Below are 127,671 nucleotides of genomic sequence, written 5' to 3'. Positions count from 1 at the left end.
CACACAGTCACATGGAAAGCGCTTGGTAATGGACAGACTACTGTTAAGGGACTTCATCTTTGACTCCCTGCTGGGGAGTCTACAATCTTACGTTTCCAAAGCTGGAACAAAGGAAAGTCCAGCTTTTTGAGCAGGAAATGACCACGCAGGGCTGTGGCTTTTTAACACAATTAAATTCTAGGTGAGCAGAGGCCACAGCCATGGAAAGTACTGTTTTGCCTGAAAAGTACAAAGTGCTTTTTTCCCGCTTTATTCATCAATAACCTTACAATTGGAGCTGACACATTCAAGCTTCAAAGCAAAAGCAAAGAGCTAAGTTTGCGAATATTAAGTGACTTGCTGCGAAATGGTCTGGCCTTTGTTTCAGTGGCATCCAGTGGAGACAGGAAAGGGGATGCTCCTTAGACCCCTTCAGGGGCTGGTCATCTCACAGGCCACCTTCTGTGGCCTCTCTCTTCTGAGCTTTCAAGGTCCTGTTTTCCAGCGTGACTTCACATTTCTAGTGGGAAGATATTTCTTCTAATGAGAAGGTATTTATGTCCCAGGAAGGTCCATCCATTTAGTCACTTGCCATGGGGTGTAGGGCCTGAATTTGGCTGAAGTGAAAAGTCTGCAAACTAGATTACTGAGAAACTCTTGAGCCTGGCACTCAGGGCATCTCCCCGTATATGGTTTCCTCTAAAAATGAAAGTATTAATTTAAAAAAGCTTACCATTTATTAATTCTTACTGACTTTTTCAGAGGTAAAGAAACTTACATTCAGAGAGGTTATGTGACTTGCCAATACCACACAGTAGAGGCAAGATTTCAGTCCAGGCCTATCTGACTACAAAACCTGTTCCCTCTGCATGACTCCAACTTGCCCTCCTCCCCCGTTGCTGCAATTCTTCTCTGAGGGAAGCCGAGGTCCAGCCCACTCCTGGAAGCTTCACAGGTCATGTCTCATCAACTTCCAAGTAGTGGGGATAATTTGCTTCAATATCACTTATAGGGGAAGATAAGCAAGCATAAAGGCACAGGGGAAAAAAGATAATTTTCTCAGGGGTCAAGAGCTTGGGTTCTGGGATCCAACCATTTCAACTTGACCCTAATACATGTGTGATCTTGGAATAATTACTAACTATGCCTCTTTTTTTCTCATCTGGAGAACAAGGATTATCCTAATACAAGCCCAGAATCCCTTAACTAAAATCTTTGGGTACAGGTGTATTTTAAAGTTTAGAATTTCTTGATTTTAGAAAGGCAATAGGCTTTATACTTCATAACACCCCCAGTGGGGTCGGGTGCAGGACCCATCACCCACTAAACAGTCACCTTAATATTTCTGCAGTGAAACAAATTAATATTCATATAGTGAGATAAATTAAGACTGTAAATTAAACCTATTAAACTGATGAAACTTTATAGTCTCATCAATTTAGATCAGATTTTCTACCAAAAGAGTTCCAAAAACATATATATCCTTTCCTTTTTCAAGACTTGGGGATTTCAAAGTTGTGGATGGGAGAATCACGAGGCTGCACCTACCTTGTAAGGCTGTTGTGAGGATTAAAGAAGTGAGGAAATATACATATTAAAGGGTTTAGATGAGTGCCCTGCATGTAACAGGTCCAACACACTTGGTTGCTCTTATGTATTCCAGAGGAGAGAAAACACAGGCCACTTCAAAGATTATTATTTGTATGTCAAAATTACTGCTGAATAATAGGGAATAAAAAGGGAACAGAAAGCTCTCCATTGTACCTCTTCAGAAGAATCCTAGGTGAATCCAGCAGCCACTGCCAGGAGAGAGAAATCAAGAAAATCTCCAGCGGTCTGATGCAGAGAACAGGTAAGTTAATTTATTCCAGCTACCACCTGCCAATCCAGCAAAATGTGCTCTCAGATAATTTGGCTTATATGTGACAAGTACCAATGCCCCCATGTCTGGAAGTTTTAGAACCAACCGGAATTGGTGGCAATATTGAAGCCCAGGCCTAGGGCACCAGCTGCCACAACAAATCAGGAATCCCCTTTATACCACGGAAGAGAGATCCGTCCATTCGTTGCCACACTCCTGGTTTCCTCCCGAATGCTTTTCCTTCAGCTTATTAAAATCACTTCGATCTTATCCGAATGAAATCTTGAGAGCGTTCTCAACTTGAGCAGAGGTTTAGCTACAAGTTGCTGGTTTGTCCCATGCTGTAGAGAATTTTTAGGCAACGTGTATCAGTCCTTTCAGACTAGACCTTCCCTGCCTGAATCTCAGAGCAGTTTCTTCTGCCCTAATCAGATACTGCAATTTGCTCTTTTCATCATTGGGAAATTGATCAGATTGACCTACAGAGCCCACCTCCTCCTTGGTCCAGCCTATGTGTTCCTCAAACAAGCAAAATTCATTTGTTTGTAGTTTGTCATAGGACTTATAGATCCTTTTAGAAACCAAGTACTTTGCATGTTCTGTCTCCAGGATAATTAAACATTAATAAATGTTACTTAAACATTAGTAATGATAATAAATGGGGCAATAATAAGGAAATTGGAGAGCAATATTTCAGATAGGCCTGCTACAGTCTGTCTGTTGGAGCAATTATCAGAAAGCCCTGGTGAGCTTCCAATCTGGGTTTTTTTTTTTTTTTAATTTAGTGTATATATGCAATAAGTTGAAAATATTTTGGAAAGCTCAGTCCAATTTTGTATGGAAAACCCAAGCAATCTTTCAAGAAGCAAAATCTCTTTAATGATCAATGATACTAGGGGCTCCCCTGGTGGCGCAGTGGTTGAGAGTCCGCCTGCCGATGCAGGGGACACGGGTTCGTGCCCTGGTCCGGGAGGATCCCACATGCGGCTGGGCCCGTGAGCCATGGCCGCTGAGCCTGCGCGTCCGGAGCCTGTGCTCCGCAACGGGAGAGGCCACAGCAGTGAGAGGCCCACAAAAAAAATTAAAAAATAAAAAAATATATAAATAAACAATGATACTCAATAAATCTGTTAATTGTTGTCTCCCCCCACTAGAAAGAAAGTATCCTCTATGGTAACAAAGACTTTTGTTTTCTGTTTTCCCGGCACTTGCAGTCATAGCTGCCATGCTGGAGTACTACATAAATATTTGCTGAATAAATGGGCGAATGAACCCGAAGCAAGTAGATGAATGGATGCATTTTCCCCTGTTTCCTGTAGAGAACAGACTGTCTCTATGCTTTTCTATCAGATACAGACATATACTACATGATATCAAGACTCCAAGGGGTTTTAGGGGGATCTCACACTGTCCTTGGGATGAACGTCCCGGAAGCCTGGGAGACCATGGAAAGACTCTACTGAAAAGCCTGGCTGGCTGGTACCGACCCTACAAGATGCTCGTGTAGTCCACATAACAAACAGTAGGTGTGGAAATAAAGAGCAAAACCTCAGCAGTCAGCCCTGGAGGGGGTTGGGGGGTGGCGCTAAATGGTGTTACACAGGAAGTAGCACAGCTTCCTGACTTCTACACGTGAGCGGAACGGTTTTTCGGTGGCACTCAATCTGGAAGACAAAAGTGAGAAGAGGTCACACCTGTCTCTTCCCTCTGCAACGTGGCAGAAACCCAGGGATAGGCCACAGAGAAAGGGAGCAAAGCGGCAGTGCTATATGAAGGGAAAATGTCACCTGATATCATAAATATTGGAAGGGCATTAAAAGAAAGCAGCCACAGTTGAATGCAAAAGACCCTGTAGACACATTTGCCTCTATTAGCGACAGAGTTCTCTATCAGCAGGGTTGTATAGTCAGGGCTGTCGGCCAGCTGCCGGCATGCGAACGGTGGATAAAATTGGCCTGAAGCCCCTGCCGTGCCCTGCGAAAGTGCAGGGCCCACCCCGGGACTGAACCACTTTCCAAAGGGAGCTGTATTTCCTGGGGAAACACAAGCTGAGGCCAACGTGAAACCCTGTCCTTTTCTCAGTACACACACACGCACACACATGCACACACACGCACATGCACACAGGTGTGCACATGTGCATTCTTGGAGTGTGTAAATCTCCACTGAACCTGTGAGAGTCACAGGGTGGAGAGGGCATCACACAGCATCCCCACAGCAAGCAATTTAGAATCTGTCTGTCCTTGGATGACCTTGGGCTCTCCCGGCTGCTTCCTCCTACCGGACAGCAGACTTTCAGCGGCCCACGTCTCCCTCTTTCCCTCCACTCCTTTGTCTCTCCTTTCCCTCCTCTCTGCAGCATAATCCAGTAACCTGGTGTAATCTTTTTTTTTTTTTTTGCATAGTTTAGTTCTTTTTTTTTAACATCTTTATTGAAGTATAATTGCTTTACAATGGTGTGTTAGTTTCTGCTTTATAACAAAGTGAATCAGTTATACATACACATATGTCCCCATATCTCTTCCCTCTTGTGTCTCCCTCCCTCCCACCCTCCCTAGTCCACCTCTCTAGGTGGTCACAAAGCACCGAGCTGATCTCCCTGTGCTATGTGGCTGCTTCCCACTAGCTATCTATTTTACATTTGGTAGTGTATATATGTCCATGCCTCTCTCTCACTTTGTCACAGCTTACCCTTCCCCCTCCCCATATCCTCAAGTCCATTCTCTAGGTCTGTGTCTTTATTCCTGTCTTACCCCTAGGTTCTTCATGACCTTTTTTTTTTTTCTTAGATTCCATATATATGTGTAATCTTATCTTCTCCTGTGGAGGAGCTTCACCCTCACTTCCTCATGTCGCTGGACTCTTACCCTCAGCCTCCCTTTTATTCTTAAAGCCTCTCCTTAAACATCAGAGTTTTCTTAAGAACACTGTCAGTGACAGCCAGCCTGACGAGAACGTTTTCACCTGGCAAGAAAAGAAAGGCGCCATCCCCAAGTGAAACTCTGTGGAAAGAAAGCAGCTTGAGACACAGAGGAAGAGGATTATTTAAAAGAGTAGGAGAGAAATCTGAACGAGACAGAACAGCACAGCTTCTTCAGCAGGACACGCTCAGGGGCTGGAAGTCAGCATCAGAGCCTGATGGTATATTCAGTTCCATTTACACAGATGTAACCATATTTTAAATAACCATCATAAACTGGTCCTAATTTTATTTTATAGTTAGGGAACAAGACCCTCTCAACTAACTCTTTTGCTGTCTTCATGAAGCTCCTAGTTAAAGAACTCCTCAAGACACTATGCATTGATTGAACTAGGCGGGCCGTAGCTGAAGATTTCAGGTCAATCCTGGTTCTCAGTAGCAGAACTCCTTAGAGAAAGTGGCTTATTCCTATTCCTATACAGATGTGCTACACGTTCTACAACATGTTGCCTGTCGTTTAGTAGAAGAATATTTTATTAAGAACTTAGATGATTTTTTAAAAATTGTACACTCTGCAACAGACCAAATCCCATCATCTAGAGCAGAGGTTCTCAAACTCGGGCCCCCAGCCCAGCAGCAGTGGCCTCACCTGGGAACTTGTTAGAAATCAGGTTCTCAGGCCAGACCCCAGACTTCTTAGACGGTGTAATCTGTGTGAATGAGCCTTCCAGGTGATGGTGATGCCCTTTCAAGTCTGAGAACCACCCCTCCAGAGCCACCGCGTCACCAGAGTCCATATTTCTAGACGTCAGTGCAACCCCTGAATTATGGTTCTTTTCATGGCTAGGTCCTTTGATTTACAAAAATCTGTCGCCCGGTCCTCAAATGAGGATCTTGTTTCCCTCTTGGGGCCGCTCGTGGTCTCTGCCCGGGTTTCTGCTCCCTGCCCCGCGCTCCGGGGTCCTTCAACTGGTGGGTGGTGCTGCTCTGCGGGGTCGAGGGGCGTGGCCTCAACTGCTCCCCTGGCTGACTGTTCACAGCTGTCTCAACAAGGCGCTCTCAGAAGTCCCTAGGGAAAGCCAGGCTCCGCCCTGCTGTCCTGCAGTCACCGGCGCTCTCAGGCTTCCTCCAGAGCCCATGGCTCTCCCCATGAGCTCTCACCCCCTGAGCTCCTGTTCTCAGCCCATCCGCCCTCCCACCCGCCCAGACTAGATGGGGCTACCTTGTCTCTTCTTACAGCAACTTACCCACCTCTCGGGTGGGGCTCTAATTTCCCCTTGAGTCTCACAAAAGCCAGCGGTCCTACAGCTGGAGCGTGTGTCAGACCCACCTGATGGGCTTATTAAAGCACGTCTGTGGCTCCACCCCAGAGTCCGTGCTTCAGTGGGTCTTGAGTGGAGCCCAAGAACTTGCATTTCTAACAAACTCTTAGTGGAAGTTGATGCCTGTGGTCCAGGAGCCGCACTTTGGGAATCACTATTGAAATCCAATGTCACTGAACTTAAGAAAATCAATCCCCAAGTGACTATGCCCTGCTCTCTCCCTAGCAATCCAAAGTATCCATCAATTAAGTCAACGTATTTGTTTGTCTTCACTGATCATTAAATTCCACTTATTACAAAAAAAAGTTTGGAAGTGCCTTTAATTCTTATTTAAGCCATGGGCAGAAATTGTGAACGTACCCAGGGCGCTCAGAGAAAAACGCTTTTCCTCCCCAGGGAAATAGTGTTTTCTGTTGCTTCTAAAATCTGCCGGCCTTGGTCCTGACTCTGGTTCTCTTAAACTACGGTGGAGCTGGGGCTGGGGGTGGGGAGTCAGGGTTGAGAAACTTTGCTGTCACGATGCAGGACCACAGAGGAAGGGGGGTAGAGAGACAGATTCTTGGCTTTGAAAAGAAAGCGGGACATGACATTAATAATCCTGCTTCTGACCAAAACAAGGCTTCAAAGGGAGGTCCTCTCTCCCCCATCCTTCCCCACCCTTCCCACCAAGCTGAGCCCAGAAATAGAACCCAGCTCGCTTCTCAGGGCTCTTCCCTCCACCTCGTCTCCAGAGACCACAGCTACTGCCCCCAGAGCACTGCCCTGTCCTCCCAGCGGCACAGTCGTTTCTGAAATCTTAATCCTGGAGCTGAAGCCAGAGAAGAGTGCCAACAAGGCAAAAGCCTGATTCCAGGTCCCAAATGTCCTTCTGCAGCTCCCCAAACGCCAAGCGCTGCTGGCCGGCCCCAGCCAGGCCCCTGGGCTACAGCCCACATCAGAGGTCCCTGGGGACAGGGGACCCGGTGATGGAAAACATGTGGAGGCCTGTGGTTTCACTTTCCTGAGTTCTCTGTTCCACCCGGGGGCAGGGCTGTAAGGAGGGTGGGGCAGGAAGGAGGGCTCTTTGGGGGCCCAGTTGTAAGGCCCTGCATCACTTGCTGGCCCCTCTCTTTGAAAGCAGAAAGTCAAACATTAGCCACCCCGGACCCAGACGAGCCTCACCCGTTGATTCAAGCACCAAAGGTTCTGGGAAACAGCATTCAAAGGCCTCTGCTAACTGCCTGTTGCTTCTCAGAGTGGTTCCTCAAGGAGCATAAAATATGAGAAGTGAAACTGAACATGTCACCCCTTTATGAGAGGAGGGGAAGCACCCTGAAGGCCCTTTCTCTTGGGCCAGTTACTCTTCTATTGGTCACACACAGAACCTCGCCATGCAGGTGCTCATGGCCGCCTTTCTTGTCTGGACTCTGATGTCTCCCCAGGGCCGTGGCAGTGAAGCCTGGCCCACACACACGGCCTGCAGGGATGAGAACTTGCAAGTCCTCTACCAGAGCTGCGGTAAGCGCTTTCTGAATGTCCATTTCTGTTCATGGGGAAATTAAGGCCCACAGATGTGAGCTGCTGGAGTGTTTTGTTGGAGTGGGGGAAGGGTGAGGGGGACAGTGGCCAAACAGGTCTGCGAGGACCCCTGGGAGCCCTGGGCAGAAGCAGCAATCGGCCGGGAGAGAGCTTAAGATTATGACGAGGAACAGAAAAAGACAGTGAGAGTCTAGATACAGCAATTCATTAACGTCACAGAGCCCGAAAAAGAACAGATTGACCGATGAGTCTACCAAATCGTGAAACCTCGCCAGTTCAAGATCAGGAAGAGATGTTTCTGTCACCTCCCTCGATTGTACACCTGGGACACCTTGCCAAGTTATTTCATTTGCAAGTTGAGTGAAAAGGTCATTTATGCCAAAGGAGAAGGCTCCTGTCCTTCTGATGACACTCCCAGAGCTTCTATCACAGCAGCAACATCATTCATTCATTCAACAAACACTTATCTGGCAGCTGCCGATGCCAGGAATTTCTCTAGGGCTGGACATAACAAAAGGGAATGAGCTACGTTACCCTATGGGGCAAACGTAGATACCAACCAAAATTGCAGTCTGATGAATAGAATGCTGGGAACTGCCGTGATCAGTGTCGGAACCGAGTCTTTGGAGTGTATATTCATCTACTGGAGCAGTTAGAACACCACAGACTGGGAGGCTTAAACAGCAGAAATTTATTGGCTCACAGTTCTGGAGGCTGCAAGTCCAAGATCAAGTGTCAGAAGGGTTGGTTTCTCCTTAGGCCTCTCTCCTGGGCTTGCAGACGGCCATCTTCTTCTCCTGTCTTCACTTGGTCTTTGCTCTGTGCCCACAGGTTCCTAGTATGTCTGTGTCTCTTCTTATAAGGACATCAGTCATATTGGATCAGGGCCCACAAGTATGACCTTGTTTAATCTTAATCACCCCTTTAAGACCCTTACTCCATATACTGCCATATTTTAAGGTACTGAGGGATAGGATTTCAACATATGGATGGGGTTGGGGAATTCAGTCCATAAAGGGGGCCTGAGTGGCCAGAAAGCAGCCCAGTCTCAGGACCACAGCTTGAATGAAGATTAGAGGGACTGGCTCATGAAGTCATGACATTGTGAAATATGCCACTTTGGAGGTAGACAGGGGTCAGAATGCTGTTGGACTGTAGGAGGTGGAAAGGAGATGCCCTTTAAGCATCTAAGTCAGCTGCATGATAAGCTGAGGAGTAGTGTAGATGTTACACTCAGCAGAAGCTGATCCCTACGGCTGCCACCCAAGGAGCTGCCTCAGAGAGGTCCACACTTCACTCTTTTAAAAAGAAGGAACATCGAGCATTGAAATGCACACACACATTTTTCTAGTGTAAAAGAGAAGGAATGGCTGGATGCTGGAAGTGTTGATCACCGGACTCCTGCTCTGCCTGTGGGGATGGGATGCTTTCTGCTGGCGTCTATTCATTTCAGATGCAGGACCAGAAGCAAGACTCGAGATGAATGCCCTGCTCAGGATTTGTTTTTCCAATTCGTCCTCCTATTAAGGGTTACCATGGCTGGTCCATCCCTCAGACCAGCCTGACGCCTGCAGCATTCGTCCAAGCCTGGCAAGCACCTCTCGAGCCCCTGCCGTGAGAGACGAGAGGAGCAGATGTATCAGGGAGAGAACAAGAGCTTCTCACCCATCCGCCCAGGGAAAACTCCTCCCTCTGAAGGGGTGGTGGCTCCGTGGGGTCAATGAATGCCGACCACAAACCCTGCTCCGGGCACTCAGCCAAAGGAATGGCCGAGACGCAGTCCTAGTCCAAGCGTGGTGGGAGGATGAGACAAGCATCAGGGTAAAGGCTGCGTGTGAAGGGCTGGAACAGAGGCGCAGGTCCGGCACCAGGGGACATGGTGGTCGGAGGGGGTGAGATTGGGACCTAAACCCATCAGGGAAAGGTCATCAAGCTCGGGTTCAACCTTAAAGGATGATACAAACAGTAATTACAGCATCTCATGTTCGTAGAACGTTTATATGTGCCAGGCACTGTGCTAAGGGCTTTCTACGTGTTATTCTCATTTACAGATGTGTAAACTGAGGATCAGAGATGTCAGGTGACTTTTCTGAGGCCACAAAAGTAATAGGGACAGAATTACATCCCCAGTGGCACAGAAGAGGCGTTAGGTAAATATTGGTGGAATTAAAATAAATTGATCCCAGGCCTGTCTGACTCCAGAGCCTACTCTGAATCACCTGCCGTCTAGAATTTTGTCAGAAGGCAAATGGAGTGGAGGTGGGGAGCGGGAAGGAGCATTTCGGCAGAGAACAGCATGTGTGAAGTTCGGGAAACGTGCCCAGGATTAGAGTTCACGGAGCTGCAGAAGGGCTGGGACGTGGGGGAGGGTGAGAGATGAGGTGGGAGATGTGGGCAGAGCCCAGGTGTGATGGGTAATTTTATGTGTCAGCGTGACTGGGCCATGGGATGCCCAGATAGCTGCTTAAACTTCATGTCTGGGTGCGTCTGTGAGGTGTTTCCAGACGAGATTAGCACTGGAATCAGGGGACTGAGTAAAACAGATGGTCCGCCCAATGTGAGTGGGCCTCACGCAACCTGTGAGGACCTGAGTAGAACACAAAGGCAGAGGAAGGTTGAATTCACTCTCTGCCCAACTGCAGAACTGGGACCCTGACCTCCCGCTTGCAGCCCTCCTGGTTCTCAGGCCTTCAAAATACACCACCAGCCTTCCTGGGGCCCCGGCTTGCAGATGGCAGATTGTGAGACTTCTCAGGCTCCATCCTCATGTGAGACTACATCTTGTAATAACTCTCTTTCTAGAATAGATGCATACATGTAATTCCATTGGTTCTGTTTCTCTGGAGAGCCCTGACTAATACACCAAGAGACCCAGACAAGGCTGGGCTGTATCCTTTTGGCAGTGAGGAAAGGACTGCATTTTGGCAAGCTTCCTCGGGTAAGGGTAGGAGCATGGATATGAGACTGAAAACCGTTTGAGGCTTCAGGCAGGATTTGTAGCCTAGAGAATCAATCATCCAGGAAAGAAATCATGGGAGCTAAACAGCAGAATTTCAACAGGCTTAATGTCAGCAGGAATCTTTGGTGTACGTTGCAATCAGCAGAGAGGAAAGCAGGGTCCTGGGAGCTCCTCTACGGGTGGGTCTCCCTCCTCTCTTGAGAGCCTTTGAGCTGTTGGGGACTGAATGGCTGCATACCCCTCCGCAGATGGAGACGCCCCCTCAGCAGCTGGATTCACAGCGGGGCAGCCCCTCGAGGCCTTCGCACTGATGACATAGACATAGTATGTGATGCTTCAGTTGTGACGCTTCATCCAGGCCTGGGGTTTAGACATCCCTGGGCACCTCAGGGGTCCCAACATGTGCACAGATGTGGGAGGATCAGCTGACAAAAATAAAGGATCTACTGTCTTCTGGGTTTAGCGCTTCATTTTTCCTTTCTCTTTTTGTTTTAGCATTTTAGTGGGAGGGGGGATTTTCGGCTAGAAACTGTTCTGAATAAGACAAAAATCCTTGAGGTGAATGAAAGAATTTCATAAACGGTTATGGGGCTCTGAACACAGACCAGGAAGTGAGCAAAAGTGTCTGAAAAAGGAGAAGTCCTGCTTTGTCCAACCGTTAGTGCTGCAGCAAAGAAGAGAGTGACAGTCTTTATAAAAGCCCAAGGGGGAACAAAAGCAGTCAGGGGCCTTTCTTTTGTTAAATCATAAGGCAATTTCCAGGGCTAGAAAAAGCCCAGGGGCCCCACACCACATACATGCCCCAAATGTCCACCAATGTGTTTACTGAGGTGCTGCTTCTATCACACGAAGATGTGACATGGATCACAAAAGTGCACGTGGTCGGAAGATGAACTAGACGGTAGGGGAAGCGGTGGGGTGGGGAAGGGGAGGGGAATAATAAAGCCGGGGGGTTGGGGAGGTCAGGACACTTACAGCAGAGGGGGCAGCGGCGTGAGGGATAGGAGCTTGGGGTCTGGAATCATTCCAACCCCTAGGCAATACTCTCTGTTTCCGGTCTTTGATTGTAAAATGAGTTTCCTTGGTGTTTGGTGGCTTTAAAGGACGTGCATTGATTCTTTTAGAGTTTTGGAGGCCAGGAGTCCAAAGTCAGTTTCACTTGGTCAAAGGACACCCTCACTTGGAATCTCCAGGGGAGGATCCTGTCCTTGCTTTGTCCGGCTTCTGCAGCTGCTTCCCTGCATCCTTTGGCTCACAGCCCCCTCCTGCATCTTCAAAGCCAGCAGCATTGCACCTTGCCTCAGCTGTCACATTCCTTCCTTCTTCTGTGTCAAGTTTCCCTCAGTCTCCCTCTTGTGAGGACGCTTGTGATTAGGATAATCTCACGACCTCAGAATCCTTAGCTTAATCACTTCTGCAAAGTACTTTTTGCCACTTAAGGTAACATTCACAGGTTCTGGGGATCGGGGCATGGATATCTTTGGGAACAATTATCCAGCCCACTACAATAGGGATAGTAATTTTATCAGCATCTCGGGGCTGTGTGAGGATTAAGTGAAAAGGACTGTGAACGGTGCTGAGCACATACTACGTGCTCCGTAAATCTCTGCTGCTGTTGACTTGTAAGATATTTCACCGTCACAAGAGGTATATTTGCCTCTGAGCTTCCTTGAAGCCAAATCAAACAAGGAAATTACGCTGTTTACAAAATGAAACCAGTTTTCAAGGAGATGTCCAGCTTTTCCTGACCCTGGAATAAGCTGTGAGAAGCATTTCTCCCCGGAGCAAGTGGCATCCTGGACAGCATCTCTACAAGAGATGCCACAGTGACTCACATCCACTGCTCTCTGTGGTGCCCCTCAGCGTAGACCAAGGGCTCATTACCACAATGAAACTCAGGGTCGATTGTGCAGAAGGCCACAGTAGAACCGTCCTTGAATGCAGCATTTGCAGGTCTGGGTTGCTCAAGGGGAATTTGGACACCCATGGGAATGGGCGAGCTGCAGGTGCTCCAGGACCCACCGTAAACACCATTATTGTGGCCACTGCTGCTGTTACGGGGGTTTTGATAAGGGTTGGAGAGCAGAGATCTAAGTTGTATTTTCTGGCACGAGCCTTGAGCGTACACCTCAGTGTTGTCCGTGAACCTGCCTTGACATCAACCAGGCAGAGAGGAGAGTCATAAAAAGTAAAGGACCTGTGACACATGCCCAAATCGCTTCATGTCCCCCTTTTTGGTTTCTCTGATACTCACAGTCCACCTGGCCATTCACTTGGCTCCTGGGGGGTCGTCTAGGGCAAAGGTCAGCAAAGGAAGCCCACAGGCCAAATCCCACCTGCTCCGTGTTTTTGAACAGCCCATGAGCTAAGAATGGTTTTTACATTTTTAACTGGCTAAAAAAAATTCAAAAGAAGAATAATATTTATGACATGTGAAAATTATATGAAATTCCCATTTCTGCATCCATAAATAAAGTTTTTTGGAACTGTGCTACAAGGGCACAGTGAGGAGTGTGACAAGGACTGGAGGCCCACAGAGCCGAAAATATTAACTATTTGGCCCTTCGTCGAAAAAGTTTGCTGCTCCCTAGTCAAGGTCAGAAAGAATCTCTCAAGCTCTTCACCAGATCAGAGCCTCAAGTCCTGGGTCTTCTGGATGATTCTAGCCATAAAGAAACTCCATGGCCAAGTGAACTTGGCACTAAAACCACCACGACTGCAAAGGATTTGTAGGAACCCATTGAGAGAATCGTCATTGCCATAACAATCTCCTGCTTCTGTATAACGTTTTACCATTTATAAAGTTCTTCCACTTGTAAGGTCTCATTCAGTCCTCATGAATAGCCCTAGGAGGTATGAAGGGTGTGTCTTTCCATTTTCCACATATAAAAACAGAAGCACATATATATTAAATATCTTAACAAAGTAACATACCTGAGCCCTTGATACAAACCAACCTAAGTGACTCCATGCCCAGTGACCTAAAGCTGTTATCGCGGAACTCTAATATGGATTAAGCCATGCCAGCTGATCCCAGAAACATAGGGTGGGGACAGGGAGAAGGCACAGCTGAAAAACTAAGTCTTTGGGTGAAGAGGTGAAAACCCTTAAGTACGAGCAAAAGGAGGAGGAGAAAGAGGAGGGGGGAGAGGGAGAGGGAAGGAAGACACAGGGAGAAAGGGGGCTGGGCAGGAGAGAGATGTGTCTTCTGATTCAAGGGTTGTTTCCCCCTCCCACCCCTCCCCACCAGTCTCCCCTCTCTGCACAAGTTCAGAGCTGGGCCAGTATGGCTCTTCCCAAGTGTCCCCCAGGACCTGTAGCAGCCACAGAAGACAAGGAACACCCACATCTATGTTTGTCAGCCTTGGGTACCAAGTTCTCTTTGGTGGCAAGGTGTCTGGAAATGACACCTCCCAAATTAAAAGAAGCAAATGAAAGGCCATTCTCTTATGAGTAAGAACAACATGTTTTATGGTGGAGCCCTCCTGCGCAGATGTCATGCTCACCTCATAGGGAAACCCTATTTCCCTCACACCTGAGAGCAGCTTCCTCCGTGAAGAAGTTGGGGGGAGCCCCATCTCCAGCAGTAAGTTGAGGGCTGTGGGTGGTACCTGTGGGACAGACCAGCCACCTGGGATGTCCTAGGGTCAGGGGACCATGGCATCTGATCACTGTGATTCAAACTTGCAGCCAACACCGGCTCCCGCTCCTTGAAGGGATCAGCCTTGTCCACTTCTGCCCAAATCGGTTTCACTTTATCTGACCTCCAAAAAGTCCTTAATGACAAAGTCAAAATCAGGTCACAGGCACCTGAATAAGCCATAAAGAGAGCCACACAGGACAATGCATCAGACTCTAAGAATGCGAAGCGACGCTGGCCACATTTCCTTCCAAACAGAGGGTGAACCGCAATGGCCTGGCTGCAGAGCGGAAGGACTTTGATAAAATATCCTAGGAAAAAAACTGTTTTAAACAGTCTGGAAGGAAAGGGAGGGGGAAAACCTCCTCTCCTCAAAACCTAATAATTCTTTAGTAAATGGAGCATAAAACAAACAAAAGAAGCAACGACATCAAAAAATAATAATATGAATGGAAAACATCACACGCCACGTAGTCATGTAAAAATACTTTAAAAAATTACATGCAGAAAGCAATTTCTCTGTTTATTTTCCTAGATTAATAGGGATATAAATACTGGGCAATTAAAGAAAAGTAAACAGCCAGAGAAACAAAGATGCAACTTCAAAGGGAAAACTTAGGGCCTGCAGGATTCAACAGCTAGTGGCCTTGAGCAGAGTGGGGCCTTTTTGCCAAACTTAAAGACAGGAAGTTGATTAAAAAAAAAAAAGAATGTCAACATTGAGATGCAGATTTTAAAAAATGGGAACAGGAAAAAGTCAAAAGTGGACAGGAGCTGGAGGGGAAACAACCCAACCCACAGATGCGCTTCTGCCAAGAGCCCCTGTGTTCCTCCCTGTTTCCCTCTGGTTGTTACCATTTATGGCCAAGTCTCCAAGGTGGTGTTACTCCTCCTAAGAGCTTTGTAAGAGATGCTGAGTAACTTACTGAATAGGGACCTATGGAGACAAAAAAGCCAAGAGTCTGTGCGTGTAAGAGGCTCTTTCCATCCTCAGGCAAAATTGGAGGGGCAGCTTAGCTGAGTTTGGGGAGGAGCCTCTTTGGAGAGTTAGTGATGGGGGAGGACCATCCTCCAGCTCTGCAGCTATTTCTGTAAAGACTACAGCCGCCAGTGTGAGGTCCTGGGCTAGGCTGGAGACTCAGGCCGGCAGAAGGGGCAGCGCGGGTCCAAAGCAGCTTTTTTCTTAGAGGCCGAGGAAAGCGAAGGAGAGAGCCCCCTTCCCAGCTCCAGCTCTTCTCGCTGGAGCACCTGGCAGAGCCCGGCAGGTACCAGGCTCCCGTCACCCAGGAGCCCTAGGCTGGCAGCGCCCTCAGCATCACTGGTGAGAGCAGACGGAAGGCACAAAGCAGGGGCGTGCTGATCAAGCATACAGGTGGGGAGTGGCGGCGGGGGCACCCTCCAAACCTCAACCCTAAACAACAGTTCAGGGAAAAGGATAATTGAAAGAAAAGGGCCACCCACCCAGGAACTGTGTGCCATCTGGCTTAGCGTGCGTTCCTTCTCTGGGATGCCTTGTGAAGTGAGAGCCCATGCTCCTGATCTAGTATTTCATTCTGGGGTCCTAGAGTAGCCAGTTGAGCATCCCTGGAAGTACTCGGGGTCTCCCGGGAAACAAGCGCTATAGAGTTCGCGCATGCATCTGGGTGCGACCGGGGTGATTCCTGCGCAGTGGGCAATGGGCAAGCCTGTGTCTGCTGGCCTCCTTGTGAGGGATCCGAGAAGGCCGAGTTGTGCCTCCGTGCCTTTTTGAAATTCTGCGCCCGTCTCCCCTGCGGCGCCTCTGCGCTTCCAGAACAGAAGGAAGTAGTAACCAGGCCAGGAGGTAATGGCCAGGAGGAAAAAGAGAAAGATCCTCAGCCCAGAAAGCTCTGCTTCCAAGCACAACTTAACAGTGGGAGATTCACACAGGCTCTCTGGGGACCTAGAGTGAGGTCAATGGGCTCCCTTATTTGAAGCCTGGCATCTCCCCTCTGGCCAGGTGGGAACTGTGCCAGCCCCGGGGACAAATCCAGACTAGAATGATCAGGGTTCCCTCTGCCTGTTCACCATTAGAATCCTTTCCCATAGCTGGGAACTTTCTTATTCGGAGAGCTTCTCTGTATGTTTCAGTGCTCAATTTCATGCTTCCCGTAGTACTGTATCAAAAATAGTCCTTTAAACAATTAAACGCTACTTACATAATTAACAAATCAAAACTTTGTAAATTTAACAAATTACTTTTATTGCAGGCATATATCCATGGCTCACGAATTTTTTAATAGAATTCTCTTAAGCATGTAAACAAATACAGCGGATTTCCTTAAATGCTTTAAAATCTTTAAAGGCAGGCAAAGCAAGCACAAATTATCACGGTGACTGTTCCATTTACTATGACCCTTTCCTTAAACTAGTGTCAAAATATTGGTACTATGCGTTTAACTTTCTTTATCATCTTTACATTGATGTTTATTCTTCCCTGTATTCTTATTTTTCTTGGAGTTATAAAAATACTTAGTTCAGTATTTTCCTAGCTGTCTAGTATGTTCCTGACCAAAGATGAAGACTATCACTCAGACCAGCCAGGACACAGGTTCTGAGTTACCAATCAATTGATCCTGGGCCTGGTGGCAGCGGGTCAGCAAGTTGAGGTCTCTGTACTTAAACTTGACCTATTACATCCTGAAGACCTTTGAAGCCCCTTGCTTTCACAGGGTTCCCTGTATCCTGCTGCTCTTTCATCAATTGATGTGTGTTTTGCTGGGTCATTGTGATGCCATCCTGGCATTAGTATGCATTAACCCAGCCTGTCAGCATTGCTGGAAACGTACACCTACCACCCTAATGTCAGAAATACAGTGAGAGGGGTCATTTAGGGGAGATGATGGATTTTGTCTGCACAGTTGAGGCTCATCTTTACGACATTTAGCTAACTCAACCTCTTAGAACATAGCACTGGATTGTCTCTCTACTTGTATATTCTGTGTGGTTTCTGGTGCTGACTTGACTCTCGTCCGGCTTTCTATCCAATTTTTACATGAGGCCACTTGAGCTGATCCATCCTTCTGTCCCAATGTTTCCCAAGCACTTCTGTTCTATGTATATACATGTACTTGTTTTCTGGCTTATTCACAATGCTTTGTCCTTACTACCACCTACTTACAAAGATAGAAAAAAATCCCGTGGTTCTCCCTACTCTGTCCAAACGGGTGGGAACTCTCTGAATCTCTAAGAACAAGGCTTCGCGCTCATCGAGTGTTTGGGATGTGACGCAACTCCCTTTTCGTCTTTGCTCAGGCTGCCTCACCCAGACAAGCCTGTGAAATGATTCTGAAAGAAACGCGAGAGTTGAGGTCTTCAAGAGCCCCAAACAGCAGGCACTGCCTTTCTCCCTATTCCCAGAAACTGCCTGGTATCGCCCCAATCAGCAGAAGAGAGCAAGTCCCCGGTGGCCTCCTCCCACCTGCCCCCTCCCGGTCAGAGATGGCACAACAGGGCATGGCCCCCTGCCCCCCACAGCACTGGCTTGCCCTCTGTTTCCAGCTCCGTGGCCAGTGTAGAGGACTTTGGTCTCTCCAGTTGCAGTTTTCAGTGGCTGTAGAGCTGCTAACGGACAGGAAGGGAGTACACTGCAGCACGGGGTGAGGTTTCTGACCATGGCCTTGTGGCCATCTGCTGTGGTCATGGATGTAAGTGGCCTCGAAAGGAGCCGGGCGGCCAGGGACTGTCACATGACCACCTATTTATTTCTCCACCAGCCTGGCGCTCTGCAGGCAGGTGGGGCGGGTCAGCATTCTTTCAGTCCCCGCCCACAGGCTCAGGGCAGACGGGGGGTGGGGGGGGGGCGGGGGGGGGCCTCTTACAGAACTAGGAAATGTGCTGGCCAGACAGAACCTCAGGGCTTCAGTCCAAGCACCTCCGTGTTCAGAAGAGGAAACTCGGAGCCAGAGAAGAAATGTGTCCCAATCACGGCCACAGAGCAGGGTGGTGGTGGCACCGTCCCAGGACCCTCCTGGGCAGCTCTGCGTCCTGTCCTCTGCATAAAAGCCATGATGTGAACTCACCCAATGTCAGGCCAGAGATACTGCGTACATCGCGACCAGATCTTCTTCATACTCACACCCCCAAAGTGCACAGGATCCTCTTTCTAGGCAGCCCTTCTCTTAAGGCGATGTGCCCTCATCCCTCCCTGCCAGGCCCCTATAAAACAAGGGACTTTGTGTATACACAAGAGCTAAGGGGGCTCGTTTATAATACCGAGAGGACCATTTAGTTCCATAAATGTCCTATCGCTGTGAACTTTACATACAAATGACATAGTTTCATAGAACAGTGAAGGCAAGGGCTTGTTTAGAAGGAAAGCTGACTTCTGCGGTATATGAGCCTCATTACGGATTCCAACAACACTTAGAAAACAAATGACCATGACAGAGGACACCTGATGAAAATACGATAGGTGACTCAGGCCCCTAAAGCCCCAAAGCTTGACATCAGCAGCCTGCTTCCTCTGGTCTTTTCTCCATGTCTAGAAAAGCTTGCTAAATACAGCCAGCTTCAGCCATGAAGACAAATGCCCAATCCACCCCCCTCCCCCTCCCCTGGTGTCAGCAGGCTTCAGTCTAGATCCTGCATGGTGACTATTCCAGAAGGGCAGTAGTGGAGACTCAGTTCTCTGGAGTCTAAATTCTAGCCTGACTTACATGGAGCTGATGGAATTCAGGCAGGACGGAGAGTGGATAGGAAGATTGTGTTCCAGGGTGAACAGCTTTTCTGCCTCACACTTGGCTTTGGTTTTAACTAAATGAAAGAACAATTCTTGTGTCAGTGAGTGTGCACGTTTCCAAAAAAAAAAAATACCTGAGGAGAAAATTGCCGATGGCTCTTGGTTTACTTGAAGCAGTGGTTGAACAGCAAGTATCAAGTGTCCCATTGTGTCTGAGGTTTTAGAGCTCGTAACACCTGTGTAAACACTGCCTGCTCTCGGGGTCTCAGTGGTGCTGTCTTCCTGGGGGAGCGGACCTTCAGAATTCTGGAAGGCAGTGACAGAGAGAAGACCATGGTTCCCTTCCTGCAAAACTCATCATTTCCTTACATCTCACCCATTCCAGAAGCTATAGAGCTTGGCTCAAACGCTCAAATACACTCATGGAAAAGGCAAATTATGAAGGAAGTGGGTCAGTTGTAATTTACAATAGAAAGTTACAGGGACTATAGCGCTCCTCTCATCTCAAGGAGGAAACTACTATTCAGCTCCATCCGATAGCTGTGTGGGATTGTGGGACCCGGGATGTCTAACCTTCTGTTATACTTTTTCAGAAGAAAAGTTCCTAATCTAGAAGCACAACCTCCTAATTTACGAATATGGCAATTAGCCTAAGTGTTTTGTTTTTTTTTAACATCTTTATTGGAGTACAATTGTTTTACAATGGTGTGTTAGTTTCTGCTGTATAACAAAATGAATCAGCTATACATATACATACATCCCCATATCTCCTCCCTCTTGCATCTCCCTCCCACCCTCCCTATCCCACCCCTCTAGGTGGACACAAAGCACCGAGCTGATCTCCCTGTGCTATGTGGCTGCTTCCCACTAGCTATCTATTTTACATTTGGTAGTGTATATATGTCCATGCCACTCTCTCACTTCGTCCCAGCTTACCCTTCCCCCTCCCCATGTCCTCAAGTCCACTCTCTATGTCTGCCTCTATATTCCTGTCCTGCCCCTAGGTTCTTCAGTACTGTTTTGTTTTTTTTTTAGGTTCCATATATATGTGTTAGCATACAGTATTTGTTTTTCTCTTTCTGACTTACTTCACTCTGTATGACAGACTCTAGGTCCATCCACCTCACTACAAATAATTCAATTTCATTTCTTTTTATGGCTGAGTAATACTCCATTGTATATATGTGCCACATCTTCTTTATCCATTCATCTGTCGATGGACACTTATAGCCTAAGTGTTTTTAAACGTTGTGCAGGCCAAAAAACACATCTGAAAGCTAGGAGCAAATCAGGCTCTAGCCATTTATAGCCTCTGCTGTAGAGAGGGGAGACTTTAGTCTGGTTATGCCTTTTATTTTTTTGATATCTAGACCCAAATGGCTTCCCTTCCTGGACTCAGAGTATCTCTAAAAAACCATCTTACAGTTCAGTTTTAACATCACTATCCTCTGTATCAAAGTGACGTTACCATATGAATCCCCAAGAATGCCAAATATGTAAAAGTTAGGTAACCAGTTACTCAATTTAGAATATTCTTGCTGACCTAAGAATCAAGTATTCAAGTATGTCCAGTCCATGCTATTTCCATCATCATCCAAACACCTGGAACTGCTAGTTAGATTTTTGACCCAAATCTGTTGAAATGCTTCTTGCCACCTACAAACTTCACTAAAATGTGTATTTCTAAAAAAACACTAGAAAGCAGGAGGCCTAGAATATAAACTACTCTAAAGATGAAACTATTTCTTTGCATTTATCTTTGAAACCACAACAATTAGCATCATATACATAGTCAATATTCATTATAAATTAGAGGAATAAGTTTAAGTGTTAAGTTTAGAGTTTCCTGAGAAATTATCAGGGACACAGGAATTGAGTGCAAATTTATTTAAGAAATGATTCTGGGAAGAACCAGAAGAGAGTGAAAAAGTGAGGCAGGGAAGAAAAGGATGCCAATCCAGGTAACCACTGTGGGCAACTGAAGCCTGGTTCTTCTGGGGACCCCTGGGAGACCCGTGAAATATGTCTTATGGTGGTCAGATCTGAAGGGAGAAGAAACTGGGGCATTGATCTAGCAACTTCTATCTGTCATGGTTGTTCCTGGGTACATTGACTCCCCAGCACTACTGGCTTGACAGTGTATAGAACAAGCTCACTCCCACACCCAGAGAAAGCCCTCAGGCAGTCGTAGGTATCTGCAGGAAGGCTTTGGAGAGAATAAATCCCCTGCTACCGTACCCTTGTGCATTGGAACTTCTCATATACACAAAAGCATTCATGAAGAGGACACTGACAAAAGAGAGACCAAGACAACCCACAAAAAGTGTCCGTTGCAGATGGAATGGGCAAGCTTCTGGTCTCCACGTCATGAAAAACTGTCTTGCTATAAAACCTCTGGGTAAAATGTGACACAAATCTTTTTAAATGCATAGGTAAGCTTGCATGAAAGAACGGGAGGTTTCCAAGAGCCAGAGCTAAAAGAAAGCACAAAAGCAGAGTGGAAAGCCAGCACCGAAGCTACATCTGCCCTCAGAACAGGTGTTTGACTCCATGGGCCAGAATGTGGCTTCAATGGCTCTGTGAGAGTCTGGCAACCATGCCCTGTGCTGTGCAAGATGGAAATCAATCCCACCATGAAACAAGGACCATCAAAGAGTTATACCCACAGTTAAAAGTGGACGAGAAAAAAAAAACACATTCTTCAGCAAAATGGAAGACAAAGAAACTTATCTGACTCTGCTTGGCCTCTGGAGAAAGTAACTCTTCCCTGAGAACCAGTAACTCCAGACCTGATATCACCACTGGTTTGGGGCTCAAACCTCTATATACAAAAATGTATATTCCCTTCATGATCCAGGAAATCCCAAGCCTAGAAATTAAGGTGGTTCTTGATTGGGAATACCTGGGACATATTGACAGAAGAAAATGCAAACTTCCTCTGGAGGAATACATACTCTCAATTCAGGTTTCACATGATTTCTGAAGATTGAGCTCACGATCCAAAATTTAAAAACACAAGGAAATAAGCCACCATGAGGGAAAGTCAGCAGAAAAACAAAAAGCAAAAGTATAGCCCTATATGTATTAGATTTGGAAAATATAAGATACAGAATATAAAACAGAGAACATGTCATTTGGTTAAGAAATAAAAGAGGGAATCTAAAACATGAACAAGGAAAAATACAATATAAAAAAACACATTTGAAAGATTTGAAAAAGAATCAAAGAGAAGCCCTTAAAATAAAATATTTAATTGTTGAAATAAAAAAATCATGGCTAGGTTAAAACACAGATTTTAAAATAGCTTAGAGAGAACTAATGAACTGGATGAAAGGTCTGGAGATATTACTCAAAATGCGTCATGGAGAAATCGAGAGATATGAGCTATAGCTATAAAACAAAACAGAGGTAATAAGGAAAAGGCAATTTCTGAAGAAAAGTACTGGGATTTCCTGGAATTAGTGAAAGACATGAATCTTCAAATTCAGTAAACACAACAATTCCCATGTGGGATTCATAAAAAGAATTCCACAACTTAGACCCATCAGAGTAAAACCACAAATTAACAAAGGAAAAAAATAACTGGTATAAATATATAGCAAGAGAAATCATGTAGCAAAAAATTATATTTAGACTGATAGCAGATTTTAATATAGCAACAGAGAAAAGAGAAAACAGCAATCAACCTCGACTTCTATATTTAACTAATTACCACTCAAAAATAAGAGGGAATTAAAGACTTTTTTGGACAAACAAAATCTAGAGTTTGCCACCAAAAGACTCACAGTAATGGAACTTTCTAAGGCAGGGGTCCCCAACCCCCCAGGCCGTGGATGACTACTGGTCCACAGCCTCTTAGGAACCGGCCCACAAAGCAGGAGGTGAGTGGTGGGTGAGCGAGCGAAGCTTCATCTGCTGCTCCCCATCGCTAGCATTACTGCCTGAACCATCACCGCCCACCCCCACTCCCCCCACCCCCACACCCCATCCGTGGAAAAATTGTCTTCCACGAAACCGGTCCCTGATGCCAAAAAGGTTGGGGGCCACTGTTCTAAGGGATACTTCAGAAAGAAATAAAATGTTCCCAGAAATAAGTTCTGAAATGCAAGATGGAATGGGAGAAAAGAATTAATACATTAAAAGAAACAATGAATGATAATAATATCTAATTTGAAACAGGAATGTATTTGTCTCCTATTGTTGCATAATGAATTACCCTAAAATTTAGCAGTTTAAAACAACAACCATTATTATCTCACAGTTTTTAATGGCTGAATAACTTACATATATATAAATATAATAAAATGTTTATCCATTCATCCATCAATGGACATTTAGGTTGTTTCCATGTCTTGACTATTGTAAATAATACTGCTGTGAACATGAGGGTGTAGATATCTTTCCGAGTTAATGTTTGTGTTTCCTTTGGATCTATTCCCAGAAGTGGAATTGCTAAATCATATGGTAGTTCTATTTTTAATTTTTTGAGGATCTACCAGATTGAATTTTAAAAATCAGCTCTCTGCTCTTTAAAGAAATGTACCTAAAATACAAATCTACAGTGAACATCACATTTAATGGTGAAACATTGGAAACACTCCCTTTAAAACCAAGAACCAGACAAGAGCACCCACCATCACCTACTCTATTGAACATGACACTGAAGGCCCTCACCAGCACAGTAAATAAAATGTTTAAGGATTTGAAAAGAGGATACAAAATATTATTATATGCGTACAATATGACTGTCAACATAGAAAAACCTAATCTAAAATTTATTGGAATTAATGAGATTTGAACTAACAATTTATTTTGAAATCAGTGTATTACATTATTCCAAAAGATAGCTAGCATACGTAGCTTTGGTTAATTCACTTTCACAGCTGTAGAATATATCATTATTTGCATAGACTAAAATTATATACATTCTCTTTTTTTTAATGTTTTTTTAAAATTTATTTATTTTATTTATTTATTTTTGGATCTGTTGGGTCTTCATTGCTGAGCATGGGCTTTCTCTAGCTGAGGCGAACAGGGGCTATTCTTTGTTGTGGTGCACGGGCTTCTCATTGCAGTGGCTTCTCTTGTTGTGGAGCATGGGCTCTAGGTGCGTGGGCTTCAGTAGTTGCAGCACACAGGCTCAGCAGTTGTGGCTCACGGGCTCTAGAGCCAGGCTCAGTAGTTGTGGCACATGGGCTTATTTGCTCTGTGGCATTTGGGATCTTCCCGGAGCAGGGATTGAACCTGTGCCCCCTGCATTGGCAGGCGGATTCTTAACCACTGCGCCACCAGGGAAGCCCCTATACATTCTCCTTTTAATAAAGATTTAGGTTGCCTCCAATTTTTCACAATTACAAACGGTTGTGAGCATCTATTATTTATGTCTCCTTATGTCAGAAAATGCTTCCCAACCCAGGACTTTTCTTTCCATTTCTCTGAGGCTTAATTAAGCCTAGGCAAAGGTATGTAGAAGAATTTCTCTAGTTTAACCAGTTTTGTCTAGTAATGTTTCCATACAATAACAGTTTTTAAATGCTATGTTCTGAAAACACACGAACAGATGGCAAAAAAAAAAAAAAAAAAAAAAGGCTGAACGATATCCAAATGGTTCCAATGATGGCATGAAGGAGATGGGTGAGGTGTTGAGTCAGGTCTGCTTGAAACTTTGCTGTGATCAGCTCACATGCTGCATTGAACTTGTGTGCAGGTCATTGGGGCAGGTAGTCTGTGGTTATTCAGTAAGTGCATGACTCATTTATTAATCTGAAGTCAGGTTTCCATCTTATTTTTCATGTCAGTTTGCAATCTTCCAACAGAATTCTTTTTATATTTTTAGCAAAAGTATTTTTAATCCTCTAAACAGGAGGAAACTAATAGGATTGTGTTGATTCAGGAAGCAGAGAAATGAGTCCTTTTCTTAATTAGGAATTTATTTTGCTGGCAGAGGGTCCAAACCAAAGGCAGCTGGTTCTTTTCTCCTCCAGTATCGACCAGTGAGTGCTTGTAGACCTATGTCATTCCTGCCACGGGATTCTGTTCCTGGGTGGTCCATGTCACACAATGAGAAACATCCTTCTCCTTCCCATCAGGGAGAGCTCTACTGCAAAGCTGGGACATCCAGCAGATTCATTCTGGTTCCATCTCCTAATGTGAGACATGCAAGAATAAGTGGTGAACCGGTTCTTGGAATTTGGAATCCTGCTTCCCGGATTTCAGTACAAGACATCCTGGTGGAAACTGTCATTGGGTACCGACTCCACCTTCTCAGTAAATCTCCAGGGTGCTTTTAGGAAGAGTTGATTGCATGCTCTGGAGATACTGTGCCTCTTATTCTCTCATGAAGGATGCATCTGTGATCCCCCTTGAACATTTCCTCTCCCTTTCAGTGCCTTCTGTTGAGCACTCATGCTCATTCCATGTCAGGGTGGTCAATTCAGAAACAGTGTCACTCTCTGGACACTTGGCTGACTGCTAACAGTGAAGAGGAGGGTCTTTACACGTGTTATGGACTGTATTGTCTCCCCAAAAGTCATATGCTGAAGCTCTAAACCTCAATGTGATGGTATTTGGAGGAGGGGTGTTTGGGAGGTAATTAGGGTTAGATGAGGTCATGAGGGTGGGGCCCTGTGATGGAATTAGTGACCTTCTAAGAGGAAGAGACCAGAGAGGTCTCTCTCTCTGTCTCTGCCATATGACGACACATGGAGAAGTCAGCAAACCAGGAAGAGGGCTCCCACTAGGAGCCAAATCAGCCAGCATCCTGATCTTGGATTCCCCAGCTTCCAGAACTGTGAGAAATTAAGCCACCCAGTCTGTGGTATTTTGTTGTGACAGCCTGACAAACTAAGACAAACCATCAGCTCCGTCAGTAGGCTTGCCTCCTAGGAAAAGTGTACATTGATGTTTCCTCCTGTGACTCTGATGGGGGGATGGAAGCAGCAGTGGACACTTTGTTACCCAGTGTGGGGAGAGCAGGACTCAAGGGGGAAGAAGTATATAGTAAGTTGTTCTCACACCAGAAAGCGCTGGGGAAACAAGTCATAAGAATTAGCACTTGTTCTGCAGGCCTCCATGTGACGACGTGACAAGAACTGCCTCAGGGGTCCTGAACACAGTGCTGGGAAGTAAGGGGGGCTATGGAAGGAAACCCCCATCACGGCTGGTCATCCAAGCCGCCCTCCCCCAGGTGGACATTAACAACAATTAGCCACTGCTGCATGTGCATCTCACAGCTTCTAGGATGTGATCGTTCCTGAGAACATCCATCTCATATCATGGAGGGAGTTTTGCCCGAAACTTGAAGGCTGAGTGGGCAAAGACGTTGTCAACCCCCTGTAGTTGTTGACTACAAGCCCCTTTCCCGATTCCTCCCAGGGAACAAGCTTCTTGGGCAAGTGTTTCTCTTAAGAGGGCATGCCTACTAGGCTGGAGGGAATGTAATACGCACGGCCACTCTGGAAAACTGGCTGTTTCTTATAAAACCAAACATACGCTTACCACATAACCCAGCAACCTCAGTCCTGGGTATTTATCCCAGAGAAATGAAGACTATGTTCACACAAAAACTTGTATGTGAAAGCTCATGAATGCTTTATTTCTAATAGTCCCAAACTGGCCAGATGTCCTTCAACAGGTGAGTGGTTAAACAAGCTGTGAAACATCCACACTACGGAAAACAACTCAGCCACAAAAACGAATAAGACGCACAACCACCTGGATGGGTCTCCAGGACACCATGGAGAATGAAAAATATTCCAATCTCAAAAGGTTGCATATGAGGTGATCATTTTGTAATGTATAAAAATATTGAATCACTGTGCTGTATACCTGAAACTAATATAATATTGTAAGTCCACTATACTTCAATTAAAATATATATATATATATATATATATATATATGACAAGTTAAGAAGCAAGCGTACATACTGTATGGTTCCATTTGTATAACATTCTCAAGATGACAAAATTATACTGCTGGAGCAGTGATTCGTGGTTTCTGGGGTAGGGAAGGGGGGGTGGGGTAGGGAGTGCCTGTCAAAGGGCAGCATGAGGAAGGTTCTTTGTGTCTGGATCTTGACTGTGTTGGTAGTAGTTGAAGGAGTGAATAACAACACCGTTACTAAGATTGCGTTTAAGCTGCAAAGGGGCCAGGCCAGGTAGTGTGGAGTGAGAGCTTGGGAGATACGCCTTGCACACAGAAGACGGTTTGACTCTATGCTGACTATAAAATGAGAGACTTAGCGTATACGTGTATCTTTTATTGAGTTTGTGTTTTGGCCATGTAGTATCGTAATTAGGTGATGGAAGTGTTATACTCCAGATGAGAGCAGAAGCCTGTTCTGGTTTGTCTTTGTATCCCCAAGGCCTAGTGCTCTTCCTGCCATGTGTCAGGTACTCAGTAAAATGAATGAGAGGCTAAGTTGCAGTTCCCATTCTCCAGCCACTAAGATGCACTGTCACCTGTAAAACAGGTTCAAGTTTGCTCGTACCCTCATGCTAAGATTTTTTGTGACACCATGATGCCCCCTTGGTAACACACCATAAAACTGTGCATTTAGTGTTTATTGTCAATCTGTACTTGAGATGCAAAAGATCAATCTCAATAGCTTCAAATGGGTCGTTATTTTCCTTGAGACATTTGGCGAGGTGTTTTGGATGAAAGCTCATCCTCATTCCCATTTATCTCTTTTTGGTCTCTAATGTGTATACTATAATACAAAAACCATCTCCTCCTAAGCTCGTGGGAGCCAAATGCAGGTTATGCCTGGGGAGTGGAATTCAGAGGCCAAAAGAAGACTCAGGTTCACACCCCTTCTCCATCAATACTGAGTTCCAATGAATCTGATTTCTTTTGCAGTTAGAAGCAGACAGGGTGAGGGATCCAGAATTTTGAATTTTGTGCTGCCAAATTAGCAGATTTGTAGCACAAATTAGTAGCACAAACCTACCTTCACACTCAAAAATGCATTCACCAGGCTTACCAAGCAGCCTGCGGGGTGTAGGAATTCTTGCCCTCTGTACAGCTATATACAGGAGCTGTTCCACTGCGATGGTGTTCATGCATTTTGGTCATGTTTGGTATCAGGAACCATGTTCAAGCATTTTCAAACACCCACTCTACATGTTCAAGCTGAAGAAACAAAAAGCCAGACTGCATACCCAACTTTGGCCAGGTGAGTCAATTCCCAATGAAATGTTGACCAAGGAGACTAGAATGGGGGCAGAACTACTACTATTTGAAATATAATAGCCCATCGGGGAGCTTTGCTATTCTATAGTAATAAGATTTGACAGGTGGAAAAAAAGGAGAGATCAGGAAATAACAGAACAACTAGCTAGAATACATCTACCACCTTGTAAGTCATTTCTTTCTCTTCAGTGGCAGGGAAGGAGGATGAGGGAACGGGGAAAGAAACACACCACAGCGCATCAAGGACAGAAAAGAGGATATTAATTTTCTGTTGCCATGGTAATGGATTTCCAGCAATGGCTTCTCACCGAAGACTTCCCCCCCATCCATTTTTTTTTTAGGGATCCATAATGACCCTTGAATGTTATCCTAGGAATCACACAAGAAAATTAAAACTCTCCTGTGAAGATACTGCCATGTAAGAAAGCAAACTTTCAGATCCATGCACAACTAGGCCTGTACTGTAAACAGTACAAGCTTGCAGAGCTGGTAATCACCCAACCTAAAAGAAGAAGTCAAAAGCAAGATCTGTTTATTTTGTTTCATTTGCAAAAGAATTCTGAAAGATAGTAGAGGTACATCTGCTAATATTTGGCCTGGGACTAGATTTTCAACCACACTCAGAAACTCCATCCTAAGTGCCAAGGCAAATACCCTGGTTATAATGATGATAAAACATGCCGTGGAATATCGAACTCCCCTGGAGCAGCCTGTTTTCTGCCAACAGCACACGGAGGAAGCAATATCAGCTCCTAAAGTCGTGTGGGTTAAGGGATGTTAGAAGAAAGTCAGTGCTCTGGATCTCAGGATGTAGCCCCCTGAGTGCTGGAGGGGAGCACAGAGAAAGAGGGAAGGAGTGGGAGGGAGAAAGAGAGGAAGAAGGAGAAAGAGAGAGAGACTACCTTCACGCAGCAGGAAGGTCGTGGACAACCTTGGATGGCCTTGGACGTGAACGTGGGGAAGGCTAGTGGAGGGGAGGCTGGAGGGGTGTCAGCTATTTTTCAGGGTGACACTGCTGTCGGAATTCCACCCTCCTCCCCACGGGCACAGGAAAGCCAATGCTTCACCCACTTTGCAACAATATTTAAAACCCAAGCAATAGAACTCCAAGCACATGTGCACACACGTGAACAAGTGTGAGTAAAACTAGTAAAATCTAAAAGAGCCCTGTGGGTTGTACCAACTGGATCTCTTTGTTTTGATACTGTACTATGCGTAAGATGTCACCGTGGCGGGGAAGCTGGGTGAAGGATACCTGAAACTTCTATCTTTTTGCAACTTCCTGTGAGAATATAATAATTTCAAAATACACAATTTGTTAAAAAGCCTCAAGCAGAGATATGAAATTGGAAAATGGGACTGGCGGCATGAGAGACGACCCCCCTCCTCTGTCCTTCAAGCCATGAAACCAGCAACACAGACGATGGACACAGGGCACAGAGCAACCACCATGGGCTCGAGGACTTAGGGACGCGTGGCTCGCCCGAGACACACCAGCTCCTGGCCCCATCAGGCCCTCGGCCCCGCCATCGTCGGGGAGGAATTGCACTTCCAGAGGCTGAGTTTTGTCGTCCTCCCCCTGATTCCAGTTGAGAGCCCAACACTGGCCAGAAACACCCCAGGCCAGCTCATCCTCTCCTGGACAACCGTCCAGGGCCAGCCCCCGCCAGGGAGAGCACAGGCAACCAACAGAACTCAAGGCCCAAGAGTGGCTCTGAAGCTGAGATGTGTAAAGAACCTGCGCGTGCTAAATCTTACCCGTTTATCTAAGTCTATTCTACTCCATGAAGGAGCATGGAACAGTTCCAGGGCGCATTTGACTGCCCTTAGCAGGAATGCAGATGCTGCTGGCTGCTTCCCCAGCCTCTTTCCCCACCCACCAAGGGATTTCCTGTCAGCCGTTTGGAGGAGCCTGCCTTCCAGGCATACCTGTCCCTGGTGTGTGTGGACAGCAGGACAGGTTGCGGCACGTCAGCCTCACCCGCTGTAACTGCTGGCCTCTCTTAGGCAGAGGTCATACATGAGGACAGAACAGACAGAAAGGGGGTATAGCCTAGAGGCAAAGGAAAAAATATTTTCCATGAACAGGTCATATATTTTCCTATGAAGCTTTGCCTCTTTCCTCAGTCCATTCACTGCTCTACAGTGAAGGGTCTGGAAGAAACATTTATCTCTGCCCTCGAAGCCCAGGAACACCAGCTCTCATCAACTTTCCCATTTTATTCTTTCAGAAGAGCCACATTCAGATAATCCAATTTATATGTGGTCAGAATTACCTGAGGCAAGCGTCCAAGGAAAAATGCCCCCACCCTTGCTCCCAATCAATTCTTACACTGTAAAAGGAGAACTCCTTTAAAAATGCAACCCACTGTCTTTAATTTTGGTAGGTGATTCTGAGGCATTTGTCTGGCAATTGAGAAAGCAATTCTTTTTTGTTTTCTGTGTTTTTTTTGCGGTACGCGGGCCTCTCACTGTTGTGGCCTCTCCCGTTGCGGAGCACAGGCTCCGGACGCGCAGGCTCAGCGGCCATGGCTCACGGGTCCAGCTGCTCCATGGCATATGGGATCTTCCCGGACCGGGGAACGAACCCGCGTCCCCTGCATCAGCAGGCGGACTCTCAACCACTGCGCCACCAGGGAAGCCCGAGAAAGCAATTCTTTAAAGCAATGGTTCTCCACTAGGCGAGTTTGTCCCCCAGGGGATATTTGGCAATGTCTGTAACCTCTTTGGGCTGGAATTGGGGCTGGGATGTTACTGGTTTCTAGTGGGTAGAGGTGTTGCCGCACAGGGCAGCCACCCCCCAAAAATGATTTCCGACCCAAAATGTCAGTAGTGACAAGGTTGAGAAATCTGGCTTTAAAGTTCTGCACAAGTTGATTACAGATAACCTCTATTATTCATTCAATAAACCGCTACTTGGAACCTAGTATAATCTTAAGATATTATGCTGGGCCCTGAAGCAGGGGAGCCTGCCTTGAAGCATCTAGTAGAGGTTTACAGGAAAATATAATGTAGTGTAAAGCAGCGGTCCCCAGTGTTTTTGGCACCAGGGACTGGTTTCGTGGAAGACGGTTTTTCCACAGACAGGGGCTGGGGGGTTTGGGGGTGTAGGGATGGTTCACGCGGTAATGGGAGCGATGAGGAGAGATGGGGAGAGATGGGGAACGGTGGGGAGCGGTGGGGAGCGGTGGGGAGCGACGGGGAGCGGTGGGGAGTGACGGGGAGCGGTGGAGAGCGACGGGGAGAGACGGGGAGCGGTGGGGAGAGACGGGGAGCGGTGGGGAGTGACGGGGAGCGGTGGAGAGCGACGGGGAGAGACGGGGAGCGGTGGGGAGCGGTGGGGAGCGACAGGGAGAGACGGGGAGCGGTGGGGAGCGGTGGAGAGCGACGGGGAGCGGCGGGGAGCGACGGGGAGCGACGGGGAACAGTGGGGAGTGGTGAGGAACAGTGGGGAGCGGTGGGGAGTGGTGGGGAGCGGCGGGGAGCGACGGGGAGCGGCGGGGAACAGTGGGGAGTGGTGGGGGCGATGGGGGGCACCAGATGAAGTTTCGCTTGCTTGCCCGCTGCTCACCTCGTGCCGTGCGTCCCTGGTTCCTAACAGACCGTGGACGCTATCGGTCCAGAGCCCATGGGTTGGGGACGCCTGGTATAGAGCATGCCAAGTGCCAGAGTGAAAATACAAGTCAAAAGAGGAAAGGCTATACGTGTGTGAGGGTGGGATTGGGGGGATGGGAGGAACGGATGTCATTTTCCCCAAGACAACTGCAAAGTGCATACTCACTCTCAAATATAAAATTCACTCTTAAATATAAAACTTGCTCTCAAATATAAAATTGGAATAACTGCTAGAAAAGAGCACCAAAGCCCTAAGCACTTTTTAAGCAATCTATCTTTCTGTTTTTATACTCACATCCACAAAGAGAAGCAACCTGCTGCTTCCTTTTTAACTCTGTTTCTTATTAAGATTATTTTCCTAACAATAATATTTTTCCAGTGCCAGGGAGATGTTTTATTTCCTTCTCCTGCCCTTAGTTTATTCTCTCCATCTATACATTTAAGATATTGATAAGCACAGTGTACTTTTGCACCTGCTAATTAGCTAAGTGACCCATGGTTAGCCTCTTTTACCTTTCCGCAGATCGCAACTTAAATTTGTTCACAATTTTGAGGATGCACGTTCCTAAACGTCTGTTAGTTGGCCTCTTTTCCCATACCGAGGGCCAAATGTGTAGCAGAAACAATTGTCTCCTTACCCCCTGCTCCCATTTTCCAAGATGAAAGAAACCCTGGGATGACACAAAGATGCCAATGAAGAAGTAAAATAAGCATAAGAGAAAATGGCTTATCCCCCCAGAAAATTAGCGACCAGATCATAGGGGGTTTCATCAAACAAAAGTGCACCTAGATTAGATTCGTAAGGCTGAATAGCCTAGTGACCATTTCCATGGCAGAAATCACAGACAATTATGTGTCTTCCAGGTCAGTGATGTGGATGATTAAATGGTCTGGAACACTCCCATCGACAAATGTGAGCCCATAGCTAAGCTGAAATTGAAACCAGTTATGAAACAGAACTGCCAGATGCCATATGCCTGCCTGCAAAATATTCCAGGCAATCTTACTAATCAGAAACTTAACATACGTCTTCAAGGCTCTACTTTGTGAGTGCCTCTGTGCAATACTGGGTGGCAACTTTTTATTTATTTGTTTTTAAGTCTGGGTTTGAATCTTGACTCTGCCACTTGCTAGTTCTTGAACCTAGGTAAGTCAGCACCACCTCTCTGAGTTTTTATTTTCCCATCTGTGAAATGAGGACAATCATGCCTGTCTCTCAGGATTGTCATTCATTCTATCAGTCTAGGTCTGGTCAGGAATTCAGAGACCCTGTCAGTCATTTCAACAGAGAAAATTTAATACAGAGTGTTGGTTAAGCAGTTGTAAGAGAACCAGAAAAGCAGAAGGAAGCAGTGAGGAAGCAGCTACCCCCAGAGGGCTATGAGCAGAGGACACAGGTTAGGGTTGTTGGAACCTGGAAGCTTGAAAGAGGGCCTGAGGTGCTGAGATGCTGCCAGCTGGGGAAGGGGTGATGGCCTCTGAGGTACCATCATCACAGAAGCTTGGAGCCAGTAGAGCTGAGCCTCAGCTGATTCCAAGAAGGTGCAAAACTCCAATTAAAAAAAAAAGGGCAAAATAAATAAAGTGTAGTATAAAGTGAAAAACAAAAAAGAGAGAGAGAGGGAGAGCTGGACACTGGAACAAATCGCCACTGCCAGGGTGATAGGCCATCGCCGGGTGACACGCTCAAGCATCAGCAAGCATGTAAGAAGAAGCAAGTCCTTCTCCCGTTCAGCCCCAGTCTGACCTCTGGCGCATCTCTGGCAGGTGGCAAAGGAGAAACGTGATTGAAGAGCGCCCCCAGCTTCACACAGCAGAGCCCTGAAGGCTGGATTTGAAGCTGAGGTAGCTTCATACATGGCCCATCCGTCCACTCATGTGTGCATTTATGGAGTGCTTACTATGTGTCCAACAGCAAGGCTCTGTGCTAGGCACTGGGGAGTCTAAAGAATCAAGTCGATGGCTCATAAAGTGCACAGTTCAGTGACTCACATAACATAGACTCTCAATTAAAATCAGCAGTCCTCTCTGGGGCCCGGTGGGAAACATAAAGGAAAAGGACATGGAAAGCAAAACAATACAAACAAAACCAACACTGGCTCTTGCCTTTAGGAACCCTGTGTTTAGGTTAATTATTGTGGGACAGGTCAAAGGGCAAAGTACAAGGTCATACGTGCTTGTACACTTTAAAAAGTATTTCGGATACAGGAAGGAAGGAAGGGAGGAAGGAAGGAATAAAACAGGTATTGAGGACATGGGGGGAGGGGGAAGGATAGGCTGGGACGAAATGAGAGAGTGGCATGGACATATATATGCTACCAAACGTAAAACAGATAGCTAGTGGGAAGCAGCCGCGTAGCACAGGGAGATCAGCTCGGTGCTTTGTGACCACCTAGAGGGGTGGGATAAGGAGGGAGGGTGGGAGGGAGACGCAAGAGGGAGGGGATATGGGGATGTATGTATACGAATAGCTGATTCACTTTGTTATACAGCGGAAGCTAACACAACATGGTAAAGCAATTATACTCCAATAAATATGTTAAAAATAAATTAATAATAAGAATTTTTTAAAAAAAGAATTGCTGTGCATTTTGAATATGAGCTTTTGCAGCATATGCAGCGTCCTCACACCTAATCTGTTGTTTTCTTCTTGGCAGACGCATTACAAGATTTTGGCTTTTCTGTTGACCAGTGTCACAAACAATTATCACCAAATCTCAACATCAGATTTGGAATCATTCTGAGTAAGTAAAAAATTATTGACACAATATATATAAAACATTACACAACCTCTTCGTGGCCCAGACACCCAACTGCTCATGTTCACTGCGGTGGCTGCTACACCACCGTTCCCCGCCACTCACTGGAATTAACTCTAGTTCCATTTGCATTTTCATTCCTCTCTCTGGGTCATTTCCAGATAGAGCAGAACTCTCATTTAATGCCGTGCTCTTGTACCAAAAAGACCCTAGGCGCTCATTTGGACAGTATAAGCACCTGGAATCAGTATATGCAGCAAAATAAAGAAAATATTTTGAGCCTAAATATTGATGTCTGCTTAAGAGAGACCTTTTTGGCTTAGTTGTCTCAGCCACAAACAAGTCTGGTACCAGCAGCACGGTTTATCTTTGCATTATTTCATCCCCCAAATAGCTCTTATAAGTTCTTAAACCTGGACACGGGCAAAGGCATGGAATATCTTCTCCCTCCGCCATGATCAATGAGCCAGAACACTTTCTGATGGTTTATTTTTACGTGGTCGTGTCATTACCGTTGGTCATTACATTGCTATAGCTGCCAGTGTATCTCCTTTCTAACACAGATTCATCAAAACCAGGGCAGAAGGAGTTAATAAACTGAGCATGTGGGATCACTCCAGAGAAACGGAGGGAACATTCCGGAGGCCAAGGACTCTCATGCATCTTCATATTTCCAGACCCTGCACAGCCTCTGGGCTCTATACCAGCAGCTCCATGGATGCTTTAGGGAGAGACAGGCAGGAAAGAGGAATAGAAGGAGGAGTGAGTGAAACCTAAAAGGGAGGGATGCAGAAAAAGGCAGAAAGTCAGGAGCCAGCTCTGCAGAGCAGCCGGAAGCTTCCTGTGTGACCACGGGACAATGTCTGCCTGGCGTCAGCGGTGAGGGTAGGCAGGCTGGACCACAGGCCACTGCTCTCAGGGGAGGCACCTGGGACTACGTAGCTGAGAAGCTGTGGAAGCCAGGCCCCCGGCCGCCACATTCAGGGGCCATGGCATCAGGCCAGGGGAGCAGGTCAACTACCTGCTCCAAGCAGATGAAGTTAGTGAAAGGGCCGCGTTTCATCCCCAGGGCTGTCCCAGTAGCATTGCCCAAATGCTGTTTTACCAAAAAAGAAAACTGTTCCCCATACAGTGCAGACTTCTGGAAAAGAAAGGTCCTTTGGCTCATGCTTTTATGAATTTTGAACACTTTGATGCACAGCAAAACCCACACTAACAGGAAAGCTGGTCTTCCCTTTCCCTTCAGGGGAGGATATCAAGGGGCTGTTTCTGGACATCGCTCTCTTCAGTAAAGGCCTGTCCATTCTGAACTTCTCCTACCCCATCTGTGAAGTGGATCTACCCAAGTTTTCTTTCTGCGGAAGAAGGAAAGGAGGTAGGTGTCTGGCTGGCTGATGGCTGGCTGAGGCCCAGAGGGACGTGGACAGGAGCTTGCGGCGGAGGTCAGGACACCCAGGCCGGCGTCTGGGTTTCCCCTCTCACCTGTGGACGAGCTTAACCTCACGTATCACCACGTGTTGTATAAAAACGACCGCACGGCCCATCCCACAGGGCCTGCCTTACGGGGGAGTGTGAACATCAAATGAAATGTGCCTATTGGGTGTGTACAAAGGGAAACTTGTTACTGTTAGTGGTGGCACCTTGTGAAAAATGACTAGCGACAGAAAGAACCAGTAGCTTCCCCAAATCCACTGAGATTCAGTGTTTCCAGGCTTCTCGTCAGCGATCCCTTTAGTGGCAGGGTCTCCTCGATACACTCTGGCGGGATAAAACGAAGCTTTCCAAACGTCACTGTTGAACTGTGGTCGTTCCCTTTGAGTCAATGGCCAATAGGGACATTAGGTATCTTTACTCAAAATATATTGAATAGAAGCATGAAACCCACTGTATTATCTCCTCTTTCTCCAATTCACCAACCCCCAACCCTCTGCTATTCGTACCCCACTCTGGCCTGTCCCCCGCCACGTCCTCCTCGTCCTCACCACCACCTTCACTGAGGCCCTGAGATGCCTCTGAGTATTTAACTAAAACTTGGGTCTGACCCGTGACTGGCCTTCCCCGGAAGCTGCTCTTGTCCCCCTTCCCAGGGCCTCCTTCCCGTCCCCGTCGGCCAAGGGGGAGCAGACCCTTAATCCCACAGCCCACAAACACCTGCTTCTCTATTTCCACATTCACGCAAACTAGAGAGAAATCAGCCAGTTGTGCTTTCTGAACAAACAATCGAGAAGAATTGGGGTCCCCTTCCCATCCTAAGGGATGCAGACAAGGGAGGTCTGTGCAGGAAAATGGGGGAATATAAGGGCGTGCCGGCTGGAAGAAGCAGGGTGGGCTTGGCTGTGATGTGCAGATGACAAGCCTCAGCTCAGCCCTCCCTCCCGACCCTCCTCTCTGCTCCCCGAAGTGTGGGACTCATAGCTCAGTTCTAGCACCTTCCATGTTGGCCTCTAATCGTTCACTCCCATTTGTCATCCCCAAGAGACTTTCTGTGGATGGGGTGCTATCATCTCCATCTTCTTATTCCCAGGATATTGAATGTGCTGTTACATAGGGAGTGCTAAGGACAGCACATATACAGAGTGAAATAGCTAACGCAATATTAAGCTCTGGTACCACACACTGTTCTAAGAGCTTTTCATCCAGTGAGTCATTTACTTCCTACCCCACCCTCAAGAGTTAGTATTATTAATACTCTACAGATGCAGAAAACAAGGCACAGAGTTTTAGGACCTTGTGCCATCACAGAGCTGGTGAAGGACCCATGGCTTCAACCTGGACAGGCTGTGGCTCCAGAGCCCTAATCTTGGCTTCTAAGGAATGAATGAGCAAAAGAACCAACAATGAAATGTACGAATGTGCCTTCTGACCAGGAGTTTATTCCAAATTATTATTTAAGAACTCTTTCTGGCCAGTGATCTGACTTTGTTTCGAATCAGGACATTTTAGAATTCTTAACTAACCTACCAAAGAATGATTAGTCAGTTTTCCTTTTTCAACTTTACTGGATATATTTCTGATTAATCGGGTGCATTGATGTATTTCCCCAGCACAGTGAACTCTTCATGAGTTGGCCCCTATTTAACTTTTTCTACCTGCCCTCGGCCATGCCTGTACCAAACTCCGCTCCCTACAGTCAGTCTCCTTCCCACTTCCTTCTTCCTTCCACCCTTCCTTCAACACTAAGTCCCTACTCCGTGCCAAGCACTCTGGGGAGCCTGAAGATGAACCAAAAATAGTTTCTTCCTTCAAAGACATTCATGATGGTCTGAAGGGATTGGAGATTCACAAGACAACTCCTCCAAGTTGCATTAAAGAGGTATAAAATGCCAAGGAAACTGGATGGGTAGAGGTCATTCCCAATGGACTCAACCTGTTGGAACAGGGCAATCTGGGAAATTTAATACAGAATTACTTTCCTGATTGCCTTAGGTTCTTTGAAAGCCAGTTAGAAGCTATATATAATATAGCATAAAATGCTGATGGTCTGCAAGCATTCCTGATTTTACAGAATATTTTGGAGGACCTCAAAGCATCTTGAACTGATAACTAAATAATAAGCCCCCTGAGAAAGATTGACGTCTTCATAAGCTGATACCTCTAACCGGCATCTACTGTCCTATCTCCTGTCTTTGGCTTATCTTTCCAGTGTTTCTCCCAAATAAGTATTCTTGGACCCAAATGTATGGTATGCATTCTTCCAAGCATACTGGCATAGTGGTATGCTTGGAAGTACCGCCAGCTTAGTAAGAAAGGACACATACTGAGCTGTCCCTCACTTCTCCTTCCTTCTACTCCCTGGATAAAGTCTCCCCATCTCCCTCCTGGATGACGGAAATGGCTTCTAATTGGTTTCCCTCCCTCCCTACTGCCGCCAGCATGGTTTTCTCAAATACCGATCTGATCATGTCTCCCCCCTTCCCAAAAGACTCCAAGAGTCCCCATCTCTACAGAACAAAGTTTAAATTTTTTAGTGACCAGAGTTCATCACACATTTGACTCTAGCCTGTTTCTAGACACATCCTGCCCCACGAGGATGCACCCTTAGCACCAGCTTTATCATAAGTCATTTGCCACTGTCCGACCACACCCTGTGTTTTCACCCACATGACATTGTTCTGATGGTCCCCTTAGCCTCGAATATCTGTTCCCCCTTTGTCTTCTGCCCAGACCTAACTCAAGGATCACCTCCTCTGGGAAACCTTCCTCCAGCCCCCAGCCTGGTGAAATGTTCCCTCTGGATCCTCCTGGAGTATCACATTCTTACTTATCTCAGCTGAAATTATACTATATAGTGTGTGTGCAAGTGTTCCTTGAAGGCAGACACTTCAAACTGTCATCTCCCTGAAGGAAGGGGGAATCTTTCTTGCTCGTTTCTATCTCTGCAGACCTGACAAAGAAAGCCTGGAACCGAATAAAGATGCAATAAATAATTGAATTTGCATATGATGGATTAAATGCAAGTTTACCAGCCCACTTCAGAAGTGACCATCTGATGATGTTTATGCACGCCACAGGCCAAAAGCACGTCAAACCCTAGTAAATATCTTGGTCCTCCACGTTTAAGAAAACGGAACTACTTTTTCCTCCGTGAATGGTTTTAATAACTTTAATAAAACAGAAGAGATATTATTCCCCAAACTGAGGTAGTCCAATTCAGTTCAGCAGCTTGAAAGGCTGGTGTTTATCTTATCTGAACACTGGGCAGCCCTGCAGCCGTTTATTGGCTTTCTTGCTGTGGGGCTAATAACTGAACAGGTGGGCTGAGAAGCCGAACTTGGGGGATTGCCAGGACATTTCAAATAGTATAAAACGATCAGAAAAGCGATACACAAATGCGGCATAAACAGATGCTTATGTCAATTACATAAGCCAGGAAAGAGTAAAATCTTACATTCAGAGGCTTCTTGGGCTATTAAACTTTTTTAACCCACCCACAAACCTACTGCAGGAATGCTTCTATTGAAAAGAAGTGATTAGAATAGGGGAAAAAACGGCACCGATGAGAAGTGAAGTCAATTCAAGCTCAAACACCAGTGGTGGCCGGTGACGTATTAAGGAGAAAGCTGAGTGCCTCCGGGGTTGCAGGTCCTTCTCACCAGAGCGGTGACAAGGCTTGTTGTCCACCACAGGCTACACAGTATGTACGGTATCAGCTGCAGTTGAGTTGTGTGATGTTTCCACGGCATTACGATGCATTCCTCTGCACCCAGCAGGCTGTTCCCCAAGCCAGATAACACTACAGAATGGGTCAGGCTTAGTAAGACTGTGTGAATAAAATGTTTCCTTTTCTTCTGCATCTTCCACAGCTAGCTCTAAGGCAAAAGCACATGGGATTTGAAGAGCCAATGATGCTGTTTTGACATTCGCATTTAGGGTGTGATGGATAATTTGGGGGAAACAGCCTATATGTCCAATTATAGGGAATTGGCTGAATTCAGCCGATTTTTCAACCAAAGGTACAATCTGCTGTGCTTTTAAATGATGTTGTAGGAGATTATTAAGTTACATAAAAAGATACTCATAAGAATATTGTTAAGTGACAAAGAAGCTGCTCTAAAAGAGTACCCACTATTGGATTTTGTTTTTATTAAAATGTATGTAAGTGTATACACCAAAAAAACTCCGAAATAGTATACACTTAGGTGCTAATCATGATTACCTCTAAATGGTGGTACTGCAGATCTTTATTTCCATCTTTTTGGAAATCTCTTTTGTTATTATAATAAATTTACAAGGTTGCGCTTTTAAATATTAGTTGATCTTTGTAGGAAAGGCTAGAGAGGATGAATTCTCTCCCCTCTGGATAGTAAATAAGAGTTTTCAAAAAAGAATCATGGGCTTCCCTGGTGGCGCAGTGGTTGAGAGTCCACCTGCCGATGCAGGGAACATGGGCTCATGCCCCGCTCCGGGAAGATCCCACATGCCGTGGAGTGGCTGGGCCCATGAGCCATGGCCGCTGAGCCTGCGTGTCCAGAGCCTGTGCTCTGCAACGGGAGAGGCCACAACAGTGAGAGGCCTGCGTACCACAAAAAAAAAAAAAAAAAACCATAACCTACTTAACACTCAATGGTATTTGGAGTTACACAGAATCTGAATCAAAGTGTTGGATCGTCTAGTATCCATCCTGTACACTTTCCCTATGCTCCCCCTTTACCGGCTGTGGGTTCACTGAGCAGGAACCAAAATTTGCCCCTGTTTTACTTCCTACTCTGTCAATGCTCCCCTGTTCCTTTCTCTCCTCCTGGCATCAGGTCATATAGGTCCATTTGCTTTGCTTGATCTTGATGCTTTCAAACTGGCTCCATCCATGTCTACGACTGAATTGGGATTAAATTGAATGTTCCTAGAGACCACACCTAATTACTAACCCTGAGGAGGGAAGCTGCAGTAAACTTTTTTTTTAACACCTTTATTGAAGTATAATTGCTTTACAATGGTGTGTTAGTTTCTGCTTTATAACAAAGTGAATCAGTTATACATATACATATGTTCCCTATCTCTTCCCTCTTGCGTCTCCCTCCCTCCCACACTCCCTATCCCACCCCCCCATCCCACCCCTCTAGGTGGTCACAAAGCACCGAGCTGATCTCCCTGTGTTATGCGGCTGCTTCCCACTAGCTATCTATTTTACGTTTGGTAGTGGATATATGTCCATGCCATTCTTTCGCTTTGTCCCAGGTTACCCTTCCCCCTCCCCGTGTCCTCAAGTGCATTCTCTAGTAGGTCTGTGTCTCAAGTTATAAGAGTAATGCCGGTAGAATCTCCATGTGGTTAGATAGTGTGTGCCTGCGTGTGTGCACGTGTGCATGTGTGCACACGTATGCACAGGATATATAAGATCATAAACTAGGAGACCTTCAGGGTAAGGGATCTTCTTTGACACTTGACAGCTGTGATTGACATGAAGGAAACACGATGAGAGGACTTGACGTCATACATGTATCAGAATCCCAGAGAAGACAGCAGTCCCGTGAGAACTGCTGATGCATGGTGCACCCGTCCCTGTACATGTGCAACAACCGCTTTCCAGAAGGAGCAAAAATCTATTATGAAATACACACAACAGATACTGCCATACTTCACTTCGTGCAATATATAGGCTACAGGCAAACATTAGTTGTGGACTTAATTTTAAATGCATTGGGAAAGCTTGGAATTAAAATAAATATGACAGTGACACGTTTTGCAAGCTGATGAGTCAAGAAATAATTGCTCCCTAGTTTATCTTTTATGTAAATCCAAACTTACCTACATTCAGTGTTTGTCCAAAGTGGGGAATACATCATAATTAGATGAATTTCAATATACAGCAGAGAAGATCCCCTGAGAACAGTTTTTCAGGTCTGACATGACATTGCCCGCAAGGCAGATACTATCCCTGACAGCAGCTAAGGGACGCTGCTGCAAATCTCCCTGATTTCACATCTATGAATAGATGAAGGTGAAATCTTAGTGGCGTTCATGCCAGCCACCTGTCCTCTCTCCCTCTTGTAAACCTGGGCATTTCTTGTCTGTCCTGGTTCACGCTGAGCACGTGAGCCCAGCCATCACCTGAGACCATCAGTTGCAGAGGCTTCTCAATCTGACCGTAACTATACAGAGTTCAGTCCTAACAGCTCTGTCTAGATCAGCAATTCACATTTCATCAGCCAGAGCTCCATTGTCCTTGCTGTCTCTGTTTCTAAGTGCTCCTTTTCTCGGGTCTAAGAAATGGAAGAAATTTGGAAATTGCCTAGATTTGGAAAAATTCCCACAAACACTTTCTGCAAAATGCCTCATACCTTGTACCTATAGGAGAAAACAGGACAAAACACCTTCTAGGCAAGTGCTACCTTGAAGAAGTTCCACCGTTTATCTATGCCAATGGCCCAAAAGCCTCTATCAAGCACACCGCAGCCTTACCTCGGGCCTCAATTTTCAAGGGTTTTGCGTTCACGGCACACGTTATTAATAAATGCAGGCCTCAGGAACTCGGTCACTGACTTCTGCTCTAAAAGAAGGGGAATAAGTGGCTTTACCTGAGGCCGCAGTTTAAGAATACATCTTCTCTGGGGTAGCATTGCCGGCCTGCTTGCTCATCTTTGATTTCTGGGCCGTTGTAGACCTCTTGCTTCTCCAAGTTGCTTTGCTTCAGGCTTTCTGCTCTGCTGGTCCTTGGGATGTTTCCTCAGTCTCTCCCCATCCCAGCTTCTGGGCCTGTCGTTCACCCACCACTGGTCATAGCCCAGAGGACAGTGTGGCCTACGTGGGAACTCTCGTGTCTTGGTTCCGTTTCCTCTGGATGAGTCAACAGACCCCTGAAGGGAGTGATGGTTCCCTGCCACCTGGGGATCACACAGGTTCTCTGCCGTCATCATCCTCACCGTCATGTTAGAGCTGCAGGCAGCATGCTGCCAAAACCAATATTATTTTCTAAGAAGTTTCTGCTGCCTGCCTCACCACTGGAGAGCGAGCAGCTTAGCCCGGTCCAGTGGTTCTCAAACTCGAACCTGCCTCAGCATCACTTGGAGGATTTCTTCAACCACAGCCTGCTGGACCCACCCCTAGTGTCCCCTTCAGCACCTCCGGGGAGGAGCCTGAGAATTTGCCAAGTCCCCAGATGAGGTTGATGATGCTGGTCTAGGGACCACACCTTGGGAACCACTAGCCTGGTTACGAATCAGCACAAGGTTGGAAGCCAGACTTACACAGTGACGAACCGTTACTGTCCCTTATGGTTACGTGACTTCAGGCAAAATTACCCTGAGCCTTGGTTTCTGCATCTGAAAACAAGGAAGTACAAGTGACTTCACGGGATTGTTGTAAGGATAAAACTGGACAATATATACAAAGCCCTTAGAATAGAGTCTGGCATACAGGACGCGCTCAGTAGGTGATACATGGCAGCGGCTTCCTGAGGCCGATGAGGGATTTCTCAAGCAGGGGCTCTGAGCCCCTGAAGTCATCACTCTCAGAGTGGAAGTCTGCATGTTCACAAGGCCTGGAGAGGCAGCAGAGCCTTGGAGGCTTGGAAGTTCAGGACCTTTTTCCTCAGAGGTAGCAGGAGGCTGACTTGGGTCCAAGCTGTGTATTCTCCGGTGGCTGACAAAGCAGAGCCTACGCAGCCCCCTCTTGCCTCTGGGGAGAGAGTCCTGTCTGCATTTCTCATGGAATTGGAAATTTGAAGCACCAGCGATTTAGCCTTCAGCCTTTCTTCTCTTCATGTTTTATTCTTTGTCTGCATACTTCAAGTAGCTGTGGATTTCCTGCTTGTGATAACCAGGCAGCAGCTGCTGCTGCAAATTCATGGAGAATCAACAAAAACAGTGGTTTATTATTGCATTGGCAGAAAATGCCCACCCTTGAACTGCCAAAAACAAAACAAAACAATAGAAACAATGGTCACCCTAGAGAGGGGACCAGCAATGACCAAGCAAAAAAAAAAAAAAAAAAAAAAAAAAAAGGACTTTTTTTTACTAGAAAGAAAGAAAAGAAAAGAAAAGAAAGGAAAGGAAGGAAGGAAGAAAGAAGAAAAGAAAGAAAAGGAAAAAGGAAGGAAGGAAGGAAGAAAGTGAGAAAAAAGAAAGAAAACATATTGCCTGTGAAGGAATCCTGTAGCCCTGGGAGCTTTCCCTCCATCTTCAAATTCATGCCTTTTTGTAAATGAGCCAAGAATGTGTCAAACTTGTCCTTTGAAATCCATCAGTTCTTTATTTTTGTTGAGCCCAGAATATTGAGGCTAATGATGACCTAGGACCAAAGAATTTTTCGTTCTCCAAGACAATATGGGATCCTTTACAAATTCTCGGCCTGTTGAGGAATTTCATGAATCTGATTCAGTGACTTACACTTCCGTGTAATAATCATTTAAGAAACTAGTTGAGAAGGCCAACTCCCAGCTCCCCTGTATCACTCCAAAACTCGGACCCCATGGGTGGCTGGTAACAAAGAGCCTGAGAGCCCTGAGACCCCCAATCTGAGGGGGGCCTCACGCTGTGATGTCTATTTCATCATTTCCAGTCACAGGGCTCTTTCCTGTGGCTGCCACAGGCGTCTGAAGACCAACTCAATTTCTTCTCTTCTCTCTCCTCCCACCACCATCTTCTTCATTTCCATTTCTGGGAATCTAATCAGCTCACCGATGCACAATTTGTATTTTGAGAGTTATAGTAAATGCTTAGCCACAGAAATCCAAAACTAGCTTGTAGGGAAAAAAACTTAAATCCTCCTTCCCTTCTTACTGCCAGATGCTACAGGTCTCACAGAGGAAACCTGGGCAGCAAAGACAAGAAACCCTTGTAGGAGGAATGAAGTTGGAGAAAATCATTTCACCTCCTGGGCCCTCCGTGGCTTAATCATTAACTCTGTGTCCAGTACAGTAGCCACTAGTCTCATGTGGCTATTGAGCATTAGAAATGTGGCCCGTCCAAAGTGAGATGTGCTCTGAGAGTAGAGTATACACCAGATTTTGAAGACTTTGTACAAAAAAGTAGTATGAAAAAAGGATTTAAAATATCTCATCAATACTTTTATATTGGTTGTACATTGAATTATAATATTTTTAATATTCAGGTGAATATACATGTATTATTAAATTAATTTCACTTGTTTTTGTTTCCTTTTTTTTCAAATACAAATTACAAATGTGGCTCACATTATATTTCTATTAGACAGTGCTGACCTAAAACTGCACCGTCCAATAGGGTAGTCACTAGTCACAGATGGCTATTTAAATCATTGACATTTGAATGAAGTTAAAAATTTAGCCATGCTAGCCACATTTCAAGCTCTTAATGGCCACATGTGGAGAGCGACTGCCATATTTAATGCTGCAGATATAGAGCAGTGGCATCTTTGCAGAATGTTATATTGAACTTCTCTGACCTGGTAGTTTCTATATGGCTCTAAATTTTTTTAACCATCTGTCCTGAGTTCAGCTGTATGAATTTATGCTAGAAATTTCACTCTCTAGTCCAGCCATAGGCCCGGGTACCTTCTCTTTTGCTGGAATCCTAGATTATGCTGGTGTCCTGGTTCCAAAGGGCCCTTTGCTGGGACCCCAAATCCAAACAAGCCACCACTCTTGGCCCCTCTCTGAGTCCAAGATCAGTGTATTAGTTTCCTACTGCTGCTGTGACCAATCACCACGACCTCAGTAACTTGCAACACAAATGTATTCTTTTACAGTTCTGGACACCAGAAGTCTGAAATCAGGGTCAGCAGAACTGTGTTCCTTCTGACGGCTTCGGGGGAAAATTCATTTCCTTGACGTTTTTAGTTTCTAGAGGCAGCTGGCATTCCTTGGCTTGTAGCCTCATCACTCCTCTCTGCTTCATCCTCACATCACCTTCTCCCTCCGATCTCCTCCCTCTTATGAGGACCCTTATGGTTGCACTGGACTCACCCAGATAATCCAGGATAATCTCCCATCTCAAAATCCTTAACATGATTGCATCTGCAAATTCCCTTTTGCCTTGTAAGGTAGTATTTACAGGTGCTGGGAATTAGCACATGGACATCTTTGCTGGGGCAGGGGAAGGGCATCAGTAGCCAGTACAACCTCCAAATGGAAAACCAGTACAACTTGTCCAACCTCTGCATACCATGACCATGTGAAGAGGCCAAATAATTGTGCATAATCCAAGGAAAACTCATACTCTGTATGTTTTCAATGAAAAATGCCCTCCTAGAAGTCACAGTTCTGAGAACTTCACAGATCATACAGCTGCTCATGTAGCTGGGGCAAGATACAGGTTTCTCGGTTAGGGGATCCTATCACTGCTCAGAAAAGGTTTGCCTTGTTGGGCTGTTCTTGTCCCCCTTTCCCAGACCCCATAAAGCTCCCACCCGCCATGTCACCTGCCCAGAGGAGAAACTATTTGGCTAGAAGTCAGTGACGAGACCCATGTGTGGGAACATTTCTCTAAAGGGAGTAAGATGGACAACGAGCCCTTATAGGAGTTTGTCATTGAGAAGAGGCCAGCGTGCTATTAGGGTAAAAAGAGCAGGTAACAAGCACATCTCTGAGTGGCTGGAGAGGTGGAATAGCAGGGCCATGAGTGAGTAAGCCCTGGAAGGATGCTCATTTTATAGTTTTATACATGATCCATTGCAAGGACCCAGTGAATGTCTCCAAGTATAAATAACAGTAGGTTTCTCTAGTAGTAAAAGGTCATACAGAAGTTCTCACAAGCCTGTTTGAATGGACATGGCAAGAAATCAAAGTAGTCAGCATGGGCAAAACTAAGAACACTCACGTAGGAGCCCAAACTCTGATTAGATAGTCATGAGCTCCAAAGTACCACTGTGATTCTGACAAGGACAAGCTACGATTTCTGGAACAGGCTGACCCTCCATGCAGCCAAAGGGGCCAACAACCGGCTGGACATCTCGTGATATGCTGGGGATGAAACTGATCATGCTCTAACCACTTAGCCCCCTGTAGCAGCAGAAATGATCCTCCCAACGAAAGGGTCACCTGACATGCCAAGGAATCCCAAAGCTTTCAACTCCAGGTTTTTAAAGCTTACTTTATATATTACAGGCTACGCCACTGGGTGCACTACTCAGGGACAATACAACTCCTTCCAGCTGAATGACGGGGAAAAAGCCCGAGAGGCTGGCCAGGCGCCTCTCCCCTCCTTTCTCTGCTCCCTCTTCCCTCAGACTTGCTGGCGCCCTCCCAGCCGCACCCACATCCCGCTCACCCCCTTCCAGGCACAGCTGCGGTCGTCACCTCCTTGTCCCTCTCTCTTCGCCCTGTCCTCTCTGGAAGGGTGAGGCTGGAGCCATCACAGGGACATCCAGGGCATCCATCCTCCTTCCTGTTCTTTGGGGCTAAAGTCAGAGAACAGGTTCCAGGGGCTTCAGATGTACATTCTAGGCTGCATGGCTCCATCACCAGAAACAGGTCCAAATATACTGGCAGCCACATTCCCAGGACCACCTCTAGCTCCTACATGGCCTTCATACAAACTGGGAAAAGTGTACCTTCTGCCAGGAAGCATCTCAGTTTGGGGTCCCTCCCTGCCCACAGCAAAGCCAGAGACAAGGACTCAGGGGGTAGTTTATTGGATAGTGACATCAGGATGCAGGGTGAGAGACGTGTGAGACGGACTCGGGGCAAGAGGAAAAGCCAGGGAGCCATGTGTCAGGGACCTGATTACCAGCGTGGAGTAGGGTCGGCCCACTGGACCCTTGGGGAACCGAGATGTGTGTCTCAGAATCATCCCTCTGAAGGTCAGAAGGCTGCGGGCATTTATCCCTAGATTCCAATCCTCCCTGGTTGAGGGCGTCCTCCGGGGGACACGGTCCTGCACCGCCCAGTCGCCCTCCATGGGCTGCTGAGCAGCCGGAAAGCAGGAAGCCCTTGACCTGGGAGGATGTCGGAGAGCGTGGTGGCTGCCACCAGGGCTGCCGTGACTCCACAGCGGGTAAGGGATGTGGCCCGGGACACCGGGAGTCTCCGCTCCCACTCACATCCCCTGTGGCCCCGTCTGCTCTACTGCACCGGTGTAGCTGCAGGATCACTCTTGAGATGGTGCAGGCATGCTCACAGCGCGGAAGTCCTCCTCTGACCTCCCCTCGGGGGGGACCTGCCGAGGCTCTAGAGGGTAACAGGCTACATGGTCCAGGAGACAGAGAAGCTGACCAATCAGGACACACCAAATATATATAATAAAAACATCAGATCTGGACCTGGACTTAGCCTGGGGCTACCTGCCCACACCTGCCCGGAATCCACTGAAACCTTGATGGGACCTCAAGGCTTTGGGGCAGCGCAGGGGTTCAATTTACAGCCGCATCCGCCCCAGAGGCAGTGAACACTCCTCTGTGTCCCCACCCCAGGCAGGTTCTTTATTAATTTAAATGAGGGTCTGCCTGGTGGGACCAGAGATGCTGACACACCCTCTGGGGTCTGAGACCGAAGGAAGCAGGGCTGGTCAGAGCTCGGGAGCTGAGGATGTGGTTCACAGGCGGCCGCATCTGGGGCCTTTAAGGAAATGCCCGAAGGCAGAGAGGAACAAGTGTAGAGTTTACTCAGAGTAAAGCGCTCACTCCCTCTCACTCCAGAGACGAGGCTCTTGGTCCGCCCGGAACCTCCCTCTTCACCCTGGGACCACTGCCCACAGCAGCCCATGTTCACGCTTCCTGGACCCCACGACGCCGCCCACTCACTGGACGGCAGGATGTGGGCTGTGTCCTCCTAGTTCAACGCTGCTCCCCAGTCCCTGGGGGTCAAATGGGAGTAAATGAATAAAGGATCCATGTAAAAAAGTCTTTGCTCGGAATATACTAATTGGCCTATTTTTGATAAATTGTAACTCTAAGTATTTTTACACTGTCAAGGACCTAATGATGCTTAAATATGGATGACACTTTTGTAATAAGTTTGAAAGACCGGAGGGAATTCCCATAAGATACTAGCAAGGGCTGGGAAGTGGTGAGATTCCATCTAACGGAATCCACACAATCTACAAGCACTTGCTTCCAGGCCATGATCTGCCTCGGTCACTGAGCAGCTCCCAGCCTCATATCAGTCTGATCCACACTCTTTGGGACCTTTAATGTCCACATTTTAAAATCCATTTCCTCTCTAAAAAGACACTGTGTGCCAACCACACAAAGATCTGGGTCCCCAGAAAAGCTGATGGGCAGAAATGGCTTCAAGTATTCAGAAGCAGAAGGGTGAAGTTCTTTAATTCACTGCACATTAAAAACTGATCAAGATTCCAAAAGAAGGAAAGGAAGAAGTGGGTACAGCCATACTGGGGCTCTTTCTATCGTATTGGAGTGTGAGGATGTTAATTAAAGGAATCTCCGAATCAGAGATGATCTGAAAAAGGAAGGTGTTGTTTCATCAGGTTAAAAAAAAAAAAGATAGTTTCATGAGTTACTTGCAGCAACTCTCAGCAACTTCGTGGGTCCCCAGAAAAGCTCCAGTTGAAATTGTAAAGTGAAGAAGCTCTAGTTCATGACACTCGTTCACCCCAGTAAAGGACCTTAATAGTGAGGCACAAATTAGCAAATCTTAGAGCATTAAATGAGCAAAACAAAATGCTAGATATCATTCAACTGGTGTTCTTCCAAGGACAGCACTCATACATTTTTTAAAACAGAAGTTAAAGAAAAAAAAAGATACCAGCAGAACTTAGCAGTTGTGCACATGGGCTCAGGAAGAAGATTCCCAAACCCAGCCTTGGTGTGTTTCTCAGCATCCCCTACGCAAGCCGTCACACCTCACTCTCCTTCACATCCAGTGAATAATTGTACAACGAACAGCTGCTGTCTCTACCCTTACCGGGGACCCCAATCTTCTCCGTGAGCCGACACACAAGCTCCGAGTCCGCTCAATGCCTTGCAGGTATTCCTATTTCTATTTTGCAAGTGCAGAAGCTGAGTCGCAGGATGGTTAAGCAAATCATCCATCGACACGTAGTGAGTAGGAGAGCTGGGCCCTGAACCCATCTATCAGCCTCCAGGGTCAAGCAGTTTGCACTGTGTCACCTTAGAACACTAAATAGAAGTATGAAGTGGGTACAAGACGTGTCCGAGGGAATCCAACCAGACCTGACATGGACGGGCATACTCACTCCCGTCCTGGGACCCTGCTCCTGAGTCAGCTGTGTCCCATTCTCCAAGGGCCAGCATGAGGGATTTTAACTGGTTCATGCCCCTAGCGACCATGGTCCTTGAGCTACAGGCAGCAAAAACCTAGTCCAGCCAACAAAAGCAAAGGGGTTTTCTTGGAAGGCTACCTAGGAGTCACAGAATCAGTGAGAAGGCTGCAAGTGGACAGCTCTAGACTGAAATGAAGCAAAGCATCTCGTGCCAGAGTAGATGGGTCCCGAGCCTCTTCGACCCTCCGCTCAGATTGTCCTGACTTGGGTCAGAGTGTACACTAGGGAAGAGAGAATAGATAACGTCCTAAAAAGAAAGCACGGACTAACAGCTGGGCCCCTGTACCACACAACCCCAGGGGCAGCATGGATCCTAACGTGAACGGTGTGCCCTGGGGCTGTAGACCCTCTAGCCCTATGGATGAAGCCCGGCAGCCCCGCAGAGCTCTCTGAGCTCAGGCTCACCGCCCACACCCTCAGCTCACTCCTCACACAGCTAACAGCTAACTCTATAGCTAGTCATTGTCTCTTCCCCAGTCGCACTGGAAGATTCCTGAGGATATGATTCAAGACCTCAACATTTCTATTTCTAATACCACATCATACACAGCAGCAGTTTCCAATAAACCTCTTGCTTATATCCACAACCAAATATGTTTCCTTTTAATGACGAATGGATCAGTACATTTAGAGCCATGAAATAGGAACGTCTTCCCCCCCACCAGGTTTGCGTGGCATCCCCGCAAGGTACCAGGAAGTGACCGTGGGAAGGAAGAGTAGGACATGGGCATCGAACAGAAGCCAAAGGCTATGCTGAGCACAGGTCGTGTGGTGGAAGTTCATGCCCCTGATACGGCTCCATGTGGGCAGCTGCTCTGGCCCCAGCCACGCTGCCCCTGCCCCTGCCCCTTAACTGGGGAGAGCTTGGTCTGTCTCCAAATACTAACTGAGCAGCTGTTAAGTACCAAGTGCTGGGTGAGGCAGGAAGTCACTGTGCCATTAAAGAGCCCGGCCCCCGACGCCATCAATAAACCGATAAGCGTTCGTTCTCCTGCATCCTCCCCCACCATCCCTCCACCCTCATCACCACAGTGGCTGCCCTGAGAGGCTCCTTCCCTAATCCTGTCTTCTCTGTCAGCACGTGCCAGGCCTGGACCCTTCCAGCTGGAGGAGGATTACAATAGCAGGCGCAAGAATGAAGTTGGTTGGCAAACCGCATCCTGGCTCTGGGTCTGCTCATTTGATGGCCTCATTCATTAACCATATATCGCACCCCAGCCGTGTGTTAGGCTCTGCGCAGTGTACAGGGAGCTGTGTAAACCAGGAGACACAGAGGTCCTGACCAGAGAAGGAAACAGCCCTGTAAACAACTGAGTACCGTTCTGGGTGCTCAGTGATTCAGATGGTTCACGTAACATTCTTGTCTACTGTGGCATCACACCTAGCGTAGCGCCTGGCCTCTTTTAAATGGACGTAGTGTGGGTTGGCGGATGAACTAGGCGAGTCCTAGCTGAGTGTTTACCATGTGCCCGTCCCTCTTCGAACTCTGTTACAAGAGTCTTACGCGTGCTAAGTGTGCACAACATATGGGGTGGATATTATTATCACCCCATTTCCTGATAAGGAAACTGAGGCACAGAGATGTTAGGTAATCCATTTACTTGGCAAGAAAAAGAGTCAAGATTCAAGCCCAGCCCGGATCGTCTGGCCCCAGAGTCTGTGCCACTCTGCTTGTCGTATGCTAAGTGCATGGTGCTGGGGGATCACAGAGGAGACGGCCACCGTCTGAGGTTTCCGTATTCAACACACACCACGATGTCTCAGCCCCTGGATGCCCTCACCTGCAACACCCACACCCCCCTTTCCGCCTCAGCACTCTCTCCCATGTGAGCCCTGCACGTGGTCACTGCAGCAAGGGCGCCATTTCTGAAATCTCACCGTCAAGCTGTCCTCCCTGTGGCTTCACCACATCCTTCAGCTCATGTACTCTAGGTCGTGGATTGCAGTGATGGAAACTCCATCCAGCCGACTCCACCGCAGATTCTACTATCGATCAACCCCTCCCGCCTTCATCGTCTCCCTTACCCTCCTCAGATTCCATGGTCTGTTTTCATCAGCTTTCCTGCATCTCTTCCCAACAGCCTTGCCTTTCTCTCCTTACATTTGTCCAGCAAGACCCCCACTCAACCATCTACCCCCTCTACCCTTGATCAGAGCTACTGAATGTTGCTGAGAAAATACGCATCTGGGCTGACGGCAGTCTCTTGAAATTTATGCCACAAATCTCAAAACAAAACCCAAAAAACAACCAACAAACAAATGCAACACTGCCTAGCAATCCTGTCATTTTTCAAGTAACTTTCTTCTGCACCGTCCACGTTCCTCCACCTCTTTGCCCATGACCTTCACTAAGAAACAGAAGTAATCAGACAGGAGCCTGCCATTGGCCCACCGGCCAATCTACAGGTCTGCCTACGTCTGAACCTGTTCTGCTCTGTTTTCTCTCCTGTAAATACGGCAGCCATCCTCGTGCTCCTGTCAGAGGCAAAGCCCTCCTCTCCCACCTTCTGAAACACTCATCCTTTCCATTATTTCCTCTCTCCTGCATCTTCAATCTCTCTCAAGATCATTAACTTCAAACCACAAATATGGTACAGTGTCTCCATCTTAGAGAAACAAGATTCTTAACCCACACCCTCCTCCAGTTTTCATTCATTTTTTTCTGCTTCTCTCGCCTCCGTATCAGTCTTCAACTCACCCCATTTGGGCGTTTGTTCTCACTTCTCCAGTGTTCCTGTCAAGGTCACCCAATGACCTCCATGGTGCCAAGTCCACCGCACATTTCTGTCCTTATCTTACGTAAACTCTCAGCTGCATTCAGCATGGTCGACTGTACCCTCCTTTTTGAAAACCATCCATCTCCTGGCTTCTCTGCCCCCTCCACTCCCTGGTTAGCCTCCACTCCATGGCCATTCCTTCTGAGTCTCCTTGGCTGTCCTCCCCTCTTCTCCCTAATTCCTGAATGTTGGAGGGACCCAGGAGTGGTCCTGGTCCTTCCGTCTTCCCTGCCTGTTAATTCTATCTTCCTAGGGGAGGTCTCATTCTCATCCTGACTCCAATAGGTCCTAGCTCTATCCCTGACCTCTTCCCCCCTATTCCAGATTCATGTGACCAACTGCTTTCAAGGACCCTTAATAACCACCTCCCAGAAATAGGGCTCTTTAGTTAACACACACACACACACTCCTTCTTCTCGAGCCCCCCCATCTCAGTGAGTGGTACCCCATCTACCCAGATGCTCCGTCCTAAACCCTCCCGATACCATCCTGATTCCATTAGCGTTTCTCCATCTCCCCCCTACCACCATGCTTCACCAACCCATAGCTCTCCTCGGCCATTAAACAGCCTCCACTCTAGGCCTCTCCACACAGCGGAATGATCTCTTCAAAGCATAGATTAGGTATCTCCACTTGACTTTTTGCCACCTGGCTCCTTACTGTGCCCTCAAGGCCCTGGAACATGTCTCCCCTCAGTCCCTCCAACTTTCTCTCTTCTCAACATGGACCCTTGTGGTCACTCTGCTTTGGTAAATCCATCTGCCTTCCATCCTTCCACATTCTCAAACTCTTTTCCATATCAGGGCCTTTGTCCCTATTCTGCAGCGCTGCAGTGCCCTTCCCCCAGCTCTTTAAATAACCGTTATATTAAAAATAGAGAACCAACAAGGACCTACTGTATAGCTCACGGAACTCAGCTCCATATTCTGTAATAACCTAAATGGGAAAAGGATTTGAAAAAGAATAGATACGGGTATATGTATAACTGAATCACTTTGCTGTACACCTGAAACTAACACACAACGTTGTTAATCAACTGTACTCCAATATAAAGTTTTTAAATAATAATAATAATAATTGCCTCATTGTCCTCCCTCAGGGAGATCGTATCATGCAACGTCGTCTCCTCAGAGATGGCTTCCCGGACCAGCCACCTTCTCAAAACATGGCATCTCCCAGTTTGTAACTTTAGCAAATATTTATTGAGTGCTTTCCAGACATTGCTATCAGTGCTTTATGTTGATTAACTCTCTTCATTCCTCTCAGCTCTGTTATTGTCCTTGTTATACCCATCTTAAAAACGAGGAAACTGAGCCCAAAGAGGTCAGAACTATCCAAGGTCAATCAGTTATCAGAAGCTGTCTTAGGATCTAACCTTGAGCATCCCAGGGCCAGCCTGGCCTCCTAACTGTCACTCCATCTGCCTCCCTCCCATGACCTGCGTGTCTCCTTCTCGCACCTTTTACAGTCTGGATGCTATATCTCATTTAGTGATTTATGTACCGTCAGTCTCCTCATTAGCATATAAACAACGTTTGCACAGAGACATTTGTCTTCATCAATGGATCCCCAGAGCACAGCAAGCAGAGATAATAGAGCAAATCGTTTTTGTTTTCAATGATTGAATGACCTCATGTGTGTTTTGTCTGTTTCTCCAGAGCAGATTTATTATGCCGGCCCTGTCAATAATCCTGGATTTGAAATTCCTGAGGTAAGGTTTTGGTTTTCTGTTTTGTTTTTTCCTTAATTACTGTATCTAGCAGTTTCTTAAAGAAGGAGACGCAGAGGAGGAGGAAAGAATTAAACTAAAAACTTAAAGCTTTTGTGTGGCCCGTCACGAAGAAAACCCTTTCTCCCTGAAGTGGCTACCTCGTCGTGGGCACTTACTAATGCTTGACGCACAGGTTTTGGCATTTTGGTATTTAACACTTTTGTCCTGTGGGGCAGCCCCTGTGTAGACAGCTCCCATGGGGAGGGATCCTGGGGCCCTGTCCTGCAGGTTGGCCGTGTCTGGGGGGCCTCCACATGGCTAGAGCTGTTGAGGTAAGGGCGGCAGCCACAGACAGGCTGGTCGTTCAGAGAAAGTAAGAAACACACAGCCCGGAAAGCATAAAGCTCCCCAGTTACCGTTCTCGCACAGTATTCACGAGCTACCACCCAGTAAATAAACAAAATGACCACGTCCTGCACATTCACTAGTGAGGTTCACAGCTACGAGTAGATTTTTCCTCTAGTTCCTTTTCATTCAATATACTGTGACTTTATGAAACAGCTGCACTCCAGCAGCTCTGACATAGCGATCCATTCGCAACACACTACTCCTGAGAGCATCCTTCAGGAACACATCAAAAGAATCACAAAAATGTAATCATTTTCATTTTTTGGTCTTCAACTTCATCCTTTGCATCTTCCGAAACCTGCTACGACTCTAGAAAAGAATCTCCTTCTCCATAAAGAATCTCTTGAACTCGTTTCATTTCCCTGTATGTTTCCTTTCTGTCCCAGCCTCTGGGTTCCTCAGTTTCAAGCCATCCAGTCTCCAGACTATGTTGGACTTTCACTAGTGTTGCCCTGGCAGTTAAGAAGTGTCCAGCCTTCCAGAGTTTTCTCCTCAGGCCTTTCAGCATAATATGAGAGTTGCACAAACTCTCTTCCAGTCTAGGATGTGAGACAATTTCTCTCACTTAGTTTTTGCCTTAAATCTTTGCCATTTGAATTCTTTTTCTTCCTCCATTTTCCTTTGGACCCTCCCCACACCTCCACTGGAGATTGACTTAAAATTTGCAAACAATTAACTTTTGTCTTGCATTATTAACTTAAAAAAAAGTTACTCTTAGCAATTGCTGTGAAATAGAGGCGAAAGAACTTAAAGTCACAGGATCACTTTGAAAGAAAAGGTAGCAGAGATGTGAAAAGCTTTATTGCAACCACCTGGGATGCGTGAGTGAGCGCATTACCCACGTCCTTCAACAACAGACGGTACTCCCCGGGGCACTGCCCGACGTGAGATTAAGACAAGACCAGGTCACCTGGCCCCTGGCCTCCTTGTTCAAGCATCCACAGATGCCCTCTGCCCAGCCCTCGTACCTCTTCCCTTTCTGGGGCCTGGGCCTGGGGAGCAGAAACCTGGCCAGCCCTGACCCCGCCCCAGCCAGGCCTGACAGGGGATAGAAGAAGAGTGGACACATGTGATCTGTCACGTATGCAGCAGAGGCAGCTGGAGGCCTTAATCCCCAACTTGAGCTCTCACGCTGGCCCAAGACCAGCCCGGCACCCCTGGCTGACAGCCAGCCTGCAAGGCTCAGAGACTTTGCTTCCTAATATGGGACAGAAATGGTGTGAAGACGTTTGGTTTTAAAAGACCTGCCCCAGATCCTGCCTCTTCCCGCCAAATCCCCCAGAGATGGGCTTTGTGCTAATTCTACCCCCGCTTGGCTGAAAACTTTTCCACTCAGCAGTCAGTTTCCAGTGTCTTGGTATTATTTTCTTTCTAACACAACCAGCCCCTTGGCCCCAGTGGAAGTGCTGCCTGCAGCGGGTGACTGTCTATGGCTGCCGCTCTCTCACTTAGAATTTAGAGGCCCTGTGGGCTTCCAACTTGGATGCCAACTGGCAGGTACAGCCTGAACTGTGTATGTGCAAAGGGTGCAAGTACAAACTCCTACCTGACAAATCCAGCGCTCTTCAAACAGCAGAAAGACCCCTGTTCTCTGTGCATCATCCTCCCCTCCTGCCCACAGGTGGGCCCTGTTGCCTAAATACTCTCGCCCCCTTAAAGCAGTATGTATGTCTTGTAATTTGTAATCTGGGACGCCTTCATTCAAATACTACTTCTTTCACTAGGCTTAGAGAGCAATGGGAAAAATTCAGTTGGTTTTCAGAAGCTCTGTGTGGCGTGTACTTAAATGCACAGGGACAGTTAAAAGTAGCTGATGGTGATAACAATGATGGTGATGATGAAACACCATCAGACGCAAATGTGAGCTGGTCTTTACTCAGAACTAATTCTCTAACCTTTACACTCTGATTTAAACTCCTAACACTGCTTCTGAAATCACAGCTGCTGCTATTTGAGCAGACTCAGGGAGCCCAGACCGTCAGAGAATCTTCAAGGTGAAGGGTGCCTGAGGTCACCCTCAGCAGCCCTCACGCCTGAGACACCATCCGTGCTAGGAACCCACTCACTCCTGGGCCTCTGATAGTTGCTAGGAAGCGCCTCTCTCCTAGCCCGAGACCTTTCATGCAACATCTATCCAGTGGTCTGATCTGTTCCTTCCCTCCGGTTTCTATAGATTAAATGTCTTCCCTTCCTCGGGTGACAGGCTCCTCAAAGATGTGCCAGAGTTTCCTGAGTTTTTCTTCTCAGGACAGAGAGTCTGCAGATGTGGCCCTACCATGTGGCTTGCGGGGCCGGGTGGAGCTTCAGCCACGAGCACGGCAGACGTGGCTCAGGCCTGGGTTCCTTCTGCAGCTCCACACGGCCTGGCTGGCATTCGCTGACCACAGAGGGAGTCCTCTGCAGTGCGCTGTCGCCAGAAAGGGACCCTAAAAGGCAGAAATAGTTTCTCTAGCGGAGCGTTTGGGTTTCATGTCATTGGATTTTGCTGCCCCAGCTTCCTCCCTCTTCTCGGGAAACGACACTTTATCCCTCCTGTTGCTCAGGCCAGAGTCCTCGGGGTCACCCTGACCCCTCTCTTTCCCACCACGTGGGTTTCCTCAGCCAATCCTATCGGCTCTTTTTTCCAGATCCATCCAGAATCCCGCCCCTCTCTCCATCTCCACCACCTGCTCCAAACCTTTGCCACCTCCTACCCGGTCTTACTGCTTCCTACCCACATCCCCAGCTCTTTTCCCCACGGCAGCCGGAGGGATCCCGCTGACAGGCACGTTGGGACAGGCCACGCCTCAGGTGGAAGCCATCCCCAGCCTCTCCCCCTCTCCTCCTGGGGGCCTCTCCCCCGGAGCCCATCGGGCCCTCACTTTCCGCGGTCGGCATGGCGTGCTTCCGTACCACCTTCAGGTCCTCACCCCAACGTCACCTGCTCAGGGGACCTGCCTCGACCACCACCCTCCCTAAAGCTGCAAACCAGCACACGCCAGCCCAGCACCCCCTGGTCAGCCCAGCACCCCCGTGGGAGCTCCGTCAGGAACACGAGACCCCTCGGGCTTAGCCATTCATCATGGGCACCACCTGTGTCTCCCAGCCAGCCCGGGAGCCACGGCGGGTGGGGACGGTCTGTGTGGTTCGACTTTATCGCCCCTGCGCAGAGCAGAGGCTGCACGTAGAAGGGCTCCGCAACCGCCTGCTGAAAGTTGATGGCTCTGGGCTCACACACCTCCTGCTTTCCCCGTATCCCTTCAGGGAGAGTACCAAGTTCTGCTAGAACTCTACACCCAGGACCACTCCACCGTGGCCTGCGCCAACGCCACCATCATTTGCTCTTGAGCATCTCGAAGTGCAGCGAGCTGTCCCGTGGGAACCGCAGCTTCTCACACTCACCCTGCCGTGAGGAAGGACCAGCGGACGACAGAGCCAGCCTCCGGGGACATGCAGGTGCTGAGTTCAGCCCCAGGACCACAGGTCCCCAGGCTCTGCGCATGTAGTGAAGCCCCCGAAACATCTGCTTCTCAGGAGCTCCTGGGGGTCATCCAGCAGTCTTGAGGGGCCGTCCCTCTTCCCTAAGTGCTCACCTGACATCACTCACCTTTTTTCAGCTCCTGGGGGCCCTTCCTTGGTCGCCCAAAATAAAGAAACTGGCACCACGATTGTGCCTCGTGGTTTGTTAAAGAATCTTGGTACAATCCTGTAGCTCTAACATAAGTTCCTCTGCACACACAGCCAGGGGCTGCCACGGCATCAGTGATGCTGAGAGATTCAGGACAGTGGTGGCCCAGTGGCAATGACAGCACTGGGGAGGGAGCCGTGCCGTCTCCTGGGGAAGCCCCATGTGCTGGACGTGAGGGCCCAGAAGCTGACGAAACTGCACAAGCAATACATCATAGTCTCCCCTGAACAAACCTCGTTATCCTGAATCATGGCTGTCCTGGCCCCAGCTCACCATGGCCCTCATGAATGTGTTCGTTAATTCACTCAGCAAGTCACAGCCTGTCACTCACATGCTGGGCCCTGTGCTCAGCACTTAGGCTACTCCAGGGAGCAAGACAGACACTGTCCCTGCCCTCATGGAGCCTGCAGTCCCCTGAAATATTAAAAAGCCACATGTCCACCAGGGGCCACATCATGCATGTACAGAGACACCTCCTTTGATGCCCCCTGTAAATGATGAGGTGGCCTGTCTGTTGCCAGAGCCGTTTGGTGTCCCTGGTGTCTCCTGTCCCCGGATGTGCAGAATCCCTGGGGGGCTCCACCTCCCCTTCCACATCCTGTGCTCCCCCAACCTCTCTCCTTCCAGCATCCCTAGGCTCCACACTCCTGCTCCTGTAGAGGAGCCGAAGTCGGGAGACTGGGTTGACCTTCTCAGTTGATAAAAGTGCCACTGTGTTAGAGATTAAAAGAGAAAAGAAACGCATAGTTTAAAAATGTTTGTTGCTATTAATTACTGTCTGTACATAGTTGAACTACCCGGAATAGCAGGCCATAAATGCCTGGTGAATCAAAACCTTAAAAGCAGCATCTGAGGTTTTCTGGGTTGTGGAGACAGAAAATTATAGCAGTGTCCTCGCCTACGCCCGAAATGCTCCAGAGAAAAGCCCTGCTGTGGCCATGCCAGGCTCGGGGGCAAACCTCTGAGCACACACAGCGGACACTGTTGTGTACCCAGACGGCCAACTGGATTGCTGGTCCTTCTCCATCCCCTCCGGTGAGACATTTCCCACTCCCTTTCCAGAAACATCCCTATGTCCAGTTAAGGGCCCTGGGTGGATCCCGAGTACTCACATGTTCCGACGGCTCAGGACAGCCGTCACAGCCATCCATAGACAGGGACAGGGAACAAGCGGATCAAGCTGTTCACTTTCCTGTTCTTCACTCTCTTCTTAAAATTAATTGAGTGTGTGTGAGACAGAGAGGGAGAGAGAGACAGAGGGAGTGAGAGAGAGAGAGGAGAGAGGGAGAGACGAAGGGAGAAAGAGGTTTAGTTAAACAGATTTCCACACATGCACAGGCTGACCCTAGCCTCGACTGAGTACACAGGAGCACACAGCTGTTGCACTAAGGGAGTAATTTGAGGGGGGAAAAGAGTGTTTCTCTGCCTCCAAAATATGTCTGTCCTTAGCGTGGGCCTTACATTTCACTGAGTTTCACTCCTGCAAGTTGAGAAAGCTTTTCGCTGTTTATAACCCTCCTATTAAAAAATACAAACAGTCCTGGTAGGAGAAACACCAGAATCATTATCAAAACTCCGGCAGAACAGAATAACAAAGATGAAGTTTGGAAGTGGCATCCCAAGAAGAGGGAGGTGTTAAGGGGCAGTGGGCAGCCCAGGGCAAAAGCCCTCTTAGCTGGTCACCCACGTGTGCCTGGGTCGGGGTGGGGGGGAGGGCGACATGCCAAAGCACAGCATTACTTCTCATCTTCTCATAAATGATTTGCCACTGTTTCAAAATCACCATCAAGTATTCTAAAAATTTCTCCTGAATAAACTTCCCTGAAAAAAAAAATCGGTTTTATTCAAGATTATGCTATGCCTCCAAACCAAAGAACTCTTGTGGAAATCAGCCAGCTCCAGTCATTTTGGTGTCCGTAGGCCCTTCCTTATATTTTAAGGGAATCTGTGTGTGTGTGTGTGTGTGTGTGTGTGTATTTTAAGGGAATGCCAATGCCCAAGGAAAGCTTTGCCAAGCAAGGTCCAGGCAGACAGCTGAAGATCCATTTGGCCACTGTGATCGCCCCACTCGGAACGTTTGCCTGTAAAGAACGGAGACCAGCTCCGTCTGGTTACACACGCAGCTCAGCTCTGACTGCTAAGTCCCAGGTGGTTCAAGTATCAGCCGTGGTTTGCTACACAGGTTCACACTGTCATCAGCACTTCACCTCTATTTCTCTGAAGTTCCTTCACCTCCGGCCTCCATGAATATTGGCTTCACCCTCAGACAGTCTTTCCTGCCATGGCAAATAGTTTCACGCTTGTCCAAAGTACCAAGGAGAGAGAGAGACCTTTCTCCCGAAGCCCTGCATTCACCCTGATTTCACTGGCTTGGGTCACATGACCACTCCTGGCCAATCACTTTGGCCCCGTGCTGATTGGCTTGCCTAAATCACATGACCCACCACCAGCGCTGGATTGGCATTAGTCCCACTGGAACCACACCATTCCTTAAGTGGACACTAGGGAGGTTGGGAAGGGTGAAGGGAGGAAAGGGGGAGACGCTAATAGTGGAGGGTTCGTCTAGAATTAGGCCGGCTTTTCAGCTGTTAACTGGGCGAGTGCCTCAGATTCTCTAGGCCTCTGTTTCCTCATCCGTACATGTCAGCTATAGTAACACCTGCCTTACAGAAATACCCTGAGAATTAAATGAGAGAACAGTGCTAGGCACGTGACTCAATGATTGTGAGTTGTGACTCTGTTCAGGAGGTGCCTTAGTCTGTTCGGAATGCTATAATAAAAATACCGTAAGTTGGGTGGCTTACAAACAACAAGACATTTATTTCTCACATTTTTCTCATTTATTTCTGGATGCTGGAAAGACCAAGACCGAGTTGCCAGCAAATTCAGTGTCTGCTGAGGGGCCGCTTCCTGGATCACAGACAGCTGTCTTCCTGCTGTGTCTTCCTGCGGTGGGAGGGGTGAGGAAAAGCTCTCCGCGGTCCTTTTATAAAGACACTAATCACCTAATCACCTCCCAAAGACCCACCACCAATACCATCACACTGGGGGTAAGAATTTCAACATATGAATTGGGGGGGGGGACACAAACATTCAGTCTATAGCAGGTGGGCATTCACCTTGGAGCTGAAGCCCTGTTTCCTAATTTCCCTCTCCAATCCCTCCGACATCATCACGGCAAACTGTCTTTGAGCCTTGACCTCACCCATAAGCCCGCATTCCTTTTTAAGTCCTGAAATGGTTCCTTGGCACCTTGATTTCTTCAAAGCGTAGCTGATTTAAGTAGACCTGGGATGCTCACTGAACTACATGAACTCTGAAAAGAATTCAAGGGAAACATTAAGGTACAAGTTTCCCCTGAAACAGAAACTTTATAACCAGGCCAAAAAAAAAAGGCCTAGGAAAGAAAATGTGTGTAATTTTTAATTAAACTTATTTCCTGTTTTTAAAAAAAAGATACACATTTAGGGTGTGAAGAACTAAATGTAACATCTGCAAATTTAACAGTTACATCTGCCTGCAGAAAAAAATCACCCAAAATAGCTAGTAAGAGAACGGAAAAGGCCACATCCTGATTTTGACCCGGACTTGTTAGGGAGGGAAAGTTTATCATTCCAGCAGTTCAATTTCAGATTTGAATCAGCTACAATTTTCTCAGTCAACTTTCTCAGACGAGGTCTTCTGTCTAGTTTCCCGATCATTTTATCTGGCAAGCAGGGGTTCCAGAGGAACTGGGAAAGAGCTACTTTACATCTAGTGTGTAAATAACTTCAGTTGTTCCATCGGAACTGAAGCCTTCAGCTGCCTTCAAATGTACCAGCCTGAATTCTCTTTCTCCTCTAACCCAGCTTTCCTTTAAAATGCGTGACAAAACCAAATTCTTTCCTCCAGTATCTTGGTCTCCTCACTCCTGAGGAAAAGCATATAAGCATCGATGTTATTTCTTCCTCCAGCTGATATTTTTATGGATTCCCTGAAACTCAAGCAAGGATGGAAAGAAAGAAAACATCCATGCCACGCAAGCCTGTATCATTTTATTGGGTTTTCCCTCCTTTTCTTCTACTCAGAAATAGTGAAAGAAAACTGGAGAAGGGGCCAGAGAATGTTATTGAAATGGTCAAAGGGATACAGCAAGGTTTCCACACGGAGGTAGACTAAAAAGGTTAAAATGTGTGAGTATAGAAAAATAACATCTGAGAAGGCAGAATAATAATAATAACAGCTGTTTAAAAGCTAACCATTACTTGAGCGTTTGCTATGTTCCAGCATTGAGCTAGGTATTTTACCTGTATCTCAGTACTTAATCTCAATAACAGCCCATGGGGGATAATCCAATGACCCATCTTATAGAAGAGGAAGCCGTGGTTAGTAAAGTGAGGAACAGACAGACCCCTGCTTCTTCGGGCTGGTGAGCTCAGGGAGCTGGGATTCAAATCTGTCCAACTCCATCCCAGCTCTCACCAGCTGACGCTACCTTGGCTGTTTGGCTGGAGGCTATATAAGAAGGAGCACTGTGTGTTACAGGCTTGCAGATTCTTTCAAGTCAAGCAGCAAACGGGCTGAAAACAAAAGGTAGACTAAAAAAGTGTTAGATTAGTTCACTGATGAGGGCACAGAAAAAAAAAAAGAGCAGTCCCAGCCGTGGTTGCCTAGCTGCCAACCCTGGTGGTTCATTCCCGGGGACTGGGACACATTATATTTCTGCTATAATTGGGCAAGGAACTCAGTGTCAGACAAAATAAAGTATATAATGAAAGATGCTTTCGCCCAAGCCCAGGCTTTTCTGTCAATACTTAGTTGTGGTCCCTGAAACTCAACCACTCAGCAGGTATTTACTGAGGCCAACTGTGCACCCAGATCTCACCCAAGCCCGTGCCCCTGCTGGAGTCCCCCTGTCACCCTCCTGAGCAGCTCGTCAGCATCCCTCGCTGGAGAGAGGTTATTCTCTTCACCAAGCGTGGCCTCTTCACCCCTTTTCACATGTGACTCACGTTGCCTGAGTCACCTTCGGTGGCAGCAGGTGTGGGGCTGACCTGGTGGATGAGGGCTCTGTGCAGGGTTCCATGGGGATGGGATGGATGAAGGAAGGAGGGGGAGGGGAGGGGATGCCAGCCTGAGAAGGGCATCCGGACAAGGAGGCAGCACTGAAACCAAACAAAGGCTGCCGGCGGGAGCAGAGATTGGAGGGGCAGGGAGCAGCCGTTCTGAGGGTGGAAGGAGATCGGGGCACACACGGGGCCACAGCAGCCTCTATATGGACCAGGAGCCGGAGTTCGCGACGGGGGAGCCGAGAGCCTCCGGGCACTCAGTGTCCGTCAGCTTCTTCCCAGGTTTACTTCTCCCAGCCAGACACAGTAACACTCGAGTCATGACTTTCCCCAGAGCAGGATCACGTGTCTGTGATCTCTCCTCCTGTCTTAGTCCGTTCTGCTGCTGTAACAAAGACATCATGGAACAGGGAGCTGAGGAACAACAGAAATTCACTTCTCACGGTTCTGGAGGCTGCACGTCCCAGGTGTGGGCAGATTCAGAGTCTGGCGAGGGTCTCTTCCTGGTCCCTGGTTCATAGACAGATGGCCAGACAGATGGTCTTCCCACTGTGCCCTCAGTGGCTGAAGGGGCGGGAGCTCTCTGGGGCCTCTTTGGTAAGCACCCTAACCCCACCCATGGCGAATCCACCCTCATGACCTAACCACCTCCCAAAGCCCCCAGGAGGCAACACCATCACCACAGAGGGTCAGTTTCAACATCAGAATTTTGGAGGGTTGCAAACATTCAGACCTCACACCTCCCTTATGTTTTTCCTTTTCCCACTTCATTTTTGGTGATGAAATGGAAGAAACTGAAAGCTTAACATAGAAACTCCTCTACTGAAAATTATCCCAACCACCAAAGAGAAAGAATAGTTATGTGATGTGATAGAAGCACTAAATATCACTTCGAAAGCAATCAGATTACAATATATAAATGTATCAATGTAATGCCTTGTACATCTTAAACATACACAATGTTATATGTCAATATATTTGATTTTTTTAAAAAAAGAACAGAAGGAATAAACTGCTGTATTGGTTACCTGTCCACGTCTGCCGCCCTTAGTAATGACCCCCTCTGCCAACCTGGGGGACAAACGTCATGTCTGGAGTCATTTAGAAGAGAAAGGTGCTTTTCACCCCTGTCTCACTCCCTGGCCACAATTTTTCCTAATCGTATTGGATTTTCCCTTTGTTGCCTCCCAAGGTACCAGACTATTCATTTGTCTGAGTTGAGTTTTTTTCCCTTCACTTTCACACCCTGAGGACTATCTGTCTACAGTTGTTTGGATTTTGTTCAATTTTTTAATTGGATCTCATTGTTCACTATTTTATGTGTTCTGGCTTCAATATTTCACGGCCACATTCAGGCTTCCAGAACCTTGGGCTCAGGAACAAGCCACTGAGGTCCATCCCTGAGAGCCGAGTGGCGCCTTGTTCCACTCAGAGAATTCATTCCCAGACCCTGGAGAAACAGCCCTAAAAATTAGAAATTAAAAATGAGCACAACTGTGGTAGGAAACCAATCCTCCCTGTAGCAAAAGACACCGTTTCATCTTTTCTGGATATTTCGGGGTGGAAGTGGTGATGTTGGCTCTGCCTTGTGGGCAAGCTTCTGGGGGCAGAGGCAGACGGGAAGGGGGGCCTGATGTCCCAGCCCCGCAGACGTGCGTTGGAGCCTCAAGGAGAGAGAATCGACAGCAGGAATCTGGGCCAGTAGCTGACTCACCAGGGGTTCAGAGCCACCAGGGTACCCGTGGCACTTTGTGGTGCCCCCATGGCACTGGGGTACAGGGGCAGGAAGGGAGAGCACAGCACGGCTTGTTCCACGAACCTTGGAGACCCAGCCCAAAGCAGGGAGGGGTGAGCCAGGCCTGAGCGCAGGTGCCACGCTGCCCCCAGAACACACAATGGCTCTGCCTTCCTGCAGCTTCGAGAGCTTGGATAAGAACCCGGGGGAGACAAGAATGAGAGAGGAAAGAACTGCTCTTCTGCTGACAGAGGCCCCAGAAATAACCAGTGTGGAATGTGACGAGATTCTGCAGAGATTCCCTGATATGCAAGTGGGGGGACCAGTCAGTGACATTTCATTTCGTTCTCGTCGTTAGAATGTCTTCACAAGAACCCACAGACTGACGCCTAAGACGTTCCAGCTTGGCTGGTGGGCAGGATTTCCCTCCCCCAGAGCCACGCCAGGATGGGACGCCAGTTCCTTACCACGTGCTCCCACCCCAGCCCCTTCTGTTCCTCACCGACATCTGGGGGTCCACCTGGACCTCCTCGTAACCTCCGCACCATCCCCGCGTTATTGTTTTTCTGTCTACTTGGTGACAGGCGGGATGCGCTGCTCCTGCTGTGAAAAGAGTCCCTTCCTCACCACCCTCCTGATGACAAGCGTTAGAATCTCTGTCTGTTTATGTGCCGGATGAGCACACCCCAAATCCCCACAGCCTATCCTTTACCTTATGCCCAAAGCAAATGTGTGGTAGGGTTTATAACAGAGGAAACTCCAAACTCCAGGTAACTTACAAAGTATTAGACCTTCATATATATGTCCGGACTGCAGTGCGTAGGGAACATTGTCCTAGCTACACAGGCAATATTTTAAAGTAACAGTTAATAGCTAACTGCTTGGAGCTTTATTGTGTCCCTTCTTTAGGCTCCACAAAAACCAGATATAATCTCATCCTCAGGGTCATGAGCCAAAAGCCATATAGCAAAGGTTCAGACTAGCAAATTAACCAGGAGGAAGTAAATTAACCGATGAGAGGAGTATACAATTAGAGTTTCAGTTCAGTCCCCTCTCTAACTGTACGACCAGGACTCCTGGGGCAGCTTTCCAACATGTAGAATAGACTTTATTTCAGAGAAACAAATGCCTTGTCATGCAGCCAGACCAAATGCCATGATGGCAACTACCACCAGGATAGATGACACCTTTGTGTACCCCCTCCCAGGGGAACCAGAATGAGTTGCGTATGACTTGACAAGAAGATGACACCCCTGTGCAAAGCGAAGGGGTACCCATCCTCTGGGCAGACAGGGGCCCATGCTCAGACACATGGCTTGGTAAGTGGACACACGCCAGATTTCAGTCCCCAGTCTCCCCTTGTGCAGTCCACAACCTATACAACCTTACCCAGAGACCCAGGCCAAGCTTTGGAATCTTCTCCCACCACATGGCACAGGTTGGGGAGAGAGAGCTAAACAAAGGGAATCTTCTGCCTCCAGAAGGCACCAGTCTCTGCCTGTTGATTCATGGTCCCTGATCTCACCTCCAACCCCCCCCTACCCAGTCCCCACTCACCTCTACCAACCAACCAAAGTTAATAAGGGGACACCCTAGCTAAGATTTATTCTGGAGGCAAAACTGCTAAGTGGAACAAACACATTGACTTCTCTCTAATCTTTTTTTTTTTTTGCGGTACGCGGGCCTCTCACTGCTGTGGCCTCTCCCGTTGCAGAGCACAGGCTCCAGACGCACAGGCTCAGTGGCCATGGCTCATGGGCCCAGTCGCTCCGCAGCATGTGGGATCTTCCCGGACCGGGGCTCGAACCCGTGTCCCCTGCATCGGCAGGCAGACTGTCAACCCCTGCGCCACCAGGGAAGCCCTAACTTCTCTCTGATCTTGCTTGTCCACTTGCCATTCTTCATATTGACTCGGAACTCACCTTGTTCCGTTATAATAACAGTCATTCACAACCTTGCTCCATGACCTGAAATTTTTGCAACATCACTCCCTCCAAGAAGCTGTCTGTCTCTGGGGCCCAGGCTGGGTGAAAGGTCCCTCCTGGGGCTCCCCAGCACCTCCCCTTGACCATGGTGTGACACTAACCACATTATACGGTAATTGCTTATTTGCTTTTTGTCTCTTCTACTAGGACATAAGCAACCTGAGAGATAAAGCAGGTCTTGTTCACCTCTGCACAAATTCCAGCACTTGGCTTAAAATATTTGTCGAATAAATGGTCTAAGACAGAAAAATTATGCTGCTGGTGTACTGCGCTAGTTTGCTAGGGCTGCTGTAGCAAAGACCACAGACTGAGTGGCTTAAAACAACAGAAGTTTCTGTTTAATCCATTTTACCCGGTACCGGAACCCCACAGGGTCATCAGAGAGATCTTTCTAAAGCACAAATCTGGTTATGTCACTCGCCTGCATAAAGTTCTTAAAAGCCCCCTGCCTCCTGCCTGCAGCACCCTCCATCTGTGGTGCAGTGCCCTCTGTGATCTGGGCCCTCCTCCTCTCGCCAGCATTCCCACCGTTCACTTTACAGTGAAGCAACGCGGGGCCGCTTGCATCTCCTGGAGCACAGAGTTCCCCTAAGCTTCCAGCTTTGCACATGGCCATAAAATGGATGAAAAATCCGACAAAGGGTAACGTATTATGTTCTCAGGCTTTGAAAACTTCGAAAAGAATTAGTTTAGAGAAAGGTCATTTTCAACAGGTTAGACAGACAATTAAAATCAAGCTGGTTTCCTTCTTTGGTCCCTTCATTCAGCAAACTCTGTCAGCCTCTGGGGCCAGTGTTCTTAGCCTGGCATGCAGTGGTGAGGGCGTTAGCTGCTTTCTCAAGTGCTGTTTTCCAAGGCTTCTCTGTGATGGGGATCAGTGGTTTCCTTCTCTTGTCCTTGTGAACTGAGAGGGATGCCCTCCTAGCAACCGGAAGGGGAGACCTGTCACCACCCTCAACATATGGAATAAAGATCACCTCCCAGCAACAGTCTTAGGTAATTAAATTTTTCTTTGTGCCATGATTTATCCTCTGGGAAATATTTACCCCTTTAACCTTTAGACTTTACATATAAAATGTAGGTTCTTTGCAATTAGGATTAAGTTCTGTTTCAAGGGACAGAAAATCAAGCAGTGACTTACACAAGTTAGAAGATGAGCTCTCTCTCCCATGAACCTAGGCTGTCCATGACCACTGGGGCTTGAGTTTGTCTTATTTTGTGGCTTTAATCACCCTCCACAAATGGCTTCTGTCTCATGGTCCAAAATGGCTGTCCTGATCCAATCATCTCATCATATTCCAGCCGGCAAGAGAGGCAAAAGGGCAGGGAAGGAATAACCCCTCTTTTAAGGACTCTTCCTGAAAGCTGTATATACCATACTGACCAGAACGTAACACAAGGCCATCTAAGCTTCAAGGGAGGATGAGAAATGTAATCTTCCCCCTGGGTGTCTTCAGCAGCGTGTGAACGTGCCTCTCAGACATCCGACCGCAGGGAGTGCAATCGTGCGAGGCCCCAGCTGCTGTGCTCTGAAACCCATCACTGCATTTGCAGCGAGATCAAGCTTGCAAAAGGCTGCTCCCAGCCTGAGGGCATCAGTAATTCTAAGGCAGCTCTTTGCTAGGAGTCGTATGACTTCTGTGATGGGCAACATTGGCTACAGGACTGTATGAATTATCTGTGGCTGCATAACAAATGACACCACATTTTAGTAGCTAAAAACAACACACATTTATTATCTCTCAGTTTCTGTGGGTCAGGAATTCAGTGCAGTTTGGCTGGATCCTCTGCCTCAGGATCTCCCTCAGAGCTGAAGTCAAAGTGTGAGCCAGAGCTGAGGTCTCATCTGAGGTCTGACTGGGGAAGGACCTGCTTCCAAGCACCCCTGGTGGTGGTTGTCAGGATGCGTCTCCTCACAGGTTGCTGCACTGGGAGCCTCAGCTCTTTCCTAGTTCATGGCTGGAGGCCACTTTCAGTCCCAACCTGGCAGCTTGCTTCATCAAAATCAGCACGAGAGAGAGAGAGTCCAGGAAGATGGGGGTCACAGTCTTTTGTAACAGCATCAGGGAATGGACATCCCATCACTTTGCCATCTTCTGTTCATTAGGAGCTAGTCACTAGGTCCAGTTCATTCTCAAAGTGAAGGGATTATACAAAGTCATGGGTACCTGGAGATAGGGGTCATTGGGGCTCATCTCTGAAATCCGCCTGTCACAAAGGTCCAAAACTTGCCAGACTTTCTTTAGAACTGCACTGTAGTGTAAGATGTTCCCATCCAGCTCCTTCCTTCCTTCCTCCCTCCTTCCCTCCTTTCCTTCCTCCCTCCCTTACTTCCTTCCCTCCTTTTCTCCTGCACTTGAGGTCAGACCTGCTCTGTGTCCTGGTGGCCCCTCCAGCCTTCCTCTAGCTGCCTCTCCATCTTTCCTAGCAGACATTGCCCCTAACAAACTCCTTGCACGTTTAATCCCTTCTTAACACCTGCTCCTCAGAACACCAAGACTAACACAGTGGCCATGGGCCAGCTAAAATTATGCAGTTTCTGTTGTTGAGGAATAAGAGAAGAAAGGATCCTGAGAAATCTTGCCAATATCCCTAATATAATTCTGAAATCACCCACCTGTGGGTCTCAGCACATTCGATATTAAAGGTAAAATACAACTTTCCCCCCAAGAAATTTAAATAGCTGGAAAGACATATTTCTACCTTGGTCCATATATGTGTATTGTATGTGTTACAGTAATCCTTAACCTGACTTAGAATTTAAATTTCTAGAGAGTAAGAGTCTAAGAATAAAATCAGTATGAAAAAATGATGAGGACTGATTCCAAATCTTATTTTTTATTGCATAATTTTAAAGACAGACCTTAGGCCCCCAGATATTTTTAAGTTGCAATTTTCACCTAAGTCCTTAGTTCTGTACTGATTTTCCAAAAGGGGTTAGTAGATTCATCTAAATTTGCTAAGAACTCAGCTTTAGAGAGTGGGCAGGTCTTAGAAACTCAGATAAGGGCTGAAAACTTAATTTGGAAAAGCTAACACCGAGTCAAGAAGGTATAATAAATTGCTCTGACACATTCTTTGTTTGCCTCAAGTGAGAATAGTCCACTATGTTTTTATTCATCGTTGCTGTGTCTGCTTTATCATTGTTGCTAATATGAAATATGCAAAGAAATACTCTATCTAAAGAAAATTCCTCTCATTTCCCTTTTGCACCACTCAGAACTGATAAAAAGCTGGAGAAAGGGGTTAGTAATCTTTCTTAATACTGTTTCCCTAGGAAGTCCAGATTGTGTAGTTCACAAGCTCAGCCAGGAGGTGGCAGTCATAACCAATGAGAAAATCCAGACCCTCTGCCTTGAGCAGTTTTGCATCGCCCAGCGGATGCTTCCTGGACCTAATCTGATTCTTATGAACGCGATTTCCTTCTTACAAAAACAGCAGGCCCAAACAGAAACTAACCTCATCCTGCAGATGAAGAATGTTTGTGCCTTACATGTTGTCAGACTCTCTTAGCTATAGCCAGGCCTTCAGTATTTTCCCAGCAGCAAGACAAGAGGCAGCCGCACCTCCTGGGAAGCAGAGTGGGCACACGCCCCGCGCTGAAGCCCCACATCTTATCACGTGGGCCTTCGTGGTGGGCGGAAGGTGTGTGAAGGGGGAGGACTCAGCTGGGCTGCTAGACCGAGTGCAGCTCCGGGAAGGCTGAGCAGCTGGAGGATTCTGCAGGAAATAACAAGAAGCGGGGTAGCCGTTCTGTTGAGGTCACAGTGCTGTTCCCAAGCCCTGAGTCACTCAGGCCAAGTGCTTTCCCGCCAGCAATGCCCACGTGTCTTCCTCATGCCAACACGGGTCTGGTGAGCTTTTCTGAGAGGCGGTTCACTGAGATGGAATTATTGCCACCTCTTAAGCTAGAGAACTAGGATGGCTGCTCAGAGAGAAGAGGGGTCTGGAGGGCTGGGGAAGCCACTTAAAGAGTCCAGACCTGACCCCAAGGGCACTGGGTGCCAGTCAAAGATTTTGAGCAGGGCAGTGAGAGGGTGCACGAAACAGAACGTAGAGGTGGCAAAGGAAAGACGACAGAGGACGTTGTCTTCCTGTCCCTGAATCTCAGCATCCAGCCGCTTTCATCGTACTTCTCATAACATGCTGTGAAGAGTGACAACGTTCCTTGGTCTCCTACCTCTACTGCATCCTTGCCAGGGTAACAGCCCCCATTTCCATCGAGTCCCAGGTGGGACAAATGATGGCAGAGCAGCTCGTGGGCTGTGGCGTCAGAGGGAGCCAGCTTCAGGGTTTGGAGCAGTAGCATAAGCTCTCAAACCTCTATTTCCTCGTGTATTAAGTAGGGGTGAAAGTACAGCAGCTCAGGGGCTGCTGTGAGGGTGGAGTGAGATCAGACAGGTAAGTCCTTAGGACAGCGCTTGAGCTGGAGAAAACGCTCGATGAACTGGTTACCATAGACGGAAACTCTTCCTGGGAAGTGCGCGTGAAGCAAAGCAAATTCACCAGCAGATGCTGAGCGAGCCCTGGGGCTCATCACACCCACGATTCTATAAAGACCCTGCGCGCGCGCACACACACACACAGGCATAAAGGGCTTCTCCGCCATCCTACACACACCCACCGGGTCTGCTTAGAGCCACCCACTTCTTTGCTTCTGCCAAGGTGCCCTGGAGGTGTTCCCTTTTCCATCTGCATGGAAATGCATCCAGAGGGCCCACCTGGGGTTCAGCCCTCTGGGATTCTGTACCCCTGGGACGGCCCTGACTCTGGCCCACCATCCAGGGCTTACCGGAGCCAGAGAAAGGTCACCTGCTGCTTTTGATAAGTAACTAGAAATGTCGGCTTCTACAGCATCAGACACCTTGAGACCACACCAAGGCTCTGCACATGTTTGAACCGCAGGGAACGGCAGGGGTCCTGTGAGGTTAGAAAGATGGTGGGAAATCACAGGAGTCACGTGAGGAAAAGCCATGCCTAGAAGCACCACGTTCACACCTGTCAGCCCCTGAGCAGCGGCCCGTGCCTGGGGAGCTGCTAAGCCCTGCTGCAGGGCCTGCCGGCTCTTCTCGCCCAGCATCCAGTGAGAACTTGCACTGTTTACCAGCTCAGCCTTCACCCAGATGGACTCCAAATGCCTTCCCATGCCAAACGGGCGGGCAGCGAATGGGTCAGCCTTCCATGTCCAAGCTTCCAAAGCTCTGAAAAGGGGTCCTCCAGGAGGCAGGGGCAGCTGCCAGGACCAGACTCTTCTAATGTAACTGAAGTTGTGTAGCAAAACCTGTGAGGTCCCAGCTTATAGCTTCCTATGCCCCAAATGTGGTTTTGAAAGTTGGTTTGGTATGTTTTCCCATCCAAACAAGGAGGCTTGGACAGTGCATTTGTAGAACTCCCTAAATGCAGTCAAACCCACTCCAGGCCTCATGCAGAGATTGGGAAGTCAGGGAAAGCCTGACAAGTTTTGGGGGACTGGACCAAGGTCAGAGTTGGAGGAGAATTGACAAGAAGCGACCCGGGGGGAAGGTACACAGACACCCAGGGAGATGATGAAGGATTTTGGAAGCCACTTCGGAGTTTGGATTTACCTTGAGGGCAATGGGGCACCATCTAAAGGTTTTACACAGGGGAGACGCCGGACCACAAAGTGTGGAACCCTTCTCCCCTCAGGGGTTGGGACGGTGGGTGTGAACTCAGCAGGGAGGAGCATGCGCTTGGGAGGAAGGACCTGGGTTCTCCCCCGACGGTGGGCAGGGAAGGGGACCCTGAGGATCTCGGCTTTAGTATTGGGAGACAGAGTGGGGAGGAGGGGGTGTTTGTTCAAAAGGCCAACAGGCCACCAAATCCGAGATCAGAGGGCTAGTTTTAGGTGGAGTGCAGGTGTGCATAACCTTGGGGGATGTCTGCACTCTGCTTTCTTGGAAATGCCATCTCCTCCCAGCCTGGAAGCTTCCATCAATCCAGACACAGCAACTGCGTGGCAGTGCCAGGACTGAAAGAGTGGAGCAAAACGGAAAGAAGTTTCTGTTGTTTGTGAGGCATTTGTTATCTCTAAATGTGGGACAAAACCAAAGTCCACCACCCTTCAAGATGGAATAGACTGATTTCTCTTTGTGCACAGGGACGGCACGGAACTTGAGGCTTGTGGGAAGTCCTTTAAACTATTTTTATGATATCATAGTGATTTTCTAAAAGGAAAGAGAGTATAAATAAATACACGACCTGCAGCATCAATGATAAGGTTACATTTTGTCTTTAAATTAATTAATTAATTAATTGGGTCTTCGTTGCTGCGCGCGGGCTTTCTCTAGTTGAGGAGAGCGGGGGCTACTGTTCATTGTGGTGCACGGGCTTCTCATTGCGGTGGCTTCTTTTATTGCAGAGCACAGGCTTCAGTAGTTGTGGCGCATGGGCTTAGTCTTCCTGGACCAAGGCTTGAATCCGGGTCCCCTGTATTGGCAGGCAGATTCTTAACCACTGCGCCACCAAGGAAGTTCCAAGGTTGCATTTTTTTCTATTTAAATATATTAATAAATAAATCCAAGGGCACTCAAGGACACACATCCCTAACCACGGGTCAGTTAGTGCAGGAGCAGACTGGCCAGGCTTTTGAACTAAAGCATTTTTATCAAAGCCACACAGACGTTGCACAAATGACCATTCGTTCCCCAAATTGCACGTTTTGTAATACAAGCATTTTAATTTTGCTTGATATGTATTTCCTTTATTTGTAAATTTCACCTATTTATATATTTTTCATTTATTTTTTTGTTTGTTTGTTTTAGACAAAAGCCAGGGTTAACAAAATTTAACCAAAAATACACCCAGAAACATAGGCTTATAGTACTGGAAACTCCCCTCTCAAAAGCAAGAAAGTTTCTTAGCTAATTTATGAAACCTTGGTAGGCTTCCATGAGATTTCGAAAATAGTTTCATGGCAAGATGGCTCACATATTTATCCATGAATAGATTAGAAACAGATTGATGATAATTGAAACAGAAAACATAAATACTACTGTATTTCATGTAATCTGAGGTTCCTTCGGTATTATTTAATGAAGCACCAAGCAAGGGAAATTGTTGACATCCCACTGTATGTGTCACAATGCTTTCTTAGCACTTAGAATTTTTATTTTAAATGTGTTAAAAGAACTCTTTTAGACCTATTCGAACACAGAATATATTATATCATGTATCACTCTTCTGCACACACAAAAAGGAAATAGAGGCTAAATAAATTGGTTAAGGTATGCCTAGAACTTTTCCCCATGCAGAATCTACTTCTTTGGAATCACATCTGATGCAGGACCTCTGGAATCCATGTTTTCCATCCACCACTGTCCTATGAGCCATCGAGAGCTTTCAGGAGAATTTTGGTAAGGCCGTATTTCTTCTAAAAGTGCTCCACAGTTGTCTTCAGGATTTTCCTCTGAACCTCTGACACCCGTTCTCTAAGCTTTGATGCCCATACAGTGCCAGCAACACTGTGACACACAGCTGCCTAGCTCACAGCTAGAATAAGAGATCTCAGAATGGCTAGAGCACGAGAAAGTGTTCCTCCTAAAGTCAGTGAAATGGGTGCAATGGACTGCATGTCCCCCTAAAATTCATATGTAGAAATGCTAATCTCCAATGTGATGGTATTCAGAGGTGGAGCCTTTGGGGGGTAATTGGGTCATGAGGGTGGAGCCCTCAGGATGGGATTAGTGCCCTCATAAAAGGAACCCCAGAAGCTGCCTCCTCTTTCTGCCCTGTAAGGACAAAATGAGAAGTTGTGACCTGGAAGAGGGCCCTCACCCAACCCTGCTGGCACCTTGACTGCCATGTTTCAGTCTCCAGAATTGTGAGCAATAAATGTCTGATGTTTATAAGTCACGCAGTCTGTGGCACACTGTTACAGCAACGGGAACTAAGACACATGATCACTTGAATTTAACATGCGCTTTTGCTGTCTCCCATCTCCACTTCTCCCCACTCAGATACAGGGGTGTGTGTGTGTGTGTGTGCGTGCGTGTACGCACATGCGCATACATAGAGATAACTTTGGGAGAAGGAGGAAAATCTGGCATCCGTGGTAAAAAGTAAGAAAGACCACATTTGAAAAAAGCATGACAAACCCATGGTTTGGGATGATCACAGCTGTCAACCATCCAGAATATCCGAGGCTAGTCCACAGCGTGACTCAGACATACGGGAAGCTAGACCTCATGCATTAGGAAGCCAGGGGGATATTCACCAGACAAAACAGCACAGGCTTTGGGGGCAGCCCCTGCGGGGGGTGGATGATGGTTTTCTCCTTTAACTTGCCCAGTGATGCTCCCGTTACCATGCTCCTTGAGCTCCAGGTTAATCAGCTGCAAAAAGGACAATTATGGTGTGTGTCTCACAGCGGGTGATAAAGAATAAATAAAGCCACCTACGGAAATGCCATTAATAAAGGCCAAATACTTTTTGATTGCCCCCCCATTTATCCCGCCCTCAGTATACAGCCCCAAGCTTTACCCCAAAGACTGAAAATAAATCAGAACTGAAAACACAAAAACCAGAAAAAAACCAGAGAAACAAAATTAAAGCATGTTTTGGTCTGTATTTTACAGATTCCTGAGAGGAGACAATTTCTCCTGAAAACATATTTTTGTGCAACAACATATAAACATCACAGCTGAAGATTGGGGGCATTTTTCTGGCATTCTACTACAGAGGTTTTTTTTATACAATTTTTAAAGCTTACACTCAATTTACTGTTACTATAAAATATTGGCTCTATTCCCCATGTTGTACAATACATCTTTGAGGCCTGTCTTACACCCAATTGTTTGTACTTCCCATCCCCCCAACCCCTATATTCCCCCTCCCCCCCCACTGCTAACCTCTAGTTTGTCCTCTGTATCTGTGAGGCTGCTTCTTTTTTGTTCTATTCACTATCTTTTTAAGAATAGTATGTTTGTATGACTCAGATCTGTAGAGAGATGAGTTCTGCTGTGTCCTTGGTGTCCATAAATGGAGTCAGACTCTTCCCAGGCAGTGGTAAGTTCAGCCATGGGCAGATGGTCAGCGAAGACACAGCAGATCCCAAGCCTGGCTGCTCAGAATGGCTCTCCCCTCCCTTTCCTACGTATACCTCCTGCAGCATCCTCCCGAGCCATACCAGGTGAAAGGCCCCAGCGCAGGACAAGCAAATATAAACTTCTGCCTTCCAGGAAGCCCACAAACCTCCTTCCCTGGGGTTGGTTCCAGTCAAAGGTTCCAGTCAAAGCTTGGCTGCAGTGGGCAGGAAGTCCAAAACGTAACCCAAAACTCAGCAACGACTTTCTTTTATGGCCCTGGGAGATCAATGAATCACTTTGCCTTGGTTTCCCATCTCTATCATGAGAATAATAGCCTCATCTCCTCTGTAAGTGTGTTCGGAGGACTAAGAATTTGTGAAACGTGAATGCTTTGTACCCTCTAATGAGTGGAACACAGAGGGATTGCTAAATACGACTAAGGCACGATTATGGCTGAACTTCCAGCCTGACCATTCAGTAAACCATATTCCATATTGCCATGTGTATATATACTGAGAGAGAAAGAGAGAGAGAATAACCTTCTCTCTCATTCTCTCCTTCCTGTTCTTGGTGTGTGCAGTTTATTTCCCCTCTGCTTCTAGAAACAGCACTCCTTTTCATTGGGCATCTGCACTCTCCCCACCATAACCACAGCACCCCATCCCGTCTCCTTCATATTTGAGAGTCCCAGGCAAAGACCCAGGCCTCAGGTCTGGCTAGTTAGAAGACTCCATCTTCATTAGCCCTGGTTTCCCTGAAAGCAGAGTGCCTCATGCAGCAGTTTATTTGGGAAGAAGGTCCAGGGAGCAAGAGTGAGGGAAGGAGGAAAAGTCGCCGCAAAGATGTGTTACTGGCCACCAAGGCAGCTGCTTGGAAAGAGATGTTGCTAGGCTCTTGGAGAAACCCATACAGGGTATCTCAGAACCAGCCACCTGAGGGATAAGGGCAGGAGCATTTCTCCAGTGGTCCCTGCCCTGGCCCTTATTTACAGGTTGATCCTGTGAGAGTGCTGGGAGAGGCCCTGCAGGCATCCCTCACCAGGGTTTAGGGGAACCACGGTGGGAGCTGGAAGCATCCCAAGCTGAGATGGGACACGTGAGACCCGAAGAATCCTGATCGACGGAGTGTGGACGCAGCGCCTGAACAGCCCTGCAGAGCAGGGAGCATCATGGCAGGGGGGATCACCCTGCTGGACAGGACCACCTTGCAACTCACAACAGTCAAGCAGGAGCCCCTTGAACTTGTAGTGTATTTGGAGACCAAGAGCTTAAGCCTCTGATGATTGTGGTGAATTTTCTACGAACATATTTAGACAACCAGGAAATCGCAACAAAATCTTATTTTAGTAGATACATAACTTATAACAGATATCATCTATCTATCTACCTATATTTACCTATCTCTATCATCTATATTTACCTCTATCTATATCTGTTTTATCTCTATATCTATCTATCATCTATATTTATCTCTATCAATATCTATTTTATCTCTATATCTATCTATCTGTCATCTATATTTACCTCTATCTCTATCTATCTATCTATTTTATCTCTCTATCTCTCTATCTATCATCTATCCTACAGAGGGAACTGTCAGGATGGAGCTTAGTGATTTAACTTTTCTAACGAATCACAATCCTCAGGGTCTCATCTGCTTTTACAGTCTCAACTGTCACCTCTAAGCATGCGATGTTCGCCTCCACATCTTTGGTGCAAACCCCTGTCCTGAAGGTCCCTCCTGCATTTGCGGTGGCATTCTGGATGCTCCCGCAGGCCCTTTCAGCTCTCCACGTCTAAAACAAATCTCCACAACCACACAAAACCTCTTCTTCCTCCCAACCTCCCTGCCACCTTCCAGACCTACCCCCCCCCGGCCTCCAGAGGAGCTGTCCCCCGCTTCCCTGGCTCCTGAGCCAATCAGCAGCAGAAGTGACCTCTGTCTGTCTGCTCTGTTGCCTTCCTGCTGCCTGCACCACAGTCCAGGCCTCGCTTCCTTTGCGGGAGAGGCTCCAACAGCCGCCCCTGCACCCTCCACCCCCGGGCTCCCCTGTCTTAGTCCTGCAGGCACACGGCACCCCCAGCCACTCGGCTTCCATTGCTCTCACTGTCCACTAATGCAGATTTCCCGTCCTGCGACGTAGAGTTCTCTCTAATTCATGTAGCCAAACAGCAACCCCTGCCGGTTCCACCAAAGCACCGCTTTAAGAAATCCTTCCTAAATAGACATTTCTCCAAAGAAGATATACAGACTGCCAACAAACACATGAAAGAATGCTCAACATCATTAATCATTAGAGAAATGCAAATCAAAACTACAATGAGATATCATCTCACACCAGTCAGAATGGCCATCATCAAAAAATCTAAAAACAATAAATGCTGGAGAGGGTGTGGAGAAAAGGGAACACTCTTGCACTGCTGGTGGGAATGTGAATTGGTACAGCCACTATGGAGAACAGTATGGAGGTTCCTTAAAAAGGTAAAAATAGAACTACCATATGGCCCAGCAATCCCACTACTGGGCATATACCCTGAGAAAACCATAATTCAAAAAGAGACATGTACCAAAATGTTCATTGCAGCTCTATTTACAATAGCCCGGAGATGGAAACAACCTAGGTGTCCATCATCGGATGAATGGATAAAGAAGATGTGGCACATATATACAATGGAATATTACTCAGCCATAAAAAGAAACGAAATTGAGCTATTTGTAATGAGGTGGATGGACCTAGAGTCTGTCATACAGAGTGAAGTAAGTAAGAAAGAGAAAGACAAATACCATATGCTAACACATATATATAGAATTTAAGAAAAAAATGTCATGAAGAACCTAGGGGTAACACAGGAATAAAGACACAGACTTACTTGAGAATGGACTTGAGGATATGGGGAGGGGGAAGGGTAAGCTGTGACAAAGCGAGAGAGAGGCATGGACATATATACACTACCAAACGTAAGGTAGATAGCTAGTGGGAAGCAGCCGCATAGCACAGGGAGATCAACTCGGTGCTTTGTGACCACCTGGAGGGGTGGGATAGGGAGGGTGGGAGGGAGGGAGACGCAAGAGGGAAGGGATATGGGAACAGATGTATATGTATGACTGATTCACTTTGTTATAAAGCAGAAACTAATAAAAAAAAGAAAAAGAAATCCTTCCCAGGTTGCTTCATCAGTAACACTGATAGAAATGTCTGGCCCAGCAGGAATGGAGCTGTATTTCTTCCCTGGTATTTGCTTTCCTCTCTTCTCCTTCCTTCCTTTCCCCTCTCAACACACACAGAAAACAATTACACCTTTAAATACAAAAGGACACTTCTCTGAAATAGTCAGCAAAAATCAGGGATGTGCAGATGTCACACAAAGAGCAAGGGGGGGAAGAAGCATAGGGAAAGCATAGAAATCCCAAATTTTAACCAGTCATCATCATGACCTCTTACAGCCTTCACTAAGAGAGGCATTTGTGACCCAAATCCTTCCAGAAGAATGAATCAAGGCTAGAATCAGAGATTTCCCGGAGGCTGCCCAAAGGCAAGTAGGAGCTTCTTTCAAGGCCTGGAGACAGAGTCTATATGCCTGAAAATCATGAGAATCGTTTTTCCTTGACACCAAGGAGTTAAATAGGAAAATGTACATGCAAACAGCTATGAGGGGAAGGAGGAAGGGAAGAGAACGTGGCCCATTTCCTCACTGGGGCAGAAAGAAAATATGTTTACATAGAACAATGAGAAGATGGTGTCATGATGAGATACTACGTAGGGTGTCAGCTGGTGAGCTATTCATACACAGCCTGGCCTGGAGCTTGGCCGACCACGGAGACACTTCCTGACTCCTTGCAATGACCCCTGTAGGAAACTGCTGAAAACATTGTGTGTATGTGTGCATGTTTGTGTGAGTGTGTATGTGTGCATGTGTGTACGCAAGTGTGTGCGTGCCTGTGTGTGAGCATGTATGTGAGTGCTTGAGTGTACATGTTTGGGTGGTTTGCACGTCTGCATGTGTAATTGTGAGTGTATGTGAGTGTGTGTACATGTGAGTCATGTGTGTTTTTGCACGTGCGCGTGTGTGGTTTGTTGCATGTGTGTGTGAGTGCATAGTGTGCACATGAGTGTCTCAGTAGAAGCCAGCACAGGCTGCTTTGAGGAGCATCCACTCCCATTCCACCCAGAGCTGCCCAAGGCCAGTCTGATTGGTGGGGAGAGTGAAAGAGAAAACAGCAGACAGACGAAACATTGTTCATCTCCCTTCATCTCCTAAATGCAGGAGCCTTTGGGGTTGAAGACAATAACCCGGTATGTCCTAACCTGTATTCAGTGGACACGGACCTGTGACCCTCCCTGTGGGACCCTCAGAGAAGCACACACCTTCCCCCTCCCCCTCCTCCAGCAGAGAAATAGACCCTTCCCGCCCCCCCCAACTTCCGCGTGCACCCAAGCTCCTCCCTCCTCTCTTCACCATGGTAGCCCCCGCCCTCCACTTCCTTAAATCAAAAATTGACAAATAACCCAAGGAAATGAGTAGCCTCCCAACGAGCTGAAGTTTTGCTCTGTGCTGTTTGGATAATACCATCCTAACAGAATACCTGGAAGTTACAGAACAGACTCATTAAACACAGCTACCAGTTCACAAGCCCTTGAAATGTCTTGGGAGTCTCAACGAAGACTCTTCCAGGGACAGAGTGCCGGGTGGTGCCTAGGTCCAGCTTAGGAATTAGATTTCATTTCAGAGACCACTCGCTACACTGTACTGAGACTGTTTCAGCAGCTGAATCAGGCCGCCCTGGGGAAAAAAAAGAATTTTTTTGTGAATTTGTGCCACCTGCCTTGAGCATGGGAAAGGGAGTGGCACCGGCTTGCTAGCCTCAATGGGCTACGTTCTCAGGCTTTGTCTTATCTGATCCACACAGCTCCTTGTACAATAAGTACCACCCTCATTTCATAAACAAGGCATCAGAGGGTTTCACACTCAGGAGGGAGGGACCCTTGTGTCCGGGAGATGTGGTTTGGCATTAGGACTCCCCATAGGCCTGGCTGAAACTTTCTCAGACCTGCACCAGTGCCTTTCTCCTTCCACTGGGGCTACACCTGCATCTCAATCCAGGGTTCTCCCAGCCTCTGTCACAGGAAGCTGGGGCCCCTCGGGAGCTCCCCACCTCTTCTCTCTGCTCCTAGGTGATAAAGGCTGTCAAGTCCAACATAACGTGTTGGGGATGTGCTGTGCTGATGAAGAAGGAAAGAGACGACACACCAAAGCTGCTGCAGGAATTAGCCGTGTTTATTGTCAGGAGGTAGGTGAGCCCTCCTGGGACTGGATGTTTAGCAGACTCGATCAAGGAGGCCAGAATGTCAGACTGGAGAAATCAGGAATCATAGATTCAAGGGCAGTTTCTCCAGAGTCAGGATTTAACATCCTTGCAGGGACCCCACGGGATGGACGAATTCTCTGCTGGAGAAACTGATGGGCAGTGCTGGGTGAAGCAGAAAAGCCCAAGCCTCCCTGGCAGGTGGCCGAGGAAGGGTGACGCAGCAGCAGGCATGCTGGGATGGGAATGAATATTCATTAGGTGAAGCAGAAGACCCACCAGAGGACGCTGCCCCGCAGGAAGCCCAGAACACGCAGCTTCCCCCAGGAGGGGGACGTGCTGGTGAGGGGGACCCAGCATCTCAAGATGTTCAGGATGGCTCTGCTCTGCAGATCGTAGGAGGGCTGGCTGCAGAGCTGGGCTCACGAAGAACCACGGCTAGGACGAGGGAGACCCCGAAGCTCCAGCAGGAGCCTGCATTTGACCACCAGAAGCTACAGGGCTGCTACCACACTCCTGACTGGCGAGGTCACAAAGGCAGCCAGAGAGGCATGACCACCAGGGAGTCACAGACACGGTTAACAGAGCATGGTGTTCCCAAGGGGAAAAATAAACAGGCAGCCAAGAAGGGTGCTACTCAGTATCTGCAAAAACAGAGGCAAGAAGAGAGGACCAGGAGATGGTGGGGCTGCCCCCAATAAAATATTACGACTTCTTACTTAGTTTCTCGATTCAAGCCAGTTTTCAGACTTGGAACCTGTTGACCAGAGAGGGAGAACTCTGCAACACCACTGCAAGCTGTACTGAGAGGATAGCTGCATTCGTTTCCTAAAGTACCCCAAGTAGGTGGCTGACAAGAGAAATTTTTTCTCTTACAGTTCTGGAGGCCAGAAGTCTGAAATCAAGGGGTCAGGAGGGTCATACTCCCTCTGAAACCTGGAGGTGATCCCTCCTTGCTGATAGCTAGCCTCTAGTGGTTTTCCAGCAATCTCTGGCATCCCTTGGCTGACAGATGCATCACCCCAATCCTCCCTCTTCACATGGATTTCTCCTTATGTCTTCACACCGTCTTTCCTCTGTGCACGTCTGTCCCTGTGTTCAAATTGTCCCTTTTTATAATGACTCCAGTTACACTGGATTAGGGTCCACCCTAATGAACTGAACTCATCCTCATGTGGTTAAATCTGCAAAAATCCTATTTCTAAATAAGGTCCTATTCACAGGCATGGGGGTTAGGACTTCAACTTACCTTCTTTTTTGGGGAAAAAAACTCAACTCTAACAAGAGTATCACTGAAAAGTTCACTTCCTAGGTGAGTAATCACTGGGAAAAGGTGAAAACTCAGACAATGTAAGAACTATTGGGTCTGAATTGACATTGACCCCTGGAGACCCAAAGCATCATCATGACCCCCTTGTTAGAGTGGGGACCTACGGGGCCGGGCAATACATGGAGTACAAGTTACTGTCCAGCTCACAGTGGTCCTGTGGTTCCACTGACATGCCTATGGCCATTTCCTTACTAAGTGCACAATTGTATTGGCTATACTTGGTGGTTGAATTAGCTTCAACATTGGGACTCTGATCCTTGGGATAGTCCTATCATAGTGGAGAACAACAAATAGAAACCTCTGAAAATACCCCCTACCTGTCAGGGTAGCAAATCAAAAACAATATTGCATTCTGAGGGGGGTGGCCGAAATTTGTACCACCATTAAAGACCTCTGGGGTGCACAGTGGTTGTAACCATCCTATCTGCATTTAATTTACCAATCTGGTCCCTGCAGAAACTGAATAGATCTGAGGGAATGACTAAAACCTACAACAAATTAAACAAATAGCTTTGCTCACGGGTGCTGTGTTGGATTTAGTCCATGGCAAACAATCATTGACCTGGCAGATGCTTTCTTTTCAATTCTAATCAAGAAAGAGAATTAGAAACTGTTTGCATTTATGTGGGATGGAAAACAATATTCAATTAGCTCTTTGCCTCATGGCTATATGAACTCTCCTGCCTTCTTCATAAAATGGTCTGAAGATATGTGGACCACCTGAACATCCTATAGAACATAATGACATCATGGAGATTGGACAGACGAAATAATAGGTTCACTGGAGACCTTAGTAAAATACATACACCAGAGAGGATGGCAGATAAACCCTGTGAAGATTCAGGGTCTTACACTTCAATGAAGTCTTTAGGAGTCCAGTGGCTAGAGAATTCCTGAATGCCCCCTCCAAGGTAAAATACAAATTTCTGCATCTTGCCTCCCCTACCACAAAGAAAGCGGCACCATGCCTGTTGTGCCTCATTTGATTCTGAAGGCAGAACATTCTACACCTAGAAGTATTGTTCCAGCCCACACACTGGGTGGCATGGAAGGATATTAACTGTGAGTGGCACCTGCAGGAGGTCCAAACTGCAGTGCAAGCACACCCACCACTGGAGCCATACGATCTGGTGGCCCATGAGGTTGGAGGTGTCAGTGGTGGGATAAGATGACAAGTTAATCACCAAAGGGATGCTGCCTATAAGCTTAAATTATGCTTCATGGCCCATCTCTGGGAACCCAGGCCTCCCGGGTCATGAGCATTAAGCTAACATACCTTTGTTTAGCTCACAGGAAACATCCTGCCCACCTGTGAAGGACTGCTGGGAGGAAGAAATGAACACCTCCCCTCTAGAGGCTGATGGGAGCCAGGAAATGCTTGGCTTTGCTCCGTCCCCTTTTAATATAAAAGCCTGCGTTCTAACTCAGGCAAGATGGATCTTTGGGACATGAGTCCACCATCTTCTTGGTCTTCTGGCTTCTGAACAAAATCACCATTCCTGGCCCCAACAACTCGTCTCTCAATTTATTGGCCTGTCATGCAGCAAGCAGTATGGGCTTGGACTCAGTAACAATCATAGTTAAAACTAAAAACAGAACTACCATAGGACCCAGCAATCCCACTACTAGGCATATACCCTGAGAAAACCAGAATTCAAAGGGACACATATACCCCAATGTTCATTGCAGCACTATTTACAATAGCCAGGTCATGGAAGCAACCTAAATGCCCACAGACAGACGAATGGATAAAGAAGATGTGGTACATATATACAATGGAATATTACTCAGCCATAAAAGGAAACGAAATTGGGTCATTTGTAGAGATGTGGATGGACCTGGAGACTGTCATACAGAGTGAAGTAAGCCAGAAAGAGGAAAACAAATACCGTATGTTAATGCATATATGGGGAACCTAGAAAAATGGTACAGATGAAACCATTTGCAGGGCAGAAATAGAGACGGAGACATAGAGAACAGACACGTGGACACAGCGCGGGGGGAAGAGGATGGTGGGATGAATTGGGAGATTAGGATTGACATATATACACTACCATTCGTAAAATAGATAGCTAGTGGGAACCTCCTATAAAGCACAGGAAGCTCAGCTCCGTGCTCTGTGATGACCTAGATGGGTGGGATGGCAGTGGCAGGGTGGTGGGAGGGAGGTCCAGGAGGGAGGGGATATAGGTGTACATACAGTTGATTCACTTCTTTGTACAGCAGAAACTAATAACACAACGTTGTAAAGCAACTATACTCCAATAAAACTTTTTTCTTAAAAGTACTGCCTAGAGGGGCTTCCCTGGTGGCGCAGTGGATGAGAGTCTGCCTGCCAATGCAGGGGACACGGGTTCGTGCCCCAGTTCGGGAAGATCCCACATGCCGTGGAGCGGCCGGGCCCGTGAGCCATGGCCGCTGAGCCTGCGCATCCGGAGCCTGTGCTCTGCAACGGGAGGGGCCACAACAGTGAGAGACCCACGTACCGCAAAAAAAAAAAAAAAAGTACTGCTTAGAAATGGAGATCTTTCAGGAAGAGATAGAAAGGCACTGGGTTCTCCCAGGCTTTTCTTTGGTTCCTGATCAGAGTCAGCTGCCAGCCTCCAGTGACATGGGATTTCCAGCCCATGTGTCACCCTTGGTCCTGCAAGTCCCACAGGATTCTCATCATCAGGCAAAATGTGCGGAGTCCTGAGCTGCAGGGCTGTGTGAGGAAACGGAGGACTGATGAGAGCCTATTTTTACTTTAAGAATTGCCTCTCATTCCATTCACATGAGACACTTAGAGCAGAAAAATCGTAGAGACATATAGGGCAGGGGTTGCCAGGGGCAGGGGGCAGGGGGGTGGGATTGTCTGATGGGGACAGAGGTTCAGCTGAGGAAGATGAAAAGAGTTCTGGAGACGATGGTGGTGATGGTGGCACAACCGTGAATGTATTTGATACCACTGAGCTGTACCCATAAAAATAGTTCCGATGGTAAATTTTATGTTATGTGTATTTGACCACAATGGAAAATTTTGAAAGAAAAAAAAAGGGATGAAGCATGTACTGATACATACTCTGCCGTGGATGAACCTTGAAAACAAGATGCTAAAGGGAAAAAAAAAAAAAGTAGCAAAGGTCACATACTGTCTGGTTCCATTTATAGGAAACTTCCAGAACAGATAAATCCACAGGGACAGAAAGCAGATTGGTGGTTGCCAGGGCTGGGGAGGGGGATGGGGGGAAACTGCTTCTGGGGTGATGAAAACATTTTGGAACTAGATAGGGGTGGTGTTTGCACGACATTGTGAATGTGCTAAATGCCACTGAATTGTTACTTTAAAATGGTTACGTTTATGTTATATGAGTTTCACCTCAATAAATCATTTTTTAACTCCAACAAAAATCACCGATCCGGCTGGTGGGTGTGAGTGGGAGTGACAATGCTCAGTGCTGCGTGCCACCCTTCTGCAGGAGGCACTTGGCCCGGATGCTCCCTGGCTCCCGAGGGTCTTCTCCGGGGGTCTCCTCCGGGGACCACCACCAGTCTGTGCACAGAAGCCCCCCTCAGGCCTCAGGAGCCTTCCATCCCCGGAAGCATGTGGCAGTGATTTTTCCCCTTGTCTGTGGGTTCTCTGTGGTTATCCATACGAGACAGGCCCTGTGTGTTTGCAGGGAGTCACCAGGGGCAGAGGCTCGGATCAGAGCAGCTGGGCAACGAAATGAAACCCTGGGCGCTGCTGGGTCCACAGGGGGCAGGTGGCCTCCACTCTCTGAGCATGACCTCCCCTGCCCGGCTCAACCAGGGGCTTGCAAAGACCTGGCCAAGCACCATGCAGGCGCCCCGTGGGACCAGACAGGGACAGGGGAGAGGGCCGGGGTGGGGGAAGATGAGACCCTGCATGACAGAGGGAGGCTGGGTCTGCACTGAGGGCTGGAGGGAGAAGCCAAGTTACTGAAGGATGTAGGGAGCAGAAGAAGAACAGCCCAACTCGACAAACAAAACAACACAGTGCTTTGGTGACGGAGACGCTGAAGGTACAGGAGAGGGTGTGATGAAGGGCCACGTGCCAGAGCAGGTGGGCAGTGAGGGCACCCTGATGGGGGAGAGACGGTAAGGGGGGGCGTGTGGAGGTCGTTCGCGGGTGGAGGGTGGGAGCTTCCGGGAGCGCAGAGCACATGGCCTCAGTCTGCTAACTGGGAAAGGGGGCCATGCAGAATCCGGCCGAGGAGACCGTGGGGCAGGACTGGGCCGGAGGCAGACAATTCCCCAGCGGCCAAGGGGTCCAGGACAGGGCGTCCTGTGTGAACAAAGGTGCTTCCCAAGATGCTTCCTGAGGAGAATCCCCAGGAGGGATGTCAAAATGCAGATGCCCAAACTGCTCCCCAGAACTGGGATGGGACCAAAAACCGGCATTGTTAGGATAGCTGGAGTACACGCTTCACACCAGGCAAGTTCGAAGAAAGAGTGTTAAAAAGTGCTGAGCACGGAGCGCCCGGGACAGGCTGGATAACGTGAAACTGCGGGGAAGCCTTTAGCGTCCTTTCACCTCGAATAAAACACCGCTGCCCAAAAGCCCGTGAGGAGGAAACTGACGATTGGGGTAAGCCCTGTGAGGGGCGTCTACCCAGGAGGGTGGGGTCCACCCAGGAGGGTGGGGTTTACCCAGGAGGGTGGGGTCTACTCAGGAGGGTGGGGTTTACCCAGGAGGGTGGGGTTTACACAGGAGGTTGGGGTCTACCCAGGACGGTGGGGTCTACTCAGGAGGGTGGGGTTTACCCTGGAGGGTGGGGTTTACCCAGGAGGGTGTGGTGGGAAGGCATGGGGGGTGACTGTGAGCACAGTTGCAACACTTGACCTTGGACCCACACTTAGCAGAGAATGAGAGTGAAGGCAGGAGAGAGCTGAAAGACGGTGAGAGAGGAAAAGTGGAGAGGAAAGGTCAAGATTGGAAGTGAGTGGGCTTCCCTGGTGGCGCAGTGGTTGGGAGTCTGCCTGCCGATGCAGGGGACACGGGTTCATGCCCCGGTCCGGGAGGAGCCCACATGCCGCGGAGCGGCTGGGCCCGTGAGCCATGGCCGCTGAGCCTGTGTGTCCCGAGCCTGTGCTCCAAAGCAAGAGAGGCCACAGCAGTGAGAGGCCCGCGTACCGCAAAAAAAAAAAAAAAAGATTGGAAGTGAGTGAGGGTGAGGAAAACGGGAGCGTCTGAGCAGGAGGTGGGGTTTCAGGGTCAGACGGGGGAGCGGGAGTCCAGGCAGCACTGCTTGGGGCCAAGAGCCGTGTTCCCAGGTCACCCATCAGTCCTAGGACATCTTCCTGAGGCAGCCACTTTACACAGATATTTGGGGAGGAAGTTATTTTTATATTGTAACAAACACTTTCCATTAACTCACATGAAATAGTAAGATTTTTTTAAAAAGACTTCAAAGGCCTTTCTCCTGGCTGCTTCAGGCTCCACACCCATGGTCTGTGCCCTTCTGTGGTTTGGTGATGTGGAAGCACTGCTGAGGAATCTACACAATAAAGACAGACATCGGAGTCTGGATCTCTGGGTAGGGACGGGTGGCCAGGCTTAATAACTGGAACTTCATGAAATTGCCAATAATTGACCATTTCTATATGAATGGTTCCTTCATGCGATTCAACCCAAATCATAGAATCCCTTCTGAGTTCTCTGTCTCACCACTGCCTCCACCATGTGGCCTCAGGGGGCACTGCTCCTCCTCCAAAGGGCAAAGTCCACTTCCTGGGCCTCCCGAAGCATCACCAAGTCAGGGTTGGAACAAAGAAGACTACTTAAAAAGGAAGTAACCATAGAGATGCAGGAATCTGGACAGGGCAGCTCCTTGTCTCCTAACATGTGGTCCCCAGACCTGCGGCATCACCTGGAAGCTTGCAGAGTCTCTGGCCCCCAACCAGACCTACAGAATCAGAATCAGCATTTTAACAAGCTTCCCAGGTGATCTGAATGCACACTGATATCTGAGAAGCACGGGTCTAGCTGGCAGATTCTGCTTCCTGGGCATCCACCGCCTAACCTTAGCAACCTGGGCCCTGCCCATTTTGCACCCACCCTCAAAAGTGTTCTCTTAGACCCTCCTCTCCCCAGAATCTATAGAAAGCCTGGCCCTCCCAGGAATACAGCTTCACCTCTTCTCTTGGGAGTGTATTAGCTATCAATTGCTGTGTAACAAATGACCCCCAAACTTAGTTTAAAACAGCAAACATTTATTATCTCACAGTTTCTGTGGGCCAGGAATCTGGACATGGCTTAGCTGGGTAACTCTGACCCAGGGTCTCCCACAGGCTGCACAGAGCCAGCAGTCACCACTGGGCTCCACTGGGGGGCATTTCATTTTCAAGCTCACTTGTGCTGGGGCGTCAGTGGGTCCCCACTGGCGGTTGGCTGGAAACATTCATTCCCTGCCACCTGATTCTCTCCATAGGATGAATCACAACATATCAGCTTGCTTCCTTCAGAGCAAGGGCTTTGGACGGGAAGAGGGAGGGGGCAGAGAAAGACAGGGCAGGCAAGCAGAGGTCACAGACTTTTGTCACCAAATCTTGGAAGTGACATTCCATCACTTGTGTCCTATGCTATTGGTTAGAAGCAAGTCACAGCCCAGGCTTAAGGGGAAGGGGTTACATAGGGTGTGAGTACCAGGACGTGAGGGGTCACTGGGGACTGTCTTAGTGGCTGCTTACCTCAGGGGGTGATATCATATCTAAGGGGCACCCCACAGGGAAGCCATCTCAGAATACGAGAAAACAACCGCCACGGTCATAGGCAAGGATTGGCTTACTGTCGATAACAAGAGGTTTATTCCCTTTCATAGTAGCTTAAAGGGCAATTCTACATTAGCGTCACTGGGGGAGCATTAAAAATGCCAGTGAAGGTCAACTGCATCCTAATTTCCAGGCACTGATTTTTTTTTTTTAATTTCCTAGGTTTGAGAATTACTGCAGCAGATAAACAATTTCAGATGCTGCAATGCCAGGGCTGGGACAAAAGAAAACGTGAGGCCAGCAGCTCGGAATTCAGATGGGTGACCTGCAGCGGGAAGGTGGACGGGGTGGGTGGCAGGTGAGCCAGGGGATCTAGACCTCAAGGAGAGTTGGGGTCATCTTGCAGGTGAGGAGATAAGACTGACAAAAATAAATGACTTTTTACAATTGCCTAGCTTAGCCAAATGACACATGCAAGAGTTAGGAAGAAAGGCAGGAAGGAATGGATATATATATATATATGTGTGTGTGTGTAACTGAATCCCTTTGCTGTACACCTGAAACTAACACAACATTGAAAATCAACTCTAATACAAAATAAAATAAAAATTAAATTTAAAAAATGGACGAAAGGCAGGAAAGAATGGATGCATGTAGACGTATAACTGAATCCCTTTGTTGGACACCTAAAACTAACACAGCATTGTAAATCAACTAGACTCTAGTATAAAATAAGATAAAAATTAAATTTTAAGAAAGGAAGGAAAGGAGTGAAGGAGAGAGGGAGAGAAGGGTGGGCGGAGGAGGGAGGGCAGAAAAAGAAACCTGTCCGTTTGCAAAGCTTGTCCTCGACTCCGGCTGGTGCCTTCAAGGAAATGGAGGGAGAAAAATGAAGAAGACGTAACCAATAAAAGGGCCTCGTAATCTTTTACTCCTCAGTCCACAGACACACGGAAATTCAGAACTGGAGAGGCTCTGACCATCTCACCACCCCCATTTTATGGGTGTGGAAACCGAGGCACAGAGAGGTCACGTGATGGGTCGTGGTGTTGCTGGGATTGGAACTCACAGCTTTGCACGGGGCCCAGAGCTCCAGCGGCAGGCTTCCCACACACCGCCCGTTCCTTCTCCTGCCCAGCGGCGTGAGGATGAAACTTATGGAAAAATCGGTGGGGGGAAATACCACGCACTCTCTTATCATGGTCCTGGGAGAGCATCGTCCACGTAAATATTTCGAGAAGGGTCAGCCCACAGTAGGTTGGTGGCACACAGCCAGTACTGCGGCTGCTAATTTACTGTTTGATGGAGCCAACGGGTCGATTATAGCCTGGGCGTCTAACAAGCTCCCCATTGAACTGCACCTGCTTCTTAGAGCCTGTGATGGACTCACGCAGGGCTTCATCCACAGCAGGAAGGTGGCTCCACCCTCTAGGCGAGCCCACCTTCCCCTCTCCACCCTGCACCTGCCCTGCCTGACTGCATCTTATCCGCTGTTCACAATCCCAGGGACCTGGTCGCTCTGTCTTGTTGCTATGGCCACCAGCCTCACCCCAGGCACCCCAGGGCTGCGGTGCTCACGGGTTCTGGCTGACACCCAGGCAGATGCTGAGCAGTTGGGGAAGATATCGTTCTTCTCCGAAAGTTGTTCCAAGGCTGTTCCATGGGACCCTCCAGGCTGTTGGCTGAGTGTTTCAAAGCTGTCCATTTGGCGGCCGTCCACAACCAAGCGGGGATGGTTCATTTCTCTTCAGCACGAGCTTCCAGACGCCTCTAATCCCAACCTTAAAGAGCTAAAGAAGGCTGTTCCCAGAGCTCAGGACCCTGAATGGTTACTAAACCCTGAAAACTTCACTGGTTGCCACCAATTCTCCAAGCTCCTAAGAGAGTGGTGAAGAGTATTGTCCCGAAAGGTCCAGCCTGACCCCTTCCCCAGCCCCTGAGTGTCCTGTGACCTCAGTGAGGGGTGGGGGGAGGCAAAGCAGCACACAGTTGAGACTAGAGACGTCCCCTCTTCAAAAACAAAGGCAAACCTCCCGCGTATGACACAGACTCAGGGCGCGGTCCTGGTAATTTGCTGGCCCAGTGCTTGTGTTCACTGCCATGACAAGCAGTGAGGGGCTCCGAGGGGCTCCCTGAAAACCCACGCTACCAAGTCACACCTGTCCCTTGGGGTGGACAGCACGCCTCTCCTCATCAGGACTCCATCCCGAATCCCGCGCTGGGCACAGGCAGGCAGGGCGCCCTGCAGGTCAGAAAGCAGCGCAGCAGTGGAGAATGTTGTTTTCACTATGCTGCTCCCACAACTCCACTCAGCTCACAAAGCCCGGAAGATGGGAACCCCCCACCCCAGGGATGTACCCCGTTGTTGCAGAGCCCAGCCCAGGGGTGGGGGCAGCAGGGATGCACTGCCAGGTGTTCACCCACGTGAGAAGGGGTCAGGGTGGGGCAGGCAGCGGCCACTTCTGCTGACCAAACCACAGCCGTTCCAGCCACCGAGGGGCCAGGGCCGCCAAGCCCCTCCCCAGGCCTCATCTTTGGCGCCGATCTGCCCAGAGATACTTTGCTGAGAATTGCCCTGTCCTTTGCTTAGTTTGCAAATAAATAAATAAATAAATAAATGGAATATTCAAATTGAGCTGCCTCAGAGAGGCAATTTCTTCTTTAGGAGTAATGTCAAAAAGTATCTCTTTCCAGTGGGAGAGAATATGATCATAAGTTAATAACTAGTTAAAAATTAATGAGAAAGATGCCAAAGGAGGCTGTGGCTTGAATTTCTTCATACATTTTTGTGCTCACTTGGAACAATTCATTCAGTTTACCATTTAAGTTTGAATGTCTTCATAAAGATTTATGGTTTAATTTTTAAATTGAGGGACAGCGTGTTTACATCTAGAGCTGGCAAAGCAAGCCTTGAGTTCAAGCCTTGATATTCAGACCCCACCGCCAGGCCCAGCACTACCACCGACTTTTAACCACATCCCCTAAAAGCGGGGAACAAAGACGGTGAGTATGAGCGCTGAAAAGGCCAGTGTTCAGAGGGCTGACAGCGTCACACGTCCCAGGAGAGTTAGCACAGACCGCCCCCGTGCCCTCCTTCCTGCTCTTCTCCCCATCACCCCTCCCCTCCCAGCACGCACATCAGTCCCACTTATTCAAAATGACCCCCAGTCTCTGCAAAGAACATTTAGATGATCAAGAGGCTGGACAGGGTCCAGCAGGAAGAAGCCTCAAAGTGGGCAAACAAACTGGGCTGAAATGTCTCCCAGAGCTGCTGGCAGGCTGTTGAGACACACCATTTACTGAAAGACAGTTGGGAACTTCTTGCACCACGGAAGGCTGGCGCCTCATGCACACTTCAACGTGCGCGGCACACGACAGTGATCGCCCCGTCACTCGTTCACAGGCCCCGCGGGTCCCCAGGGCGGCGGCTGCTCCCAGACCCGCTCAGAGCTGAGGCAGGATGAGCAATGTTTTCCAGCCAGGCTGGGCTGCATGTGGTGACTCACGGAAGCCTCTGGATAGGGAGGCATCTCAGGACTCCACTTCATGACGGCAGTGTCCCCGCGAGAACGGGCATGGAGGGAGGCCTGCCACTCTCCAGATGGGTAAGGGAAAATTCAAGTTATTCTATTCTATTCTATTCTATTCTATTCTATTTTACTTTATTTTATTCTATTTTATTCTATTCTATGCTATTTTATTCTATTTTATTCTATTCTATTCTGTTCTATTTTATTCTATTCTATTTTACTTTATTTTATTCTATTTTATTCTATTCTATTCTATTCTATTTTACTTTATTTTATTCTATTTTATTTTTATTCTATTTTATTTTATTCTATTCTATTTTACTTTTATTCTATTCTATTTTACTTTATTTTACTCTATTTTATTTTATTCTATTCTTTTTACTTTATTTTATTCTATTTTATGCTATTTTATTCTATTCCATTCTATTCTATTCTATGTTACTGAGTTTCAAGTCATTGGAAGGCTCATGTGCTACTGGCAGCTGCTGACTTCCTGAGGCTTTAAACAAAATAAGAAGTGTCTTGGGATGTGGTATAGCCCAGCACAGCAGGCTGTGGGCCAGGAGATGGTCTGGACGTGGCCCTGCCCCTTACCAGCTGCGCTGCCCTGAGTCACCTAGCTTCTCAGGGCCTGCACCTCAGAGACAGGCTGCAGCTTCTCCTGCTGCTGTCCTGAGGCTCAGAGGAAAGGCAGGCTGGGCAGTGTCTGTCCCAGGGGGCTGCCACAGGAGAGGTGCTGGGGGCATCTGCTCGGAGCCAGGGCACGGATAGGTTTTCAGTGTCTGTCACCCAGTAGTCACTCGGTCCTTGTTGATTTTGTCCCCCTCCTTTCCCAGATGAGCAGCCACCCATAGAGCTGGTTCCAGCAGCTCCACCTCTCAGCCAAGCCACACACACGGCTTCTTAGCGGCGCTGAGTCCTCTCCACGAGGCGACTCCTGAGGGGAGTCTGCAGACCAGTTTCCCAGCCCTGCTCTGTCACTAGCAGGTGGTGCACCTGTGCATGGAGAGATCACGGTTCCTCTACCCTCCTGCCGAGCCTCCACTTCCCCATATTTAGTTAGAAATTGAGCTTTCTCTCCCATGAACCTAGGCAGCCCATGACCAGTGGGGCTTGAGTTTGTCTTATTTTGTGGCTTCATCACCCTCCACAGATGGCTTCTGTCTCATGATCCAAAATGGCTGTCCAGATCCAGTCATCTCATCTTATTTCAGATGGACCAGATCCATTGTGATAAGCCATTTTGTAGCACTGAAACCTTTCTTCTTGAGAAATCTTCCCCAGTGCCCCCAGTTGAATAAAATGACTCAGGGGAGGGGAAGAAGGTCTGCTCAGCTCCCCACCCCACCTGCTCTTAGAGCTCCCCAGCCCACCTGCTCACAGAAGGCACCCCTTAAGGAACCCCCTGGGGTTCCCCGGAGCATAGTTAGAGAACTGCAAGACTACATTCCAAATTCAGCATCCTGCTATTCTAAGTATTCACAGAGCCACTTGGGCACATTTCTGAGACTGACAAAATTAGCTCAAGGCTGATGTGAAACACATATCAGAAAGAATACAGACAAGATTCCCCTTGGACCCAGCTCTGCAGACCTACCACCTGGGCAGAACCCACTTGGCAGGAAGTTCCTTTTAACTGATCTCAGCTGGACACTCAGCAGCTTTGGGGGAGGAGGGAGAACAGGGGGAAGCAATAGGGGAAAAATGTGTAATCTTATACTGAAGAGAATGTAGGCTGTAGAAATAGGACCTGTAATAAATAAGCATGAGAGGTAAGGGAGCGGAGGGGGGCGGGGAAGAGGACTGGGCAGGAGATCAAAACACCTCATCCCAGGTAGGCGTCAACTGCTGACCTTGAGCAGATCACACCTGTGTCTCAATTCCCTCCACGGGAGAGCTAGATCAGGTAGGGCTTAAACTCTGTGGGACTTTTCCAACCATAAACTTCTGTGATTCTAAGGATTGCAGGCACTTGAGAACGTTGATAACGAGATTGCCAAACTGTCCCTGTTAGCGGTCTCCAGCGACTTGTGTTCATTACAACGGAGATGGCTTTGAGTCTGTAAGACCAGTCTGTACAACTCCCAGAGGCAATTTCGGCATGTGTGGGCACTTCTCAAGTCCAGGAAGGATGTGGAAACATTTGCAGGCCGGTAGAATTGTCTAAGTATCTACAAGGATTTTCTATAGCTCTGCTGCTTAGCTAATGTTTTCTGAGGTCACTCTCTGGGGGTCTCAGATTTACTAATTTTTTACTATTATTTTTTTTTAACTCCTAACTTGAATGACCCTGAAGTTGGAAGCCTGAGGAACGAACACAGAGAGGCAGAGAGACTCCCTGAGTTGATTTAACCCTGGGTGTGACTGGACCAGGCTTCTTCAGGTCACAGGTGACTCTTACAAGGTCATCCATTGGCCTGAAGAGGGCAGTGCAGGTAAATGCAGCATCTTAAGGATGGCAGGTGTCTTGGCTGGGGATGGTGTGGGATGGCATTCCATCCAAAATCTGACAGCAGGGCCCGGTTGCCAGCTGGGTCGCTTCAGTCTTCTAAGTTCCAAAGTCTCATCTGGATGGACTAGGTGGCCCCTACTTTTACGTGTCCATCTTTGTCAGCAGCAGGGAGCAAAGACACACAGCCAGGGAGGAAAAAGGAAGTACAACAGGATGGTGCTCCCCCACTAAGGACAGAACGTCCCACTACATACGTTAGAACGCTTTTGACTGCAAGAAACAGAACACCCAGCTCCAACCAGCTTTAAAAACAAGGACGTGTTTATCTCAGGTGATAACAAGTCCAGTAAGTTCCCAGGGGATTAAAACCAGTGGTTCAATGATGTCATCAGGAACCCAAGGTCCTTCCAGCTCTTGGCTCTCCCATCCTCAGGGCACTGGTGTTGGCCCTGGGCATCTTGTCTCACGGTCTCCAGAAGCCTTAGAAGTCCTGGTTTCACATCCAGACCAGCAGGGCGACTTCACAGGTCGTCCATCTGTGAAGGTTCACAGGGCCCTGTGCTCACAAGGGTCCCATGCTTGGTTTAATGCTTTGCTGTTGCCATCTTGAAATTTCTAATAATTTTATCTTATAACCTGTGTTTTTCATTGCTCCTTAGGAGCAATGAAACATGCACGTGAGCAGAGGAGGTGTATGCAACGTGGTGCCCACCCTTCCCTGTTGCCCCATTCATACGATCCCAATGCCAGGAGCACAGAACCCCAGGGTACCCACACGCCAGGGAATCCAGTGAGATTCAAGCGTGATACACCGGTGCTGAGTAACTGGGGGCACCAACGGCCCCTAAAGGCCACGCTAAACACAGAAAGAAGACAACAGAGTTCTAAGAAAACACAGAAGACGAAGAAACCCTATCCTATTCTTTCTAACTTGTGTTACTTCCCTGTATTAGCCAAGCACTTACTCTGAAAATGATGACATAGAAGGAAAAACAGAAGTGGTTGGCTAATACACCAGTGTGGACTATTCCGGAAGAAAACCAGTAGAACTCCAGCCTGTGGCTCCGAAAGCCTCAGTTTCTTGCTTTGTTCCTATCCCTTGACTTTTTCTCCTTTTCTTCTATCAATAGAGCAGCAGGGCAACCACCTAAGCCATGTGCAGTGGTCCATCTCGCTGTGGATGTCTGTCCAGAACTGAGTGTCATCTTCCTGGACCCTGGACCCTCCGGCCCCCTTTCCTAAGATGTCACAAGAAAGAGCCCCCTCAGTTTGATGTTCTCTCCCCTAAAGCAGCAATGCTCCAACTTCTTCAGTTCCCCCGGGACCATTTTGAGAAGAAAACAAGGAACATCTACCCCGGAGAGGGGAAGAAGACTTATTTTTCACCGTATACCATTTTCGTATTTAAATATCTTACCATGTGTATAGATGACCTATAAAAAGTGTCGACTAGGTATATTTTTAGAATCACCTATTTGTTCAGAAAACAAAACAACTCAAACCTCTTGCATGAATACGAAAGAAAAAAATTCAGCTTCTGGAGTTGAGACTAATAAGAACTACAGAAAGTGAGCGATAATTCGTCCCAGAAAAGAGTTAGCTCTTCTCAAAGAGTGGCATCAAAATGTCGGGGCCAGTCATCATTTCTTTCTTCAGAATAACTGGCATGTCACAGCTCCCCGGACCCCAGTGTGGAAGCAAGTCTCACAGAAGTCCCTCTGCCCCGAGTTGGGACAGTGCCCTGGCCAGCCTTTGGGGACCTCCCCCTGGCCAGCTTTCCTGCCTCCCCAGCCCCTCCTCTCTCAACAGCTGCTTCTCAAGCCCATGTAGGGACAGGAAGCCGGGCACGCGGGGAGCACAGCTGGGTGTGGAAGGGCAAAGCACCACGGGCTTCTTCTTCCTTCTTCCTGTTGTGCTTTAGCAACTCTCCACACTGACTCATGCATGGACTGGTTAGAGAACAGAAACTGTTAGAGCCAGAAAAGAGCTGAAGACACTTATTTCCACTCCGAGGAGAGCAGAACTCCCAAAGACACATGGCAGTGCTACAGAGCAAGGACCCAGGGCGCCGTGCTCCTGGCCAAGTTCTCTCCCAACAGCATGTATTTGCCCAAGACCAACTTTTGTCCAGAAACAAGAAGACGGTTCTGTTGTTTCTACTTCCACACTACAGCTCGTAATATTTAAAGACAGAACACTTCTATAAGCATCACCTTCCATCACTAAAGCAAACTGGGTGATTTCTTTTTATTTCTTGAATCAGATTGGAGAATATCATAGAAGCAGTGCTGTCTGCATCAGGGTCTCCCAGCCTGGGCAGTGCTGACACTTTGCGCAGGATAACCCTTTGCTGTGGGGCTGTCCTGTCTTGGTGGGTGTGTAGCAGCATCCCTGGCCTCTGCCTGCTAGGTGCTGGTGGCACCTCTGCCCCTCAGGTTGTGACAACCAAAAGTATCTCCAGACATTGCCAGATGTCCCCCGAGGGGCAAAGTTGCCCCCAGTTAAGAGCCACTGATCAAGAGGAAACTAGATTATTTGGTTGTCCCTAGAAAACACTTACCAACGACAAAAATATTGCTCACAATTATCTTGGCTTTGTAGCCAAATTATACGGGACACTGGGAGAGTCCGAGGCATTCCTCCACATGCTTTGTGTTTCCACATAACCTGTGGAGCCACCAGAGTGGCCAGAGCCCGGGAGAGTGTGCGAGGAGCACCCCTGCCCCTTCTGCCTGGCATCCTGTTCCTGGAGTTGATGGGCAGGCAACTGTGGTCCTTCTTGGCGGAGCCCCATGCCTAGCGGCTCTTAGCTTCCAGCTTTGGAGTCAGAACTGGGATCAGACTCATGGGAATTGGGACATGAATTTTTGTGTGTGTGTTTCTTTTTTCACCTTTTTTAAAAAACCAATATACAAACAATACATACATACTGATTATAAAAGCCAAACGATACAGAAGGAACATATACTAACTGTAAGAGGAAAGTCCCCCTCCATCTCACTCCTTTCCCCTTGGGTGACATCCAGTTATCACTTTGCTGCATTTTTTTCTGGATCCTTCACCATGCAGTTACATAGATGGGGAGGTGATTAAAATTTTATTATTTTTAATGTAATTCTAGGCTTATTTTTCTGTGACCTATTTTTAAAGTATTCCATGTCAGTACATGTGACTCTTTTTCGTTTCTAAATTTATATTAACTGTATAATTTGCATGCAATAAAATACTCCTATGTGACAAATGTATACCTGTGTAACTACCATCACAGTCAAGGTAAAAGCATTTCAATCACTCAAAAACGCTCCTGTGAGGTCCCTTCCCAGACAATCGTCTTCATGCTCAGCCCCAGGCAACCACTGATCTGCTTTCTGTCACTGTAGATGAGATTTGTCTTTTCAAGAGTTTGATATAAACAAAATCATGTCATACGCTGTTTGTACTCTTTTTGTGCATGGCTACTTTCTCTCAATATAATGCACTATTCAATTCAGCCATGGTGAGTGCACATCTTAGTAGTTTGGGTTTTTTTTAATTGCAAAGTAGTGACTCATCGTACGGATACCCCAACTTGTTTATCCATTCACCTATGGATGGACAGTTGGGCTGTGTCCATTTTGGGGCTACTATGAATAATACTGCTGTGAAGACTAGTGGTTAAGTCTCTACGTGGACATGTTTTCATTTCTTTTGAAGAGAATGAATTACTCAGAGAGCAAATGCTAGGTCTTATGGTAAGTGTATGTTTAACTTGGTAAAAAATTGCCGAACTGTTTTCAAAGACAGTGGTACCCATTCGTATTCCCACCAGCTGTGTATGAATAAGCGTTCCAGTTGCTCTGTATCCTGCAAGTTCCTTTCTGAGCTTCAGTTTCCTCATCGGTAATACAGAGATGGTTATGATACCCGCCTCACAGGGTTTGGGAAAGGACCAGATAATGTTATGCTTAGCCCAGTGCCTGGAGAAGAGTGAAGCTCAATATTTCTAGGGGTTAGGAAAGTCCCCATTACATGTATTTTCAGGCACTTGCTTAACCCTGCCTGCTGGCCCCTCAATTATTTTCATATTTTTCTCTATTCCTTTACTATCACACTTCCTGAAAAAGTAGTCTATGCTTTTTTGCCTTTTCTCACTAACCCATCAATCCTCCTGCTGCTCTGAAAGGCTGTCTCAACATCCCTCATTTCTTCCATGCAGATGGTTCCTAAGTGTGCATCTTGGTCCCGAAAAGCTCTCCTGAGTCCAGAGCCCGATTCAATTTGAAGGACACAGAGCCTGTTCTTGACCTGCAACGTCCTTCCTCATCTCTACTCAACAAAGCCTTTTCCAGCCTCCAGTACACCCCTCTAATGCCACCTTCTCATAAGCTTTCTCCAACCTCTTAATTCCTGGCCTTCCAGAGCACTTTCCATCTCTATTATTAGTATAGCAAGAATGAATGTATTAATGGTTAATGTGGGAGAATTCATAGCCATAGCACAGAATATAGAGAAAGAACTCTGCCTGTGAATCCCAAATCTGCATGTCCTCTCATGGGACGTGAGAAGTTACTCTGCTTTCCTCTTCAAAAAAATAGGGGGAAACATGCACAGCACCTAGGGTTATTGTGAGGATTAAATGAAATAATACATGTATAGTTCTTAGAACGGTGCCTTACCCATAGCAAGTGCTCAACTAATAATAGTTTCTAATGTGAAAAAATGAAAAACAAAGAGGTAAAGGCATTGACTGCACTCAGGCTATTGCAGTCGGGAGAGAAGCCCAGCTCTGAAGACCAGGGTGTCTCGGCTATGGGTGTGTCTAGATTTTCAGAGGGAGGAGAGGACAAGTCACAGGTGGGTGATTTCACAGTTGGGATGTTTTTTATAATCAAGGGAGTCTGTCAGTTGAACAAGAGATGTCTCTCCCTGTGTCTAGCTAGTTTTGAGGGGCAAATAGTTCAGCTAATCACTTATGAAACAAAGATGGGAATTTGGGGCCTCCCTGGTGGCGCAGTGGTTGAGAGTCCGCCTGCCGATGCAGGGGATGCGGGTTCGTGCCCCGGTCTGGGAGGATCCCATATGCCGCGGAGCGGCTGGGCCCGTGAGCCGTGGCCGCTGAGCCTGTGCGTCCGGGAGAGGCCACAACAGTGAGAGGCCCGCGTACAGCAAAAAAAAAAAAAAAAAAGATGGGAATTTGGAGGGTCTGTGTCTGACCTTGTCACAGGTGAACATGGGGTCTCATGGGGTCACAAGAATGAGTGGGTGTATCAGTCAGCAGAGGTTGCTGTAACAAAGAGCACAGACTAGGGAGCTTAAACCACAGAAATTTATGTTCTCACAGTTCTACAGCCTAGAAGTTCTGGCAGGGCTGGTTTCTCCCGAGGCCTCTCTCCTTGCCTTGTGGATGTCACTTCCTCCCTGTGTCCTCAAGTGGTCTCCCTTTTGTGTGTGTCTGTGTCCTGACATCTTCTCCTTACAGGGTCACCAATCATTGGCTTAGGCTCCAACCGCCATGACCTCATTTTAACTTAATCACCTCTTGGGTTTTTTTTGTTTTTTGTTTTTTGTTTTTTTTTTGCGGTACGTGGGCCTCTCACCGCCGTGGCCTCCCCCGCTGCGGAGCACAGGCTCCAGACGTGCAGGCTCAGCAGCCATGGCCCACGGGCCCAGCCACTCCGTGGCATGTGGGATCCTCCTGGACCGGGGCACGAACCCGCGTCCCCTGCATCGGCAGGTGGACCCTCAACCACTGAGCCACCAGGGAAGCCCCTTAACTTAATCACCTCTTTAAAGGCCCATCTCCAAATACAGTCACGTGCTTGAGGTGCTGGGCATTAGGACTTAACACGTGAATTTGCGGAGGACACATTCAACCCATAACAGTGGGTCTTATCTAAGTCTGGGGGGGGAGGGTGGTCTCCGCAGTAAGTCATTCCCCAGAACACACAAGGTGGGAGAGCTCAGTCACAGAGCTTGGGAGGATTACGCTTTGCCGTTATCCAGGAGCTTGGAGCCCAGGTAAAGCTCAGCACTGACACCAAGGACCCCCCGCCCCGCTTGCTCTGCCCCCCTGAAGCCTCCCCTGGCTGATGGGGGACGTGACAGGAAAGAACCTGTGAAGAGGCTGAGAGGGGCCAACAGAGCCCCTGAAAAGAGCCCATTGAAGGGAGCGACACAGAGAAGCAGAGAAAGTAAGTGAGGAAGGGGAGTATTGGGGAGGGGAGGCGGGGAGATGTGGTGTGAGGTGGCCAAGGGGAGACAGGAATAAGACCGCCAAGCAGCAGGACACAGGACAGTAAGAGAGGAGAGACTGCATCCATCTCAGGAGGCCAGGAGCCAGAGAGGCAGATGGGTCAGGGGGTGCCTTTTTCCATAAGTTTCCACTGTGTTGGTCCGTGTAATGCCCAATCCCTCACCTCTTCACAGCCCCCTGAATTGTTTAGCAAACATATTCATTACTCTCCAAGACCAATGGAGTCTAATCTGTGGTCCTTTGTGTCCATCTGGGCTGAGAAAGGCGTGGAAGCAGGGAGAGCAGGAAGGCTTATCTTATGGGGGCGGGAGGAGGTCTCTCACCTGCCAGCCACCTGGTTGCACATCTCGTTTCCCTCCCAGACTGGAAGCTCTTTGAACGCAAGGAGCCCGTCTGCTTCACGTGTCCCCTGCCCCAGAGCAGAGGCTTACATACAAGTGCTTCCTGGGTCCCTTTGAAAAGCCTATAAACCGGTCACTTATGAATCCACTCTAAAGCTTGCTGTGCACCCCATTATTTTTTCAACTTGTACCGCCTCTCGGGGACACCGAAGTCTTAGTTCTTCCATGCCCCGCGTGTCCTGACCAGGCAGGAGCTGCGTGACCGTCGGGGCTCTTCTGGATTGTGATCAACGTGGTCAGTGTCGAAGCAGAAAGATGGCCAGGCCTTCTGCTTTCCCAGGGCTCGCAGATCAGGGGGAGGGGGAGGCACAGAGCCAGGCAAGCGGCCATCCTGAGGGCCCAGCAGAGTCAGGCGCGGGTCTGGGGCCCCAGCCTGATTAGCATGTGCCCTGCCCCAGGCAATGTTCTTTGATGCTCTGAATTGAGTTCTATTTTGGAAATCTGTTGGGAAATGAGCTAAGTGCCAAGAAGAGAGACCTGGGGGTGAGGGCAGCAGGGATGACAGAGGAAACGCCGGCCAGGTCTTCCCATCCCGGCCTCCTTGGGGAGCACATGGGTGAGGGGTGGCCCGCTGCTGCTCCAACCCAGCTGCTCTGCTCAGCAGTAGGGGCGGGTGGGGCAGGAGGACCGCAAAGCAGAGGCCTGGAAACGACTCGGTGATGTCTGAGGGTGTTTTCTTTCTGGGAGGTGTGCAAAGTGAATGGTAATGACTTGCCAGGGTTGGACCAGCACCCTTCCACGGGGGCTGCAGCATCTCGGAGTTATCACCCCGCACAGAGGAGCTTTTATAGCTCGGTTTGGCCTCCAACCCAGACTAGCCCGGGGGACGGATGGTTTTAGGACCCATTTGTGTACCATGAAAGCAAACTGCCAACCTTCCTAAGGAGATCCGAATTTCCAACTTTTTGAGCCACAGCAGAAAAAAGCCTAGACAAACAAACGCTGTTAGAACGTAAGCTTTTCCTTGTGCCAATATCCCCGCTTCCTCCCCCCGAAAATGACTCTCTCAGGCACTCACCCTCCATCAAAACACTGTGCTGTCTCTTCAAGTGAAAATAAAGCCACCAAGGCTTCCCTGGTGGCGCAGTGGTTGAGAGTCCGCCTGCTGATGCAGGGGACGCAGGTTCATGCCCTGGTCCAGGAGGATCCCACATGCTGCGAAGTGGCTGGGCCCGTGAGCCATGGCCACTGAGCCTGCGCGTCCGGAGCCTGTGCTCCGCAATGGGAGAGGCCACAACAGCGAGAGGCCCGCGTACCGCAAATAAACAAACAAACAAACAAATAAATAAATTAAATAAAGCCATCAGAGCGAGGAGATGCAGCAGGAAGAGTGAGACGTGACCTTCCTCGACGTTAACTCCCTCGAGGCCACTTTGAGGAATAAGTGGCCGTTCTGCACCCCCAGAGGAAGTCCTGTGCCCCATCGAGAACCAGGGTCAATGATATGCTGAAATCAGTTTAATAAAAGCACCCTTGACACGCATCCCCATCCAAAAATGTTTTCATTAAGATGCAGCTAACGGGGCTTCCCTGTTGGCACAGTGGTTAAGAATCTGCCTGCCAATGCAGGGGACACGGGTTCGAGCCCTGGTCTGGGAAGATCCGACATGCCGCGTAGCAGCAAAGCCCGTGCGCCACAACTACTGAAGCCCGTGTGCCTAGAGTCTATCCTCTGCAACAAGAGAAGCCACTGCAATGAGAAGTCTGGGCACAGCAAAGAAGAGTAGCCCCTGCTTGCTGCAGCTAGAGAAAGCCCACGCACAGCAACGAAGACCCAACTCAGCCGAAAATAAACACATAAATAAATTTATTAAAAAAAAAAAAAGATGCAGCTAACATGATGTGCTGGGTCAGCAAACATGACTGCAAAACCACAACCCGGTGCAAAGGGAACGCTTTCTCCCATTACTTTTAGTGTTTGCATTACGGAATATGCACCGGTCCTGGCATCTGTCTGCAGTACAGGCAATGCTGCAGAATTGCATGCGAACGGGTCCAGCTGCAGGAGCCACTGGCCTGGGGAGGCGGTTTGCAAACAGCTGCACGGCCGCAGGGAAACCTCGGTCTACTCCTACCCGGCTGCCCCAGACTTGCCGAGGCAAAGAGCAGCTACTCCTCACAGGCAGGCCTTGTGCTCAGCTCAGGAGAGCCGAAGGCTGTCAAGATGAAGCCAAGCTCTCGGGAGTGATCTGGGAAAAGCCACTGTGCTGAAAATAGATCCCTAGATTCTAGGTTTCGTCTTCTTTAAGAAAAACATTGTGTATATTGTTTAAAGTAAATAACATAATGAGGAGATGAGGAAGAAGAAAGGAAAATCATTTGCAAAAGACACCCTTGAATTCCCTGAGGGGAGCAGCTCTTGGTGTCTAGAAGGGGCTTCATCTACACTTGGTCAGTGGACGAGCAATCCCCTTGTTGGGACAATGCCCCTCTCCATGGACGAGCTCACCACGTGAGCAGAGTGGGCAGCTGAACGGAGCCAGGAGCTGGTGCCCTGGCAGTGCCCATGAAGCCGCTTCATGGGACCAGGAGTTTGTCCCCACCACTGGCGGTCACTAAGGAGGTTGATCCATCTCCAAGTAATTTGCTCTTCCTCTTTTCCGAGACAAGCCTCCAGTTCTCAGCTTAAGGCATCATATTTTCCATGTCCCAGGGCTGGGACTGTTGTCCTGGAGCCTATGACCCGACACCCAGCACACCCAGTGGAGTTAGGGATTCTCAGTCTCCTGCTGATGCCTGAGAAAAATAGGGACCATGGAGGAGAAAGGACAGGGTGCAGCCATGGGTCAGACCTCTGGGAATTCCCAAGGATCCCTCAGCCTCCTGACAGCTCTGCATCTTTGGGGCCAGCCCCTCATTAAACAGGGCTGGGGAAAGAGCCACGTGTGAGAGCCACACGGCTTCTCCAGTCTCATTTTTAAACAGCTCTGAGCGTCTCTCTAACTCTGCCCTTAAAGCGAGCTAACGACCCAGTGGCCAGAGCTGGTCTGAGCCCCGCTTACACATCATCTACTGAGCTGACGGGCTGCTACACGCACAAAGGTGGCAGAAACAAGCACCAGCTGAGTGGACAAAAGGCTGCCTAGAGTTGGTCAACCAGCAAGTATATGGCAGGTAGAAAGCGTGCCTCCCTGCAGGGCTCCTGGTCGGCAGAACTACACAGAAAGGGCTCCTTCTCTGTGGAGGCTGGGTGGGCACAAGAAGTGCCCAGAGGCCACTGATGCAGGAAGCAAGGTCTGACCATCTCCAGGAGTGTGGGACCCGGGAAAGGACATTTTTTTTTACTTTTTTTTTTTTTTTTTCTGTACGCGGGCCTCTCACTGTCGTGGCCTCTCCCGTTGCGGAGCACAGGCTCCGGACGCGCAGGCTCAGCGGCCATGGCTCGCGGGCCCAGCCGCTCCGCGGCATGTGGGATCTTCCGGGATCGGGGCATGAACCTGTGTCCCCTGCATCGGCAGGCGGACTCTCAACCACTGCGCCACCAGGGAAGCCCAAGGACATTTTTTAAAGGACCCCCGGGGCCTGGCCCGTGGCTGGAGGAGGGCGCCCAGGGAGCTCTCACAGCCTCACCCCCTCAAGTGGAATCAGGTCATCTAGACAAATGCAGAAACACAGTTGGTGCTGGACGCCAGCAAAGGAGGCCGAGGGTCCAGAAAGAATAGAAAAGAACCAGGTTACTCAACATTGAAACAAACAGGGAGGGAGGCTAGTTTCTATCTGAAGCTGTTCCATGCAGTTCATTCACTCTTTCACCCATTCATTCTCCTATCAACTTCTACAGACATTTCTAAAAGTTCCATATCTGCAAACTTCTGTGGGAGAAGGACCCCTGAGGAGACTGAGGGAGGGGAAGCACATTGGCCATTGGAATTTGAAGCTGTGGCTTCCAGCTTTTCACTAACTGATGAGAATAAACATTTAAATGGATGTTCAGAAAATGGTTCCTGGTCGTCTCTAATTGGAAGATGCTTTCCCGACACCCTGTGCTCTGCAACCCCCGTCCAGAGCTGACCCAGCTTCAGCTACAGGCTCCTTGCTGACCTCAGCCTTTCCTTTGTCTCTCGGGCTGGTCTTCAAGTGTATGAATTTTCCCTAAATTTTCATGAAGCACAAAAGTTTCTTTTGTGATGTGGAACGCTGGAGGGGTTTGGTTTCTTACCCGTGGCCTGTGTGCTATCACTTATACTCATCTACTGAGCTGTGCTGGATAAAGGGTTGGAAACACCCACTACCATCACCGCCTGAAAGGAGGCCACGGGAGACTTAGGGAAATGCCCTGGGGCCGAACTCAAGAGACCTGTGTGTCAGCACCTGTCCTGCCACCAACTGGCTCATTCTCACTGCTGCGGGGAGAAAAAGGGGAGAAGGAATTGGTCTAGACTAGGGTTCCTCAACCTCAGCATTACTGACATCTTGGGAGAGATGATTCTGTGTTGGGGGGCGGTGGCGGACGGGAGACTGTCCGGTGCATTGCGGGATATTTAGTGACATCCCTGGTCTCTACCCACTAGATGCCAGTAGCCTCCCCTCCAGTTCTGACAACCCCAAATATCTGCAAACATTGATAAAGGCCCCCTGATGAGAAGGAAGTCTTCCCCCAGGGAAACCACTGGTACAAACAAGCACCGTCTAATCCAGAAGCCAGATGGGGCCACTGAGCATGTGAAATGTGGCTAGTCCAAACTGAGATGTGCTGTGAGTATAAACTGTACCCTGGATTTCAAACATTTAAATGCAAAACAAAAAATGTAAAATATTTCATGAATATTTTTATATTATTATATTTTTTCTTGATTACAATGATAGTATTTTTAATACATTGGATTACATAAAACAAATTGTAAGAATTAATTTCACCTCTCTCTTTTTCTTTTTTAACTTTTAATAATATGGCTACTTAAAAAATTGAAATAACATATGTGGCTCAGCTGGTGGGGCATTAGATTTCCACTGGTCAGCACAGGTTCAGACGCTGGCCTCCAAGGTCCTCCCTACTCAGGTCCAGTTTCCCTGGGAGGGACTCCCTACCACACAGGCTAAGCAAGCATTTGTCAGCAGTATCTGCCATTGTGATGGACCCGACAGCTGAGGCATGACAGACTGCACACAGAATCTATCAGAAAATCTCCGATGCCTGCTCCCAGGTATTTTAGAGTCTCTCTCTCCTCAGTGACACATTAAGCAAAATCTGCAGGGTCAGCATTTAGAGGCGACGCCCGGCTCCATCCCACAAAGGAAGCAGCCCCAGCTGTCAACATCCTGCTCCTGTCTGATGGATGCAGCAAACCCTGGACACCCCACGCAGGAGCCCAGGAAAGTCTACCTCCCCGAGGTAACTTTCCCCTCCCACCGACTTGTAAGAGAACCTGGGGCCGAAGCTTCCTCTGTAGCCAGGAGAGCCAGGGCCTAATAGGAGCTGGTGAGGTGCTGCATGATTTGCTAAGTGTTTCCCACCTCCATCAACTCCCTTAATTCCCAAAATAGTCATGTTATAGAGGACAGACCTGTGGTTGCCAAGGGGGAGGGAGGGGGAGGGAGGGCTGGGCTGGGAGTTTGGGATGAGCAGATGCAAACTAGTATCTATAGGGTGGATAAACAACAAGGTCCTACCGTAGAGCACAGGGAACTATATTCAATATCCTGGGATAAACCATAATGGAAAAGAATGTAAAAAGGAATATATATATGTATGTATAACTGAATCACTTTAGTGTACTTTTTTTAAAAATTAAAAAAAGAATAGTCATGTTAGCTGGACACTAGGATGTCTCCGTTTTATTTATGTGGCCAATAGGCACTTTGCTCTATAAACTCAGGTCATAAGAAATGTTGATTTCTTCATTTTTATTAAATCAAAGTAATTCAGTCTTGGCCCTTTTTTTCCACTATCACTTCTCACTCCAGTTTCTTCAGTTGTTCAAAAGGTAAAGGTCCCAGAGTTGTAAGCAAAGAAGAACATTCAAGGTAGCCCCTCTGGTTTTCTGTCCCCCTGGTTATCCCTGATGGGCCATTGCTTTGGCCCACTTGGTACCTGGAAGGGGTCTGCATGCTGCTTACAGGAAGGACCAAGCAAGGTTTGGCCACTTTCCCGAGAACTGGGCCGGTGACAGCACAGAACTCAAATCCTTAGGGCTCCCCACCGACTGCAAGCCCCATCTGCAATCCCCAACCCACCGACGCAAGCCCCATCTGCAAGCCCCAACCCACCGACTCTTTCCTGGCTGCAGGAAAGCTCTCTCTCTGCTCTGCAGCTTTCCCTCTGACTGAAAAAAACAAACCCCAAACAAAACAAAACAAAAAGCACCAGCTTCAATCACCCCACCACCTCCCCCATGCACACACCCCATTCTCCCAGCAGCAGCTAGCATTATCTCCTGAATCACTGCAAGCTTTCAAAATAAAATCCAGGACAGTGGGTTTCGATTCAGGCAAACTCTTCTCTCCGTCCTGCACCACAAAGCTCCAGCAAGATAAGTATCTCAAAAGCCTGAACTTCTGGCAGTGGAGACCCCAAAAAAAGACAAAAAAAGACAGGCAATTTAAGATCTCTGTAAATTATGCTGTTTCCACAAGTGGACAAAGCAAGAGTCCGTGCAGGTGAAGATAATCGCTCAGTATCACGTTTCTGGTAAATGTCAGATGAAGAACTCAAACCCAGGACCCCTGAGTCCACCTAACTAGATCACGCCTCCACCACACCCCGTCCCCAGATTACCAGAGAGCCTGGAAGGATTGCTGATGGCCTAGGGAGGGGACCTCAGCTCTATTCCTGGAAGTGCCTTCTTCTTGGGAAACTCTTACTGTTATGCGGCTGCCAGCCCCCAAACAACCAAGTTAGGACACGCTTCCTTATTCCCTTAGCATCCCTGGAACCCGCTGGAACATTTAAACAGGACCTTGTTCGAAGCTGAGGTTCACACCTCTGATTTATGAGATACTTTTCACACTCAGCTCTCTACAGAAGTGGTTAACAAAAGGAAAGTCTTCGATGAAATCCATAGGTGCTTCGGGGGTTCTATAAATACGTGATTCCAACAGCCATTTTTTTATTGGGTGGATGTGGATGGAAGGGTTCATGAAGAAATCTGGTTGAGAAGAGGCGTGGAAGCCTGAGCTATTGTATCACATGTAGCCAGTTATCACCAAGGTAACTGAGCAGCCGATCAAAGCACTCCATCATAAAATTATAGAATCAACATTCACGTTGGACATTTGCCATCAGAGTAGGCCTGGCTCATGGACTGGGCAGGAGTCTTCACTTGGATGTCTGCCTCTCCAGCCTGTGAACTCTGAGAGCGTCAGAAGCAGAGAAGCAGCTAATGTCCCCACGGGGGACCTGAATCACAGAACCTACCATAACTCCTCCACCTGGGTCCAGCAGAGGCTTCTGTAGAGGGTGAAAGAGGAAATGGACCACTCCACTCAAAACTCTTACAAAATGCTACACAGTTAATCCTAGAACTGTAAGGATCGACCTAAGAAAACGTAGCTTAAGAAGATATGGGACAGAGCGCAGGGAGCTATAGTCAACATTCTGTGCTTAGACTACAATGGAAAAGAATATTAAAGAAAGAACGTATGTCTGGGGATGTACGTATAACTGAATCACATCGCTGTACAGCAGAAATTAACACAGCGTTGTAAATCAACTATATTTCAATTAAAAAGATATGGGAAAATATGAAACACAGACAAATAAAAATCAAGTACATTATAACTTCTTACAAAACCTGGATGCCTGTTAAACATGTACCAACAAAGACTGAGTTACACAAAGTTGAATGAAAAAAGCCAGACAAAACAGTGTGTACTGAACAGTTCCTGCATAGGAAGTTAAAAACGGGCAAAACTAGCTGTGGAAAATAGTGTGGAGGTTCCTCAAAAACTCAACAAATAGAATTACCACATGACCTAGCAACTGTACTTCTGGGTATTTATCCAAAAGAATTGAAAGCAGGGTCTCTAAGAGATATTTGCACTCCCATGTTCATAGCTGCATCATTCACCATTGCCAAGAGATGGAAGCCACCCAAGGGTCCCTCAATGGATGACTGGATAAACAAAAGGGATATTAACAGGGTGGGACACTAGTCAGCCTGCAAAAGGGAGGAAATTGACACAGGCTGCAATGTGGATGAACCTCGAGGACATTCATCTCAGTGAAATAAACCAGTCACAAAAGGACAAACGCTGTTTGATACCACTTATATGAGGTCCTTAGAGCAGGCAAGTTCATAGACACAGAATGGTGAGGGCCAGAGGCTGGGGAGTTTTAGTGATTAACGGGGACAGTTTCAGTTTTGCAAGGAGAAAAGAGGTCTGTGGATTGAGGGTGGCGATGGTCGCCCAATATGAATTTACTTCCTGCCACTGAGCTGGACGCTTAGAAATGGTTAAGATGGGGCTTCCCTGGTGGCGCAGTGGTTGGGAGTCCGCCTGCCGATGCAGGGGACACGGGTTCGTGCCCCAGTCCGGGAAGATCCCACATGCCGCGGAGCGGCTGGGCCTGGGAGCCATGGCCCCTGAGCCAGCGCGTCCGGAGCCTGTGCTCCGCAACGGGAGAGGCCACAACAGTGAGAGGCCCACGTACCGCAAAAAAAAATTTAAAAAAAAGAAATGGTTAAGATGATAAATTTTATGTTTTGCATCTTTCACCACAGTTAAAAAGTAATTTTTTAATAAAGGGAAAAAAGAAACAGGCAGCACTAAACTGTGGTCCAGGATGAGCGCTGGTTCTGGAAAGGGGACCAACCTCCTGGCTGCTGGTCAAGTCCTGTTCCTTAGTCTAAGTGCTGGTTGTATGAGAGTTTTCAAGTTGTGAACCATTAGCAAATTACACGTTTAGGCTTTTGGCACTTTTCTGAATGCATTTTTTTTAATTTTTTAAATATCGTAAAATAACTGCCTTCATCCAATTCTTCCTCCCCACTCCCCATATTATACTTAAAGGTTAAAAGAAATTATATGAACAAAAATAAAAATCCAGTTCTACAGGAAAGGCCACAAGGATGAAAGATAATCTAAAGTCTGTAATAACAAACGACTGACTTCACTTTTGCCCATGTTTTGTACCCTAAGAACATCCGGGGCTCTCAAGTTTATGAAGCAACTCCTCTTTTTGTTTTCATTGCCACTTCTGTTAATGGGCAACAACAAACACCCCCAAAACGCCAGGTTTTTTAAAACTTGGTCCCAGGGGTCCCTTCCCCCAAGGGCTGCTCAGCACAAGGCGGGCTTAGTCAAGCAGGCAAAGTGGAAAAGGCCTGAGTGTGTGGAAAGCAGCCCAGGGGCGAGCTCGGTGGGGATTAGGGGAACACCAGGTGCACCCTGACCTGGACAGCCCGCAGCTTACTCATTAATCAGGCGCTTAACCGGCTGGTGCTCCAAGGCCCCTCTCAGCCTGGCAGACTGGTAGCTTTGGCTTCGTTCCCAGTTTGCACCCCACCCCAGGTCCCCTTATCTACTCCCAGGCAAAACCTCTCTCCGCAGGTATCCAGACCCTAAGCCCGGGGCTCTGTCAGATTCTCTCCACTGCTGGGTCGCCCCACAGAGCTGAACCCTGCTCCATCCTCTGCTTTCCCCGGGGTCTGCTCCCCACACCTCCACGGGCTCAGGTTGTGATCAGAACTAGCTTCTCCAGAAGGACAGGTCTTAGTTCTCCCCTCTCTGTTTCTTCATCTTCTTCCCAAAGCTTTTATTTCTACTTTTACCCCAGTTCCTTCCCTTACCTGACCACAAGCCGGATGAGGCACAGGGCTCGAAGAAGCCAGTTCTACATCTCATTTCCTTTGGGTACTTTTAATCCAGACTTTTAAAAAATAATCATATTGCTATCTTATAAATGCTAAACATTGGACTTCTAAAATAATGCTCACAACATCTCCACCCCCCAAGGGGGACCCTGAGGCTGGGAGAAGTGCTTCTAATGCCACCAAGAAGCAAAGCCGAGAAGATGCACGTCCCGCCTGGATGGTGTGGCCCTATTACCTCAGTTGCACTGGAGCCTCAGTTACACTCTAACAGTTGTGGTCCTGCTGTTGGGCATTTCAGGCACTTCCCCAGTCCAGCTTCCCCCAACCACAGTGAGAACACTCACAGGGAAACATGGAATGCCGGGAATTTCAAGAACTCTTAAAGGTATTCTTTTTTTTTTTCTCCATACGCGGGCCTCTCACTCTTGTGGCCTCTCCCGTTGCGGAGCACAGGCTCCGGACGCGCAGGCTCAGCGGCCATGGCTCATGGGCCCAGCCGCTCCACGGCATGTGGGATCCTCCCGGACTGGGGCACGAACCCGCGTCCCCTGCATCGGCAGGCGGACTCTCAACCACTGCGCCACCAGGGAAGCCCCAGAGGTATTCTTTAAATAATCACACTCTTTTGTTTTAAACATCACGTATAAGGCCAGGGCCCTCTGTTTACCTCTGATTTTACCCAAATAAAACCAGGGAGCAGTGTGTGCAGCTCAGCAGCAGCCCAGCTTTGGGGAAACGCTTCTCTCTTCAGAGCTGGAACTGGCCTTGCATGAAATATTATGGAGGAAGAAAGGCTTCCTGTTGAACAGAACAGAACATCTCCCAAAGCCTCAGGGCCACCTTTACGCCGGAGGGGTGGGGAGAGGGGCTATAAAACAAACCAAATCTTGGAGTGGACAGTACACGTGTTATTTCAGAGCCGGCTCTGTTCCCTGGAAGAGCCAGCACTCAGAGCTTCACCCTCTGCCTGCCGGGCCCTTAGAATCTGCGTTGGGAACCGCTGCTTCTGTCCGGCCTGGATGGGATGCACACAGCACCTTCAGAAAGATGCTGCACACCTCTGAGGATGCATCAGCACCATCAGGCGTCCAAAGCCAAGCGAGGCCCGAACTCCAAGTGAGGTCTGTCGAAAGAGAGGAACCTTTTTTTTTAATTTTAAGTTTTTTCAGAATTTGCTCAAGATTTTCAGAAAGGAGAGAAAGAGCCCATTTTTAAGGGTTGAGTGGGGAAAGATGTGTTTCTGAATGATGACTTTCTGCAGTTGGAGACCCAAATAAAATTAAAAATAAATTTAAAAATGCCTCTTTTCCATTGCTACAAAGAGCGACCATATCCGAAGTGATGAGTTGCTTAAACCCCACATGATAACCAGGCTTATAATTCAAATTTCAGTGCAATTGCCCCACTTTCTGGTCTCTGTGCCCGTTCCCCTGGGCTGAAGAGAGCCATGTTTGTTCCACCAAACAGTGGTTTCAATTCCCTGGGATTTAGCGCATCAACCTCTGTGACCACCACCCCCAATTTAAGAAAAGCTGAAGGCAGCCAGCTCCAGACTCCGTTTCACAGTGAGTCTTTTTTCCCCAAGGAGCTTCACTCTATAAAACACTCTAAACTCGTGAAAACTCACTTTCATATCATTTCCGGCCGAGCGGCAGAGCTCAAGCACAATGCTTTACTTTTGCCAGATTTGGGCTTATTTGGAGGAAAACGCGAGTCCTTTCCTCTTTTAGCTTCTTCCCATCACTTCTGGAGATAAGCTTTCCAGCTACCAGAACAAAATGTTTCCCAGTTTCTCCTCCCACACCCGTGAACTTTGCTCCTTAACTAGGTCCCAGATTCCCCTCCAAACAGAACTGGACTATGTCCAACCAATTTCTCCAGGTTCTTCAAACATTAACTCAAGAGATGTTGTTTCAAGAGGTTTGTGTGTCCTCCCCCCCTCGCCTCTTAGCATTTGCACTGGTTTTCGAGGCTGAACAGGGAAGGCTGAGGGGTGCGTCACACCCATCCCTCGCCTTGCCCTGCGCCCCTCTGACCAGAAGGGTGGGAGAAAGAAGCCACTTTGGGTGAACAGAGGACAGGCCCTGAGCTTCCCTCTCGAGGCCCGGCAAGGAACTGCGAGTGAGCAGGTGGACATCACAGCCATGGGATAGGCTGGTCCAACTCCTGGGCTAGAAGAATCCAGTTATTTCATATCTGGCAGGGAAACGCTGGACCATTTTCCTCACAGCAAGACACACCAAAGCTGCCTGACTTTGGACATCCCCCCCCCACCCCCTCCCAAGAGCAGGGGCTGGTTCTTTGCACTGAGCGAAGGGAAACAGCCAGCCTTCTTGGAAGGAATCTTGCTGTGGACCTCCAAGAAGACCTAAGGCAGCTGCTGCCAGTGGAGCCGGGAAACCAGAAGACGCCGCCGTTAGAGGGCAGCGTGTGCTAACCTATAGCTCAGCGCTGGCTCCTTTTCCAACTACAGGCAGGGCGTCTCAAAGAGCAAAAGCACTAGGGTTCCACTGTCAGCAGAAAAACAAGTTAGAGAGACACGAGGGAGGGCTGGGTTGGAAGACAGAGAAACATCCCTCCAAGCCAAAGCTGTGCCCGTGAGACACTGTTCTTGGAAGAGCCAGGCTGCATGTCCCAGCACATGCCAGGAATACAAACCGGGAAGACACAGGCCCCAGAGAGAAGCCGACACCTCCTGCCCCATGAGCCTGCATCTGATGATCTGGGCCAATCAGCCAATTCGGTGCCCAGACCTCGAACAGAGAGGAGTGTGGGGAGACGCGAGGTACCATGTGTCCCTTCGCTCTTCAGCCTTCTGGAACGAGAGGACAAGGGAGTGCCCTGAGGCTGGCAGACGGGGGTGTCGGGGGGAAGGACTGGGTTTGATGAGGAAGGACGAAATCCAACCCCACCAGCCGGGATCTGTCATCTTTGAGGGTCTATAAGGTGGCCCAGTTCTGAGGGCAGAGCCTGGCTCTGAGCAGTGGGTATCACCCTCCCAGCTCACAGCCCCGGGCCTTGCCAGAGAGGCATCCTTCCACGACGGGACAGACGCGAGCTGGCGCTGGGGCACTCCCTGCCAGAGCAGCTCTGCATCGCAAAGGGCTCCCGGCAGCAAGGATCGGCCTCCGTCCCTCTCCCCACAGCACCTCTCGTTCTGATTCCCGGGCTGCCCTGCGGAGGGGGGAGCTCGGCGCACTGACGAGCAGAATCTGGAGCGTGGCTGGGCCTCACCTCCGTCCAGGTCACCAGGGGAAGGGGTTAGGGCGTTTGTGCAACCCAGGTATTCATTTCTTCCCACAAGCCCTTGGGGGCAGCGCCATCCACGATGCCACGGGCCTGCGAGACTCGAATGACAGGCTCTGCCCTAACAGGCTTGGGAGTGTCAAACTGAAGGTGACAGGTGACCAAAGTCCCAGCACTGAGGTCTCAGCAGGCGCACAGGCCCAGGCTCTCACTCCCTTCTCCACCCCTACTTTCAGTTCCCCTCCTCCCCAAGATCCAGCCTGGCCTCGAACCAGCAGGCGAGTCCTTAGCTAGTCACCCCACTGACGGCGCTGTGGTTCAGCCTGTCGCTACGCCTGCGTTTCTTTATGGAGCGATTACTTTTTTTCGAGCACCATTCACATGTTTTGTTTTCAAATCCTGCCCACTGAAAGCCAGGCGCAGGTCCTGGGCAGGCAGCGCAGCAAGACGGATGGTGCCAGGACCCCCGAGCATCCCCAGCTCTGCCCACATGGCCATCGGGTCGGCCTCTGGGCCCTCCCCCTCCCTCCTTCTTCAATCCAATGGTCCAAGGGAAAGGGACTGCTGGGCCTCTAAACTGAGGACGTGCTAATTATAGAAGTAACACTCACCATCTAGAATAGGACGCGCTTGGAACTGAATGGGAACCTCACGCTGTCGGGAGGGTTTCCAACTTCCAACAGCGCCAGGCACGGTATTCAGACGAAGTTTTCCACTGACAGCAATTTAAAAGCTGGACAATGCATAAAAGAACTCCAGGTCTTTCTGTTTTAATTTTTAAATACAGAGAAGTAAAGAATATTGGCTCTTCATGCGGGGAATAAGGAAGGACTGGGATTCATTCCTCTCTGATCACCTAAGCATCAGAAACAAAGTTATATAGTAAGGATTCAGCCTTAAGGAAGGACATGCCACCATTTGTGGCCACGCGGATGGGGCTGGAGGACACTGTGCTCTGTGAAGTACGCTGGACATAGAGGAATACTATATGATTTCACTTGTTGCTGGAATCTACAACAGTCAAATGCACAGAAGCAGAGAGTAGAACGGTGGCTGCCGGGGAAGAGGGGAGGGGAAAGAGACATGGAACGGTGCTGGTCAAAGGGTTTCAGTTATGCAAGATGAGTAAGTTCTAGAGAGAAATCTAGAGATTTGTTGTACAGCATGGTGACTGTACTGAGTGCTTGGAAGCTGCAAAGAGGATGGAGCTAAAAGGAAATCATCTCACCATAAACACACACATACACACACACACACACACTCACACACTCGGTGGTAACTACAGAAAGGTGAGGGACGTGTTGATTAGCTTGGTTGTGGCGATCTTTTCACACTGTCTACGTATATCAAAACATCAGATTGGGGCTTCCCTAGTGGCGCAGTGGTTGAGAGCCCGCCTGCCGATGCAGGGGACGCGGGTTCATGCCCCGGTCCGGGAAGATCCCACATGCCGCGGAGCGGCTGGGCCCGTGAGCCATAGCCGCTGAGCCTGCGCGTCCAGAGCCTGTGCTCCTTAGTGGGAGAGGCCACAACAGTGAGAGGCCCGCGTACCGCAAAAAAACAAACAAAAAAACAAAAACAAAAAACATCAGATTGTACACTTTAAATAGATATAATTTTCCTCTGTCAAAGATATTTCTAAAAACAAGAATTTGAAAAATGGGAAGCAGAAAACACAGTGTAACAAGAATGACAGGGGGACACAGGGAGGGCAGCAGAAGAGGTGGACGACCACCGTGAGGGGCCAGACTGCGCAGGCCTCCAGGCCGGGCCCACAGCCCCGGGGCGGGAACTGGGTACCAGGTTTTCATGCTGATGGTGACCTTGCCCAGACAGAAGGCTGTTTTCACTTCCTGAAAATCTGTAGGCATAGGAAATACACCCATCGGTCTTTGCTGAATACAACTGCCCAGAAAGGGCAAGACTGAGTGAAAATAGGCCTTGAAAGCAAACCATGATCCTAGTGCGTTATGTAACTCAGCAGAAGCCTAGCATCTCTTCTGGTCGGAGGCTCTCCAAACATTTGGGGAATGCGGCCTTTTGATAGATGTTTGCTGAGGTTACCCTGGACACTCAGCGCATGCTGTGACCCAGCCCTGACCACAGGGGAGGGGGAGGGGAGCAGAACTTAGCCAAGCACCACGTTCAGTGTCCAGAATCATGGCTCTCAGGCCCACCAGCCTGCTGCCTGGCTTGCTTGGGCCTTAAGCGTATTTCCGGAGTGCCGTTTCTTCCTTGGGAACACAGAAATGAATAACATGATTACAGTAACACATTTACTTTGTGGGGTTTTGAGCTGCTCTGTGGGAGTGAACTGTTCTTAAACGTATACCCCACAGTAGTTCAGGCCCATTGGAGCTGGGTGGGCTTGCTATGTTCTCTTAGCCTCACATACCTGTAAAACCAACCTGAACAAGATAGTATTGCTCAGAAGAGACTTCTTTAAAGTAATGTTTCCCAAGTAATTTTGTGTGCAGCTTCTAACGAGAAACACGTTTTACGTCTCTAGCCAGTACACACAACATAGACATACTCAACTGAAACAATATTTAACCTTACTCTGTGCAATACACACAATCTGGTATTTTCTACTCTGTTTCATTTGTTAAAATACTGGACATAGCTCACTCACAGGCTACAGCTCACAGTTTGAGAAACACTGGCTGCAGGCTTCCAAACAGGAAGAGAGACGAAACACACATTTTTCACCTCTCCCTTCAGGGATCCTGAACAAAATGAACAAAAGGAACAAAATGGCATAAACCCACAAGGACAAAGGACACAGGAGGGGACAACAGCACATAGGAGACTTGGACAAGTTTTTAGAAGAGAGATCACCAGGTCTCCATCACAGCAAATGACAGAAGAACCCACAGCCGCTGTAGCAGACAATCTGGTTGCCCACCAATAATGCTTGCCTTATTTTCCCTTGTAATAAGATTCAGATTCTATTTAAAGCCCTCACGTTCCACTGCAAAGTCATGGTGTCAGGAAAGACCAACCCACCTTCAGGGATTGCATCTTGATTAGTCGAAGACAACCATATTAATTTTATTTCCTTTGTCTAGTGATTCATTTAAGAAGGGCCATAACACCTAATTTTGGACATGTGGTCTCGATAGAAAGTCTGCCGATGATGGGATTAATTCTGGGAAATACTCTACAGTTTTAAAGAGTCAGAGAAAGAGGTAGATCCAATTTCTGCCTCTGGAATATAAGCCGCTGCCATATTTTGTCCATGAAAGGGAGCTACGCAAAGCATTCTGGCAGAACAAATAGATTTTTTAAAACCTGGGTTTCCGATGATGTAATTCAGCCACTAAGTCAATCAACCTCAGAGCCACCTTAACCCAGGACTTTTTCATTTTGTGCAAGAAAATAAACCCACATGTCCTGTGAGCCATTTTAGCTGGGCTTTCTTCACTTCCAGCATCCTAACGGAAACAACAAGGCACATCATCATGAAACTCCACCACACCAGGGACAAATTGACAGCCCTCGAACTTCCAAGGAGGGAAAAGCAAGGGAAGACACAGAGGAACAAGAACGAAAATGGTACAAGTACAGCATTGGATGCTAGAAGGACAATAAATGACTTCAAACTTCTAAGAGAAAACGACACTCTACCTCGAATTCAGTAATCGACCCAGCTATTGATCAAGACTGAAAGCAGGTAAGAACATGTTTAGACATACAAGGATTAAAAAATTATCTCCCATACACTTCTTCCTAAGAGCTAGTTGTTGATGGGTTTCAGGGAAAGAAGAATAAAAAGGAAGAAACGGAAGCCTAATCACCTCACAGCAGTCAGAATGGCCATCGTTTAGAAGTCTACAAATAATACATGCTGGAGAGGGTGTGGAGAAAAAGGAACCCTCCTATATGTTAGTGGGAATGTAAATTGGTGCAGTCACTATGGAGAACGATATGGAGGTTCCTCAAAAAACTAAACACAGAGTTACCATATGATCCTGCAATCCCACTCCTGGGCATATATCTGGAGAAAACTCTAATTCAAAAAGATACACGCACCCCAATGTTCATAGCAGCATTATTTACAATAGCCAAGACATGGAAACAACCTAAGTGTCCATCGACAAATGAATGGGTAAGATAAAGAAGATGTGGTATATACATACAATGGAATATTACTCCGCCATAAAAAGGAATGCAATAATGCCATTTGCAGCAACATGAATGGACCTAGAGATGATCATATTAAGTGAAATAAGTCAGACAGAGAAAGACAAATATCGTATGATATCGCTTATATGTGGAATCTAAAAAAATGATACAAATGAACTTATTGACAAAACAAAAGGAGACTCACGGACATAGAAAACAAACTTACGGTAATCAAAGGGTATAGCGGGGGTGGGGGTGGAGAGATAAATTAGGAGTTTAGGATTCACCTATACACACTACCATGTATAAAACAGGTGAGCAATGAGGTGTGCTGTACAGCACAGGGAACTCTACTCCATATCTTATACTAATCTACAAGGGAAATGGATCTGAAAAAGACTAGATACATATATATATATATATATATATATATATATACACATATATATATATACAACGGAATCACTTTGCTGTACGCTTGAAACTAATACAGCATTGTAAGTGAACTAGACTTCAATAAAAAAATTAAAAATTTAAAAATTTAAAAATAAATTTGAGGGCTTCCCTGGTGGTGCAGTGGTTGAGAGTCCGCCTGCCAATGGAGGGGACACGGGTTCGTGCCCCTCCGGAGCCTGCGCGTCCGGAGCCTGTGCTCCGCAACGGGAGAGGCCACAACAGTGAGAGGCCCACTTACTGCAAAATAAATAAATAAATAAATTTGAAATAAATTTTTTATAAAAAGGAAAAGGAAGCCTAAGAAAGGCTAAGAGATCCCAGAACCAGTGTGCCCAGTCAGCAGGGTGGGGAAGGTGACCACTGTGCTGCAGGTCTCGAGAATAACCAGTCCAGCGGCCGTGGGAAGGTGGAGAGATCCCGGAAAACAGCCCTAGACTTGACAGAGTAGATTATGTGGCAAGCCTAGCGACAAAGTGATGATGAGAACGCAATCAAAAGTATTGTATTCATTATCTATTGCTGCATAACCAATCATCCCAAGACGCACAGACTTAAAACAATAAACACTTATTATCTCACAGTGTCTGAGGGTCAGGAATCTGGGAGCAGCCTGGCTGGGGGATCCTGGCTCAGAGCCTCTCCCAAGGCTGCAGTCAAGATGTCGGATAAGCCGCAGCAGCTGAAAGCTCCCCTGCGTCTATAGGCTCAGCTCCCAGCCTGGCTCACTCATGGAGCTGCTGGCTGGAGGCCTCAGCTTCTTTCCATAGGGGTCCGGCCATAGGGCCATAGGGCTGATTCAGTGGCCTCACAACATGGCAACATTTTCCCCAGAGCAAGATCCCCATGAGAAAGATCAAAGAGGAAGCTGTGTTGCCTTTTATGACCTGGTCTCAGAAGCCACACAGCCTCCTTCTGCCATTTTCTACTTGTTAGAAACAATTCACTAAGTGCAGCCCACTTACAAGGTAAGTGAAATAGGGCTTTACATTTTGAAGGGAAGGGTATCAAAGAGATTGTGGACAAGTTTTTAAACTGCCACAATTACGTATATGAAAATAGCATATAAGTAATAAATTAGGCAAACACGTAATTTAAGGGAAAACAAAGGGCTGCAAAAATATAATCATAATATACTAAGATGTGCTATAGACAATATCAACACAGTTTTGGTATCATAAACAGAATGTTGATTTAATTTAAAACAGAGATATGAGGAGAATGGGGAGAGATGAATTCAAGAGTATAAGAGAGTTAACTTCTCATTAATCCTAATAGGAAGTCAATAGCTATCAATTATAATTGATAAATCAAAAATAGCACTATAATCAAGACAGTGTGGCATTGGCAAAAGAATAAACAACTAGATCAATGGAACAGAAATCAGACCCCAGAAATACACTCACAGAAATAAAGTCAACTAATTTTCTTTTTTCGCAGTACGCGGGCCTCTCGCTGTCGTGGCCTCTCCCGTTGCAGAGCACAGGCTCTGGACGCGCAGGCTCGGCGGCCATAGCTCACGGGCCCAGCCGCTCCGCGGCATGTGGGATCTTCCCGGACTGGGGCACGAACCCGTGTCCCCTGCATCGGCAGGCGGACTCTCAACCACTGCGCCACCAGGGAAGCCCAAAGTCAACTAATTTTTGACACAAGAGAAAGAAATGGTGCAGGAAAAACTGGACATCCACGTGCAAAGAAATTAATCAAGACCCAGCTCTTACATCCTTCACAAAAAATTAATTCAAAATAGATCATAGATCTAAACGTAAAATATAAAACTATAAAAGTCTTAGAAGGTAACACAGAAAAGAATCTAGATGGCCTTAGGTTTGGGAATGACTTTTTAGATACAACACCAAAGACACACCCATTAAAAGAAATCTTTAGTAAGCTGGACTTCATTAAAATTAAAAACTTCTGCTCTGCAAAAGACACTATCAAGAGAATGCGAAAACAAGGTTGGGAGAAAATATTTGCAAAAGACACATCTGATAAAGGACTCTTCTCAAAGATATATGAAAGAGTTTCAAAATTCAACAAGAGGAAAACAACCCAATTTTAAAATGGGCCAAAGATCTGAACAAGCATCTCACCAAAAAAGATTTACAAATGTCAATTGAGCTTATAAAAGATACTCGACATCCTGTGTCATCAGGGAAATGCAAATTAAAACAACAATGAGATACCACTACGCACCTATTAGAATGGCTAAAATACAAAACACAGACAACACCAAATGCTGGTGAGGATGTGGAGCAACAGGAACTCTCATTCACTGTTGGTGGGAGTGCAAAATGGTTATAGCCACTTTGGAAGACAGCTTGGCAATTTCTTACAAGACTAAATATACTCCTTCCATATTATCCAGCAATTGCACTCCTTAGTATTTACTCAAATGAGTTAAAAACTTATGTCTACACAAAACCCTGCACACAGATATTTACAGCAGCTTTATTCATAATTGCCAAAACTTAGATGCAACCAAGATGTCCCTCCATAGGCAAATGGGTAAATAAACTATGGTACATGCAGACAATAGTATATTATTCAGCACTAAAAAGAAATGAGCAATCAAGCCACAAAAAGACATGGAGGAACCTTAAATGCCTATTATTAAGTAAAAGAAGCCAATCTGAAAAGACTACTTATTATATGATTCCAACTATATAAAATACTGGAAAAGGCAAAACTAAGGAGACAGTAAAAAGATCAGTGGTTGACAGGGGCTGGGGGAGGGATGGATGAATAGAAAGAACACAGGATTTTTAGGAGAGTGCAAATACTCTGTATGATACTGTAATGGCGGATACATTTGTCCATATGCATAGAGTGTACGACACCAACACTGAACCTTAATGTAAACTATGGACCTTGGGTAATTATTATGTGTCAATGCAGGCTCATTAGTTATAACAAATATACCACAGGGGAGGGGATGTCGATGGTAAGGAAAGTGTGTGGGGCTGGGGGGGGTGGGCTGGGATCTGGGAAATCTCTGTATTTTCTACTCAGTTATGCCATGAACATAAAACTGCCCTTAAAAATAAAGCCAGCTAAGAAAATTAGCCCTGTTGTGGTCTCTGGTCTATGAGCAAGCTCTGCTGTGCCCACTCCCAAACCCCAACCAGCCTGACCCCTCCCTTCCTGGCTCTTCCTCACGGTAGGGTCTTGATCCCATGTGCCCCCTGACCCCATACTCACAGCCTCCCCGCCATCAATATCCTGTACCAGATGGTGCATTTTTACCACTGATGAAACTACACTAACATGTCACCATTGCCCCAGGTCCACCGTTCCAGTGCGTGGATGGCCCCGAAGGCCTCCCTCTGGATAAAACACAGGGAGTGAAATGACCCTGGTTTTCAGTGAAGAGGCTCGGGGCAGGAGGGAAAGGAGGAGGACAAGAATCGCTCCCTTGGCGCCTGGCCCTGTATCTCGTCTGCCCTCCCGTCTTGAGCTCCTCCTCCGATCCCCACGCACCCGCTTCCTTCCCACATCCTCACAGCACTGATGGAGGAAACACCAGACCATCGGTGCCAGAGTCACCTTGAATACACCATCAACCCCAGCCAGGCAAGCAGCAACGTGGAGACCACCTCCTGGTCCCCGCCCACCCCCTCTCAGCCCCCACAACTGCCAAACCTCAGATTTTTTCATCACGCCCCACCACATCCTTGTCTTCCCCTCCATGGGTGATCTTGCCGCCGGCCTGTTGAGCGGGGAAAGTTGGGCGTGGGTTCCCTGAACTTCCTGCCCAGCCTCACACCTGCCCCTGCCTCCTAGGCCCTCCAGCTCCCCCGCCCTGGCCTTTCACCTGCCTGCCGACCCCATCCGGTCTCCCCTCCCTGACTCTCATCCTCTCCCTGTCCCCTCGTCCCCTTTGTCTCAGCACCAAGATTCTCTCCAGTTAAAACCAAAACGATAACAAAGAACAAAAATGCGTCCCAGCAATAGTAGGAATCGCCCAAAACAGTTTCGCCAATGAGGTGGAGCTGACCTTCACAGGCCGCTGGAAGAGGTGAGCCTGCAGGTGTGGAGGTGAAGGCAGGGGTGGGCCAATCTCGCAAAGCAGGGTTGGGGGGACTGGATTTGGAAAGTGGGCGCTCTCTGGGTCCATTACTACCTGGGCCTTTTCCTGGCACTGCTAACCTTCCTCCAGACACATGGAGGACAGCAAGACTTTGACAGGACAAACCGGCAGGTCTCCATCACACTGAGTGCCAAAACAAACAAACAAACAAACAAACACCGCAATAGCAGACAGGCTGGGCTGTCAACCAATAGCACTTGTTTTCTTCTTTGTAACTGGAGATGAAAGTGCAGTGACTCCCTCCCCAAGCTCTGAACAAAGCCAGGCAAACGGAGCCCCTCCCTCCCTCCACCCAGTGTGCTCTTATGCTTCTGCCTTGTCTCTCTTCTCCAAATTCCCTACAAGGAGCTTCACTTGCTGCCTCTGTTGCCTCACTTTCCAACCTCCTGTAGGCTGGTTTCTGGCCCCACCCCTTGCCTCTAACCAGCTCTGCTCAAGGCACCAGTTAGCGCTGAATTTCTAAATCTAATGGACACTTTAGCGATGTCTTAATAACCGCCTGCAGTGTGTTGACTCATCAGTGTCCCTTCTTGAAATTTGTTTCTTCCAGACTTCCACGACTCCCCACCACAGTTCTCACCACCCGCGTACCCACCCCCAGCAGCCTTGCCTCCCCGGGTGCCCTACGAGCTCCCTTCCTGCTGTCTGGTCCTTCCCAGAGCTCCGATCTCCAGCTGGTTGCCTCTGCATCTCCCTGTACACACCTCCCGCGAGCAATTTGGCCTTCATCTACCCCTCACGTTGTCATGACGCCTCAGTTTGCACTTTATCCCAGTTATCTGCAGCAAGGATCCCCAAAGGGGAGGAAATCCACAGCTCCAGTCCTGGGAGTAATCCAGGTACCAGCAAAAACCAAGCAACGCAGGAGAGTAAGAAGGGCTGCAGGAGAGAGAGGGAGAGAGAGAACCAGAGTGGTGCTAGTTCCAGCCTGCCCTGGATGGTGAATCAGCTCTCCCTGGGCCTTCCTCGCCTGGCCCATGGGCTCCACACTAGACCACAAGAAAGCCCCTCAGCAGTTCCTGCACATATGTCCCGGCTTCAGTCACACAAGTGCAGTTTCTAACTCTATGGTACAAGAGGCATCTGTTTCCAGCCTTACTTGGGGGCAGGGGAAGGCAGGAGGTTGTTAGAGTCGTTTTATTTTTATTTTTTAAATTTTATTTATTTTATTTATTTATTTTGGTTGCACCAGGTTTTAGTTGTGGCTGGTGGGTTCCTTAGTTGCAGCTCACCAGCTCCTTTAGTTGTGGCACGTGTGCTCCTTAGTTGCGGCTGGTGGGCTCCTTATTTGCGGGTCATGGGTTCCTTAGTTGTGGCATGCATATGAGATCTAGTTCCCTGACCAGGGATCGAACCTGCGTCCCCTGAATTGGGAGGTGGATTCTTAACCACTGCGCCACCAGGGAAGTCCCTATAGTCATTTTATATGAAGAATCCATTGAACTGAACATTGTTCCTATTTAATTAAAACAAATAAAAGCCATAGATAGCTGCCATGCAAAGTAGAAATTGCACAGGACCCAATAAGCATGAACAGCAGGGTCGACTGCCACCTGCATCCCTGTAAGTGGGCATCTCTGTCCAAGTCTAAGCAGCTGATGGCATCCTGACCATCAGCTGCTTAGACAGAGACCTAGAAGTGTTGTTTCAAGTAGCCTATCAGAACTTGGTCACTTAGAATGTGCTAGAAACTAATGTAACACTTTTAGCAACATGGATCAAATGAAAAATTAAATCATTCCTGTTTAGTGACTAATAATGAAATAATAAGGTTATACCTACTGTAAAAATGTCAACAAGCTTCGAAAATGTTAAGAGAGTAGAAAATTTGAGTTAGGTGATGCAAAAAGACAGAAATGGAGAACTCGGGGAGAATGCTGCTGGTCTGGGGTCAGGATGGCAAGATTTCCTGCCTCGTGGGAACCGCCATCGAGAGCGGGCAGCTACCTGGGGGCCCCGCGGGGAAACCGCGGAGCCGCTTGCGGGCTCAGCTGGAAAGATGAAGGAGAAATGTCAGCCACAGGCAGGAGGAGGAACGTGACCTGTGTATTTGCAGCCATGACCCGGGGCGCCCTGGCACTGGCCAGCGTCTATGCAGAGATCAGAAGGTGACCACACAGAAATCTCTTGCATTCCTATACACTAACAAAGAAAGATCAGAAAGAGAAATTAAGAAGGTGACCACAATCTTAGTGGCAATAGTAGAGGGCAACTGGGGCCCGACCATATCTATCTTTTTAATTATCACCCATAATATGACTCCCAAATTTAGATCCCAGCCCTGACTTCTCTTCACATCTCCAGACCCACATCTCCAACTGTCTCTTTAAAACATCCACGTAGGTGTCTATAAGCATTTCTAACCCAATGGGTCCAAAACCGAAGTCTGAATCCCCTCAGGAGACTTGATCCTCCTCCAGGCTCCGTTGCAGTGGCATCATCATTGTCCACTCGGCTGCTCACACCAGAAGTTGGGAGGCCTCCTTGATTCTTCCCAGGGTCTGGCCACCAGACCTTGAGCCCATTTGCCGTCCTCCGCGTCCCCGGCTTCCACCTGGTGCACGCCAGCGTCATCACTGGACGTCTGTAAGAGCCTCCTGGGCTGCCTCCTCGCTTCCTTCTTGCCCCACCCCCATAGTCCAGCCTCCACACAGCAGACAGAATCACTACTTTAAAGCCAAAGTCCGATGGCACCCCACGCACTGAGGATCCATTCCAGCTTCTGGAGGATGGCCCCCTCGGGCAGTGGCATCTGGTCCCTGCCCACCTCTCCTTTCTCCTGCAGGCACTTCAACCTGCAGTGAAAACTCTGCTTCTGTGATTTCCATTCCCACCGAGTTCTCTTGCATCTGCTAGTACTTTCCAAAGAGAAAGCAAGTTTTCTTTCAGGCTAACATGCAAGATAGAGTTTGGCTTATTTCCCAAGAAGGCCAAACTCCAAGCCAATCTTGTAACATCTTTTCAAATTCTTGAAAAGCAACCGCTGGTCCCCAGTCAGGCTCCCCGCCCCCATGCTCCCCACCCATGTCCCGTCTGCAGTGTCCGCAGCCTCTGGTCACTGCTGCAGCTGCGCGCTGCCCCTTCAGAAGCCAGCGCTCCAGCGAGGGCAGTGGATTTATGGTGCAAGGTTACACAGAGCGTAAATCTGGGCCTCAGGAATCAAGGGCTGTGACATTTTTACAGCCTCCTCCTCCAAGCCCCTGCATGGATATGAAGCAACTGGAGGGAAGAACATCTGGTTTCACTTTTTTTATTCACTACCACAGCTCCCATCTGACGAAACCCTCGATGCTGCCAGGGTTCTGGTGGCTGGCGAGATGAAGGAGCAGTGGGGCAGCTCTCGGCTAGAGATCTTGCTTTTCCTGTCTCATCGTGGGGCAAAGAAACCGCCAGGAATGAAGGGATCACCACTGCTGCCTTGAAACAAAGCATGTGGCTGAGTCAAGACCGGGGTGGCAGCCTGCCAGCTTGCCAAAGATACGGAGGGGCATATCTGGGGGAGGGAGCGAGGGCCGTGGCCTCGCCGTTAACAGGGGGCGTGGCCGGGACT

General features: G+C 48.0%; 1 protein-coding gene and 1 long non-coding RNA gene across 2 annotated transcripts; both read left to right on the top strand.

The window, feature by feature from the left end:
• The first annotated feature begins 7,449 nt into the window (after positions 1-7,449).
• LY86 (lymphocyte antigen 86) lies at positions 7,450-58,617 on the top strand. The gene is made up of 5 exons (XM_082638304.1): positions 7,450-7,579; positions 34,363-34,449; positions 35,711-35,839; positions 54,556-54,608; positions 58,260-58,617. Exons 1-5 carry the CDS (start codon positions 7,453-7,455, stop codon positions 58,341-58,343), a joined length of 480 nt encoding a protein of 159 aa, XP_082494430.1. The 5' UTR covers positions 7,450-7,452; the 3' UTR covers positions 58,344-58,617.
• Positions 58,618-93,060: 34,443 nt separating this feature from the next.
• Positions 93,061-99,250, top strand: LOC309814044. The gene is made up of 2 exons (XR_014295591.1): positions 93,061-93,445; positions 96,953-99,250. It is a non-coding gene; the product is annotated as an uncharacterized lncRNA (long non-coding RNA).
• The last annotated feature ends 28,421 nt before the right edge of the window (positions 99,251-127,671 follow it).

The sequence above is a fragment of the Mesoplodon mirus genome (genome assembly GCF_964341445.2).
Source record: "Mesoplodon mirus genome assembly, chromosome: 12".
NCBI lineage: Eukaryota > Metazoa > Chordata > Mammalia > Artiodactyla > Ziphiidae > Mesoplodon > Mesoplodon mirus.
This window is presented reverse-complemented; position numbering and strand designations above follow the sequence as displayed.

Bases quoted from the DNA above. Each gene is read 5' to 3' on its own strand.
- LY86 (XM_082638304.1), top strand. From the start codon at position 7,453: ATGCAGGTGCTCATGGCCGCCTTTCTTGTCTGGACTCTGATGTCTCCC. The intron at 35,840-54,555 runs GTAGGTGTCTGG...CTGTTTCTCCAG, and splicing joins CTGCGGAAGAAGGAAAGGAG to AGCAGATTTATTATGCCGGC. The intron at 54,609-58,259 runs GTAAGGTTTTGG...GTATCCCTTCAG, and splicing joins CTGGATTTGAAATTCCTGAG to GGAGAGTACCAAGTTCTGCT.